This window comes from Lithobates pipiens, unplaced genomic scaffold (assembly GCF_037356315.1).
Source record: "Lithobates pipiens isolate NorthernLeopardFrog02 unplaced genomic scaffold, aLitPip1_a1.2 Scaffold_18, whole genome shotgun sequence".
NCBI classification, from domain to species: Eukaryota; Metazoa; Chordata; class Amphibia; order Anura; family Ranidae; genus Lithobates; species Lithobates pipiens.
In genome coordinates this window covers 493,375,808-493,519,986 of record NW_027507758.1, presented here as the reverse complement: position 1 = coordinate 493,519,986, position 144,179 = coordinate 493,375,808, and the positions used below count along the sequence as shown (strand labels likewise).

The window sequence follows — 144,179 nt, the reverse complement described above, 5'->3', positions numbered from 1 at the left end:
GGTTGATTCCTTCCTTTGTGTGTATATTACAATAGCCTATCATGGGAAGTGGACGTCTATTGTTTACTATAGACGTCACTTCCTTTGAAATCAAAACGAGGCTTGGAGTGTTGCAGGATATGGCGTCGCCGGTTGTACTTGCTGGCGACGTCATTTCCGCTGACGAGAACGAGGCTTGGAGCCCTTGCGGATGTGGCGTCGTTGGTTATGTTTACCTGCGACGCCATTTCCGTTATTGTGGACGCCCATGTTGTGAATTGAGGACGTCATTTCCGGAATCAGATGCGAGGCTTGAAACGCAAATCAGCGATTTCAGCCTCGCGAATATGCCCATCTTTACTGTGCGGGGATGTTTTTTCTACGTGCATTGGGGGGGGGGCGGTTGTGGACGGCCGAGTGGTGCAGTCCATAGGTGTGTGATGACGCCGGTTAATTGATATACCGGCGTCACTTTATGAATACACCGATACACTTCCTGCTTCCGGTTTCAAGCTGGAACGCAGGAAGTGCGGGAATTTCGAAACATTTCAGTCCCGAGCTAGTTTGCTGGAGAATGTCATACAAGTGTCATGTGCTGGGTCATTAGGTATGTGATCTGAGTGTATTATGTATCACGTGATTTTATCATTTTAGTTCTGTTCATCAGAATTTTTTTTCAATAAACCATCATTGGTTGTATTTCACCATGCGAGGCGTTTTCTATGCTTTGTTCCTTTTATGGTGAACTCTTACGAGACTTCTGGCACCAAGCCCTACAGCAGTTTATGGCACGGAAACCCTACTCACCTTTCCCATCTGGATACCGCAAGGAACCCTGAGAGGAAAACAACATCTGGTCGGTGTACTGGGGTGAGTGGCTGGAGCCCCCCCATAAGCTTGCAAGACACACTACTATAAGGTGGATGTGTCCAACCCATCCGGTAAGGGTATCTACTTTCTCTACTTGCTTATAACCCATTTTCAAGAGTTTCCGAGGTCTGAGAACGTAGCAGGATAATTTACCTTGAATGCCATCTGTGGACTTTTAACTAAGCTTTAGATGCACCAGAGTGATTAATTTTGGGACTGTTCTCAAATATTTCATGGACTTTCCATTTACTTGCTTGTTTGTTAGTTATGCACATATTATACTTTTTTCACCTATTTAAATAGGTGCCTTTAAGCGCAGCACTAATTTGTATATATTTATATATTATACATATTGATTTTTTCTCTTTTGTTTTTTACCTGCCAGTGGCACAATTTTTTGGGACCCTGGGGCCTTTGATGCGTCCCTCTCCTGTGTATTAGTGGCCTGTTAGCGACATCACTTTTGACTAAAGGTGAGGCTGCATTTACATTATGATATGCATTCCTCTGTATACAGTAGTAAATTAATATGCATTAGTGTTGTTTTTCTGTTTGCTTCCCCTGCAGACTCTCCAGTGTTTTCTGGCCCCAGTGCACATGTAGACCCCCTGTCGGTCCAATTTTTTGGACTGCAGTGTGGCAGACAGGATAGGTGAAATAGCAGGGGACTACAACATTTTTCCCTTCCGTTTTACAAATTCTTTTTTTTTCTTGCTGATGCACTATTCATATACTCTTCAAATAATATCTGGATGGATGGGATTCACAGTGGGCCCTGCATCATGATCTCTCTTCTGCATTTATTTTACAATTGTTTTGGATGCTAAAATGTACCTATCTAGTGATTAGGATGTAAGTGTATTATATTAGCGAATGGTATTATAACAATCTTGGTTGTGATTTTTCTGGTTGATTTTTTTTTGTTTAAATCTTCTAGATATGGTGTTACCTGAACAAAAAACCCCTGATGAAGGAGAATACAATTCATCGGTGAAACGTCGCAGGGTTTGGGTTGCTCCATTACACCTACCCATGACTTTTTGTATATTGTTATGCATACTTGATTATTTATATGATTTTTGATATTGTAACTATGTCATCTTTTGTATAATAAATCTTTTTATACTTTTCTATACATGTGAATATGGTAGTACCTATAAAGTCTCATACCTAGGGGGTTCTCTCTATTTTTCTATTTTTTTGGGGATGTGGTACACCTTTATAGCAGATATATTAGATTTTTCCAAGTCGGAAGAGGGCAGCATTGGGGAAGCATTAATGGTGAATGAGTGTAATTATGTCCCTATATGAAGACAAGTCTCGATCTCTGAAACCTTAGGGCTAGTACCATGGATTCATGGTTGATCCAGCATGTTTCAAATTTGTTGTCAAAGCTTAACCCCTTGATGCCACACAGCACGCTCCCAGCACAGAGGCCAGGGTCTTGCTGAGAGCCCCGAGCCCTGTTTTAACGATTGGGACCCAGAACTCCCAATTCCAGGTAACCTAACCAATGTGGTAGCTTTTGATTGGCTACCACAGTAATCAGTCATTGGGAAGCCTGCCACTCTGTTTTTCTTTCTGTGGATGGAGAGGGAAAATACATTATATCTTTGTCTTTTCTTGCAGAGAGAAAATAAATAAATAGATACAATATATTAAAAATAGAATTAAAAATACAAAATACCTGGAACAAGATTTGATCTAGGTCAGTGTTAGGGTTAGTGTTTGGGTCAAGTAAGGGTCAAAGGTCAGGAGCAGTATTTTTTTTTTTTTTTATTAGTATCAGTGTCAGTTATTGTCAGTGTGTTTAGGTTGGACAAAAAAAGCAAAATGCGCAATATTGTTTCTAAGCTATACTACGGGTACAAAAAAAATATATAGGTTATGGTAGTAACAAGAAATATACAGCTATATTAAAACAACTATTTTTTTTCACTGTTTTGGGCCAGCTTTGATAATATAATAGTTTATAATTAATAAAAACAAAAAAACACAAGAGATATCTTTAAGCATTTAAGCCCAATTTGTCCTAAAAATACGCAAAGTATAGTTCAACTGGATGTACAAAGTATTTGTGATGATATGTACGTGTAGTGCTGGCTGCTGATGAGCATGTGCTATTTGTTTTTGAAAATGAATATTCCTGAAACCACAGTTGGGTTTTAGGGCTAATTTTGCTAAATTATGGTTTCAGTACCAGTCTAGCTGGATTGCACTGAGTTCTCCTTGGCCGCAGGTGTCGCTGTCACCGCCGGCAGTTATGAGCATGCAGTTTAGCTGGGTGTATTGAATGCCATTCTTTCTCTCGGAACCAGCCCAGTGGGAGTATTCTCCTGCTGTGCATTCTGGGAGGTGGTATTTAAGGTACTGACATCACGTGTTTCGGGGTTCCGGTCCAGAAGATATTTTCTGTCTGTTTGGTCCTGGTCCTCCTGACCAGCCCTCATGGCCCTCCTGGCCTGGGGTGCGGATCCATGCAATTCCAAGTCTCAGTGCTGGATAGCCTGAGGTGAAGCAACTGCAGGGACAGGCCTGAATGGATATCGGGGCCTAATGATTCAAAGGTGGTCCGGTGCCGTCTCATCTAAGGAGAGGCCCAGCAACTGGAGGAGCATCAAGGGGAGGACTCTTCAGGAGAAGGCCATGCACAAGGCTGGTTTCTGAAGGAGCCTGGAGGCTCAGTTGAAGAACACTTCATGGATCTGCACTCATACGATATCGCCGGACCGGCTGAGAGATACTGGTACCGTATGATAGCTCTTTAAATTTGTCTACGTCTACGTCCCTCAGTTACACTCAAGTCTGTGGCAGAGACTTTTTTTCTCAAGTATTCCACATCCAAGTCTGTGGCAGAGACTTTGCTTTACTTAACACCCTACCGGCTGCTAGGCCAGGTGAGAGGAGGTCTATCCGGGGGTTGTGAGAATCCAGCTGTGAAACGGTTATTCTCTTGATATCTTCTATAAGAGATTTTCTATTCTTGTAGTCCAAAAGTACCTGAACTTTCCTCCTAACCCTCTACCCTAAATTTAAAGACTCTGTTCTATTTTCAAATAAATAACCCAAAAGAAGATTCAGTGTGTCAGTTTCTACATTTCTTTGGACCATCTACCACGGGAAACCCTAGACGGAGACGAGGTCAAGAAGGTAACAGTAAGCCCAGTAAAACCAGCAGCTCCTTCGGGGGTCAATGCTACATACGGATTTACTAACACGTGTCAAAGTTGCAAAATTGTGCTTAGGCATTAAGATTTGTTTTACCCTTAGGTATGAAGGGGTTAATTGAACAACCTGAAGTTAGAGGCTCATTGGCTTCCATGCACAGCTACACCAGATTTTGCACCCTGTCTGTCTTAGCAAAGGTTGATCCTTTCAAAGGGTACTTTAATAATGGGTAAGGACACTAAAGGATTTTGGGAGTGGAGTAGTGGGGCTGACATTTTACACACAGAACAGGAATAATTCTCAATGTCTTTCTGTATCCTGGGCCAGTAAAACCTGCGTAACACCCTGTCAGTTGTTTTCTCAACCCCTAAATGACCTCCTTCCAAGTATCCACGAGGAAGTTCCAAACCATCTCTCTGTATGGCTTAGGGACCACCAACTGTTCAACAATATCATCATTCTATATATATATATATATATATATATATATATATATATATATATATATATATATATATATATATATATATATATAATACAATAAGTCCTTGTTGCTGTTGAAATAAGGAAAACAGGGCCTGTCCCCTGGTTCGACAGGTACATTATTAAAGTGGTTGTTAAGCCACCTTACTACAAACATCCCATCCACTCTGTTAGCTAATATTATCTGTTCTAATGTCTGTGTGGAAAAAAAATGCAGATTATACCTTATATCAAAGTGACTCCCGGCACTCACTTGACTCCTTGGCTCTCTCCTCTTCCCAGCCCAATGCTATAGTGGGCAGGGCCGAGCACTCACGCTGACATCAGCCGGGGAGGAGGAGAGAGAGCAGAGGAGTCACGTGAGTGCCAGGAGATGGTCTGATATAAGGTATAATCTGCATTTTTTTTTTCAGCACAGACACTAAGACAGATAATGCTAGCTAACAGAGGGGGTGAGATAATTGTAGTACAGTTTTTATAGCAGCAGGTAGGGAAGGGGTGGGGAGCATAGTAACACAGACTAGCTGAGGGTACGGAGGACAGGGGGACAGGGGTTACAAACACTTTAATTACTACTTAATTTTCCCAGGCCCTGGAAAGGGTAGGGTTTTTTCTCTGCTCAGTACCAAAGTTTTCCTTGTGCACATTAAGGTCATCAAATTATAATGTAGCCTCAGGGTCAGTAGAAGGCTGTCCACCTTCACTGGCTGTGAGGACAGCCTCAGGCTCCTCCAGTTCTCCTGCAATAACAGAGAAAGGAAAACTCTGGGAACCCTGAGAGGAGTCCCCTGAACCCATATTGTCGGTAATGGCCAAGAGTTCTGGCTCCGCCACTGAATCAGTTAGCGTGATCAGGACAATCCCACAGTTCCCAAAGCTTAGGGAAGTCATTACCAATGATGGCCTTGTGCCCTAAATGGGGCACAATTTCGACAGGATGAGTCACCGTGCCTAAGCCAGTTTCAAAGTTAACAGTGGCTATTGGATACTCCCAGGCATCCCCATGTACACAGATCACAGCAACTTTTCTATCAGGGAAGTTTACAATTTCAACCATCTTGGCTTTAATCAAAGTAACCAGACTTCCAGAGTCCCGCAAAGACAGGGGAGAGGACAAAGAACCAAACTGGATTGTGGATCAGAGATCCCTAAATAGGTATGAAAGGAGCCTGGGAGATGTATAAACCCCGATCAGGACTTTTCCCATCTCTCTCTCTCTGGGCTCTGGGATGCTCTGCTACTGTATATATATATATATATATATATATATATATATATATATATATTGTAGGGGATCAGAGGGGTGAAGAGCTGGCTCAGAGGCAGTCCAGTAAAATAAAACTGGCTTTTATTCAGCAAAGCAGCAAAAACAAAACATAAGATCAGACAGACTTGTCTTATCACACGGATGTGTACACAGGTACAGCTCACAGTTCGTCAGCTCACAGTTCGTCAGCCCACAGGCTTAGAGGTAACAGTTCATAGCTCCACACACAGCTAAAGTATTTTTTTGTGGTTTAAGCTCACCCAGCAGGTCCACCTTCCAGCAATGGATGTTTCCACACAGGGTGCTGCTGTGTCTCTCTCCTACTCAACAACTCCCCACTGACACTTTCAGCACACCTGATAATAGGCAGGCCTGAAGGGGAAGTACTTCCCTTCTTCAATTAACCCCTTCTTAACCTTGCCCCAGGCTGACCCTCTACAATAAATATATATATATATATATATATATATATATATATATATATATATATACACACACACACAGTATCTCACAAAAGTGAGTACACCCCTCACATTTTTATAAATAGTTTATTATATATTGTCATGTGACAACACTAAAGAAATGACACTTTGCTACAACGTAAAAGTAATGAGTTTACAGCTTGTACAACAGTGTAAATTCGCTGTCCCCTCAAAATAATTGTATGCGTTCCTTGATCATCCAATCGATGGTGAATACTGCTGTGCAAAATGTAAGCACGTTGTTTCCCTGAAAGCCCAGTTTCTGAATCTGGGGAGGCAACTGTCAGCACTGAGAAGATCCTCCATACTAAAGGAGAGCTGGAAACGTACCCGGTAGGTGCTGACAGGGGCCAGCACAGAGGTGGGTGGAGACAAAGAGGTGCAGGCACTAGAAAAGAGTAGATGGGTTACAGTCAGAAAGAATAGAGGGGGGAGTGGCAGGGAGGCCGATCCAGGGGTGGAGCATCCCATTAAATATGCTCCTTTGAGGGTCTGGGATCAAAAGTAAAATTTCTGTCTTTGCAGATGACACCAAGCTATGCAGTAGAATAACGTCCTTGCAGGATGTCTCCAATTTACAAGCCAACCTCAATGTCTAATTGGGCGACTATGTGGCAGATGAGGTTTAATATTGATAAATGTAAAGTTATGCACTTGGGGCCTAAGAATATGCATGCATCATACATGCTAGGGGGAGTACAACTGGGGAAATCCATAGTGGAGAAGGATCTGGGGGTTTTGGTAGATCATAAGCTTAATAATAGCATGCAATGCCAAACTGCGGTTTCCAAAGCGAGCAAAGTATTTTCTTGTATTAGGAGAGGTATGGACTCCAGAAAGAGAGATATAATTTGCCCCTGTTCAAATCATTAGTAAGACCTCATCTGGAATATGCAGTTCAGTTTTGGGCACCAGTTTTTAAGAAGGATATTGGGGAACTGGAGAAAGTGCAGAGAAGGGAAACCAAACTGATATGAGGCATGGAGGAGCTCAGCTATGAGGACAGATTAGAAGAACTGAATTTATTCACTCTTGATAAGAGGAGATTAAGGGGGGATATGATCAACATGTACGAATATATAAGGGGTCCATATAATGAACTTGGTGTTGAGTTATTCACTTTACAGTCAACAAAGAGGACAAGGGGGCATTCTTTACGTCTACAGGAAAAGAGATTTAATCTCCAAATACGGAAAGGTTTCTTCACAGTAAGAGCTGTGAAAATGTGGAATAGACTCCCTGCAGAGGTGGTTCTGGCCAGCTCAGTAGATTGCTTTAAGAAAGGGCTGGATTATTTCCTAAGTGTACATAATATAACTGGGTACTAACATTTATAGGTAAAGTTGATCCGGGAAAAATCCGATTGCCTCTCGGGGGATCAGGAAGGAATTTTTTCCCCTGCTTTTGCAAATTGGATCATGCTCTGCTGGGGTTTTTCGCCTTCCTCTGGATCACCTGTGGGTACAGAATTGGGTATATGGCATTGTATGATAATATTATTATTTTTTTTGTGGTTGATCTGGATGGTCTTTTTTCAACCTGACTAACTATGTAACTATGTAACTATTGGTGAAACCAGTTCGGGACCAGTACTACTAGAGCAGAGGGACTCTCCTAGCTGCCGGGGAACTCCTCCAGTGAGAGTGGAGGGGGGGAAGCGAAGGGAAAGGAAAGACAGATTCTGGGGGTAGGGGACTAAATTCTTAGAAGGACAGAGAGGGCAATCTGTAACAAAGACCGGAAGATCTGAACTGTATGTTATCAAGCCGGCGCTTGGGTTTGGCACATTACGGATCTGGTGGACAGATTACTGGGAGGTCAGAGGCAGATGGAGTGTCCTAAAGAACTATTTTAAATTGAGGAAAAGGACCTCCAAGGTAGTATTCTCAAGAATATTACTGGTACCCCAAGCCACACCAGAAAGGCAGAGGGGGATTAGGGAAGTAAACAAGTGGCTGAGGAGCTGGTGTAGTAAGGAGGGGTTTGGGTTCCTGGAAGATTGGGCCAACTTCTCAGTCAATTACCAGTAGTGATGGACGAACTTCCGACGGGATGTTTCGCGAACGCGGACCGCGAACGCGGGCGATAGTTCGCGAAACGTAACGTTCGCGGCGGGCCCCATTGACTTCAATGGGAGGCGAACTTTGCAAACCTACAGGTCAAATTTGCAGCCACAAAATAATTACTAGCTGTGCAAACATAGTCCGACCACAAGGCCAATGACATAACACATGTATGAGGTGAATCTGGGATCGACAACTACAAGCATTCTTTTTTTATATGGGAAATTGTTGTGACAATTCAGGACTGTGGAGCGCATGAAGGCAATGGAGGAGAGGGAAGGTAAGGGTAGGCAAAGAAGAGGGTGCAGGAGATGATCACCAGCAGCGTGACATACAGCAATGACACCTGCACCGTGATAGAGTCATCTGACACCAGCACCGTGATAGAGAGCACTGACATCAGCAGCTTGACATACAACAATGACACCTGCACCGTGATAGAGTGATCTGACACCAGCACCGTGAAAGAGAGCACTGACATCAGCAGCGTGACATAAACCACTAACACCAGCACCGTGATATACAGCACTGACAGCAGCACCGTGATAGAGAGCACTGACATCAGCAGCGTGACATAAACCACTAACACCAGCACCGTGATAGAGTGATCTGACACCAGCACGTGATAGAGAGCACTGACATCAGCAGCGTGACATAAAGCACTAACACCAGCACCGTGATATACAGCACTGACAGCAGCACTGTGATAGAGAGCACTGACATCAGCAGCATGACATACAGCAATGACACCTGCACCGTGATAGAGTGATCTGACACCAGCACCGTGATAGAGAGCACTGACATCAGCAGCGTGACATACAGCAATGACACCTGCACCGTGATAGAGTGATCTGACACCAGCACCGTGATAGAGAGCACTGACATCAGCAGCGTGACATACAGCAATGACACCTGCACCGTGATAGAGTGATCTGACACCAGCACCATGATAGAGAGCACTGACATCAGCAGCGTGACATAAACCACTGACACCAGCACCGTGATATACAGCACTGACACCAGCACCATTATAGAGAGCACTGACATTAGCAGCGTGACATAAAGCACTCACACCAGCACTGTGATATACACCACTGACACCAGCACCGTGAAATACAGCACTGACACCTGCACCGTAAGCAGCCCCAGGAGGAAGTCAGCATAGCACAGGGATGGTGGGAGCCCCTCATAATGAGCATAGCACAGGGATGGTGGGAGCCCATCATAATGAGCATAGCACAGGGATGGTGGGAGCCCCTCATAATATGCACAGCAGAGGTACAGCCCCAGGAGGAAGTCAGCACAGCACAGGGATGGTGGGAGCCCCTCATAATAAGCAGCCCCAGGAGGATGTCAGCATAGCACAGGGATGGTGGGAGCCCCTCATAATAAGTAGCCCCAGGAGGAAGTCAGCACAGCACAGGGATGGTAGGAGCCCCTCATAATCAGCACAGCACAGGGATGGTGGGAGCCCCTCATAATAAGCAGCCCCAGGAGGAAGTCAGCACAGCACAGGGATGGTGGGAGCCCCTCATAATAAGCAGCCCCAGTAGAAATATGACACCGCTCAACCTCTTCAAACAGGAGGGTACAGGCATATAGTATGGTGTGCTTTTTTTGGACAAGGAAGTGAGCCAAATGAAGAAAGAAGGTCTGTGTGCTCGAATAAAAAAATCGTTTATAGACATATACATGGTCTACTGGTCACATGTGTTGAATTCCTCCGAGATTCATGCCTCATTCATTTTTAGAAATGTGAGGTAGTTAACACTGTCGTGAGCTAGGCGAGTACGCTTATCGGTCACGATCCCCCTGCTGCGCTGAACGTCCTTTCGGACAGGACACTGGACGAGGGGCAAGTCAACAGTTCGATTGCAAATTGGGCAAGCTCTGGCCAGAGGTCAAGCCTGCCCACCCAGTAGTCCAGGGGTTCATCACTCCTCAGAGCGTCCACATCGGCCGTTAACCCGATGTAGTCGGACACCTGACGTTCTAGGCATTCCCTGATGCTGGATCCGGATGACAACTGTCGATGGGTCGGCTGAAAGAATGACCTCATATCCGAAGTCACCAACACATCTTCAAACCGGCCTCTTCTTGCAGGCGCTGTTGGATTGGTACCCGCAACTCCTTCTCTGGGAGTGGGAATTGCTCCTCTGCCAGCGCACGCAAAAGCAGAATGCAGCATTTCTTGAAGCAAGGCCTGGAAGTGCTCCATTCTGACAGCCCTCTGTGACGGCGGTAACATTTCCGCCATTTTGTGTTTGTACCGGGGGTCTAAGTACGTTGCCACCCAGTACTGGTCCTTGACCCTTATGCATTTTATACGGGGGTCCCTAATAAAACACTGGAGCATGAAGGCCCCCATTTGCACTAAACTGGAAACAGAAAGGTTTAAAGCATGCTCTTCTTGCTCCTCCTAATCCGCCCTGGCACCATCCTCCTCTGACTCCTCTTCAGACTCCTGTTGTTCACTTGTCTCAGATAGAGTAGCCCCCCCTGGGAATTCATCCAGCATTGCGACTTCCTCATCTTCCCGCTCCTGCTCCTCCACAGCTTGATCAATGAAACGACGCAATGCACGCTCCATAAAGAAGGCATAAGGTACCATGTCAATAATGGCGCCATGGCTGCGACTGACCAGTTTGGTGATCTCCTCAAATAGCCGCAGAAGTCTGCATGCGTCGTGCATGAGCAGCCACTGGCGCGGTGAAAAAAAAAACAGATCCCCAGAACCTGTTCTGCCGCAGACTTCATATAGGTAGACGTTAACTGCACGTTTCTGCTGGAGCAGCCTATCAAGCATATAGAAGGTTGAGTTTCATCGCGTTGGGCAATCGCAAATAAGATGTCTGACCGGCAGATTGTGTCGCCGCTGAATGTCAGCAAGGCGAGCCATGGCCGTGTAAGATGTTCTGATATGGGCCGAGATTTTCCTTGTCTGCTGCAAGATGTCCTGGACCCAGGGTATTTGACAACGAATCGCTGCACGACCAAGTTTAAGACGTGTGCCATGCATGGCACGTGCATAATTTTGCCCTGTTTCAATGCGCTAAACAGATTGGCACCGTTGTCACACACCACTTTACCAACTGTCAAATTGAGCGGTGTTAGCCACTGATCTGCCTGTGAACGCAAAGCTGAAAGGAGTGCCGGGCCAGTGTGGCTCTTGGCTTCCAGGCACAACAGACGCAGCACGGCATGGTAACGTCTCACCTGGCATGACGAATAGGTTCTGGGGAGCTTGGGCGGCGCATTGGAAGAGACGCTAGCAGCGGAAAAGGAGGAGTCAGCCGAGGAGGAGAGGGAGGAGGATGAAGTAGGAGGAGGAGGAGAAGAAGAGCCAGGCCTGCATGCAATCCGTGGTGGTAAAACCAAATCTACACGGGTGCCACGGGTTACATGCTTGACGGCCGTCAGAAGGTTCACCCAGTGGGCAGTAAAAGTGATATACCTTCCCTGCCCGTGTTTGCTAGACCACGTGTCTGTGGTCAGATGTATCTTGGCACCGACACTGTGTGCCAGAGATACATTCACTTGCCGCTGAACATGGCCATATAGCTCTGGGATGCCCTTCTCTGAGAAATACTTCCTTCTTGGGACCTCCTATTGTGGTGTTCCAATGGCCACAAATTTTTGAAAGGCCTCCGAGTCCACCAGTTTATATGGCAGTAGTTGGCGGGCTATGAGCTCTGACAAGCCAGCCATCAACCGTTGGGCAAGAGGGTTATCTGGCATCATCATTTTTTTACGCTCGAACATTAGGCCCACGGAAGCCTGCCTTTTTGCAGAAAAACGTGAGCTTGGCGTGATGGAAGGTGGAGTGGAGGACAATTGTGAGGAGAGAGGAGAAGGAGAAGTAGAAGACGAGGCTGGACGGTGAGAGCCTGGAGTGTGGCTTTGTATGTTCCGTTGCTCCCACTGGGCTCTGTGATGGCTGCTCAGGTGCCTTCTTAAGGCGGTCATCCCTAGGTGAGTGTTGGGCTTACCGCGACTAATGCGTTGACTGCAAAGATTGCAGATGGCAACGCTATTGTCAGCAGCGGAAACGTTAAAAAAAAGCCCACACTGCGGAGCCATGTGCCGGTGTCCTGGGAGCACCAGATGTGACCATACATGGTCGATGACTCGCTCCTGATACATTTGCAGTCTGCTTTGTCCCTCCTGTGCAATGTAAGTTATTCCTGCTTCTCCTTCCTATCTGATGGTCCATATCTCCCTCTGAACTCCCCTCCTCTTCCTCTCTTGTGGGCACCCACGTGACATCACTAGACACGTCATCATCGACGTCACCTTCCCCACCACTATAAGTAGAGATCTCGGAGTAGGCAGCAACACCGGGGACCAACCTCCTCCTTGGGCTGATATGGGTACTGTCATCAGACTGCTGAGTAGCGGTTGTTGCTACCTCCTCTTCCTGATCCAATACCAAGAGTGGCTGCGCATCAGAAATGTCTTGATATGGATTGGAAAATAATTCCTGTGACTCCTCAACCCTATGTATTGTGGACCTATACCAGTCTTTAAGGAAAAGCAGACTGTACCTCACTCAACCCTATGTACTGTAGTACCCTAGACCTTACCAGTCCTTATAAGGACCTTTGTGGAACAAGTAGGTTGTGAATGATTAGCAGACTGTACCTCAGTCCCTATACTGATAAAGGACTGCTGCAGTATAGGGCAGCAGTCAGACTCAGCAGTAGTGCACCTCACTCCTATGTATTGTGGACCTATACCAGTCCTTAAGGAATAGCAGACTGTACCTCACTCAACCCTATGTACTGTAGCACCCTAGACCTTACCAGTCCTTATAAGGACCTTTGTGGAACAAGTAGGTTGTGAATGATTAGCAGACTGTACCTCGATCCCTATACTGATAAAGAGCTTCTGCAGTATAGGGCAGCAGTCAGACTCAGCAGTAGTGCACCTCAACCCTATGTATTGTGGACCTATACCAGTCCTTAAGGAATAGCAGACTGTACCTCACTCAACCCTATGTACTGTAGCACCCTAGACCTTACCAGTCCTTATAAAGACCTTTGTGGAACAAGTAGGTTGTGAATGATTAGCAGACTGTACCTCAGTCCCTATACTGATAAAGGACTGCTGCAGTATAGGGCAGCAGTCAGACTCAGTAGTAGTGCAACACAACCCTATGTATTGTGGACCTATACCAGTCCTTAAGGAATAGCAGACTGTACCTCACTCAACCCTATGTACTGTAGTACCCTAGACCTTACCAGTCCTTATAAGGACCTTTGTGGAACAAGTAGGTTGTGAATGATTAGCAGACTGTACCTCAGTCCCTATACTGATAAAGGACTGCTGCAGTATAGGGCAGCAGTCAGAATCAGCAGTAGTGCACCTCAACCCTATGTATTGTGGACTTATACCAGTCCTTAAGGAATAGCAGACTGTACCTCACTCAACCCTATGTACTGTAGCACCCTAGACCTTACCAGTCCTTATAAGGACCTTTGTGGAACAAGTAGGTTGTGCATGATTAGCAGACTTTACCTCAGTCCCTATACTGATAAAGGACTGCTGCAGTATAGGGCAGCAGTCAGACTCAGCAGTAGTGCACCTCAACCCTATGTATTGTGGACCTATACCAGTCCTTAAGGAATAGCAGACTGTACCTCACTCAACCCTATGTACTGTAGCACCCTAGACATTACCAGTCCTTATAAGGACCTTTGTGGAACAAGTAGGTTGTGAATGATTAGCAGACTGTACCTCAGTCCTATACTGATAAAGGACTGCTGCAGTATAGGGCAGCAGTCAGACTCAGCAGTAGTGCACCTCAACCCTATGTATTGTGGACCTATACCAGTCCTTAAGGAATAGAAGACTGTACCTCACTCAACCCTATGTACTGTAGCACCCTAGACCTTACCAGTCCTTATAAGGACCTTTGTGGATCTAGTAGGTTGTGAATGATTAGCAGACTGTAACTCAGTCCCTATACTCATAGAGAACTACTGCAGCAGAAGGGCAGCAGTCAAGTATAATATTCTTTCTATATTTGGAAGAAAGAATATTATACGTGTACAAGCCTATTACCATACCAGTCCTGAAAAGAACCTTTGTGGACCTAATAGTAACAGGTACTGATTAAACTGACTGTCCCTCACTGCCTCACACACAGCTTACTGCCTGTCCCTATTTAAACTGACAAAACAGAGGCTGCTGGAACAATAACTTGAATAGCACTTTTGTGGACCTAATAGTAACAGCTAATGATTAAACTGACTGTCCCTGCAGCACACAGCGTCCTGTCCCTTTCTCTACACTGACAAACGACACTCAGGCTGCTGCAACAATCACTAGCACAGCACTGCCTCAAACCTATATCCTGAACTACACCTAACACCTATACCAGTCCTGAAAAGAACTTTTGTGGACCAAATAGTCCCTATAGTGACAGAAGAAAGAATGTAAAATGGCCGCCGGATCGGGTCTATTTATAAGTTAGGGGGAATGTCCAAGTGTCCATGTGCTGTAATGTCTCAATTGGCTGTCCTGTACCCCATGATGGATGTGTCATCATAGGTCAAAGTTCTTTTACACAGTAAACACGGAAGTCCGCCGGGCGAATGGCGGCAATAGTCTGCCAATTGGGCGGACGGCGAACAGCCAAAATTCGCTGCGAAACGACCGCCGGGCGAACCGTTCGGCTATGCCTAATTACCAGTACTATAAAAGGGACGGACTGCACCTAAATGAGAAGGGTGCAGATCGGCTGGGAGTGAAGATAGCCAAAAAGTTAGAGGGGCTTTTAAACTAGGGAACGGGGGGGGATTCCAGAGGTAGATATAGTCAAAGCGGAACTTATTTCAAAGGGTAGTATTAGTGGTAAGAGGACTAAAGCACATAAACCCAAGGTAAGTATAGTAACAAGTATGCACACGTTCTAAGCTACATGGCATGTTCACCAATGCCAGGAGCCTGGCGGACAAGATGGGTGAACTAGAGATACTGTTGTACGAGGAGGATTTGGATTGTGTGGGAATTTCAGAGACTTGGTGCAATAGCTCATTATTGGCTGGCAACCATTCAAGCGTATACCTTTTATTGCAGGGATAGAGTGGGTAAAAAAGGGGAGCGGTATGCCTATATATCAAGAATAATGTCCAAGTGAATGTGAGAGATGACATCACTAAGTGAGCTAAGGAGGAGGTGGAATCCTTATGAGTAGAGCTCCAAAGGGATGCTCAGGAGAAAATAATACCGGGAGTATGCTATAAGCCCCCTAACCTGAGGGCGGAAGGGGAGACGGATCTCCTATCACAATTTGGATTAGCAGCAAGGATGGGAAGTGTTATCATAATGGGGGATTTTAATTATCCAAACATAGACTGGGCGGAGGGAACCACACATTTGTCTGAGGCTCGCCAGCTCCTAAATGTCTTGCAGGACAATTTCATGGGTCAGATGGTAGACGCACCAACTAGAAATAAAGCGTTACTGGATCTACTGTTTACCAACAACACAGACCTGATCACGGATGTGGAAATAAGGGACAATTTAGGAAACAGCGATCACAGGTCAATTGACCAATTGACCTGTATAAATCACACAAATAGGAAACATAAGGGGAATACAAAGACACTGAATTTTTAAAAGAGCAAACCCTAAATTACGAACCTTGCTAGAAGGCATAAATTGGGATAAAATATTAGGAACAAAGAACACGGAGCATATTAAATAAGGGCATTATCCAATGCATCCAAATTGGAAATATATTTAAAAGAGCAAACAAAAGTAATGGATGGCTCAACTCCAATGTAAAAATACATATAAAAGCAAAGGAAAAGGCCTTTAAAAAATACAAGGTTGAGGGATCCTCATCAGCATTCAGACTTTATAAAGAATGCAACAAGAAATGTAAGCCCCTGTACACACGGTCAGAAATTCTGACGGAAAATGTCCGATCGGACCGTGTTTTCGGATAATCCGACCATGTGTGGGCTGCATCAGACTTTTTCCGTCAGAATTTCCGACCAACAAAGTTTGAGAGCTGGATATAAAATTTTCCCACAACATGATCTGATCGGACTTTGTCCAATCGTTTGTAGAGAATTCCGATCGGACAAAGTGCCACGCATGCTCAGATCAAATTACGAGATCAAAGTTATTGGTTACTAGCCGCAACGTAGTCCAGTTGTAATGAACAAACGTCATCACGTTCTGAATGATCGTATTTTCCGACAACTTTGTCCGACCATATGTATGCAATACCAGTTTCGGACAAGATCCGTTGAAACAAATCCGACGGATTTTGCTGTCGGAATGTCCGACTGTGTGTACAAGGGTTAAGTGTGCAATTAGATAGAACACAAAAAAGATACATAGCGGAGGAGAGCAAAAAAAAAAATCACAAGAAATTCTTAAAGTATGTAAACTGTAAAAAAGGGAAGACAGAACATATTGGCCCCATAAAGAATGAGGAAGGTCATCTGGTATTAAAATGACCATTCCTTTTCAGCTGCAGCACTATAAGTTTCTGTAAAGTGCAATGCAATATGGTTACCTGGAGGTGCCCCCCCCACCCCAGAAACATTATTTCCTGCTTGGCTCATTGATTTTCCCAGAAGTCTGAACTAAGGTACAAGTCAGATTTCAGGAATCCCCTGCAACAAAAATGTCATTTTTGGTAAGATACTTCCAATAGGAAATCACATCTATACGGAGGCAGACCCTGGAATTTTCCTCATTAGAGTCCTGCAGGTGCGTCAGTTGGTTGATAATTATAAAACCACTCTCATTAGACTCACTTACTAAATGGATACAGACAAACACACAGGGATTTCTTAAGAATAACAAAAGGTAGGCATCTGCAACAAAGTTTGTTATAATCCCTGCAAGGTACATAGATCACCAAAGGTGGAGCTTTTTTTCTCAACAAAAGTGGAGGTACTCTTTATGTTTAACCACTTCAATACCGGGCCATAGTCATATGACGTCCACAGATGGGATCTCCCATCCTTGGTGGGCATAAAATTATGTCCTCGGTATCTCGCCGCTCCTGCGGGCCCCCAGGGGCCCGCAGCGTGACAATCGTGGATGAGATGTGTCCCTCGGACACAGCCCATCCCTGATCCGTGTGATCCGCCTCCCCGCTCCACCCCGATCCACGTGACCGGCTGTGTCCAATCACAGCTGGTCACATGTACTGGCTACATGCACGGCGCTCGTGCACACCCTAGGGTGCCTGAAGAACAGCGATTGGGGACAAGGCCTGTCACCCTGACACAGCCCAACCCCGATCGCAGTAAAGAGCCAATGAAATTGGCTCTTTGCCACATGACCGGCTGTGTCCAATTACAGCCGGTCACAGAATGTCAACAAACCGTGGTAACAAGATGTTAGCAGGTTCTCTTCCTCACGCACCGATAGTGTGTGAGAAGGAGATTGCGGTAACATCTTGTTACCGCTTAGTGTACACCAACACACACACACCCCCCCTAATAAAGAGGACCTGTCACCAGCCATCAAAGTACCTGTCACAAGACATCAAAGTACCTGTCATCACCTGTCACAGCCCAACTGAGTACCCGAGTACCTGTCACAGTCCATCTGAGTATCCGAGTACCTAAGTACCTGTCACAGCCCATCTGAGTACCGAAGTACCTGAGTACCTGTCACAGCCCATCTGAGTACCCAAGTACCTGAGTACCTGTCACAGCCCATCTGAGTATCCGAGTACCTGAGTACCTTTCACAGCCCATCTGAGTACCCAAGTACCCGAGTACCTGTCACAGCCCATCTGAGAACCCAAGTACCTGTCACAGTCCATCTGAGTCCCCGAGTATCTGTCACAGTCCATCTGAGTCCCCGAGTACCTGTCACAGCCCATCTGAGTACCCGAATACCTGAGTACCTGTCACAGCCCATCTGAGTGCCCGAATACCTGAGTACCCATCACAGCCCATCTGAGTATCTGAGTACCTGAGTACCTGTCACAGCTCATCTGAGTACCCTCCGTACTAAGGATGAGCCGAACACCCCCCGGTTCGGTTGGCACCAGAACCTGCAAACAGACCTAAACTTCGTGTGAACTTTGCAAGTTATTGTCATAAAAAGTGTTTGGGGACCTGGGTCCTGCCCCAGGGGACATGTATCAATGCAAAAACAAGTTTTAAAAATGTCAGTTTTTTGGGGAGCGGTGATTTGAATAATGCTTAAAGTGAAACAATAAAAGTGTAATATTCCTTTAAATTTCGTAAATTTTTTGTATATAGTATGCCTGTGAAGGGGCGCATGTTTCCCATGCTTAGAACTGTCCCTGCACAAAGTGTCATTTCTGCAGGAAAAAAAGATTAATTTAAAATCACGCGCAGCTATAATGAATTGTCAGCCCCCTATAATACAGAGAACAGTCATTGAAAGTCATTAATAAAAATATAAAAAAAGTGTGGGGTTCCCCCAAATTCAATTACCAGGCCCTTCAGGTCTGGTATGGATTTTAAGGGGAACTCCACGACAAAAAAAAAAATGGCATGGAGTTCCCCCTAAAAATCCATGACAATAACTTCCATATAAGCCTTTAAAATGAGCACTTTAGATTTCTCCCATAGACTTGTACAGAACAGCAAACAATTTGGGGTGTTCGCGGCAAATTCGAAAAGCTGCGGAACACCCCAAATTGTTTGCTGTTCGGTGAATAGGCGAACAGACAATGTTCGAGTCGAACATGAGTTCTACTCAAACTCGAAGCTCATCTCCACTGAGTACCCGAATACCTGAGTACCTGTCACAGTCCATCTGAGTACCCAAGTACCTGAGTACCTGTCACAGCCCATCTGAGTACCTGTCACTGTTCATCTGAGTACCTGAGTACCTGAGTACCTGTCACAGTTTATCTGAGTCCCTGAGTACCTGTCAGCTCATCTGAGTACCTGAGTACCTGTCACAGCCCATCTGAGTACCCGAGTACCTGTCACAGGCCATCTGAGTCCCCGAGTACCTGTCACAGTCCATCTGAGTCCCCGAGTACCTGGGACAGCCCATCTGAGTACGCGAATACCTGAGTACCAGTCACAGTCCACCTGAGTACCCAAGTACCTGTCACAGCCCATCTGAGTACCTGAGTACCTGTCACAGTTCATCTGAGTACCCGAGTACCTGAGTACCTGTCACAGTTCATCTGAGTACCTGAGTACCTGTCACAGTTCATCTGAACACCCGAGTACCTGTCCAAGCCCATCTGAGTATCTGAGTACCTGTTAAAGTCCATCTGAGTATCTGTCACAGTTCATCTGAGTACTTGAGTACCTGTCCAAGCCCATCTGAGTATCTGAGTACCTGTTACAGTCCATCTGAGTACCTGTCACAGTTCATCTGAGTACCCGAGTACCTGTCCAAGCCCATCTGAATATCTGAGTACCTGTTACAGTTCATCTGAGTACCCGGATACCTGTAACAGTCCATCTGAGTACCCGAGTGCCTGTCACCAGGCCATCAGAGTACCCAAGTACCTGACACCAGCCCATCGCAGTACCCAAGTACCTGTCACCAGCCCATCGGAGTAACTGAGTACCTGTCTCCAGCCCATCAGTGTACCTGAGTACCTAATTCCAGCCCATGCCTCATAAAATACACGTTGGGGTATTTGCTTTCCAAAATGGGGTAAATTTGTGGGTAATACCATTGTCCACCTGGTGCTGCAGGACCTTCAAAACTGTGATAGGTAGGAATGAAATGAGATGTGTAATTTAAGCTCCTAGAACTCCTGAAGGTACTACGTCAATGTTGGGCCTCTGTATTTGGTCAGGCTGTGTAAAAGTCTCACACATGTGGTCATGGGCGTCCGCAGAACTTTTTCCAAGGGGGGGGCATCATTTCAAGGCCACTCATGCTCCGCCCCTTTTCGACAATCTCATGAAAATCTTTACACTGGTAATACATATGTGTTATATAACAGATAATTCATCTTCACTTTGTATTGGAAGTTACTCCGACTGTGTTCCATGCCCATATAGCCTAGAGAATGTACATCTTTTTACATTGCAATACATCTGTTGTGGCCATATTTTGATCTCATACTGTCACTGTATAGACTGTTTTCATCAAGATAAAAATATGGCAACAACAGATGTATTGCAATGTAAAAAGATTTACATTCTCTAGGCTATATGGGCATGGTACGCAGCCACCTGAGTAACCTTGCGGACACCCATGCTTTCAAAAACCAGCCCTGGAAAAAATTTCATACCAGCCTCACAGCATTATTATACCAGCCCAACAGCATAACGTCATTATTTTCTTGTTCATGAAAGGGAAAAACCATACATTTTAAAGCACATTTGATGAAGAGAGTATTAGATATAGATATGAAATCACATAGGGCTTTATATATATATATATATATATATATATTCAAATTCCAGTTAATAGTGGTAAGTGATCAATCATCAAGGGGGACCCCAGAAACTCAGAACGTGGGGGGGGGGAACCACCTTCTTCAGAAAGAATACTCTAAGGTAAGGGGGGGGGTGGGTTACTAATATAAGGAGGAAACCCTTTATATCAGTGCCCCTTACATTATCGTATTCACTCCCCCCTTACATCAGTGACCCCCGACTGGCCTGGCGGTGCTTTCACTGACCTCCTCTCACATGCACTGTGCAGGGCTCAGTCAGTCGGCTCCAGCTTGGAGGTTTTATCCTATAGTCTCCTATCCACAGTCCACACAAGTCTGACTTCTCCCATGACCCCCATCCCGGCGGTGCTCCCACTTTTGACTCCTCTCCAGACTCCCTAAGAGACTTCAGACATGCTACAGGAGATGGACAGAGACTGCAGACTTGATGTAAGAGCTCAATGCAGCCTCACCAGTGCCCATCAAATTCAGCCTCACTGTGCCCACCAATGCAGCCTCACTGTGCCCACCAAATGCAGCCTCACTGTGCCCATCAAATGCAGCCTCACTGTGCCCACCAAATGCAGCCTCACTGTGCCCACCAAATGCAGCCTCACTGTGCCCTTCAAATGCAGCCTCACTGTGCCCTTCAAATGCAGCCTCACTGTGTCCATCAAATGCAGCCTCACTGTGTCCATCAAATGCAGCTTTACTGTGCCGTGAATGCAGTCTCACTGTGCACATCATTGCAGCCCCTCCTGTGCCCCATGTCCCAGTCTGCAGTCTCTGTCTGTGGGAAGGTGTGTTGTTTATGCTCGGTACAGTACCTTGCATGCCAGCAGGATATCCATGACGGCCAGCAGCAGGCAGGGTCTGTTCTCGTTTTGGATGGGGACGGTGCTCCTTCCAGAGGATTTGTCTGCTGTGAGATGGAGTGGTCCCTGGCCATCTGCACCTTCAGCCGTCCTCATTTTCTGGCCCCAGTCAGCCTGCCCTCTGGTCCTGGGGAAGTGGAGAGCACTGAGTGGGAGTTGGAGAGAAGGGGGAGCAAAGAGTACTGGCGGGGTTGGAGAACACATGGGTGGGGGCAAAGAGTGAGGGGGAGTGGAGATCACAGGGGTGGGGAGCGGAGAGCGCTTGGGGGGAACTTGAGAGCACTGGGGGGGCCAACAAGAACAGGGGTAGAGAGCACGGTAGGCTAAGAGCACTGGGGGGGCTAAGAGTGTGGGGTGGTGAAGAGCACTGGGGGGGGGCACAAAGAGCAGGGGTGAGTGGAGAGCAATGGGGGGGAGCTTGAGAGCACCAGTGGGGGCCAGAAAGAACAGGGGTGGAAAGCACTGGGGACTGGAGAGCACTATGGGGGGTGGAGAGCACATGGGTGGGCGCAAAATGCAGGGGGAGAGGAGAGTACAGGGGTGGGGAGTGGAGGGTGCTAAGGGGGAGCCAAAAAGAACAGGGGTGGAGAGCACGGAGGGTAGAAAGCACTGGGGGGGGGGGCTGGAGAGCACCAGGGGGGCAGATAGAACAGGGGTGGGGAGTAAGGAGGGCTGGAGAGCACTGGGGTGGGGGCTAGAGAGTGATGGGGAGAGCTGAAGAGCACTGTGGGGGGAGAACAGGGGGGGAGCATTGGGGGGAGGGGAGAGCACTGAGGGGAGAGCACTGGAGGGGAAAGAGCAGGGGGAGAGAGGAGAGCACTGGGGAGAGCACTGGGGGGAGTGGAGGGCACGGGGGGGAGAGCACTGGGGGGAACAGGGGCGGAGAGCACTGGGGGGGAAAGCACTGGGATGGTGGCTAGAGAAGGATGGGGAGAGCTGGAAAGCAGCAAGAACAGGGGAGGAGAAAACTGGGGGGGGGGGGGCAGGAGAGTGTGGTGGTGGTGGAGGAGAGCACTGTGGGGGGGGGGGGGGCAGGAGAGTGTGGTGGTGCAGGAGAGCACTGGAGGGGGTGGCAGGAGAGTGTGGTGGTGATGGAGACCACTGGGGGGCAGGAGAGTGTGGCGGTGGAGAAGAGCACTGGGGGGAGGCAGGAGAGTGTGGTGGTGGAGGAGAGCACTGGAGGGGGTGGCAGGAGAGTGTGGTGGTGGAGGAGAGCACTGGAGGGGGTGGCAGGAGAGTGTGGTGGTAGAGGAGACCACTGGGGGGGGGCAGGAGAGTGTGGTGGTGGAGGAGAGCACAGTGGTGGAAGAGAGCATGGGGGGCAGGAGAGTGCGGTGGTGGAGGAGAGCACTGGGGGGGGGGGCAGGAGAGTGCGGTGGTGGATGAGAGCACTGGGGGGCAGGAGAGTGCGGTGGTGGAAGAGAAGAGCACTGGGGGGGGGCAGGAGAGTGCGGTGGTGGAGGAGAGCATGGGGGGGCAGGAGAGTGCAGTGGTGGAGGAGAGCACTGGGGGGGGCAGGAGTGTGCGGTGGTGGAAGAGAAGAGCACTGGGGTGGGGCAGGAGAGTGCGGTGGTGGAGGAGAGCACTGGGGGGCAGGAGAGTGCGGTGGTGGAAGAGAGCACGGGGGGGGCAGGCGAGTGCGGTGGTGGAGGAGAGCACGGGGGCAGGAGAGTGCGGTGGTGGAGGAGAGCACTGGGGGGGGGGCAGGAGAGTGCAGTGGTGGAGGAGAGCACTGGGGGGGTCAGGAGAGTTCGGTGGTGGAGGAGAGCACTGGGGGGCAGGAGAGTGCGGTGGTGGAAGAGAAGAGCACTGGGGGGGGCAGGAGAGTGCGTGGTGGAGAAGAGCACTGGGGGGCAGGAGAGTGCAGTGGTGGAGGAGAGCACTGGGGGGGCAGGAGAGTGCGGTGGTGGAAGAGAAGAGCACTGGGGGGGCAGGAGAGTGCGGTGGTGGAAGAGAGCACGGGGGGGCAGGAGAGTGTGGTGGTGGAGGAGAGCACGGGGGCAGGAGAGTGCGGTGGTGGAGGAGAGGAGCACTGGGGGGGGGGCAGGAGAGTGCGGTGGTGGAGGAGAGCACTGGGGGGGGCAGGAGAGTGCGGTGGTGGAAGAGAGCACTGGGGGGGGTCAGGAGAGTGTGGTGGTGGAGGAGAGCACGGGGGTCAGGAGAGTGTGGTGGTGGAAGAGAAGAGCAGGGGGGGGCAGGAGAGTGCGGTGGTGGAGGAGAGCACTGCAGCCCCCCTCCCCCCTCGATCTTCCTATCCAGACACTGTAGCATGGATAGGCATCTACTCCTGTGTATCACAGCGCTGGATGGCTGTGTTCGGCGGCCGCTCTGTAACACAGTCCCGCCCCCCCAGACCGTCTCATGTGATAGGCGGAGTGTTGATTCTCTCTACTATCACACGAGATGGTCTGGGGGGACGGGACTGTGTTACAGAGCGGCTGCCGAAAACAGCCATCCAGCGCTGTGATACACAGGAGAGAGCAGACTCAGAAAAAAAAATAATGCAGCATGGCGGCGGCGGCGGCGGCGGCAGTGGCAACACCTTGGGGATTCCGGGGGGGGCACTTGACCCCCTTGCCCCCTGCTGCGGACGCCCATGCATGTGGTATCACCATATTCGGGAAGAGTAGCAGAATGTATTTTGGGGTGTAATTTTTGCTATATACATGCTATGTTTTAGAAATATCTTATAAATTGACAACATTGTGTAAAAAAAAAAAAACATTTTCATCTTCGTTCCATGTTTTCTAAAGACTTGTGTATAAAAATGAACCATTCAAAAGACTCATAATGCTTCATAGAATATATTTTGGGGTGTTTGTTTTCCAAAATGGGGTCATTTTGTTCGTAATTCTATTGTCCTGATGCTCCAAGGCCTTCACAAATGTAATAGGTCGCTAGGAAATTAGAGGTGTAAATTATGCTCCTAGAACCCCTGACAGTGCTCCCTGCATGTTGGACCTCTCTGTGTGGCCAGGCTGTGTAAAAGCCCCACACATGTGGTATCGCCATACTCGGGAGGAGTAGCTGAATGTATTTTTGGGGTGTTATCGGACGTATGCATATGCTGTGTGTGAGAAATAACTTGTTATTATGACAATTTTGTGGTAAAAAAAAAATCTTAATTTTCCCAAGAATTGTGGGAAAAAATGACAACTTCAAAAACTCACCATGCCTCTCACTAAATACCTTGGACTGTCTACTCTTCAAAAATGGGTCAATTGAGGGGTGTTTGTACTGTCCTGACATTTCAGAGCCTCAGGAAATGAGATAGGCCACCAGTGCATCAGTTGTGATCAGATGTGATCAATTTTCAATGATTTGCACCATATCTTGTAGACTCTATGACTTTCAAAGAGTCTAAATAATATACACTAATTTGGGTTATTTTTACCAGAGATGTAGCAGTATAATTTTTGGCCCAAATTTATGAACAAAAATTACTTATTGTCATGGTTATGCAGTAAACTTCCTCTGTCTGCTAACCTCTCCTCGTGTGTTCAGACTAAGAGGCCAGCCACTTCCACCTGGTGGTTTTTAAAACTTCTCCTCTAAGCATGGCTCCACCCCAGGCCCTATCAGGGAACCCTATATTAACCTGTGCACTGCAAGCCATCAACCATTGTGTATTCACTGATCAACCATTGTGTATTCACTGTGTGTTGGCTTCCTATTTCCTGCTTGCCATGTGCTCTACGTCTCTGTTACTGACCTTGGCGTGTTCTCGACTTTTCCTGTCTGCTCGTGACCCTGACCTTTTGGCATGTTCCCGATTATCCCTGTCTGCCTGTGACCCTGAAGCTTTGGCGTGTGCTCTGTTGTTCCTGTCTGCTAGTTGCCCTGACCCTTCACACCTTATCCTATCCTTGTTGTTCCTTGTTGGTCCCTACTGTTTCCTTCTCCTGTAGTTTATCGTGAGCGTGAGCTGTGAGAGCCTAGGGGCTGTGACCTGGAGCCAGACTGCAGCGCAGTCCATCCTTACCACTAGAGGCTCTGGTGAACACCTGCTGGCTCTTAGACTCCGCATCCTGGGGAATCTATGTTCTAGCTCCAACTGGTATCTGTGTTAATGATCCAGTAGACCTGCTTCCTGAACCTCCCTGGGTATAATCCACAGCAGTCAGTCCTAGGGTCCACTATCTCAGCGGTGCACTTCTGATTCCTATGGAGTGCATCTGTCACCTGGTCTCAGGTGACCTGACACTTATTTGCAAAATGTTATCATAGAAACGAAAAAAAAGTGTTTGTTTTTTTTGAAAATTTTCGCTCTTTTTTCACTTATGTCACAAAAAATAAAAAACCCAGTGGTGATTAAATATCACCAAAAGAAAGCTCTATTTGTATGAAAAAAATTATACTCATTCACATAGGGTGGGGGGCCCCCTTATTAAAGGGGGGTTCCGGAATCAGATAAGCCCACCATCCGCAGACCCCGACAACCAACGGCCAGGGTTGTCGGGAAGAGGCCTTTGTCCTCATCAACATGGGGACAAGGTGCTTTGGGGTGGGGGGGCCACAGGGTGCCCCCTTCCCCAAAGCACCCACCCCCCCATGTTGAGGGCATGTGGCCTGGTACGGCTCGCTTGTCCCCACCCCCTTTCCTGACTGGCTGGGCTGCATGCTCGGATAAGGGTCTGGTATGGATTTTTGGGGGACCCCCACGCTGTTTTTTTGGCATGGGGGTCACCCTTGAAATCCATACCAGGGGACGGGGCTTGCAAGGTGTCAATCTCGCAGATGAAAGCGGCGACATTGACTTCCTTCTCTAGTCCCGTCGTACCTAAAGTCACGTTCAAAATAAATGGACTTTAGTCCATGTGTGGGTAAGTCCGTTCATTTTGAAAGTCCGTCGGACCTCCGTCAAAAGTCCAGCGGGAAGTCCGTCAGACCTAGTCCGCCGGAAAGTCCATTCATCTGTGTGCAAGTCCGCTCCTTTGGAAACTCCGGCGGTGCTCCGCTGCAAAGTCATGGCAGATTGTCCGCCGGACCAAGTCTGCTGGAACCTTTTTCCCCTTACAACGCCATTGGTGGTCATGGCGATTGATGGCACTGTTCTCCCAGGGGGCCTTATCCGCTTCCAGACCCTCCCTGTTAAGATGTCGGTAGGGACACCCCACCAGGAGTGGATATCCTTCCTTGTCTTACCTAAGGCTTCATCTCCTACCATATTAGGTCTTCCTTGGTTACGGCTCCATTCTCCACTGGACTACTGGACAGATCCTGGCTTGGGGTTTTTCCTGTTCCTCTTCCTGCCTACCCCAAAAGAGAAACTTCTTGTTGCCACCATCCCAGTATCTTCTGCTCCTCCCGCTGTATATAGCGATTTCTGGGATGTGTCCTCAATAGTCGGACTGGTGCACTCTCTAGATCATGTGGCACTCTGGATGAACCTGAGCCGATCATTCACTCCAGTTTACAAAACCATTTACATTTGCCTGTCCCCAAACTCCCTTGTACGCACAGCCAGGCTAACTTGTCCGCAAGTTCCACAGTCGCTACACCCTGTAATGCAATTGAGATAGTCGCTACACCTGGTGCTACTATTCATTCAGCATCTGCATCAGTGACCCCTCTCCCTCGGAGGGCCACCGGGCTTAAGAGGAAACCATCTATGGAACTCGTGGAGGATGACAGGGGCATGTACGTCAGAGGATGAAACCCAGGAGCGTACCCCTTCCAATGCACCAGGTACTGTATGCGCCCACGGAACCTACGGGAGTCAACAATGGATTTTACCTCATACTCCTCATGGTTCTCAACCTGAATAGGGTGAGGACATGGCAAAGAGGTGGTAAATCGGTTACAGACCAACGGTTTCAATAAGGAGACATGAAACACGTTTGAGATGCGCATACTAGGAGGAAGGTCCAATGTGTAAGATACTGCATTAATCCTGCGAAGGATACGGAAAGGCCCAAAAAACTGAGGTGCAAACTTCAGTGAGGGAACACGAAGCCGGAGGTTGCGAGATGACAGCCAGACCCTGTCCCCAACCTGGTAGGAAGGCGTAGGCAGGCGTCTGCGGTCAGCATAGAGTCTGTACCTATGATTAGCATGACGCAAAGCCTCCTGGACTTGTACCCAAGTGGAACGAAGACCACAGAGATGCTCCTCTAATGCAGGAATACTCTGCGGAACAAACGAGTCAGGCAACATGGAAGGCTGGAAACTATAATTCGCCATAAATGGAGACAATAGGGAAGCAGAATTCAAGGCATTGTTGTGAGCAAACTCTGCCCAAGGTAATAGGTCAGACCAGTTGTTATGATGGTCAGAAATATAGCAACGTAGGAATTGCTCCAAGGACTGATTGGCTAGTTCTGCGGCCCCATTGGACTGCGGGTGATACGCAGAAGAGTACGCAAGCTGGATTCCCAACTGTGCACAAAAGGCTCACCAGAACCGGGAGACAAACTGACTGCCCCTATCCGAGACAATCACCTTGGGTAGCCCATGTAAGCAAAAGATCTCCCGAGCAAAAATGGAAGCCAGTTCCTTAGAGATGGGCAACTTCTTAAGTGGAATACAATGACACATCTTTGAGAATCGGTCAACCACCATAAGGATAACAGTGTTGCCTTGGGAGTTGGGCAATTCCACAATGAAATCCATAGACAGGTGAGTCCAGGGCCTCTCTCCATTGGGTATGGGTTGTAGGAGGCCCACTGGAAGGTGTCGTGAAGTCTTACTCTGAGCACACACAGGACAGGCAGCTATGAAAAAGGCAGTAACATCAGCCCAAATGGCCCAAATGGGAGATGGCCCAAATGAGTTGATTCTTCCCAGGATGGCCAGCTGCCTTGGGAGAATGGTAAGTCTGGAGCACTGCAGTACGGAGACTCTCTGGGACAAAGCAGCGGTCACAAGGTTTATCAGGAGGAGCATGGGCCTGAGCAGCAAGAATTTTGTCACCCAAAGGAGTAAGACTGATGCGAACCATAGCCAAGATACGAATAAGGAGGAATCATAGGAACCGGAACCGACTCCGACTTGGAAGTGGAGGAAAATTGTCGTGACAAGGCATCAGCCCTTACATTCTTAGTACCAGGTAAGTATTGAGTAATGAGACAATGTAATTAAAGCTCGACAAGAAAAGAGCCCATCGCGCCCTTCTGGGAGAGAGTCGCTTAGCCTCAGACAAGAATGTAAGATTCTTATGGCCTGTAAGAATAAGAACGGGCACAGTGGTACCTTCAAGGAGATGTCTCCATTCTTTCAGGGCTAAAATGATCGCCAACAGCTCTCTGTCACCAATCTCATAATTGCATTCAGCAGGTGACAATTTCTTGGAAAAGTAACCACACGGATGTATGGTGGCTCTCCAGGGACTTGGAAAATATGAGGATATCATCGAGATAAACCACCACACAAAATTGCAACAAATCTCGGAAACATCGTTAATAAATTCCTGGAAAACTGCCGGGGCGTTACAAAGGCCAAAAGGCATTACAAGGTATTCATAATGGCCTGTTCTGGCATTAAATGCAGCTTTCCACTCGTCGCTCTCCTTAATGCGCACAAGATTGTATGCCCTCTCAGGTCAAGCTTTGTGAAAACCGTTGCTCCCTTGAGGCGGTCAAATAATTCTGTAATCAATGGAATCAGTTAGGCATTCTTAATCGTGACATGATTAAGACCCCTATAATCTATACAAGGTCTCAGTTCACCGCTCTTCTTTTTCACAAAGAAGAAGACCAGCACCAGCAGGAGACGAGGACGTGGAGAAACCTTGAGAAAGTGCGTTAGCAACATACTCCTCCATGGCCTTATCCTCCAAGACTGACAAAGTCTAAACCCGGCCACGAGGAGGTATGGCACCAGGTTGAAGGTCAATTGCGCAATCATAAGGCCGGTGTGGAGGCAAACTACTGGCTTGACCTTTATCAAAGACATCGCCAAAATCATGGTACTCCTCCTGGCAGGGAGGGCAGTGAAGCGGTGCACAGGACCTTGGATACCTTCAGGAAGCATGTCTCACTGCATTGTGGTGACCAGGAGAGAACCTTAGTACGGAGCCAATCAAAACAGGGGTTGTGCCTCTGTAACCAAGGATAACCAATAACCAGCGGAAATCTGGGTGAGTAAATAACTTGAAATTGGATTATCTCATGGTGAAGAGCCCCTACGGCCATGGACAATGGAACCGTCTCATGAGTCACATGGGCAGGCTGTTAAGGTCTCCCATCAAGAGCCTGAATGGCAAGTGGAGTGTCACGCAGCTGCAGCGGAATCGAGTGCTGCGAAACAAATGCAGCATCAATGAACAGGCCTGCAGCCCCAGAGTCGATTAGTGCCTGTATCTCGATGGGAGACTCAGCCCAAGAAAGGGTGACCAAAACCAGGGGCTTATCCTTCTGGATAACTGGGGACGAAACAACGCCACCTAAGGTCTTTCCATGACAGGACCTCAAGGTTCGGGCATTCCCTGGACGGGTAGGACAAGACTTCAAAAAGTGACCTGCCTGGCCACAATAAAGGCACAATCTCTCCCTCCTCCTAAAGGCTCTCTCATCCGCAGAGAGACGCATGAAGCCCAGGTGCATCTTCACTGACCAACTCGGTACCAGGAGGCATGGGAGATGAGGGAGGCATGGGTGGGACCATGGGCGTCCGCAGCAGGGGGCAAGGGGGGTCAAGTGCCCCCCCCTGGAATCCCCAAGGTGTTGCCACTGCCGCCGCCGCCGCCGCCATGCTGCATTATTTATTTTTCTGAGTCCGCTCTCTCCTGTGTATCACAGTGCTGGATGGCTGTGTTCGGCGGCCGCTCTGTAACACAGTCCCGCCCCCCCAGACCATCTCGTGTGATAGTAGAGAGAATCAACGCTCCGCCTATCACATGAGACGGTCTGGGGGGGCGGGACTGTGTTACAGAGCGGCCGCCGAACACAGCCATCCAGCGCTGTGATACACAGGAGTAGATGCCTATCCATGCTACAGTGTCTGGATAGGAAGATCGAGGGGGGAGGGGGGCTGCAGTGCTCTCCTCCACCACCGCACTCTCCTGCCCCCCCCCCTGCTCTTCTCTTCCACCACCACACTCTCCTGACCCCCGTGCTCTCCTCCACCACCACACTCTCCTGACACCCCCCCCAGTGCTCTCTTCCACCACCGCACTCTCCTGCCCCCCCCAGTGCTCTCCTCCACCACCGCACTCTCCTGCCCCCCCCCCCCAGTGCTCCTCTCCTCCACCACCGCACTCTCCTGCCCCCCGTGCTCTCCTCCACCACCACACTCTCCTGCCCCCCCGTGCTCTCTTCCACCACCACACTCTCCTGCCCCCCCAGTGCTCTTCTCTTCCACCACCGCACTCTCCTGCCCCCCCAGTGCTCTCCTCCACCACTGCACTCTCCTGCCCCCCCAGTGCTCTCCTCCACCACGCACTCTCCTGCCCCCCCCCCAGTGCTCTTCTCTTCCACCACCGCACTCTCCTGCCCCCCCAGTGCTCTCCTCCACCACCGAACTCTCCTGACCCCCCCAGTGCTCTCCTCCACCACTGCACTCTCCTGCCCCCCCAGTGCTCTCCTCCACCACCGCACTCTCCTGCCCCCCGTGCTCTCCTCCACCACCGCACTCGCCTGCCCCCCCCCAGTGCTCTCTTCCACCACCGCACTCTCCTGCCCCCCAGTGCTCTCCTCCACCACCGCACTCTCCTGCCCCACCCCAGTGCTCTTCTCTTCCACCACCGCACACTCCTGCCCCCCCAGTGCTCTCCTCCACCACTGCACTCTCCTGCCCCCCCATGCTCTCCTCCACCACCGCACTCTCCTGCCCCCCCCCAGTGCTCTTCTCTTCCACCACCGCACTCTCCTGCCCCCCAGTGCTCTCATCCACCACCGCACTCTCCTGCCCCCCCCCCCCCAGTGCTCTCCTCCACCACCGCACTCTCCTGCCCCCCATGCTCTCTTCCACCACTGTGCTCTCCTCCACCACCACACTCTCCTGCCCCCCCCAGTGGTCTCCTCTACCACCACACTCTCCTGCCACCCCCTCCAGTGCTCTCCTCCACCACCACACTCTCCTGCCACCCCCTCCAGTGCTCTCCTCCACCACCACACTCTCCTGCCTCCCCCCAGTGCTCTTCTCCACCGCCACACTCTCCTGCCCCCCCAGTGGTCTCCATCACCACCACACTCTCCTGCCACCCCCTCCAGTGCTCTCCTCCACCACCACACTCTCCTGCCCCCCCCCCACAGTGCTCTCCTCCACCACCACCACACTCTCCTGCCCCCCCCCCCCAGTTTTCTCCTCCCCTGTTCTTGCTGCTTTCCAGCTCTCCCCATCCTTCTCTAGCCACCATCCCAGTGCTTTCCCCCCCAGTGCTCTCCGCCCCTGTTCCCCCCAGTGCTCTCCCCCCCGTGCCCTCCACTCCCCCCAGTGCTCTCCCCCAGTGCTCTCCTCTCTCCCCCTGCTCTTTCCCCTCCAGTGCTCTCCCCTCAGTGCTCTCCCCTCCCCCCAATGCTCCCCCCCTGTTCTCCCCCCCCCCAGTGCTCTTCAGCTCTCCCCATCACTCTCTAGCCCCCACCCCAGTGCTCTCCAGCCCTCCTTACTCCCCACCCCTGTTCTATCTGCCCCCCTGGTGCTCTCCAGCCCCCCCCCCCAGTGCTTTCTACCCTCCGTGCTCTCCACCCCTGTTCTTTTTGGCTCCCCCTTAGCACCCTCCACTCCCCACCCCTGTACTCTCCTCTCCCCCTGCATTTTGCGCCCACCCATGTGCTCTCCACCCCCCATAGTGCTCTCCAGTCCCCCGTGCTTTCCACCCCTGTTCTTTCTGGCCCCCACTGGTGCTCTCAAGCTCCCCCCCATTGCTCTCCACTCACCCCTGCTCTTTGTGCCCCCCCCCAGTGCTCTTCACCACCCCACACTCTTAGCCCCCCCAGTGCTCTTAGCCTACCGTGCTCTCTACCCCTGTTCTTGTTGGCCCCCCCAGTGCTCTCAAGTTCCCCCCAAGCGCTCTCCGCTCCCCACCCCTGTGATCTCCACTCCCCCTCACTCTTTGCCCCCACCCATGTGTTCTCCAACCCCGCCAGTACTCTTTGCTCCCCCTTCTCTCCAACTCCCACTCAGTGCTCTCCACTTCCCCAGGACCAGAGGGCAGGCTGACTGGGGCCAGAAAATGAGGACGGCTGAAGGTGCAGGTGGCCAGGGACCACTCCATCTCACAGCAGACAAATCCTCTGGAAGGAGCACCGTCCCCATCCAAAACGAGAATAGACCCTGCCTGCTGCTGGCCATCATGGATATCCTGCTGGCATGCAAGGTACTGTACCGAGCATAAACAACACACCTTCCCACAGACAGAGACTGCAGACTGGGACATGGGGCACAGGAGGGGCTGCAATGATGTGCACAGTGAGACTGCATTCACGACACAGTAAAGCTGCATTTGATGGACACAGTGAGGCTGCATTTGATGGACACAGTGAGGCTGCATTTGAAGGGCACAGTGAGGCTGCATTTGAAGAGCACAGTGAGGCTGCATTTGGTGGGCACAGTGAGGCTGCATTTGGTGGGCACAGTGAGGCTGTATTTGATGGGCACAGTGAGGCTGCATTTGGTGGGCACAGTGAGGCTGCATTGGTGGGCACAGTGAGGCTGAATTTGATGGGCACTGGTGAGGCTGCATTGAGCTCTTGCATCAAGTCTGCAGTCTCTGTCCATCTCCTGTAGCATGTCTGAAGTCTCTTAGGGAGTCTGGAGAGGAGTCAAAAGTGGGAGCACCGCCGGGATGGGGGTCATGGGAGAAGTCAGACTTGTGTGGACTGTGGATAGGAGACTATAGGATAAAACCTCCAAGCTGGAGCCGACTGACTGAGCCCTGCACAGTGCACGTGAGAGGAGGTCAGTGAAAGCACCGCCAGGCCAGTCGGGGGTCACTGATGTAAGGGGGGAGTGAATACGATAATGTAAGGGGCACTGATATAAAGGGTTTCCTCCTTATATTAGTAACCCACCCCCCCTTTCCTTAGAGTATTCTTTCTGAAGAAGGTGATTCCCCCCCCCCACGTTCTGAGTTTCTGGGGTCCCCCTTGATGATTGATCACTTACCACTATTAACTGGAATTTGAATATATATATATATATATATATATATATATATATATAAAGCCCTATGTGATTTCATATCTATATCTAATACTCTCTTCATCAAATGTGCTTTAAAATGTATGGTTTTTCCCTTTCATGAACAAGAAAATAATGACGTTATGCTGTTGGACTGGTATAATAATGCTGTGAGGCTGGTATGAAATTTTTTCCAGGGCTGGTTTTTGAAAGCATGGGTGTCCGCAAGGTTACTCAGGTGGCTGCGTACCATGCCCATATAGCCTAGAGAATGTAAATCTTTTTACATTGCAATACATCTGTTGTTGCCATATTTTTATCTTGATGAAAACAGTCTATACAGTGACAGTATGAGATCAAAATATAGCCACAACAGATGTATTGCAATGTAAAAAGATGTACATTCTCTAGGCTATATGGGCATGGAACACAGTCGGAGTAACTTCCAATCCAAAGTGAAGATGAATTATCTGTTATATCACACATATGTATTACCAGTGTAAAGATTTTCATGAGATTGTCGAAAAGGGGCGGAGCATGAGTGGCCTTGAAATGATGCCCCCCCTTGGAAAAAGTTCTGCGGATGCCCATGGGTGGGACTACAAAGCTCTGAGTCAAACATACAGGAGGCTTCCGCAAGCGCTCCTTAAGAAAAAGTCTTTCTCTGAGTATGGAGTCAATGAGAATGGCAAACGAGATCAAGCTCTCCAACTCAGTGGGTATATCTCAGGCTGCTAACTCATCCTTGATGGAATCCGAGAGACCATGAGAAAAAGCAGCCACGAGGGCCTCATTGTTCCAAGCAATCTCTGCTGCCAGAGTACGGAATTCAATGGCGTAGTCGGCAACAGTTCTTGTACTCTGTTTGATGGACACGAGGCACTTGGCAGCAGAAGCGGAGCGTGTGGGAACGTCAAAAACCCTTTTAAAGGAGGCCACAAAGTGAGGGTAACTCAAGACAACAGGTTTTTGTGTCTCCCATAGAGGGTTAGTCCAGGCCAAGGCTCTCTCAGAAAGAAATGATATCACGAAACCTACTTTGCTTCTGTCTGTGGGAAACGCCTGGGGCAGCATTTCGAAGTATATCTCAACCTGATTGAGAAACCCTCTGCATTGAACTGGATCACCCCCAAATCGCTGGGAAAGTGGAGCAGAACCAGACATACCTCTTATAGAGGTAATACTCGAGGCGGGTGCCTGCACAGAGACTGGCGCAGCAGCAGGGACGGCCTGCGACTCAGGTTGTACCGGAGCAGCCAAAGTGGGGGATTCCAGGTGAGCCATGCGATTCAGGAGCGTTTGTAACGCCAAGGCAAACTGATCCATGCGGTGATCTTGCTCATCCAATCTGGAAAAAATATTACCAACAAGTGGATTGACTATATCTTGTGAATTCATAGCCTTCGTGTACTGTCAGGAGCCATGAAACAGACAGAGACAGAAGTACAATCAAATCACACTTGTTTATTAATAAAAATAAAAAAGTAAATAGAAAAAAAGCATAGTCAAGCATAGCCAGAGTCCAGTAGCCAGATCGGGTAGTCAGCCAGTCCAAAGTTCATAAACCAGATCGGGTAATCAGCCAGTCCAGACCTCAGGGATCCAAGGAGAGCAACTGCAAGCTGGATAGAAGCCAGGAGGGATGTCAGCAAGCCAATCTTCATCATTATCACTACAAGTCTCTCCTGGAGCACTGGTAATCTTTCATATTTATTTTATTTTTTACTGTTATATAATAATTTTTACTAAGCTCTCCCTCTCATCTCCTTTGGTGATGTCTAAACAATTAATGATTCACTTGACCAACAAGTTCTAATCTGTTCCACCCTATATACACATTCTATATTTGGACTTTTCTTATACTAAATTCTAAAATACCCTTCTCATTATGCTTTTTTCATACAGCTCAGGGGATACCCAGAGTATTTATCACCACTTACCTCCTGGCTACCCACATATTATGAACACCTACTAAAACCGTATGTTTGAAGCTCCAGGGCTCAACACAATGTTGAAGTGATCCCACCAATTGTAAACCTATATTTTCATTTACCGTCCAATCTCTACCCTCCCCCCTTTTTTCTTTTTTGGAAAAATGGGTGTTTGAAATTTTGTCAACTTCTCTGCCTTCCTCGTTGGCTTGGGTTCCCTGTTTGGGACATACTTTATGAAGAAATGTAAGTAATTATGGATGAATATTTGAAGATATAAAATAAGAATGTTGTATCCGCCTCCACACTGTGCCGCCCCCCCCCCTTTTTTTTTTTCTTCTTCCCCTCCCTCCCCCCTCCTCCTGCCCTTCAATCCTATGAAACACCTTAGCATTTTGACAGGTGGCATAATGAAATATGCTATGTTTACTCGGATACATATAATCTATGTTTATGCTTTTATGTGCTTTTAGTATTTTATATATATATACATATATATGTTTTCCTTTTATTTTTTCTCCTTACAATATAGAACACTATTATCAGCTCCTGAAGAAGCGTTATCTAATAGACGCGAAACATGTAGAGCACCAGAACATATGTAATTTCCGACTGTATGTCTGATATCCTCTATTTTATATTTATATAAATATGTATTTTGTTTTTCCTTTTTGGAAATTTTGAGTGGACTATATTACCTCTGATAGGATGTCAATTAGGTCTTAAATGTGTATGTATAAGGAGGAAAAAACTTCTTTGTGTTTGTAAAAATTTTATTTTTGGTTGTTTATATTTTCTGTTTTGATAATAAATAGAGATAAGTTCTCTTGAATATATCGGTTGTGTTTACAACTTCTTTTATGCCTAAAAAGTCCAACTGAACCCACATTTTTTCTCTTGAGGTCTTTTATGTGAAGGTTCTTTCATCCATATTTTTTATTTTTCTCCCTAATCCCCCCATTTCCTGTTAATGTTTATATTTACAAAGCAAGCCAATCTTGAAACAAACAGCAGGAGATGGTTCCTAGGGATGTGACCAATGCGAAGGCAAATGAAAGAGTGAGCTGGAAGGCTTTATATAGGCAGGTCAGACGAGCATCATAGGGAACAGCTGGTAACTGTGGAAAGAGAAGAGAGCTGGCAATTAGCCGACAGCTGAGTGGCCAGCCCAGAGGAGGAAGGGCTAAGCCAGCCCTGACAATGTCCAGCTCATCTTTAAGGGTCTGGGGGACCCCGCTCAGACTCTGATGGTCTGCTCATGCCCTTATCCATTCCTAAAAAGCCTTTAGTCCTCAATAAGTCTTCTTGTCCTCTCCCTACCTCGGTTTCGGTCTCTGAGGATAATCTAAAATACAAGGTTAGTCACGTTTTGGATTCCCGGCTCCGTAAAGGCATTCTTCAGTACCTTGTACATTGGAAAGGGTTTGGTCCTGAGGAGAGGTCTTGGATCACTGCATCTGAGGTCTTTGCTCCTCGTCTGTTGAAGAGGTTCCATCTGGAGTTTCCCTTTAAACCTGGACCCAGGCGGGGGAGGGGGAGGTCTCGTAAGGGGGGGGGGGTACTGTCATGGTTATGCAGTAATCTTCCTCTGTCTGCTAACCTCTCCTCATGTGTTCAGACTAAGAGGCCAGCCACTTCCACCTGATGGTTTTTAAAACCTCTCCCCTAAGCATGTCTCCACCCCAGGCCCTATCAGGGAACCCTATATTAACCTGTGCACTGCAAGCCAGTGGTGCTGATCAACCATTGTGTATTCACTGTGTGTTTGGCTTCCTGTTTCCTGCTTTCTGTTTGCTCTACATTTGTCTCTGTTACCGACCTTGGCATGTTCTCGACTATTCCTGTCTGCTCGTGACCCTGACCTTTTGGCATGTCCCTGACTATCCCTGTCTGCCTGTGACCCTGAACCTTTGGCATGTACTCTATTGTTCCTGTCTGCTAGTTGCCCTTACCTCTGCCTTATCCCTTTACTATCCTTGTTGTTCCAGCCTGCTGTTTCCTTCTACTGTAGTCTACCGTGAGCGTGAGCTGTGAGACCCTAGGGGCCGCGACCTGGAGCCAAACTGCAGCCATCCTCCTCACCACTAGAGGCTCTGGTGAACACCTACTGTCTCTTAGGCGGCGTACACACGCGGGGACTGTCTGCCGAAACTAAGTTCGTCAAACAGTCCGCTCAAACTTTTGAATGAACGAACACGCCCACACACGGCACTTTTTGAGCGGACAAATACGGCAAACTTTGTTCGTCGTACTAAGTCCGCGCAACTTTTGAAATGAGCGGACTCGCCCACACACGAGGCAACAGTCCGCTCATTTCGAGCGCGTGTGCAGGTAGGCGGGGCCCGCGAAGGAGACGTCGCGGGCTCCGCCGCCTGGAATGGACTTAAAGGGGAACCCCAACGCCGAAAAAAATTGGCGTGGGGGTCCCCCCAAAGTCCACAACAGACCCTTGTCCGAGCACGCTACCCGGCCGGCCAGGAAAGGGGGGCGAGCGAGCGCGCCCCCCCTCCTGAGCCGTACCAGGCCGCGTGCCCTCAACATGGGGGGTGCCTTGGGGAAGGGGGGGCCGCGCGCCCCCCCCACCCCAAAGCACCTTGTCCCCATGTTGATGAGGACAAGGGCCTCTTCCCGACAACCCTGGCCGTTGGTTGTCGGGGTCTGCGGGCGGGGGGCTTATCGGAATCCGGGAGCCCCCTTTAATAAGGGGGCCCCCGGATAACGGCCCCCCACCCTATGTGAATGAGTATGGGGTACAATGTACCCCTACCCATTCACCTGTAAAATAAAAGTACCCAAAAAAAAAACACAACACACGAGATAAAATATTTTACTGCACAGCTCCGGGGGTCTTCCGTCTTCGGGGGTCTTGTCCCCCTCTTCGGTTCTTCTGCCGGGCCACCGCGCCTTCTTATAGCTCTTTTAGAGGCGGTGGCCCGGTCTTCTGTCGCCGCTGTCGCCGCCGCCTTCCGTTCTTGTTCTTCTTCTTGTTCTTCTTGTTCTTCTCCAGGAGATGTTGACACGTCGCTCTCTCCGGCCGGAATGCCAGAGCCACGCTGAGCGGCCACTTATATAGTGACAATGGGGCGGTGTCACATGGTATATGTCAAATGGGTTGGTCACATGGTGACCCCGCCCCCTCACGATGTCATAGTCCCCATGTGACATCAACCCATGTGACCAACCCATGTGACATATACCATGTGACACCGCCCCATTGTCACTATATAAGTGGCCGCACAGCGCGGCTCTGGCATTCCGGCCGGAGAGAGCGACGTGTCAACATCTCCTGGAGAAGAACAAGAAGAACAAGAAGAAGAACAAGAACGGAAGGCGGCGGCGACAGCGGTGACAGCGGCGACAGAAGACCGGGCCACCGCCTGCAAAAGAGCTATAAGAAGGCGCGGTGGCCCGGCAGAAGAACCGAAGAGGGGGACAAGACCCCCGAAGTCGGGAGAAGAGGCTGGCGGCGGGGAGGAAGAAAGCCGGACTCCTCCGCTAGCAAAAGAGCTACAAGAAGATAGCGGAGGAGTCCGGCGAGAAGACTCCCGAAGACGGCAGACCCCTCCGAGCGGGAACAGTTTGCTCATTTCGAAAGTAGCCTACACACGGGCGGACTGTTCGCTCAAACCAAGTTTCAGCGGACAGTTTTTCGGAATTTCCGAAAAACTTTGTTCGTCAAACTGTCCGCTGAAACTGTCCGCTGAAGCCCCACACACGAGCGGACTGTCCGCTGAAACACTGTTCAGCGGACAAAGTTGAGCCAACAGTCCGCCCGTGTGTACGCGGCCTTAGACTCCGCTCCCTGGGGAATCTATGTTCTAGCTCCAACTGGGATCTGTGTTAATGATCCAGTAGACCTTCTTCCTGAACCTCCCTGGGTACAATCAGTCAGTCCTCGGGTCCACTATCTTAGCGGTGCACTTCTGATTCCTACGGAGTGCATCTGTCACCTGGTCTCAGGTGACCTGACACTTATTTGCAAAATTTTATCACAGAAAAAAAAAGTGTTTTTTTTCAAAATGTTCGCTCTTTTTTCACTTATGTCGCAAAAAATAAAAAATAAAAACAGTGGTGATTAAATACCACCAAAAGAAAGCTCTATTTGTATGAAAAAAAATGATAAAAAATTTGTTTGGGTACAGTGTTGCATGACTGAGTAATTGCCATTCATGGTGTGAGAGTGCTGAAAGCTAAAAATTGGTCTGGGAAGGAAGGGTGTATAAATGCCCTGTATTGAGGTGTTAAAAATGAACCCGCAACAATCGAATTTCCTGTAGATCGCCGCTTGTATATCTAAGTGTGGATTTCTTTTGATGAAACACCTGAAAGTCTAGCAGAATGGCCCTTTGAAATTAGAACAATATAAAAAAAACAATCATTTTACCAATTTATATTTACATTTATTGGTGGAAATAAGTGGAAGCTTCCACTTATTTATAAAGGTAGACATTCCACAATATTAAATATTATCACAAGCTCAACATTTCACACAGCATTAATCAGATATTTACATTGTAGTCTCTAGCGGTTATTTGTAAAGTAAATAAAATAGAATCCTGCTGCAGCCACGAGTGAATTGACAACGTGTTCGCTTGATGCAAGGTTCCGATTGACTAATTAGACTGACTGAGCACGACAACATACAAGACATTCTCTTCCACAGGGTATGAATTTAATTCTTTGTATTCCTTTTTTATACATAGTTATACAGAATAACTGTATTCGCTGTGAGATTTGCTTTGAAGAGAATATTTGTTATGAAACATTTCATATTCATTTAACATTTTATCATAATCAAGGTGCAGTTCCAACCCAAACTTAAATTCACTGGCCATTTTTTTTTCAATGATTAAAGCTTGGAAGAGCTTTTATTATTATTATTATAATTTTTTTTTTGCAATTTTGTGTATACTTTTGTTCTTTTATGGCTTATTGCTCTATACATAACAGCACAAACATTTTGTTTATAATTGTTTATTTTGTTACTTTTTACAATTTGCCAGTTGTCAACAATGGTTGGGATGTTTAAATGGAGTTTGAACATACATTTAGCATGGTTAATATGGCATACCAATATATTTGTAATGAGCTTTTGCTTCTTTCTCTTTCTGTTCATGTCTGGTACATTCGTATGTCATTCTTCCCAAAAATATGCAGCTTTTGTCCTAAAAATTCATAGACCAGTTTAGAAGTTTCCAACAGGCATGTTGCTAGTTTTTTTTTTTTTATTGCTTCAATAACTTTCAAGTCAGATACTGCTTGCCTGTCGCACAAAAACAAAATAAGTGTTCATAACGCTTACTGTTAATTTTTATCCTGACTGTATTTGTCCTTTAAATCAAACAGTCAATGATATGGTGCGTTCTAGTCTTGCTTATCTTAGACTGCATGGAGTTCTAGTGAAAACCTATACAGTGCCAGTCACCAGTGGAGGGATAGATCACTGAAACAAGCTGGCCAGTATGCATTTTATTGTACATACTTTAATATATGATCTAGTCTTTTCCTAAAGGGATTGAAAATTGCTTTAAAACATTCTACGCCAATGGAAAAATATTTCAGATGGGCATATTACTTATGCAAATAAAAGTGAAATAGTAATTTAAAACATTTTATGGCTAAAAAGTGAAATGAGGACACCCACAAAGAATAACTATTAGATGTATGGCACCTACAGCTATTCTAAGGACTATACCATAAAAAAAAATCTGACAGATAAAGCTCCAACACATCTGAACAGTGTATGAGCTTTCTCTTTCCTCCAGACCTCAAATATTCCTATTGGCCAATCATTAAGTCAATAGGAATGTGAAGGAGTCATGAATGGGAAGATTTGGTGCTATTAAAAATGTACCTTTATTGGTCCTAATGGCCAGGCATTTAGCTGTAAAATCAAAGTATTATGCCCTCTACACACGGTCGGAAATTCAGATGGAAAATGTCTTATTATATTGTAGATAGGTCTTATTATATTAGATTGTCGGAAAATCTGATTGCGTGTGGGCTCTATCGGACTTTTTCCGTCTGAATATCCGTCGGAAATTTTTTTAGAGCAGGACCTCAAATTTTCTGACAACAAAATCTGATCGACTTTTTCCGATCATTTGTAGAGAATTCCGATCCGACAAAGTGGCACACATGCTCAGATCAAAGTACAAGAGCAAAGCTAATGGCTACTAGTATATTATATATTATTATATTATATTATATTATACTATAGTCCCGTCGGAACAAACTAATGTCATAACGCTCCTAACGATCAGATTTGTCTGACTTTGTCCGACCATGTGTATGCAACACAACACAACACAAAATCCGTCGTAAAAAATCTGACGGATTTTGTTGTCGGAATGTCCGACCGTGTGTACAGGCGCTTAGAGTCTGCAGTGAGTGTGGGCAGGCATCACTAAGTACCTACACTTTATAGTTGCAGAATATTATTAAAGCAGATTCTCTTTTACCATTTTGGTGCTAAAACAATTGTAGCAAACCCCCACAGGGACTGCTGATGAGCTTGGATCCTCCACTCCTGCACAGTCAGGCACACCAAATTTTCACAAGCACCCAGTGTCAAAGAACAGACCATGATTTCGTTTTTGTTATTTATTGAGGCTTAATAACTTGGATAGGGATGGGAGGTTATGGCATGCACACTTGACTTCAGCAAAATGTTCAGCAGACATAAGGGGCATCTTCCTATATACAGTCTATATACAGTCTCTTTCACTTTCCTCCAGCACAGCACTTGCTTGCTCCAGCTGAATCACTTTGGTTTATCTGACAGTCTCCCAGTCAGATTAGCAATGGCCCTTTACAGGCAGGAACTTGTCACCCCTTTTTGTGTAGTGCCGTGTACTGGAACAGCTTGTAAATCTTCCTCTGTGCCCACTGATCCCAGCAGCACTTCTTCAGGCACTGCCAACCCCCTGGGCTTTCACCAGCCCTCCAGGCTGACTCTCCACACCAGTCCACCTGACTGACTCTCAGGAGATCTCTTAGGGAAGAATGAAGACTTAAAGTGGTTGTAAACCCTTACAAACCACTTTGACCTACAAGTAAGCCGCTTTCAATGGCGATATGCCGCGAGTGGCGGCTCCCGTGCGCATGCACGGGAGTGACGTCATTGCGGCTTCGTCGAATGACAGTGGCGGAGCAGTGAGACCCACGAGAAGATGGATGCTCCGGACTACATGGGACAGCGGTGACTTTGCTGGCTCCTGTGTCAGGTAAGTGACACATAATGGACTGCTATGCAATGCATACTAGTCTATTATGCTTTACCTTTGCAGGGAATCAAAGAGGAAGTAAACTCATCAGGGTTTACTTCCTCTTTAAGCACACTGCTGTCTTCAGGGAGACTGGCTACATGTGGCAGTCCCCCCCCCCCCTTGTTGGTCCCCAACAGTGTTGACTACTCACTCTGTCCTCTCTCTTACTCCCATTCCGCCAGGAAAGTCTCCTCGTGTGTTTTAGGGAGGATACCTTTATCAATTGAGCTTCGGCCCAAGGCAGGACCCCCCCTGACTAGGGGGTACCCCTGTTGGCCACCAACAGCCTCCTCAACACTATATATCCATATTCCACCCGACTCCCCTTGGTGGCATTGCCCATGTCTATTTATGGAGTGGTCTCAGCCCCCTGCCAGCTTACCTCTTAGGATTGGCTGAGGCTCCATAAATATTCAAGTGAGCTCCTCCTAACCTCCATCCACTAATTCTAGAAGATTGTCGTACCTTCTAGACCAGTGGGAGCCACCAGAGGGTTGTCAAGATGGGTCATCCAGCCCTGAACCTTAGTAAACCCTGACCCAGACTCCATATCTCAGGCTTCAGGCTTATCCCTGAGCTAAACTAAATTTACCTACTCTACTTCTAGCACACACTACAGGGTGCTACACAATAATGTTTTCATTTTTTGCACACATATACATTTAGTTTGCAAATGTAAAAGTCACTTTTGGCTATAAAAACCCCCACAACATTATATATTTTCCGAAAGCAGAACTATCCATAAGCAATGCCTTAAAAGTCTTCATAGCTTGTCACTTTAGAGTTACCTGTGAGATCTGGTGCTGGAATTATTGCTCTCACTCTGACATTTGCATTAGCAAGTTATGTATTTTGAACAAATTCAGGACCAAGACTCTTTTTGAGATTTGGTGTTTACAAATTAAAATAATTTTGTTCATGCTAGAAAATTACTTAAAACCCCTAAACATTATATATATTTTTCAGACACCCTAGAGAATAAAATGGTGGTCATTGCAATGCTTTATGTCACACCGTATTTGTGCAGCTGTCTTAGAAGTGCAATTTTGGAAAAAAAACATTTTTTTTTCTACATTGTGAAAGATAATGTCACACTGATTAAATTGATATCCAACATGTCATGCTTCAAAATTTCGCCCACTCGTGGAATGGCGACAAACGTTGACCCCTAAATCCCTATTGGCGAGTGACTGTCGCATGCCTATTGCTATCAGAATTATTTTTAAATTCCTTGTGACAGCAATTAAAGTGATTAAAACAAAAAAAAAATTACAGCAACAGTGTAAAAAAAACAAGATGAATAATTAAAATAAAAAAATGAAAGTTCTCCTGCCCCTCCATGCCCGCAAATGCGAATATATGCGTTGGTTCTTAACATGTGTAAACAGCGATTGTCTCACACATGTGAGGCATCACCGTGAACGTCAGATCATGGGCATTAATTCTAGCATTAGACCCCCTCTGTAAATCTAAAGTGGTAACCTGTAAGGCTTTTAAAATGTCACTTATGAATAGTAAAATGTACATCATTTGTCGCTGTTGCACAGGCGTGCAAAATTTTAAAGCATAATATGTTTGTATCTATTTACTCAGTATAACATTGTCTTTTCTATTTTACAAAAAAATGGGTGATGTATTGTGTGAATGAAAATTCCAAAAAGTGTATTTTTTCCCCCAAAAAAATTACATTTGAAAAACCAGTGTGCAAATACCGTGTCACATAAAAAAATTGTAAAACCCACCAATTTATTCTCTAAGACCTCTGCTTTAAAAAAAGATATAATGTTTGGGGGTTCCAAAAAAAAATACAGATTGTTACATGTCAACAAAAAGTGCAAGAAAAGGCCTAGTCTGGAAGTGGATATCCTAACAGTCAACTGTGTTTATGTAATTAACATAGCCAATTGCATTAGGGTGTGCACCCCAATCCTCAAACACACATGCATACACACTCACCGGCCACTTTATTAGTTACAACTGTTCAATTGCTTGGTAACACAAACTGCTAATCAGCCATTCAGATGGCAGCAACTAAATGCAATTAATCATCTAGATGTGGGGAGGACAACTTGTTGAAGCTCAAACTGAGCATCAGAATGGGGAAGAAAGGAGATTTATGTGGCTTTAAACGTGACATGGTTGTTGAAGCCAGACCAGCTGGTGTGAGTATTTCAAAAACTGCTAATCTACCGGGATTTTCACATACAACCATCTCTAGGGTTTACAGAGAATGGTCCGTAAAAGAGAAAATATCCAGTAAGTGGCAGTTGTGTTGACGAAAAATGGCTTATTGATGTCAGAGGTCAGAGGAGAATGGACATACAACCAAGGTATACAGAATACCATCTCTGAATGCATAACACATCGAACCTTGAAGCAGATGGGCTAGAGCAGCAGATGACCACACCGGGTGCCTCTCCCATCTGCTAAGAATACAAATACAATTCGCACATGCTCAACAAAATTGGACAATAGAAGATTGGAATAAAGTTGCCTGGTCTCCATTTTGGCTGCACCATTCAGATGGTAGGGTCAGAATTTGGTGTAAAAAACATGAAAGCATGGATGCATCCTGCCTTGTATCATTGGTTCAGGGCGGTAGCAGTAGTGTAATAGTGTGGGGGATACTCTTGGCACACTTTAGGCCTATTAGTTAAGGTGACCAGATTTTTACAATTAAATCCTGGGACTTTTTTTTATTACTAGTAATGGCGGGAATCAGCGACTCCCTGCCGTTACCCGCTGTCGTCTGTCTCAAAGCCTGTCAAGTAGGGATGAGCTTCGTGTTTGAGTTGAACATACGTTAAGACTCGAACATCGGCTGTTCGCCCGTTCGGCGAATTCCGAACGTTATGGGCCATTCGCGCCAAATTCGTGTGGCGATCACGGCCCACAATGCACTGCGTCATCGCGGGGCTCGTGCGGGGTCACAGTGCATGCTTGGCCAATCACAGCGCCAGCAGTGAGGAGAGCCATGATTGGCCACAGGCAGGATGCCTGTGGCCAATCATAGCTCAGGCTGTGTAGTACACGCCCCACACTATATAAGGCCACCAGCGCGGCGGCCTTGTGTAGTGTGTTGGCACCTGAAGCAGTTAGTGGGTGTTCTGTGTACCTTCAACACAGTACACACCGATCGTTATCGGCCGATTTTCGATCTTGCTCTTCTGTAGTGGTTGTTGTCTGCGTGCCCTGACCGCAGTATACACCGCTATATTCACCTCACCTATATAGCTAGTGATCTATCTTTTATAATAAAGTTTGCAGTCAGTAGTGTTAGGAGCTTGTGCGTGCTGTCTGCGTGCTCTGTACCCAGTACACACCGCTATATCCACCTACATAGCTCTTCTCTATTTGAGCCATCTGCCATCTGCAGGAGTTATTGGAAGTTGCGTGTGCCTCCAGCACAGCACAGTATACATCTGTATATACCCCTTTATCTCTGGTGTTCTATAATAAAGGTATCTGCAGGAGTTAGTGGGTGTTTTGTGCCTCCAGCACAATATACACCTGTATCTACCCTTTATTGCTGTTCTCTAATAGAGCCATCTGCAGGGCTTAGTGGGTGTTGTGTGCCTCCAGTACAGTATACCCCTTTATCTCTGGTGTTCTATAATAAAGGCATCTGCAGGAGTTAGTGGGTGTTGTGTGCCTCCAGCACAATATACACCTGTATCTACCCTTTATTGCTGTTCTCTAATAGAGCCATCTGCAGGGCTTAGTGGGTGTTGTGTGCCTCCAGTACAGTATACCCCTTTATCTCTGGTGTTCTATAATAAAGGCATCTGCAGGAGTTAGTGGGTGTTGTGTGCCTCCAGCACAATATACACTACCCAACTGCTGTTTTACCCAACTCCCTTCAGGCCATTACCATGTCTGGAAAGCCAGCAAGGAGAGGCAGACAGGCACGAGCCGATAAAAGAGGGCAAGCAGGCTCTGTGTCTAGAGACAACAGTGCTGGTCGTGGACGCGGTGCATTGTCATCAGCACGTGGCCATGGGACACGCTTGTCCTTCTTTTCGGCAGCTGGACATGTTGAACCGCAATATGCCAACGACTTGGTAGAGTGGATGACCAAGCCCTCTTCATCCTCCTCATCCTCTCTCACCCAGTCTCAGGGTACTAGCAAAGCAGCTGCCAACGCATCGTTTTCCCTCGTCTCAATGTCATCATCAGTGACTCCTTCCCTAGACCCACCACGTCCTCCTGAGGAGTCTCCTGAACTCTTTGAGCACAGTGCTGGGTACATGCTCCAGGAGGATGCCCAGTGTTTTGTGGGCTCTGATGATGACACTCAGCTAGAGGAAGGCAGTAGCGTGAGCGCAGAGAGAGGGGATGCTCAAGAAGGACAGCAACCTGGCAGTCATGTTCCACAAGCTGCAGCATACTGCCAGGTTTGCTACAGCGATGAAGAGGGAGGGGATGATGAGGGCACTGACTCCACGTGGGTGCCTGGTAGGAGAGAGGAGGAGGAGGAGGCACATGTCCAACGAGGCAGGATGCCCTCCGGGGGCCAGCTTAGGGGCAGCACACCGACTGAATCACACTGCAGAGCTCCGCCTGTGCAGGGTGCTGCCTCTGCCCGTTATTCTAAAAGTTCTTTGGTGTGGGCCTTTTTTGAGACAAGTGCATCAGATCGCACCGCTGCTATTTGCAACATATGTCTCAAGCGTATCTCGCGTGGCCAAAACATCAGCCGCTTGGGCACCACATGCTTGACCAGACATATGTTGATGTGCCATGCAGCTCGTTGGCAAGCGTACCTCAAAGACCCACACCAAAGAACAAAGCGGACCTCTCCTTGCTCCTCATCAGCTGGCATCTCCAACCCCACTAGACCTTCAGTCCTCTCTGAAACCTGCTCTGAGAGGAATGAAGGTGTAGAATTAGATGTGTCACAGCCAAGTGCTTCCGGGCACTCTGCTAGCAGTACACCCACGTCCGATTATAGCAGGCAAATGTCCCTGCCCCAGCTGCTGGACCGGCAAAAGAAGTTCACTCCCAGCCATCCACATGCCCAGCGGTTGAATGCTTGCTTGGCTAAATTGCTAGCACTTCAACTGCTGCCTTTTCAGTTGGTAGACTCGGCCCCCTTCCGTGAGTTTGTACAATGTGCGGTTCCTCAGTGGCAGGTCCCCAAACGCCACTTTTTCTCACGGAAGGCGATTCCGGCTCTCTACCGGCATGTGGAAGGCAATGTCCTTGCCTCGCTGGACAGGGCGGTCAGCGGTAAGGTGCATATTACCGCTGACTCATGCTCCAGCAGGCATGGACAGGGACGTTACCTGTCTTTCACGGCCCATTGGGTCACTCTTCTGGCAGCTGGGAAGGATGCAGGACAAGGTGCAGTAGTGTTGGAGGTTGTTCCGCCACCACGCCTCCAAAATGCTACTATTGGTTGTGACACACCTCTCTCCTCCACCCTCTCCTCTTCTTCTTCCTCCATGGCCTCTTCCAGTGCTCTGTCCTCAGAACCAGCGGTGCTCCGTAGGCGTTCCAGGGGCTACGCAAGTACGCAGGCAAAACGATGCCATGCCGTGCTTGCGCTGGTTTGTTTGGGGGACAGGAGCCACACTGGGGTGGATGTTTTGTCAGCTCTGCAGGGGCAGGCCGAGAGGTGGTTGACGCCATGCCAGCTTAAGCCAGGATGGTGGTTTGCGACAATGGCACCAACCTCCTCTCCGCCCTCCGACAGGGACAACTTACCCATGTGCCCTGTGTAGCTCACGTCCTTAACCTGGTGGTGCAGCGGTTCTTGGTCAGGTACCCGGGCTTACAGGATGTCCTGAAGCAGGCCAGGAATGTCTGTGTGCATTTCCGCCGATCATTTAATGCCTATACTCGGCTGGCTGAGCTCCAAAAGGAGTTGAACCTGCCCAAGAACCGCCTTATATGTGACATGCCCACCAGGTGGAACTCAACGTTGGCCATGCTGCAGCGGCTGCACACGCAGCAGAGGGCCATCAATGAGTACCTGTGCGACTACGGCACCAGGACAGGGTCAGGGGAGCTCAGTTTTTTCTCACCACGCCAGGGGGGCATGATCAGGGATGCATGCACTGTCCTGTCACCGTTTGAGGAGGCCACAAGGATAGTGAGCAGTGACAGTGCATGCATCAGTGACATTGTACCTCTTGTCCACCTCTTGGAGCATACGCTGCGTGGAATAATGGGCAGAACAGAGGCAGGAAGAGGAGGACTTCCTTGCCTCTCAAGGCCCCCTTTATCCAGACAGTGTTCCTGCTGTGCCACCCATCACACAGGAAGAGGATGAGGAGGAGGAAGAGGAGGAGGAGGATGATTGTGTCACTATGGAGGTGGAGGCTTGCACTCAGCATCAGCAGCAGCAGCAGCAGTCTTGTAGGGATGATTTACAGTCCCAAGAAACACATGGACTTGTACATGGCTGGGAGGAGGTAGCTGCAGATCATGTTGTCCTTAGTGAACCAGAGGACTCCGGACCGAATGCCTCAACTAACCTACGCTGCATGGCCTCCCTGATCCTGCAAAGCCTGCGGAAGGATCCTTGTATTCTTCGGATCAAGGAGAGGGACCATTACTGGCTGGCCACTCTCCTTGATCCACGGTACAAGGGTAAGGTTGCCGACCTTATCTTGCCATCGCAGAGGGAGCAGAGGATGAGACATCTCCGGGAGGCCTTGCAGAAAGGTCTGTGCAACGCGTTCCCAGAGACTGGGAGGTTACAAACTCCTGGTCCTGGACAACGTGTTGCTGAGGCATCGGTCAGAAGGAGCGGTGGAGAAGGTGGCCGTCTGACTGATGCTTTCAGACAATTTTTTAGTCTGCAGCCCCAAGGTATGATCGGTTCCAGTAACCATCGCCAGCGTCTGATTTACATGGTGCAGGAATACCTAGGGGCAAGGTCAGACTTGGACACCTTTCCCACCGAAAATCCTCTGGCTTACTGGGTCTTGAGGATGGATCACTGGCCAGAGCTCACACGGTATGCAATTGAGCTACTGGCCTGTCCTGCATCCAGCGTTCTTTCGGAACGCACCTTCAGTGCTGCTGGTGGCTTTGTTACCGATCACAGGGTGCGCCTGTCCACCAAATCAGTTGATCGACTGACCTTCATCAAGATGAATCAGTCTTGGATCACCCACAGCTACCAAGCACCTGAAGCTGATGTAACCGAATAATTTTTTGGGAAATATCACATCCCTTCAAGACTGCCTATGCTGATGCTGAGTGACTGTCCTGTTATGTTGATTGTCTATCCTCTTCCTCCTCCGCTGATATGTTGGAAGAACATTTCTGGTTCTGGGTGATGCCATCAGCCCAATTTTTCTGCCCCTGTTTAACAGGGGCGTTTAAGTACAATTTTTGATGCAATGCTTTGCAACAGGACTAATTCCTGCAATAAAAATAGAGTATATGGGAGAGGTTGCAGTGTCGTGGCACCAGCACCAGTGCCTAAGGCCCAATTTTTCTGCCCCTGTTTAACAGGGACATGTAATTACAATTCTTGATATAATATTTCACAGGAGGGCCCGTTCCTGTGCCCACCCAGAGTAACTGTGAGGACTTATAGTGTTGTGGCACCAGCACCACAACCACCAAAGGTCAATTTTTTTACCACTGTTCAACAATGGCATGTAATTACAATTCTTGATATAATCGTTCACAGCAGGGCGCTCCAGCGCCCACCAAGAGTCACTTTGAGGGCTTACAATGTTGTGGCAAAACCAACACCTTGTTTCGCCATTTCTACAGAGCATATAAGGCAGGCCCCTACTTTCAAACATCCAACTTACCAACATCTCCTACTTGCAAACGGAAGGAGACAACAGCAAGTGAGATGAAAAAAGATGTACGACAAAACAAATTATACAGGGGTCATAACCCTTCCCTATGTTTCCAAAACGCTTAAAAATTGTTTTTTTGACTGGAGCTACACTTTAAAAATGTACCAGTTGAAAATTACAAACAGATTCAACTTAACACAACAAACCTACACAGTCCCTGTCTTGTTTGCACTGCCTGTATACTGCTGTTCTGAGTATATTTCACGCATTTCCTTTTTTTAATATGGGTACTGGGTTCCCCTTAATATGCGTACAAGACCCAAAGGGGCTGGTAATGGGCAGGGAGGGCTACCCATGCCATTTTTCTCAATGATTTTCAACCATATTGCAGGAACCAGATATAACATTAAAACCGCAAGCAGTTTTAAATTATGTTATTTCCGTTTAATGTCATTTTGTGCAGGGACTGTTCTAAACACGGGAAACACGTGGCACTTCACAGGCATACTACAGACACCCCCCAGGCACCATATTTAAAGGAATATTTCACTTTTTTTTTCACTTTAATCATCATTAAAATCAGTGCTCCCGCCAAAACGGCCATTTTTAAAAACATTTTAAGCATTGACCCATGTCCCCTGGGGCAGGAGCCAGGTCCCCAAACCCTTTTTAGGACAGTATCTTGCATATTAGCCATTAAAATTAGCACTTTTAATTTCGAACGTTCGAGTCCCATAGACTTCAATGGGGTTCTAAAGTTCGTACGAATTTGGGGTCCGTTCAAAAGTTCTGGTGCGAACCAAACCGGGGGGTGTTGGGCTCATCCCTACTGTCAAGTCTTACTCTCTGGGCCAGGCTACTACTGGGTGGGGAGCAGAGGAAGATCACACCACCAGGGAATACAAGAAGATAAGCAGGCAGGTGGCTGGCCGGGACTTGAGCCAAGGCAGAAGAACATGCGAGCAGAGCTGAATGGACATGCACCCCGAAACTGAAGAAATATTCCCTCCGCTCCGAACAGCACATGATCATCAGAAAGGGGCACAGATAATGGAAAAAAATACACTCCCCTAAGCTAGTAGGAGTGGCGGAGCGGAGATGTGTAATTCAGAATCTTTTTGTTAATTCTGCTGTCTTTGAAATTGCCCCTGTCCAAATCCAATCCGGGGACAAAACCAGGGACAGACTTGGTCTGGGGACAGTGTGCTCTAACCGGGGACTATCCCCGGAAACCGGGGATGTCTGGTCACCCTACTATTAGTACCAACTGATCATTGTTTAAACACCACAGCCTACCTGAGCATTGTTGCTGACCATGTCCATCCCTTTATGACTGCAGTGTACCCATCTTCTGATGGCTCCTTCCAGCAGGATAATGCACCATGCCATCATGTCAATATGGACATAAATCTCTGAGGAATGTTTATATATATATATATATATATATATATATATATATATATATATATATACACACACAGTATCTCACAAAGTGAGTACACCCCTCACATTTTTGTAAATATTTTATTATATCTTTTCATGTAGCAACACTGAAGAAATTACACTTTTCTACAATGTAAAGTAGTGAGTTTACAGCTTGTATAACTGTGTAAATTTGCTGTCCCCTCAAAATAACTTAACACACAGCCATTAATATCTAAACCGCTGGCAACAAAAGTAAGTACACCCCTAAGAGAAAATGTCCAAATTGGGCCCAAAGTGTCAATATTTTGTGTGGCCACCATTATATTCCAGCACTGCCTTAACCCTCTTGGGCATGGAGTTCACCAGAGCTTTACAGGTTGCCACTGGAGTCCTCTTCCAATCCTCCATGAGGACATCACAGAGCTGGTGGATGTTAGAGACCTTGCGCTCCTCCACCTAACGTTTGAGGATGCCTCACAGATGCTCAATAGGGTTTAGGTCTGGAGACATGCTTGGCCAGTCCATCATCTTTACCCTCAGCTTCTTTAGCAAGGCAGTGGTTGTCTTGGAGGTGTGTTTGGGGTCATTATCAGGAGGTCACAGTACATGTTTTTTTTCATGGTTCCCTCAATGAACTGTAGCTCCCCAGTGCAGTCCCAGACCATGACACTCCCACCACCATGCTTGACTGTAGGCAAGACACACTTGTCTTTGTACTCCTCACCTGGTTGCCACCACACACACTTGACACCATCTGAACCAAATACGTTTCTCTTGGTCTCATCAGACCACAGGTCATGGTTCCAGTAATCCATGTCCTTAGTTTGCTTGTCTTCAGCAAACTGTTTGCAGGCTTTCTTGTGCATCATCTTTACAAGAGGCTTCCTTTTGGGATTACAGCCATGCAGACCAATTTAATGCATTGTGCGACGTATGGTCTGAGCACTGACAGGCTGACCCCCCACCCCTTCAACCTCTGCAGCAATGCTGGCACCACTCATACATCTATTTCCCAAAGACAACCTCTAGATATGACACTGAGCACGTGCACTCAACTTCTTTGGTCAAGCATTGTGAGGTCTGTTCTGAGCGGAACCTGTCCTGTTATGGTCTTGGCCATCATGCTGCAGCTTAGTTTCAGGGTCTTGGCAATCTTCTTATAGCCTAGGCCATCTTTTTGTAGAGCAAACATATTTTTTTTTCAGATCCTCAGAGAGTTCTTTGCCATGAGGTGCCATGTTGAACTTCCAGTGACCAGTATGAGAGAGTGAAAGTGATAACACCAAATTTAACACACCTGTTCCCTATTCACACCTGAGACCTTGTAACACTAATGAGTCACATGACAACGGGAAGGGAAAATGGCTAATTGGGACCAATTTGGACACTTTCACTTAGGGGTATACTCACTTTTGTTTCCAGCAGTTTAGACATTAAAATCAACACTTTTATACAAGCTGTACACTCACTACTTTACATTAGCAAAGTGTAATTTCTTCATTGTTGTCACATGAAAAGATATAATAAAATAAATGTGAGGGGTGTTCTCACTTTTGTGAGAGAAGGTATATATATATATATATATATTACAGACACACACACACTTACAAATAAATTTACAAAAATATTTTAACCACTTGACCACTGGGCACTTAAACACCCTTAATAACCAGACCAATTTTCAGCTTCCCAACATGCAGGGAGCACCATCAGGCGTTCTGGAGCACCCAGACTAATTCTGACATTTCTCTCCTACATGTAAAAATCATAATTTATTTGCTAGAAAATTACATAGAACCCCAAAACATTATATATGTTTTTTTAGAAAAGACCCTAAAGAATACAATGGTGGTCGTTGCAACTTTTTATCCTGCACGGTATTTGCGCAGCAATTTTTCGAACGTGTTTTTTTTTGGGAAAAAAAAAACAGTTTTGTGCTTAATAAAACAAAACTGTAAAGATAGCCCAATGTTTTTGCATAATGTGAAAGATGAAGTTACGCCGAGTAAATAGATACCTAACATGTCACTCTTCAAAATTGCACATGCTCGTGGAATGGCGCCAAACATCGCTACTTAAAAATCCCCATAAAATGTAAAATCTGCTTTAAATTTTTTTACTGGTTACATGTTTTGAGTTACAGAGGAGGTCTATGGCCAAAATTATTGCTCTCGCTCTAACGTTCGCAGCGATACCTCACATGTGTGGTTTTAACACGTATGCGTTCGCTTCTGCATGCGAGCACATGGGGGCTTTAAAAAAAATTTTCTTTTTTATTGTTCATTTTACTTTATTTATTTTAGTTTGACATTTTTATCCCCAAAAATAAATTTTTTGATCACTTTTATTCCTATTACAAGGAATGTAAACATCCCTTGTAATAGGAATATGGCATGACAGGTCCTCTTTACAGTGAGATATGGGGTCAATAAGACACCACATCTCACCTCTAGGCTGGGAAGCCTGAAATAGGAACAAAAAAAATGGCAGGGTATCGCAGAGTATTGGCAGGGTATCGCAGAGTATTGGCAGGGTATTGGCAGGGTATGGCAGAGTATTGCAGAGTATTGGCAGGGTATTGGGTATTGCAGAGTACTGGCAGGGTATGGCAGAGTATTGGCAGGGTATTGCAGAGTATTGGCAGGGTATGGCAGAGTATTGCAGGGTATTGGGTATTGCAGAGTATTGGCAGGGTATTGGCAGGGTATGGCAGAGTATTGCAGAGTATTGGCAGGATATGGCAGAGTATTGCAGAGTATTGCAGAGTATTGGCAGGGTATGGCAGAGTATGGCAGAGTATTGGCAGGATATTGCAGAGTATTGGCAGGGTATTGCAGAGTATTGGTGGGTATTGCAGAGTATTGGCGGGTATTGCAGAGTATTGGCTGGTATTGCAGAGTATTGGTGGGTATTGCAGAGTATTGGCAGGGTATGGCAGTATGGCAGAGTATTGGCAGGATATTGCAGAGTATTGCCAGGGTATTGCAGAGTATTGGCGGGTATTGCAGAGTATTGGCTGGTATCGCAGAGTATTGATGGGTATTGCAGAGTATTGGCAGGGTATTGCAGAGTATTGGCAGGGTATTGGGTATTGCAAAGTATTGGCAGGGTATTGCAGAGTATTGGCAGGGAATTGAGGGGTTAAATTTCGGTGAGCAGCGTTGTGGGCACTGCAGATGTAGCCCACAGCGCTGCGGACACCGATCTCTTCCCCCTCCGCTGTACCGATCGGTAGAGAGAGGGGAGGGAGGAACCGGCGTCATAGCATGACACCGGTTTGTTTACAAGTGATCGCTCCGTCATTTGACGGAGCGATCACATGGTAAATGGCCGTGATGAGCGGCCGTTTACCGTGATCCGTGATGCGCCGGGTCCTGTGGACCCGGTGGTCACGTATGCTCTCAAGTGCGTGCCCCAGGGGGCGCGCAAGAGGAGAATTTTGGGAGGCCATTATTTAACGGCCTCTCAGAGTTAAACAACCGCCCTGTAGCCGTTATTCAGCTATGGGCCGGTTGTTAAGTGGTTAAATTGCATTAAGCATTTTTTAATTAACCACTTTCTCCCCGGAAGATTTGGCTGCTCAATGACCAGGCCATATATAATAAGGCACTGCATCGCTTTAATGGACAATTGTCCTTTTTTTGTGGTGGTATTTGATCACCTCTGCAGTTTTTATTTTTTGCGATATAAACAAAAGAGCGACAATTTTGAAAAAAACACAATGGGGTCATTTACTAAGATGAATGTGCTGCACCGGTTCATACCTTAATTGGTGCGCCAGATAAATTATTAATTGAGCGTGTGAACCGGCGCGCGCATAAATGCAAGAGATGATAATATGCCGGCGCACGTGATAATAATATGATAATAATGCATGCTGAATCATTAAGAGTCCATTCACACAGGGGCAACATGACTTCCAGAGCGACTTTGAGAGGCAACTTGGACACGACTTGAGTATGAATCACAGTGGGACTTCAACACGACTTAGGGCGACTTACAACACAACTTTAAGTCGCCCCCAGGCCAGGTGATTTTAATTTTAATAAAAAAAACAGCATGGGTTCCCCTCCAAGAGCATACCAGGCCCTTCAGGTCCGGTATGGATATTAAGGGGAACCCCGCGGCAAAAAAAAAAATTACTTGGGGGCCCCCCTCAAAATCCACACCAGGCTAATCAGGTCTGGTATGGATATTAAGGGGAACCCCACGCCCCCAAAAAAATGGCGTGGGGGTCCCCCTCAAAATCCATACCAGACCCTTATCCGAGCACGCAACCTGGCAGGCTGCAGGAAAAGAGGGGGGGATAAGAAAGCGGCCCCCCTCCTGAACCGTACCAGGCCACATACCCTCAACATTGGGAAGGTGCTTTGGGGGTAGCCACCCTCCCCCTGTGTGAAATGGTAAGGGGGTACAAAAGTACCCCTACCATTTCACAAAAAAAGTGACAAAAATTTTAAAAATGACAAGAGACAGTTTTTGACAATTCCTTTATTCTTCTTTCCATCTTCTTCGGGTCTTCTTCCTTCTTCCTTTCTTCATCCTTTGGTTTCTTCCTCCATCTTCTTCTTCCTCTGCTTCTTGCTCCGGTGTTCTCGTCCGGCATCTTCTTCCACGGCGTCTCTTCTTCCTCACTTCATTCTCGAGCCGCTCCGCTCAATGGGAGGCTCCCGCTGTGTGAAGCTTTTCTTCGGACACTTCTTATATAACAGAGGGTGGGCCACCCGGTGACCCTGCCCCCTCTGATGCACGGTTCCATTATATAAGTGTCAGAAGAAGAGACGTGTCACACAGCGGGAGCTTCCCATTGAGCGGAACAGCCCGAGAAGGAAGCGGGGAAGAAGAGACGTGTGGAAGAAGATGCCGGATGAGAACATTGGAGCAAGAAGCAGAGGAAGAAGAAGATGGAGGAAGAAACCGAAGGTTGAAGGAAGGAAGAAGACCCGAAGAAGATGGAAAGAAGAAGACTTTAATAAAGGAATTGTCAAAAACTGTCTCTTGTCAATTTTGTACCCCCTTACCATTTCACACGGGGGGACAGGATCTGGGGGTCCCCTTGTTAAAGGGGGCTTCCAGATTCCAATAAGCTGTCCCGCCCGCAGACCCCCACAACCACCGGCCAGGGTTGTGGGGATGAGGCCCTTGTCCTCATCAACATCATGGGGACAAGGTGCTTTGAGGGGCTACCCCCAAAGCACCCTCCCAATGTTGAGGGCATGTGGCCTGGTATGGTTCAGGAGGGGGGGCGCTCTTCCCCCTCCTCTTTTCCTGAGGCATGCCAGGTTGCGTGCTCGGATAAGGGTCTTGTATATAAAAAAAAAGTCACCTCTCAACTTGCTTTTTTTTTTTTACACTGATTCACTTTTATGGGGGTTTTTTTTGACACAGGTCATGTTAGCATTAAGAAAAAAACTAAATTAAGAAAAAAAAATGCGTGGGGGTCCCCCGAAATTCCATACCAGGCCCTTCAGGTCTGGTATGGATATTAAGGGGAACTCCGAGCCCCCCAAAAAATGGGGGTCCCCCTCAAAATCCATACAAGACCCTTATTCGAGCACGCAACCTGACAGGCCACAGGAAAAGAGGGGGGGAGAGAGCGCCCCCCCCCTGAAGCGTACCAGGCCACATGCCCTCAACATTGTTTAACTTATGCAAATGCATTTACATTGCTTGACATTTACTAAGATTTTGCCGACGCAGTGAACCAAAGCATTTGAACATGCGCAAATGCCGCAAATTGACCTTGTGCAGTTCTACTGTAAGTGTATTTGCAGGCGCAGCAGGCTTGTTCATAGAAAGTTACTTTCTCATTCTATTTTGGGCATATTTGTTACTTGGACAGTTATAACTATACTTTCTCACATCACCCACATCGCCCCCATAATATTGGCACTTCCACCTTCTTTAAATTCTGAGTTGAAGAATGCGTGCACCATGTCTATAGCAGCGCACCGATCGCCACCTCCCGTGCGCCAACAATATAATAGTAAATGGGGAATTGCGCTGTGTTACAGGCGCAAGTGTTTTGTGAGAACGAAAACGGCCGTTGCGCATCGGCGTGCGCCGCAACTCATGGCACAAACCGTTCATAAATCAGCTTCAATATCTTACTTTTTGCTATAATAAATATCCCAAATTTAAGAAAAAAAAATTCCTCAGTTTAGGCTGATATGTATTCTTCTACATATTTTTGGTAAAAAAATTAACAATAAAAAGCATATATTGATTGGTTTGTGTAAAAGTTATAGCATCTTCAAAATAGGGGATATATTTATGGCCTTTTTATTATTATTATTATTTTTTACTAGTAATGACTGTGATCAGCGATTTTTATCGGGACTGCTATATTGCAGTTGACAAATCGGACACTTTTGACACATTTTTGGGACCAGTGACATTTATATAGTGATCAGTGTTATAAAAATGCAGGGATTGCTGTATGACACTGACAGGGAAAGGGTTAACACTAGGTGACAATCAAGGGGTTAACTGAGTTCCCTAGGTGTGCTCTGACTGTACGGGGGGTGGGACTGACTAGGGGAGGAGAGAGATTAGTGTTCATACTTAATATGAGCACACAATCTCTCTCCTCTCCCCCGAGAGAACTGGGATGTGTGTGTTCTTGAGCTCCGTGACACCATCGCGGGTATCCCCGCGGCGATCGAGTCCATGGGTCCCGTAGGCATGGTCACTGAGCTCACGGCCGGCGCATGCACAGCGGGAAATTTAAAGTAACGTATGGGTACGTTACTTTGCCCAGCCGTGCTATTCTGCTGACGGATATATGGGTCGGCAAGTTTTGAAGTCGATTCCGCCCTTCAATGATATGGGGATCATATCTCCATGTCAGGCTAGGGAGAGGATTTGCCTCCATCGCTACCAATGGCTCCGGTAAGCGGAGGAGGGCACCTAAGCGAGACGGGAAAGGGGAGCCTCTCCCGCCACCAATAAAAGTGATCTTGCGGCAAACCCGCTGCAGAGACCACTTTTATCTTTTATCACTTTTATCTTGAAGCGGACCATCCACTGAAGAAGAGGATACCGGGGTTATGGCAGCCAGCTTCTGCCATAACAATGATATTACCTCATCAAAGTACTGACGTATAACAACGGTTAAATAACCACTTATGAATGTAAACTGTTTAAATTGTTTTAACTTATTAAAACATTTAATTAAATAACCCATTAACATAAACAAGGCTAGGCAGCTAAAAAAAAGGTCAGATGTTACAGTGATAATAGCTGTGCTACATCTACATGAACCTAAATACAGGTTGGAACAACTTGGAAGTTGAAATGGGGGTAAATGATCTGGGATTCACAGTTTGGTTTGCACCAGAACATTCGGACAGGCAAAAAACGAACACCGAACATGAAAAATCAAAAGTGCTAATTTTAAAGGCTTATATGCAAGTTATTGTCATAAAAAGTGTTTGGGGAATCGGGTCCTGCCCCAGGGGATATCAATGCAAAAAAAAGTTTCTAAAAACTGACTTTTTTTGGGGAGCAATGATTTTAATAATGCTTAAAGTGAAACAATACAAGTGAAATATTCCTTTAAATATTGTGGCTGGGGGTGTCTATAGTATGCCTGTAAAGTGGCACAGTTTTCCCTTGTTTAGAACAGTACCACAGCAAAATGACATTTCTTAAGGAAAAAAAAGTAATTTAAAACTGATCACAGATGTAATGAATTGTCGGGTCTCAGCAATATAGATAAGATAATAGATAAAAAAGATTAAAAACACGGCATGGGTTACCCCCCCAGTTCATTGCCAGGCCCTTTGGGTCCGGTATGAATATTAAGGAGAACCCTGAACCAAAATTAAAAAAAAAAAATTGCGTGGGGGTCCCCCCAAAATCCATACCAGGCCCTTCAGGTGCAGGTGGGGAGGATGCTTTGGAATAGCCCCCCAAATCACCTTGTCCCATTTTGATGGTGAAATAGCAGGGGTCTAAATATTTCCCTAAAGTCTCACTTTTGAAACTGAGAAAGGTACAGAGGAAACACATTTCATATAACATTCTATGACATATTTATCACCCCCTTACATGCTCTCCATCCTGAAGATCCCCCTGTGTATCTGCAGCAGCTAGCGAGAGAGGAGATGACGAGAGAAGCCAGCAGAGCTGTGGGGGAGAGGCACATGGGATGGAGGCCTAGGCAACAGAGGGGAATCCCAGGAGGGGGTGATCAGTGTGGCAGGATGACATTTACCAGAACTGATCACCTGTATGGCTCTCCATGCAGCAGCTGAAAGCTGCAGGAGGGAAAAGAGGAGAAGCCGGCTTTTAGCTACTGCATGGACAGCCATATTGCAAATCGGTTCTTGCAGTCAACCCCCACAAAACCTGATGTAACAGGGAGGCTGCACAGGCCCTTGTTAACCCTAAAGCTCTGCCAGTGGATGTAATGCTAATGCGCACCAGGGATTAGGGTGGGCCCAGGCACACCCCGTGCGCAAGCCTATGGTAATTAGGATTCCTTTGAACTCTTGTTAAACCAAAACATTGTATAATTCATTAATGAGAACCATTAAAAGGAAATAACTGATATCAAAATGGCTTATCAGCCTTGTTTGCTCACTTTGGATTAAATTCATATCCTGATGGTATTATAACCATGGGCATACAGTGTTAAAAATTTGTTTCACAGACTAATAAATAGAACATAATGTTTCAACAGGTGCAAACATTTAAGATTGAAAAGATAAAAGTAAATTAAAGTACTTTTTGTTCAAATTAAAGTAAATGTTCAAGCTTGGTGGGACTCCATACTCCAAGAGAAAGCATTTTTCAGGCTTGGAAATCCCTGCAGTGTCTACACCTTCAATATGAATGTAACAGACACCTATAGATGTGTCTTGTTTACCAGGTTCAGCTCAAATTTGGAGTTTGGCTGAACAGGGAAACTAAAGGTAATTGGCCATATGCCACTTCTAAATGTAAAATTACACAGCGCACCTGGTTGTTAGGGAGCCAATGACCCCTGGCCTCCTCACATTCATGACTAATCCTCCCCACCAATTCAGCTGTCGGCCAGGATTTCCCACTGATAGATGAAGTGTAAGAAAAGGGGTGGGGGTGGACAGGGCCATATTTGGTCAATGACATCAGCAACCATCTCTACCCTTTATTGACAATTTCAGGTGTCAAAGGGGGAAAGGGGGAACTGGTATTCGGCTGGTGGAGTGTCCAGAAACCAATGGGGAGCATGGGCCCATGTGTGTTTGTTTCAGTGGTCATCGTTCCCATGAATAATGAGGATTTGCGTTGTTAGGCAACATGATTGTTAATTAATTTTAGACATTTTTTTTTTCTCATAAACATTTTATTGAAATTAAGGAGAAGTACACAAAAAGAACAAACACTGCCAATGGTTTTTTCCATATAAACAAATTGGCAACTATTCTGGGTCGTGCCCATGACTCATGTATACATCAACAAAAGTAGAACAAATACAATATGTCTAAAGGGAAGGATATAGTGAATTTGGCTTCAAGTACTTGAGCCTCAGGCCCGAGAACCTCTGACGACCCAATCCTAGTCAGGTTCTGAGTTGAACACTAACCACTTCATAAACTAATAAAAAATAAATAATATTAAGATGAGGAATAAAATAAAATAAAAAGGGGGGGGGGGGAACTCCCTAGGAGAAATGGAACAGCGGAAGACTCGAGGTAGTTGAAGGGAGAGAAGAAGACATAGAAGAAAGAGGGGAGCAGGGGGGGAAGGGGGGGAAGAGTATATCATGTTGCATAAAGAAACACGGGTGGAGAGACATCCAGAATGAGTTCTCCTAAGAGGGGATGAAAGAAAAAGAGGGGGGGGGGGAGGGGGTGAGAACTTCACCAGCTGCCCTCCCCTAAGCTCACAGTTGACAGCAGTCTCACAGTAAAATGGTAAACTGGGGTTCGCTTTCATCCAGCAAGGCTCTTTACGGGGTCAACCTACTGCTTGAGGTGGACAATTCCATGGTATCTTGGTACATCTGAGAGGCCTTAAAGGATAACCAGTCGCCCCAGATTGCAGCATACAAGGCAGTCTTATCAAGTGAAGTATGAATCAGTTCCTCCATTTCCACCATCCTATTGATGCGATGAAACCACTCAGTTAAGGTCGGCACAGAAGCCGCTCGCCAATGGATCGGTACACACATTCTAGCCGCATTGATCATATGTAACGCAAGCAATCTGTGATATTTTTTTGGGGGAATCTCAGACAGGTGTAGAAGATATTGCGTGGGAGAGAAATCTAAAGGAAAGGTAGATACTCTCGTCACCACCTCATGAACGCTTCGCCAGTATGGTAATAGAGAGGGGCAGCTCCACCATATATGAAGGAACGTGCCCGTCTCTGCACTACAACGCCAGCACTCTTTTGGTACATCCGGAGCAAATCTATGGAGCACCTCCGGTGTTCTATACCAGCGTGTTCTCACTTTGTACCCATTCTCTTGTACCGAGACGTTTAAGGACCCCTTGTGTAAATAAAAGTTAATCTTATCCCAGTCCCTATCTCCTATTTCGACCCCAAGAGCCTCCTCCCAGTATGCACGCTCCGCCGCCAAACTCGCCGGCGTTTTCCCCTGGAGGGTCCGTAGAGGATGGAAATAATGTGTTTCTGGGGGGAAGCGCTTGCACAGAGAGACTCCAGTACTGTTGGATTTCTGCCAAACCCTCTTCTACGTGTGGAGTGGTCAAGGAGATGCCTTAATTGGATATAGGGCCAGAACGGGAAAGAGCCCGTGCGGGAGAGGTTCGCCAGGGCAGATTGCGTTAGGAATCGGCCCCTATGAAAAAAGTGTTTGGCCAACATTTGGTCGTGTGGCCATTCTGCCTCTAAAAAAGTCTCTGATAAGCCCGGTGGAAAGTCTGGGTTGTAGCGAATCAGAGTAATAGGGCAGACCTTCGCCGAAATGTCAAATTTGTTGCAGGTCCTGTCAAAGGTGGTCAAGGTCGGTCCAGTAAGTGGATGAGCCCATACCTTGGCTGGTATGTGCTCCTTGGCCAGCCACGGTAGATATTGTAATTCTGGGTGTATCACCCGTCTCTCTAGATCTACCCAAGCTTTACATCTTGTGTGCACATTTCAGTCGACAATTCGCGCAAGATGCGCCGCCCAATAGTAGCGTTGTAGGTCAGGTAAACCTATGCCTCCTTTGTCTTTTGTTAGTATCATTTTATCCCAACTGATACGTGCAGGCCTGCCATGCCACAAGAAGGCCCTACATGTTGACTTGTACAAGCCAAAGAATAAGGCAGGCAAGTGTATAGGTAAGGTCTGAATTTTATATAAAAAGCGTGGGAGAATGGACATTTTAAGGATAGACGCTCTTCCAAACCATGAAATATTGGACTTGTCCCATTTTTGTATATCTTGCTTCATGTGTTGAATTTCAGTCAGGAAGTTCCTGTTATACAATTGTGACAGATCAGCCGGTAATTGAATGCCTAAATACTGAATCGCATCTTGTTTCCACTGAAAGGGGAAGGTATGCTGGCATTGAGTCATCAGCTCCACAGGAAGGGAGATGTTTAGTGCGAATGATTTAGTGTAATTGATTTTTAAATTTGAAATGGAGCGAAATTGGTCAAGTACCTTCAAAAGGTTGGGCAGGGAAGTCAAGGGTGAAGAGAGGAAGAAGAGGATATCGTCCGCAAAAGCGGCTATCTTATATTCATGGTCTTGTACCCGAATACCCCTGATGTCTGGGTTGGCTCGTATACAACGTAAGAGGGGCTCAAGCGAGACGATATATAGGAGGGGGGATAATGGGCACCCCTGTCTGGTGCCATTGTGGATGGAGAAGGCGTCCGACAGGCGGCCGTTAACCTTGACCCGCGCTCTGGGATTGGCATACAGGGACATAATTCGGGTCCTCATACCGGGTCCCAGGCCTATTGAGCTCAAAACCGCGTCCATGTAGTCCCAGGCCAGCCTGTCGAACGCCTTCTCCGCATCCAATCATAGAAAAAAGCCCGCATGTGAGGAAGAGGTGAGCCAGTGGTTTAAATTCAGCGCTTTAATGGTGTTGTCCCTGGCCTCACGACCAGGGACAAAGCCCACTTGGTCCAAGCCTATCCATGTAGGTACATGGCGAGCTAGGCGGGATGCCAAGACCCTAGCGTAGATTTTTACGTCAGCGTTTAAAAGTGAATTTGGGCGATAGCTTGCTACATTAGTGTAATCCTTCCCCTCTTTGGGAATGACTGCCACATAAGCTTCCAATAACCTTTCCGATTCGCAGGGACTAGTGGAAAGAGAGTTGAACGCTCAGAGGAATCTAGGTGACAGGATTTCCGCAAATGTCTTATAATATAACGCCGTGAATCCGTCTGGGCCCGGACTCTTACCCGGCTTTGTAGCCTTCAGTGCAGCTATAAACTCCTCATGGGATAATGGGGCTTCCAACGCTTGGGTGTCTACTTCTAAAAGGGCTTTGGGACTATACGCCTTAAGAAACTCCCCAATCTAATTTTAGACATTTTAATTTTTTTATTAAAGGACTCATAGCAAACTGCCAAGACAGATTATGAACAGAAGGGTCCCCATGACAAAACCCTGGGGCACACAGTAGAAAGTAGATATGGTTGAGATTTAAAGGATTTGAGTTTGATGAATTTAGTATGGCCAGAGAGATAAGACTTAAACCAGTTCAGGGGTGTGTCAGTGAATCCAGTGGAGGCTAATCTAATAGGAGGATGTTATGAGAAATTATATCAAAAGCCACACTTAGATCTAGTTATCTACTGAGTAATTGTCAACAGAATGGCTTCTGCTTTCCCAAAGTTCCTTTGAAGTTTTCAGACCCTTACCAAACTGCTTACTTAAAAGAGAAGTATGGGTTTGCACTTTTTTGCAGATTCATACTTACCTCGGTAGATGCAGCATCAGTTTGATGCTGCATCTGTCCCCCGGCGCCTCTGCACTGAGAACCAAGCGATTGAATAATACCTATCACTCAGTTCTGACAGCTCCCAGAGCGGAGAGCTGCTGACTGTCAGTCAGCAGCTCTCTGCTATGCTCCCTCCTCACTCACTGGAAAGCTGGGCTGTGGAGGGGGTGGAGCAGCCGGGTCAAGCTCTCAGCGGCTCTCTGAGAGCCTGAGTCGGTGTCAGTCCAGCGACCTAGCGGATCCAGACTTCATTGTCGTGATGGACCAACTTCTGTGACGTCAGCAGAGAGTGAACTTCAGCCCGCTCTCTGCTGAAAGTGGGTCACAGGAGTGCAAAACGCATGACTTCCCTTTTAAGTAAAATTACTTAAGCTTGGTACACGTTGTGAGTTTTTTTTCCATTCAACCCAACGGGTCAGCTCCAGTCAGAGCCACTGAACTAATGATCCAATGTTAGTACAGCGATCTCCCCCACTGGTCTGTTGTGTTCTGACAGGGGACGGCTGATTTGGAGCTGGTCAGCTGCTGGTTTTCTGGTTTCTGTGGGACCGGCTGCCATACACACAGGCCAAATGTCAGCCGGTTTTTATTGAACTGGCTGATGTCGCCCGGCATCTGGCCCATGTGTATAGGTCTTAAGGAGATGCACTCTTGTGATTATAGCTAGTTCTAAATGCTATGGAGATGTTTTTAATATAAGCTGACAAAACAGTTTTGAATCAAATATTTTTTAATTTATATATTTGCATACACTTTGGATTACATTGGTCCTCTTTCTCTGTGCAAAGCAAGAATGGTGCCATCTTCAAGAAATTTGTATGCTGTGCATTCTTAGAACCCAGCTACACCATAAATAAAGGTTTTCATAACATGGGGAGCTGAAAATTTGCCAGAGAACTGTATACATAAATCCTAAAACTATCTCCTATCTCTACCCTTTTGGTATGTTAAATATACCACTAAAATGCTGTGCACAAAAAAAAAATGTCCATAAGTCCTGTACTGCCCTGTGCTTTGTGCACACTGTAGTCTTAATTTAAGCAGTGTTATTAGCCTTGATCAGTTCACTTCTGGGAACTACAACACAACTCATGCTCTACTCATCTTCATAACACGTAGTGCACATAGTTCTGCGAGTGCACGCAGGTCTTCGAGTGGTCTGCGATTGCACGTAGTTCTGCAAATGCACGTAGGTCTGCGGGTGCACGTAGGTCTGCAAGTGGTATGCGAGTGCACGTAGTTCTGAAATCCTCATTAAATTTAATAGGTGCAATGTTCGGCGGGTGTGGAGGCATAGACTAGGCAGAGGAAACCGCACATTCATCTAAGGCTCGCCAGTTCCTAAACGTCTTGCAGGACAATTTTATGGGTCAGATGGTAGACACACCAACTAGAAAAAAAGCGTTACTGTATCTACTGATTATCAACAATACAGACCTGATCACGGATGTGAAAATACAAGGCAATTTAGGCAACAGCGATCACAGGTCAATTGGCTTCAGTATAAATCACACAAATAGGAAACATAAGGGGAATACAAAGACATTGAAGTTCAAAAGAGCCAATTTTCTATGAACCTTGCTAGAAGGCATAAATTGGGATAAAATCTTAGGAACAAAGAACACGGAGGAGAGATTTGCTTTAAGAGCATTTTAAATAAGGGCATTAGCCAGTGCATCTTATTGGGTAATAAATTTAAAAGAGCGAACAAAATTCCTGGATGACTTAACTCCAATGTAAAAATGCATATAAAAGCAAAGGAGAAGGCCTTCAAAAAATACAAGGTTGAGGGATCATCATCAGCATTCAGACTTTATAAAGAATGCAAAAAATAAATATAAGGGTGCAATAAGGACGGTTACGATAGAACATGAATGACACATAGCAGAGGAGAGCAAACAAAATCCCAAGAAATTCTTTAAGTATGTAAACAGTAAAAAAAAGGAGGGCAGACAATATGGCCCCATAAAGAATTAGGAAGGACATCTGGTTACAAAGGATGACGAGATGGCAAAGGTATTGAATTTATTCTTCTCCTCTGTCTTCACAAGGGAATCGGAGGAACTTCAGTAACCAAAACTGCAGTGTTCATCCTCATGACACATCACGGGAAGCACCTCCATGGTTAACAGAGGACAGAATTAAAATTACACTTGGGAAACTTAACATTAATAAATCACTGGGACCGGATGGCTTGCACCCAAGGGTACTTAGGGAACTCAGTCAAGTAATTACCAGGCCATTGTTCCTAATTTTTACTGACAATCTACTGACTGGAATGATACCAGCCAATTGGAGAAAAGGCAATGTAGCACCAATATTTAAAAAGGGCCCAAAATACATCCCTGGGAATTACATAGCAGTTAGCCTAACATCAATAGTATGTAAACTCTTGGAGGGGATGATATGGGACTATATACAAGATTTTAGTAATGGGAACAGTATCATTAGCAGTAATCAGCATGGATTCATGAAGAATCGTACTTGCCAAACTAATCTATTAACCTTCTATGAGGAGGTGATTTGCCATCTAGATAAAGGAAGGCCCATAGACATGGTGTATCTGGATTTAAAAGCATTTGACACAGTTCCCCATAAACGTTTACTGTACAAAATAAGGTCCGTTGGCATGGACCATAGGGTAAGTACATGGATTGAAAACTGGCTACAAGGGCGAGTTCAGAGGGTGGTGATAAATGGGGAGTACTCGGAATGTTCAAGAGTGGGTAGTGGGGTCCCCCAGGATTCTGTGCCATGGCCAATCCTATTTAATTTGTTCATAAACGACCTGGAGGATGAGATAAACAGTTCAATCTCTATATTTGCAGACAATACTAAGCTCAGCAGGGCAATAACTTCTCCGCAGGATGTGGAAACCTTGCAAAAAGCTCTGAACAATTTAAAGGGGTGGGCAACTACATGGCAAATGAGGTTCAATGTAGAAAAATTTGAAATAATGCATTTGGGTGGCAAAAATATGAATGCAATCTACACACTGGGGGGAGAACCTCTGAGGGAATCTAGGATGGAAAAGAACCTGGGTGTCCCAGTAGATGATAGGCTCACCAATGACATGCAATGCCAAGCTGCTGCTAACAAAGGAAACAGAATATTGGCATGCATTAAAAAGGGGATCAACTCTAGAGATCAAATTATAATTCTCCGACTCTACAAGACTCTGGTCTGGCCGCATATAGAGTATGCTGTCCAGTTCTGGGCACCAGTCCTCAGGAAGGATGTACTGGAAATGGAGTGAGTACAAAGAAAAGCAACAAAGCTAATAAAGTGTCTGGAGGATATTAGTTATGAGGAAAGGTTGTGAGCACTGAACTTATTCTCTCTGGTGAATAGACGCTTAAAAGGAGATATGATTTCAATATACAAATACCATACTGGTGACCCCACAAAAGGGATAAAACTTTTTTTGCAGAAGGGAGTTTAACAAGACTCATGGCCACTCATTAAAATTAGAAGAAAAGAGGTTTAACCTTAAACTACGCTGCCATGGGCTCTAGCCCCAGATCATTTGTAGACCTAGTAATGGCCCTGGTGGCAAGGATATGGAATTTCCTTCCACAGCCGGTGGTCTCAGTGGGGGAGGAACTATTAGATAAGCACCTGATCGACCGTAACATTCAGGGATATACAATGTAATACTGACAAATAATCACACACATAGGTTGGACTTGATGGATTTGTGTCTTCTTTCAACCTCACTTACTACGTAACTATGTAACACAGAGGGAAGAGTTCTGTAGTCCTAAAACACTTCCTATCCTAGGGTGTGAGTACTGCTCCCCCATAGACACAGAACAGTGATTGTGTGTTGTCCTCCTAGAGCAGGAAGTATGATACTTGCAGGATCGCCAGGTGAAAATAGGAGAAATACCCTGAAAAAAAGAAAAATACTGCATCTAAGAACTAATAAGTCATAGTATCTTACATACCGTATTTACGTTTGGATTTAGATATTCCCAAATGTACAGAATGTGGTCATGTAGTAGTTATTATACACTTTTTTGTATTTAAAGAGTAACTCCACTTTTGTTGGGGAAAAAAACATACCCCTCTGGATGATCTATGTATATTACAAGGATTCTAACTAACTTTTGTTGCAGATTCCTACCTTTTGTTATTCTGAAGTGAACTGTATGTTCCTCTGAGCCTCAGTGATGAGTGGGTCTAATGTGTGGGTTGTTTCATAATTATCTATCAGATGTGCACCTGCAGGGCACTAATACAGAAAGCTGCTGGGCCTGCATACCTTTTAAATGTGTTCCTACTGGGAGTGTGTCACCAAAAAATGACATTTTTGTTGCAGGGGATGCCTGAAATCTGACTTGTATCTTAGGCAGACTTCTGGGAAAATTGGTGAGCCAATCACACAAGCAGGAAATTATGTTTCTGGGGGTGGTCAGTACACACTCTGTGTAAAGAACACCACCAGGTAGTCATATTGGAATGCATTCTGTGAAAATTACTGTGGCTGCAGCTTGAAAAGGAAAGGTCATTTTTAATAACATTCAATTACAATATGACTCATGTCGCAATTGTATACGCTATATTATTCATTTTTTATTAGCTATTTTTTTCCCCCATGAAAGTGGAGATACTGTTTAAGTGTTTACATGACAGGCCTTGATGATTAAGTGACATAAAATAACTATTGTACTTTAATCTAATTTAATTAATTTAATATTTAAAATGTATTATTAATTAATGCATTCATTAGTTAATTTTAATTTAATATTGGCAATAATATAGGCACCATTAAACTCATAATATCTATGTTAAAAAAAAAATGATAGCAAAGCTGTTTATTTATTATTGTTATTGTTTTTCATGTTTGCGTTGAATTTTTTTCTCTTTCAGATTTATATGTAAATACAGTAACAATGATAAAAACCTTAAGGATATTTTTAGTAATGCTATTCATGGCAGCTGCTGGATTTCTGTATAAGGTCACATACAAGGGCAGCAACATTTCCTACTTTTCCTACATCTTTATAGAAAACATGGGACATGGGACTGTAAACCAGTCAGATGGTGCCATGACCGTGGGGACAACTAAACATTCCAAATTCACAGCAGAAGATATCCTGAGTGGTGGAAACAACATCATATTTCTAGAGACCAGTGAAAGGCTACAACTCCCATCCTTGGTTTTATGTGCAATTGAGTCAGCAGCTCAAGTCTACCCCGACAGGTCAGTTGTGGTTTTCATGAAAGGATTAAACCATACAGACGCAGAAGATCGGGAGAAAGTTCTCAGCCATTACCCAAGCCTTTTATCTCTGGATAATATTCACATCTTTCCTCTTATAATGGAAGATATTTTCAACAATACTCCTCTTTTCAACTGGTATAAGAAGGTAAGATTTAGAAGACTTCAAAGACTAAAATACAAATAGAAGCTCTAGTTCATTAGAACTACACATTACAGAGCAGTTTCCCTTTGCTCTCACAAACAAACGATTTCCCAGCACACTGACCGACCAGCCTGCAAAACAACCAAACTGGTCCTGTCTAACAGTTTAAAGTGGATGTAAACCTTCTCCTATAACACTAAAAAAGAACACACTGCCCGAAGGGGCTTGGAGAGTGCTGCTCACCCCAAACAAACATAAAAAATTGAACAGATTTCCCCACAAAGGGGTTTTTAGGCAGCAAAACAATAAATGTATGACAACATAGTATAAAAGATTTCCAATGTTTATTAACATAAAAAAATAATATAGCGCATGGGTAAAAACATGAGCTCCACTGAACAGTTGAAAAACTCAAAACAATAGCACAAAGACTGTATGGAAAATACAATAGCAACAATGGATGTGCAAAAACAGACACGAGTGTCTGTTATTGCACATCCATTGCTAACACTGTACAAATACAACAACAGTGAAGGTATACGCGTTTCAACCCACTCAAAGGGTCTTCTTCAGAGAAATAGTCTGTTATAAAACAAAAATGTAATAAATATATACATCAAGTATTGCTTGTTTATAATAGGGGTACCTAATATTCTAATATGGTTACCCGATGATGCACGTCCAAAGAGATGAAAAGGGTAATTTCAGTGGAGTTCCCCCTTAAAACGACCGCCTCAATTTCCCTCCACACATATAGAGTGTCCCCAGGTCCACAATGTCGCCAAGTGCCAAGAGAGGAAGTTGAGGTCCAGCGTCGTGGCTTACGAGAGGTCACACTACTACCCCACCCCCCATAAACATAGGGAGTGGGTGCGGAAGTTGGCGGCCGGACAGTGTGGCGGATCGCACCTGCAGTGGAATTCCATATAGGTATAGGGTTAAAGATATGCACTTAAAGTATAATAAGTGGATATCTGCAGGGCATGAATCTATTATCATACCACTAATCTGTATGTGTGAATAATACCCACACCCAGATGTTTTAAATATATATATATATATATATATATATATATATATATATATATATATATATATATATATAAAAAAGAAAAGAAAGATAGCTCGTGGTCCCAAGTGTTTGAGGTTGATGTCACCAAGAAAAGAAAAAAAAGGGGGGGGGGCACCAAGCCAAGTGAGACAATGTGAAAAAATAATTGGGTGAAAATGCAAGTGAAAAAACAAGTGAAAAAACATGAGTGTGATGGTGACTACAATAAAAAATAAAAAAAAGGAGGAAAGAGAAAAGGGTTGAAAAAAGTAAAAAAAATTAAAATAAATAAAATGTGACATATGAGTGAACACTAGAACAATAGCAAAGGATATATGCAAGTGAAAAAGAATGTGTATGCCGTGGTGAAAAGGTCATGTGCGAGTGTGAATGTAGCAAAGTGCATAATGAATGCAATAATAACCAAATAAGAGTGAATGTATAGTGGTGAGATTCACCTGAAACAAGAAAGTGATAGTGCTAAGAAGTGAGGGGCTGATGAGCAAGATCCATGGTGAACATGCACACCTCATAAGGCAAAAAAATCCTTTACAGAGATCAAGGATATTACCTGAATGAGTAATATTAAGAAAGGGCTCCCAAAGAAGGGAAGAGGGGACTGTGAAAAAGGACCTAGCCCGGGATAGGTAACGAACACAGTCACTGACTCTTATGTAGAGTCGCCCAATCTATAAATAAATAAATAGATAAGTCAGGATATTACTATACAAGACTTCCAAGGTAATATGTAAATAAAGTGACAAAGAAGTAAGTTCAATCAGGGGGATTAGCCATACATACCGACCGAGAGCTGAGAGTTCATATGTCCTTCCTCATGTGAAGAGAGCAATAGGTAGTCCCTTCCTATATGGGAGTTATTTATACTAAACCCTGAAATCCTGCACAGGTGTCCACCACCTACCTCACAGCCGGTTACCGCCCTATTCCGCATGGTCGCCTGATAGGCTGGCCGCGTGTGGCCTCCCCAGCATCCCGGAAGGAGGCGAACGGCCCCGAAATGACGTTGCACGCACCCGCGGATCGCGAATGCGCGCGAGGCCTGAGTCCAGAGATGTCCTAGGATGCCGCTGGCAAGTGGGTAAATGTCCCCCGAGGGTGAGCGGTATAAACCTGCACACACCGCATCAGGGGACAGATGGAGGGGCTCATACCGATATGACCCCTCCCCCCTTTCCGGGAAGTCATGGCAAAGGGCCCGCCTCCCCCAGCAAGCGGCGGCGGGACTATAGTGATAGGGAATGGTGACGTCCAAGGGGGCATGTTGGTATCAACGCTGTGGCAGACCACACCAATCTACGCCCAGAATGCCCGGGAAAGATGAGTGAGGAAGGGTGGTGTGGAGGAGGGAGGGGGGAGGGTGAAAAAAAAAAGGGGGGAGGCATTAAGAGAAAACATGAGCGGCGTGTCACAGCATAACAACACATTAACGCAAATTCATTTCACCAATTAATACTATATTATTCAATTTTCATCAAGTCAATTCATATATATATTATACATTTATTTACATATGATATATGTTGTACATGAGACAGAGCCACAATGAATATGTAACATAAAAGTTGGTAATACTCTTGAAGAGTTAACCGTAAGGGACTCTATATACAAGACCCAAATGTAGCAGTAACGGCTAAACTGTTTCAGGTAAGTCAAAAAGGCATGGCAGGGAGGCACTGATAGAGAGACGGTCAGGGGTGGGAAGAAAAAGGAAGAGAGGAGAAAAGAGAGAAGAGAAGAAAGAAGGAAAGAAAAACAACCAAATCAAACCCAGCGGGTGGTCTCTACTGCGTCCTTCCAGAGGTAAACCCCTTTAAGAAAGGGGCAAAAGAGACCGACTCATTGAGTCCTGGAAAAGAGGTGGCATCCAATTTATGTATCCACCTTTGCTCGTGTTGGAGTAGTGTCTTATTCCATTCACCCCCCCACCCCCGCTCTGGAATATGTATTCGATCCAGGGCAGTGAATGAAATGTTGGGCATTCTATAATCGTGTACCTTCACAACATGTCGTCCTATAGGCAAGTAATGATTACCGATTTCCATGCTATAAACATGTTTGGACATCCGTCGATGGAACTCTTGTTTGGTTTTACCAACATAGTATGCCCCACACTCACACTCCATGAGGTATACAACACCCCGTGTTTGGCAATTAACAAAATGGGTAGGCCGAAAGGTTACCCCATTCGGTAGGTGAAACACCTTATCACGTCTGATATATTTACAACAAGTGCAGTGACCACAGGAAATTTCATTTTTATATTCACTCTGGACCAATCTATCGTGTAATGAAGAGGCCCATTTGTAAGTAATAGAAGGGCATGATGAGATAAAACATCCAACCTTAGGGTCATCCTTTAGGATAGACCAGTGTTTCTGAATGATATTATGTTGTTTCGATCCAAGCCAGGTCACCCCGCTCCGTCTTAGCAAACAGAAGATCCCGGAGAGGCTGTGCCGCAACTTTGTTATATGCTCTACGTAAACATGAGCGACTGTAGCCCTGTGCAAGGAATCTAGTCTGTAATTTATAAGCCTCTTTGTGAAGAGGAAATCATTCAAGCAATTTCTACGAAGGCGTAGATATAGTCCATAAGGGTATAGCCGTTTTAGAGGAATGGGATGAAAACTCTCCATGCAGTACCGTATTGCCTGCGGTGCTTTTGCGGTACAAGGAGGTGAAGATTTGATTCTCTGGGGTACAGCCTATAAGAACATCTAGAAACTTGTTACTTTGAGGGTCATAAGTCATGGTAAACTTCAAATTATACTTATTTGTATTAATACGAGATTTGAACTCCAACAGAGATGCTTCAGACCCCTCCCAGATGATGAGGACATCGTCGATGTACCGCTGCCACATGGAGATGTGGCGTGTATACTCAATGAGATCCCCGTCATCCAGGAGGGACTTCTCCCACTCCCCCAGGTACAGATTGACATAGGCCGGGGGAAAAAACAAGTTCCCATGGCCACACCCTGCACCTGGAGGTAGTGGGAATTGTTAAATGCAAAGAAATTATGATGCAGAATGTAGTCCAGACCGTCCACTATGAACTCATTCACTTCATGCTCATATCTGTCGCTCTGTTGGAGCAGGCACTGTACTACCTCGATCCCCTTGGTATGGGGGATCGAATTGTAGAGTGCTTCCACATCAATGGCGACCAGAATCGAGTTGTCTGACAAGGTCCAATTTTCAATCGTTTGTAGTAAATGTATGGTATCCTTTACAAAGGACGGCATACAAACGACAAATGGTTGTAATAATGAATCGATGACTTTGCTGAGGTTTTCAGCTATTCCTCCCTTCCCTGAAACGATCGGTCGGCCTGGAGGTCGGGATTGACACTTGTGGATCTTAGGTAAACTGTAAAAAGTGGCTTCCCTAGGGTATTTGGTCCTAATAAAGGCATATTGGTCTTTTGTAATGCCGCCTTTCTCGAATGATGCATCTATTAGAGCGTAAAATTTGTATTAATAGTATTAATAGTATTAATTGGTGAAATGAATTTGTGTTAATGTGTTGTTATGCTGTGGCATGCCGCTCATGTTTTCGCTTAATGCCTCCCCTCCCCCCTTTTTTTCTTTTCCCCCCTCCGCCACACCACCCTTCCTCACTCATCTTTCCCAGGCATTCTGGGAGCAGATTGGTGCAGTCTGCCACAGAGTTGATACCAACATGCCCCCTTGGACGTCACTGTTCCCTATCACTATGGTCCCGCCGCCGCTTGCTGGGGGAGGCGGGCCCTTCGCCGTGACTTCCCGGCAAGGGGTCATATCGGTATGAGCCCCTCCGTCTGTCCCCTGATGCAGTGTGTGCGGGTTTATAGCGCTCACCCTCGGGGGACATTTACACACTTGCCGGCGGCATCCTAGGACATCTCTGGACTCAGGCCTCGCGTGCATTCGCGATCCGCGGGTGCGCACGACGTGCTGACGTCACGCAGTTGTGGCGATGACGTAATTTTGGGCAGTTCGCGTCCTTCCGGGACGCCGGGGAGGCCACACGCGGCCAGCCTATCAGGCGACCATGCGGAATAGGGCGGAAACCGGCTGTGAGGTAGGTGGAGGACACCTGTGCAGGATTTCAGGGTTTAGTATAAATACCTCCCATATAGGAAGGGACTACCTATTGCTCTCTTCACATGAGGAAGGACATATGAACTCTCAGCTCTCGGTCGGTATGTATGGCTAATCCCCCTGATTAAACTTACTTCTTTGTCACTTTATTTACATATTACCTTGGAAGTCTTGTATAGTAATATTCTAACTTATCTATTTATTTATTTATAGATTGGGCGACTCTACATAAGAGTCAGTGACTGTGTTCGTTACCTATCCCGGGCTAGGTCCTTTTTCACAGTCCCCTCTTCCCTTCTTTGGGAGCCCTTTCTTAATATTACTCATTCAGGTAATATCCTTGATCTCTGTAAAGGATTTTGTTCGCCTTATGAGGTGTGCATGTTCACCATGGTTCTTGCTCATCAGCCCCTCACTTCTTAGCACTATCACTTTATTGTCTCAGGTGAATCTCACCACTGTACATTCACTCTTATTTGGTTATTATTCCATTCATCATGCACTTTGCTACATTCACACTCGCACATGATCTTTTCACCACGGCATACACATTCTTTTTCACTTGCATATATCCTTTGCTATTGTTCTAGTGTTCACTCATATGTCACATTTTATTTATTTTTAATTTTTTTACTTTTTTCAACCCTTTTCTCTTTCCTCCTTTTTTTTTTGGTTTTCTTCTTGTAGTCACCATCACACTCATGTTGTTTTTTCATTTGCATTTTCACCCAATTATTTTTTCACATTGTCCCACTTGGCTTGGTGGCCCCCTCCCCCCCCTTTTTTTTTCTTGGTGACATCAACCTCAAACACTTGGGACCGCGAGCTATCTTTCTTTTCTTTTATAAATATATATATATTTAAAACATCTGGGTGTGGGTATTATTCACACATACACATACAGATTAGTGGTATGATAATAGATTCATGCCCTGCAGATATCCACTTATTATACTTTAAATGCATATCTTTAACCCTATACCTATATGGAATTCCGCTGCAGGTGCGATCCGCCACACTGTCCGGCCACCAACGTCCGCACCCACTTCCTATGTTTATGGGAGGTGAGGTAGTAGTGTGATCTCTCGTAAGCCACGGCCCTGGACCTCAACTTCCTCTCTTGGCACTTGGCAACATTGTGGACCTGGGGACACTCTATATGTGTGGAGGGAAATTGAGGCGGTCGTTTTAAGGGGAACTCCACTGAAATTACCCTTTTCATCTCTTTGGACGTGCACCATCGGGTAACCATATTAGAATATTAGGTACCCCTATTATAAACAAGCAATACTTGATGTATATATTTATTACATTTTTGTTTTATAACAGACCATTTCTCTGAAGAAGACCCTTTGAGTGGGTTGAAACGCGTTAGTCCTATACCTTTACTGCTGTTGTATTTGTACAGTGTTAGCAATAGTCATGTCTGTTTTTGCACATCCATTGTTGTTATTGTATTTTCCATACAGTCTTTGTGCTATTGTTTTGAGTTTTTCAACTGTTCAGTGGAGCTCATGTTTTTACCCATGTGCTATATTATTTTTTTATGTTAATAAACATTGGAAATCTTTTATACTATGTTGTCATACATTTATTGTTTTGCTGCCTAAAATCCCCTTTGTGGGGGAATTTGTTCAATTTTGTAAACCTTCTCCTATACCCGGGATTTTGGGTGCTACAAAAAATGTGCAGAGAAAATAGAGTACCTACATCCTATAAATTCAGATAAAGTATAGCAAATTGAGTTGAGGCATTGAAGACTTTCATGGTATGGTATAGGAACTCAACAAACTCAACTAATGAACTCAAGAAATATTTATTTAAAAATATACCAATTTATTATATCAGTTAACGTTAAAAATCCACCCACAAGGGAGGGTGATAATTCAAAAGGGTCCAATAAGGACAATCAGACAATACTAGTGGGACATTGGTATTAGCAGGTTATCGTTTCATGTACTTGGAAGCTTGTTGAATGCAGAGAATACTTTACTTTCATGGAGAATTAGCAATGCATTTCTTTACTTAATTCTAATTTTATTGTAAATTATTATACAATATTACACAAACTTAGACAAATTCAGACATGTACACATACATACATAGAAAGCATATTTGTTTCAATGCACAAAGCATGAGTACCTTTGCACATACTGGTCAATAAGGGAACAGATACAAAATAGACATTTGAAAATATCAGTACTGTGTTGTTTAAAATGTTCCCTTAAATACCTTTTTAAATGTTATTGTGATTGTTATATACTCCCCTATCAGTGCTACTTTTGAAGTCAAATTTCAATTTAGTTTTACTCATAGTCTTTTGACTATAATGCCATTTTAGTTTTAGTCGTATTTTAGTCATCTGAATTGTTTTCGCTTTAGTCATACTTTAGTCAACTAAAATCTCCAGTACATTTTTGTCGGCTAAAATTGAATGGGTTCAGTTAAATTGTAATGCATAATTTAAACATTTAAACATAATTTAAACATTCCTCTAGAATTTCTAAGCTCATGATATACTCCTGGAGTAAAAATCAAATAATATGGGGAAGTAAATGGAGTGAGAGAGTGCACAGGGCAGAGAACTGCTACCTTGCTGAGAGGGGAAACGCCAACCATGTGGTTTTCAGGGAATTGTTCCAGAACTCCCAGGTAGCAGGCAGACAGAGGGAACCTGTGTCTCTCAGCCAATACAGCTTGTCAGGGGGCTGGGGCTTTGACAGACACGTGGAGCTCCAAAAAAAGTTAGTAAATGTCCCTCCCTCACAGTTTAATTCGTTTTTTCTTAGCTGCTGAAAACCGGAATAGATTTTCGGCATGGTTTTCGTGAATTGACTTAATTCAAATTTCAGTTTTGTTTAGTTTTCAGCACTGAAAACATGCAGCTGACGAAAATTATGAAAAAAAAATTTTCAAATAAATTAGCACTGTCCTCTATTCTAATTATTTTACAGTTTTTAACGTTGAAGGCAGATTCATTGTCCTATGGGCATTCAAAAATATTTTCATTTTGAGAATTTACAGCAGTCCTAAATTGCAATGTGCATTCTTTTGTTTTATTAGCCCATTCAGACTCACAGCGAGTTCCCTGTTCTTGGGGGTCCCAAAGGGTCTTTCTTGTTATATAAATGTCTCTGTTTTGCACTTGGTTTAGTTTCCCTAGTCTACCCTAACATAAACACAAATATATATATATATATATATATATATATATATATATATATATATATATATATATATAAATAATTTTTTTTGCATGTTTTATGTTCGGGTAGACTAGGGAAACGAAACCAGGTGCAAAACAGAGACATTTATATAACAAGAAAGACCCTTTGGGACCCCCAAGAACAGGGAACTTGCCGTGAGTTATATATATGTTATATATACATACAATAAAACTTTGGATTGCAAGCATAATTCGTTCCGGAAACATAATATATATTTTTTTGACTCTAACCTCCATCAGCACCTTTTTGGACAGCACCTCATCCCAATTGAAAATATAAATAAGGAGTATAAGAAGAAAAAAGGGGATTTTTACAGTGCTGGTATAAAGGTACAGCAATAAGAAAAATCAACACGTAAACCAATTAATTTTATTAATAATTGTTAAAATTTGCACATTTGCAATCGTTGCATAGTTACAAAGTGGCATAGAAAACCGGTCCACATAATACAGAAGGTGGGAAAAAGGCTTACAGTCATCTATCCCGACATGTTTCGCAGCAGCTCCCTCAGGGGATATGCAAGCCTCCCTTCAAATCCACTGTCCAGTGAAAGAGACGCCTCACCGGTTGGAAAAAGGTGTGTACAGGGCTACCCCTCCAATCAATGGAGTGGAGCGGCTTAGGAGGGCATTTATTATTAGAGATAGTCTCAAACTGGAGATACACAATAGACCAGTCAGGTATTAAGGGTACATAGATTCCCAAGTTGTAAAAAGTCAACGCAGCAGTGCACAATAGCACTAAAAAACTGAGCCCTCATATGTTGAGTGCATGTAACGTTCGAGGTTGTGTGGGATAAGCCTAGCGTGTCCTCCAGTTAAATGCTTGTAATCCAAAACACTTGTATATCAAATTTCCCCATATAAAATAATGGAAACTCAGATGATTAATTCAACAACTATTTATTCATAAATCCTTCAGTTTATAGTCCATATAAAAAGACTATAGCTGTGTAACCATAAAATGTCCATCCACAAATGGCAGCCTCTACAAGGGGATTAGAAGCAAAATCCAGCAGGAGCTACAGTGTATAAAAGAGAAGAGAGGTGCCTCTAAGTGTAGAAATATAGTTACATTTAATAAAAGTACAACATTTAGAAACTCACATGGTTGGTGGTTAAAAGAGGCACATCTAAGTATGCAAGCATCTGGGGTAAAGCTGTCCACATAAACCATCCTCTGCACTGCCGGCTCTTACTGCTATCAGTCTGCAATTGTGACCAGGAAAACTACCCTTCAGTAGAGCGATTTGAAATAAATTTGAAAGCGAGGCTTGAATCGCTCATGGAGTGCAGCGTGGAAGGGATGATGTGGACAGCTTTACCCTGGATGCCTGTATACTTAGATGTGCCTGTTTTAATCCTCAATCATGTAACTTGCTAAATGTTGTACCTTCATTAAACGTAACCATATTGCTACACTTATAGGTGCTACTTGTATATCAAGACATTGCTTGTATATAATGTCAAAATGTACTAAAACATTTTGCTTGTCTTGCAAAATGCTCTCAATCCAAGGTTTTACTGTATATAATTATTATTTTTTTAATTATTATTATTTTTATTTTTTTACTGTTATAACTTTAGACAGATTGTCACTGTGTGGTTAGACAGAATGTAACAAGTGTTTGCTCAATTTGGAAAGAATTATGCCACGTACACACAATCGAATTTAGTGGCGGAATTGGTCCGGCAAACAATCCGGCAGACTTTATAACGAACGGACTTGGCCACACGGACACTCCGAAAATCCGGCGATTTCTAACGCGATGACGTACAGCATGTACGACGGGACTAGAAAAAGGAAGTTCAATAGCCAGTAGCCAATAGCTTCCTTCTCGTACTTGCTTCAGAGCATGCGTCATTCTTAGTCCGCCGGACTAGCACACTGATGATCGGATTGTCCGCTGAAAGCCAAGTCCGGCGGACAAATTTTGAGTCAAAACTACTTTCTAAGTCCGCCGGACTTTGCGATGAAAAAGTCAGCTGGAGCCCACACACGATCGAATTGTCCGGCATACTGTGGTCCTAGTCCACCAGACAATTCGATCGTGTGTACGCAGCATTATAGTAGAAACATGGACTTGATAGGCACACATATTAGGTAAAAAATTTAAAGTTTTAATAGGATAGACACTGACTTTACACAAACACAAAAATATATATCATTGAGTGACCTCAAGGACTCTCATACCACCTCTTATACACTATATATGTATAAATATATATATATGTAATATATATATATATATATATATATATATATATATATATATATATATATATATATATATATATATATATACCACATGTAACAAGCACAAAGGTTTGAAATATGTAGAGTGATATAGATCCAATGGTTGTTTGGATACGTGGAGAGGTTGAGTCGTGTTCAGAGGTCACTCAGAGAATTGATCTACATGTTACGTGCATGGGTGCGCTTCTTCAGGAGCTTGCGTATCTAATAAGCATGTTATAAGGTATTGTGAGAATACATCGTAATATCCAGAAAAACATGATTATATAAAGATAAAAAATATAAAATTCACTTTGGTGAGGCCCAACAATGCATGCAGTCCAGAACAGGTAGCCAAAATGAAGACAAGAAAAATATATATGTATATATATATATATATATAAAAAGCATGGTAGCACATTCACAGAAAAGATATATAATTGAACATATGGCCAATATGTATGGCATCATTGTACTCTAGCAAATACATATTTGCATATTCAAAAAGTTCAAGAATATAAAGATTTATAAATTAACACGGAGAAAAAGGTTGTCCCATAGTTTTAAAGTAAAAAATCTATAAGTAAGAGAAAAAGGAAAAAGGCAAAATGATAGCATACATACTGTATACGAATGTATAATAACACCCAAAAAAGGCATACCCAGCAGCATGCACATACTGGAGTCAAACCTGCGAGTTTCATACACACAGCCATTGGTTTAAAAAATTTCAAAACAAATTATTTAAACAGATGTTAAAGGATAGCTTACATAAATCTATTTACCGATGACATTATCCTATTATTGACTGACCCTATACACTCTCTCCCGCAGGCCCACAAAGTCTTATCTGAATTCTCCTACTATAAGGTTAACCACACTAAGTCACTGATCTTAGATTTGGGAGTCCACCCGACAGCAAAAAAGACCCTGCAAGCCACCCTTCCATACTCTTGGGCCATCAAAAGCATACCTACTTGGGTCTGACTTGACTGATACACTCTCCACCCTAGCTTATACAAACTTCAAACCTTTATTGGCCAAAATAGACCACCAACTTGCGGATATAGGAAGGAGGGAGCTATCATGGCTAGGCAGAATTGCGGCCTACAAGATGTCCATACTGCCCCAAATACTATACGCGTTTCGCTCCTTACCAATTCCAATACCTCTCCACTATGTTAACGCGCTGTCCAAAAGCATGTGGAAATTCACATGGGGGGGGGGTAAAAAGGCTAGATGCCCTCGCCACGTTCTCACGCCCCACAAGTCAATAGGGGGAGCCGGATGTGTGGACCTCAGAGATTACATGTGGGCTACACGACTTGACCAACTCAAGCACTGGTTCCACCACGTAGAAAGCCCACTGTGGGTAGACATGGAAACTTCTATGCTCCCTGTAGATAATCTCATGGACTTCCTATTCAATGACTCATGGGACCCTTGGGACACTAGGAGTATGCCCCCCACTATACAGGTGTCGCTACAAGCGTGGCGATTCCTCCTAAAACAGGATAGCAAGGAATCGACTGTAATAACATATGACTTACCAATAGAAAACCTGAATGCCAAACTCCCTTCACTACAAACTTCGCAACTCAAGGCGAAGAATATCTGCTATATCCAGGACTTATGCCAGAACAAGGAACCTAAATCGGCAGTACAAATTATGTCGGAATTTGACTTACTGCACACCACGTGGTTTTCCTGCACTCGTATCTCTCACTATTTAAAGTCGCGCCCGATACCCACCACCCACCTACCCACTAAGGCCTGGGGTTTTTACTTGAATTCGCATCATAATGCCAAAGGCATTTCACTATTTTACAACATCTTCCAGGATAAAAGAATGTTTAACAAGCAATCAGCCCTCAGGAAATGGGAAGGGGATTTAACAACCACCTTCACTGACAAACAATGGCTTTATGCCTTTAAAACCATTCAGAAATCCTCCCATTGCATAAGTCACTGGGAAATGACCCTGAAAATCCTGTATAGGTGGCATTATACCCCTTACAGACTGTCTGTCATGTTCCTGTCCTCTTCACCCCTTTGCTGGCGGAATTGCGGTCACACCGGGAACTTGATACATGTTCTGTGGGAATGCCCATGCTTGAAAAGCTTATGGAACAAAACCTTCCAAACAATCTCTGACCTCACGGGTATCCTAACCCCCCAAACCCCAATCTAGCCATACTGCACATTGGCATAGAAACCTTTCCACATGGGGATAGAGCTATGGTAACACACATTCTACTAGCCACACGAAACCTAATTCTTCGGAACTGGAAGAATACTCTAGCCCTTAACTTCTCTGAAGTAATCGCCATTGTGAATAGGAATTACTCGTTCGAACGATTGATTGCAATCAACTCATTTTCCTATAAGCAATTTGACAAAGATTGGAAATTATGGACCATCAGGGTTAGACCTGGTCATATCCTTTTGTGAAACCTTAATGTCACTAACTGATACAATAATTTTGCTTTAATGTGCACCAACTGAACAAGAAGTGCTTATACTGTGTGTGCTGCATATTCCTACATTACTAACTGCTTTAAATACTGTGTCTAGAAACCCATCCTATTTTTCTTTTCTTTCCTTGTGTATGTTATTTTTATCTCTGACGAATTCAATAAAAACTTATTGATAAAAAAAGGATGGCTTACCATAGGCTAAGTGCAGGCGTGTAGCTAAAACCAAGTATGGCTAATAAGTGTCACCACCAGAGGGAGGTGATAGACAACACAACAGTAGATACCGTACTTATCTACATCAGCAGAATGAGTGCGTGTTCAAGCTTAAAGAAGATAAAATTGAATTGTTTAAATATTTGTCTCCATCATCATGATATAATAGGCAGTTATGTAGTAGAACATTGTTAAAACGCAACTGCCAGGCAATATTTCTAGCAGGATTAATTTTATTGCTGTTTGTTATTCTGCTAAGGAGAGCCAGCCATTGAAGTGGTTTTAATCTCAACACCAACAATGTCATATAATGCAGGTTACTAATCATTAGATGTGGTGGCTGCATCTGTTTTTTTGGGTTTTTTTTGGGAGGGGGGGGGGGGGGGGGGGTTCTTCTGTTTTCACCTGGTGATCTGGCCAGTAACATCTCTTAAAGTGACACTAAACTACTCAAGTATATATTATTAACCAGTTTCTGCCCAGGCAATAGCTGAATGAAGGCTACAGCGTGGGCTTCCAGTGCCAGGGGGGCATCAACAGACATCCTCTCATGATCGTACAGCATTCACTGTGATCACCGAGTCCTTTGGACTTGGTTGATCACAGAACCGGGTAAAGCGCCAATCACAGAGGGGGCCTTTACCGCTTGATCAGATGGCAGCTGATCAGGAAGTAAACAAGTGTCAGTTACTGGATTTATTTCTCCTCATAATCAGCGTGAGGAGAAAAGAATAAATGATCGAGGGACATCGGTCCCGATCTGTGCTACCCATCAGTGCCCACAAGTTCTGATAAATAGTGCCCACGAGTGCCATCTATCAGTGCCCACTAGTGCCAGCTTTCAGTGCCATCAGTAGTGCCCATCATTGCCACATAGCAGTGCTGCCAATTAACGCCCATCAGGGCCTCATCATCAGTATCACCTACCAGTGCCACCTATAAGTGCATAGCAGTGCCCATCAGAGCTGCCTATCAGTGCCAATCAATGCCACCTATCAGTGCTCAGCAGTTCCGCCTATCAGTGCCACCTCTCAGTGCAACTTATCAGTGCCAATCAGTGCCACCTATCAGTGCCTCCTCATCAGTGCCTCATCAGTGCACACCAGTGCAGCCTCATCATTGTCACCTCATCAGTGTCTATCAGTGCCCATCAGTGCAGCCTATCAGTGCCCATTAGTGCAGCCTAATCAGCGTGCATTGGTGAAGAAGAAAAATTACCCGTTTGCAAAATTTCATAACAAACTATAAAAAATATATTTTTTTCAACATTTTTGTAATTTTTTTTACCGCCAAAATAAAGCGCTATTTGTGTGAAAAAAATGATAAAAATTTTGTTTGGGTACAGTGTTGCACGACCGCCCAATTGTCATTCAAAGTGTAACAGCACTGAAAGCTGAAAACTGGCTTGGACAGGAAGGGGATGTGATCTGACTTTCTGTTAGAGCATGGCTACATTCGTTTTCCATGGTCATAATATGTAGGAACATAGCCAGGGTGCACGCTCCCAAGATGGACTAGGGACTATGATATGGAATGTGTAGCATGCAGAGCAGGACACATGACGGCAACTAACATGCATGGGAAACCGTCCGGCGTGGGTATAATAAAACAGAAATGCTAACAACACTGTGTTGAATGTTCCACTATGGCTAACAGAAATCTGTATTCAAAAAAGATTAGAAAAACGTATTGTGAATAAATCACCAGGACCAGATAGATTACATCTGAGAGTCCTCAACAAATTTAGCTATTTAATAGCCAGGCCCTTGTTTCTAATTTTTTAGGGACACCTTACCAAAGCACCAAAATGTCCCTGATTTAGAGGCATGGAACAAAATCCCTCTGTCCCTTTCCTCTTCGTATATCCCTCATTTTAGTCTGATCTATATACATGGACGTCCGCAGCAGGGGGCAAGGGGGGTCAAGTGCCCCCCCCTGAAATCCCCAAGTTGTTGCAGCCGCCACCATGCTGCATTTTTTTTTACTGAGTCCGCTGGCGGCTGCATCCTCCGCTCTCTCCTCTGGATCACAGCGCTGGCTGGCTCTGTGTTCGGCGGCCGCTCTGTAACATGGCCCCGCCCCCCAGACCTGCTTGTGTGATAGTAGAGAGAATCAACGTTCCGCCTATCACATGAGCCGGTCAGGGGGGGGGCGGGACTGTGTTACAGAGCGGCCGTCAAACACAGAGCCAGCCAGCGCTGTGATCAAGAGGATAGATGCCCATCTGTACAGCCCGCCCTGTGTGCCACAGTGCTTGCATAGGAGGATCAAGGGGGGGGGGGCTGCAGTGCTCTCCTCCACCACCACACTCTCCTGCCCCCCAGTGCTCTCCTCCCCCACCACACTCTCCTGCCCCCCCAGTGCTCTCCTCAACCACCACACTCTCCTGCTCCCTTGCTCTCTTCCACCACCACACTCTCCTGCCCCCCCCCCCCCCGTGCTCTCCTCCACCACCACACTCTCCTGCCCGGCCCCCCTGCTCTCCTCCACCACCACACTCTCCTGCCCCCCTAGTACTCTCCTCCACCACCACACTCTCCTGCCCCCCCCAGTGCTCTCCTCCACCACCACACTCTCCTGCCCCACCCCCAGTGCTCTCCTCCACCACCACACTCTCCTGCCCCCCCTGCTCTCCTCCACCACCACACTCTCCTGCCCCCCCGCTCTCCTCCACCACCACACTCTCCTGCCTCCCAGTGCTCTCCTCCACCACCACACTCTCCTGACCCCCCCCCCTGTGCTCTCCTCCACCACCACACTCTCCTGCCCCCGTGCTCTCCTCCACCACCACACTCTCCTGCCCCCTCACAGTTCTCCCCTCCCCTGTTCTTGCTGCCCCCCTGCTCTCCAGCTCTCCCCATCCTTCTCTAGCCCCCATCCCAGTGCTCTCCATTCCCTTGTTCAACCCCCAGTGCTTTCCACTCCCCCCACTGCTCTCCCCCTGCTCTCCACTCCCCCCAGTGCTCTCCACAACCCCCAGTGGTCTCCCCCTTGTCCCCCCCAGTGCTATCCTCCACCACACTCTCCTGCCCCCCCCCCACAGTTCTCCCCTCCCCTGTTCTTGCTGCCCCCCTGCTCTCCAGCTCTCCCTTTCATTCTCTAGCCACCATCCCAGTGCTTTCCACTCCCCCTGTTCACCCCCAGTGCTTTCCACTCCCCCAGTGCTCTCCCCCCTGCTCTCCACTCCCCCCAGTTCTCTCACCCTTGTCCCCCCCAGGGCTCTCCTCCACCACACTCTTCTGCCCCCCACAGTTTTCTCCTCCCCTGTTCTTGCTGCCCCCCCCTGCTCTCCAGCTCTCCCCATCCTTCTCTAGCCACCATCCCAGTGCTCTCCCCCCTGTCCCCCCCCCAGTGCTCTTCCCCCCGTTCCCCCCAGTGCTCTCCACTCCCCCCAGTCCTCTCCCCTCTGTGCTCTCCCCCCGTTCTCTTCCCCAGTGCTCTCCCCCAGTGCTCTCCCCCCTGTTCTTTCCCCCCAGTGCTCTCCACTCCCTCCAGTGCTCTCCCCCCAGTGCTCTCCCCCCTGCCCCCCCAGTGCCCTCCACTCCCCCAGTGCTCTCCCCCTATGTTCTTTCTCCCCCCCAGTGCTCTCCCCCCAGTGTTCTCCCCCTGTTCTTTCCCCCCAGTGCTCCCCCCTTCCCCCACTGCTCTCCCCCTGTTCTTTCTCCCCCCAAGTGCTCTTCAGCTCTCCCCATCACTCTCCAGCCCCCACCCTAGTGCTCTCCAGCCTCCTATTCTCCCCACCCCTGTTCTTTCTGCCCCCCTGGTGCTCTCCAGCCCCCCCCCATGCTCTCTACCCTCTGTACTCTCCACCCCAGTTCTTTTTGGCTCCCCCCAGCACTCTCCACTCCCCACCCCTGTTCTCTCCACTCCCCCTGCATTTTGTCCCCACCCATGTGCTCTCCACCCCCCATAGTGCTCTCCAGTCCCCCATGCTTTCCACCCCTGTTATTTCTGGCCCCCACTGGTGCTCTCAAGCTCCCCCCCATTGCTCTCCACCCCCCCTGCTCTTTGTACCCCCCAGTACTCTCCAGCCCCTGTGCTCTCCACCCCTGTTTTTCTGCCCCCCCCCCCAGTGCTCTTCACCACCCAACACTTTTAGCCCCCCCAGTGCTCTCAGCCTACCGAGCTCTCTACCCCTGTTCTTATTGGCCCCCCCAGTGCTCTCAAGTCCCCCCCCAGCGCTCTCCACTCCCCCTCGCTCTTTGCCCCCACCCATGTGTTCTCCAACCCCGCCAGTACTCTTTGCTCCCCCTTCTCTCCAACTCCCACCCAGTGCTCTCTACTTCCCCAGGACCAGAGGGCAGGCTGACTGGGGTCGGAAAATGAGGACGGCTGAAGGTGCAGGTGGCCAGGGTCCACTCCATCTCACAGCAAACAGATCCTCTGGAAGGAGCACTGTCCGCATCCAAAACGAGAACAGACCCTGCCTGCTGCTGGCCATCGTGGATATCCTGCTGGCATGCAAGGTACCGTACCAAGCATCAACAACACCTTCCCACAGACAGGTACTGCAGACTGGGACATGGGGCACATGAGGGGCTGCAATGGTGGGCACAGTGAGACTGCATTCACGGCACAGTAAAGCTGCATTTGATGGGCACAGTGAGGCTGCATTTGATGGGCACAGTGAGGCTGCATTTGGTGGGCACAGTGAGGCTGCATTTGATGGGCACTGTTGAGGCTGCATTGAGCTCTTGCATCAAGTCTGCAGTCTCTGACCATCTCCTGTAGCATGTCTGCAGTCTCTGAGGGAGTCTGGAGAGGAGTCAAGAGTGGGAGCACCCCCGGAATGGGGGTCATGGGAGAAGTCAGACTTGTGTGGACTGTGGACAGGAGACTATAGGATAAAACCAGAGCCACCAAGCTGGAGCCGACTGACTGAGCCCTGCAAGGTGCACCTGAGAGGAGGTCAGTGAAAGCACTGCAAGGCCAGTCGGGGGGGTCACTGATGTAAGGGGGGAGTGAATACGATAATGTAAGGGGCACTGATATAAAGGGTTTCCTTCTTATATTAGTAACCCACCCCCTTACCTTAGAGTATTCTTTCTGAAGAAGGTGCCCCCCCCCCCCCCACGTTCTGAATTTCTGGGGTCCCCCTTGATGATTGATCACGTACCACTATTAACTGTAATTTGAATATATATATATATAAAGTCCTATGTGATTTCATGTCTATATCTAATACTCTCTTCATCAAATGTGCTTTAAAATGTATGGTGTTCCCTTTCATGAACAAGAAAATAATGACGTTATGCTGTTGGACTGGTATAATAATGCTGTGAGGCTGGTATGTAATTTTTTCCAGGGCTGGTTTTTGAAAGCATGGGCGTCCGCAAGGTTACTCAGGTGGCTGCGTACCATGCCCATGTAGCCTAGAGAATGTACATCTTTTTACATTGCAATACATCTGTTGTTGCCATATTTTTATCTTGATGAAAACAGCCTATACAGTGATAGTATGAGATCAAAATATGGCCACAACAGATGTATTGCAATGTAAAAAGATCTACATTCTCTAGGCTATATGGGCACGGAACACAGCTGCCAGAGTAACTTTCAATACAAAGTGAAGATGAATTATCTGTTATATAACACATATGTATTTCCAGTGGAAAGATTTTCATGAGATTGTCGAAAAGGGGAGGAGCATGAGTGGCCTTAAAATGATGCCCCCCCTGGAAAAAGTTCTGCGGACGCCCATGTCTATATCGCTATCTATTAAATGCACTACTTATCTATCAAAAAGTGTTTTCTGGTGCCTAAACCTAAGGTTTCTAAACCTTGCATCCAATTTCTAAATTGCTACGTTTGTAAGTTCCACAAGCCAGTATAAAGTAATAATAGTGGTAAAAAAGAGGCACTTGTGGGTTTAACCAATACTTTTTATGTACAATTCTCCTTTAAGGGGGCGTAGCATGGGTGTGTGTCCTATACCTACATACTAATGCTAAAAGGTGTCCCTCAGTCACATTTCAGAAAGTTGGGAGGTATGCCTTACTGACTGGAATAGTAAGTTTGCTTGGCAAAAAGCAAATATGGTACCAATATTTAATACTGTAAATGGCCTGATATATATACCTGGAAATTACAGACCAGTCAGCCTAATATTAACCACTTGCAGACCACCGCATACCTATATACGTCCTAACTTTGAAGAGGGATATCTTTGTTATGGCAGCAGCTAGCTGCCATAATTCCTTTATCCTCTTCTTCAGCGGGTGGTACGGTTTCCGATAATAGTGGTCTCTGTGGCGGATTTGTTGCAAGATCACTTTTATCAGCGGCGGGAGAGGGCCCCCCCTCCCGCCACTCTCCGCTGCCCTCCACCGCTTACCGAAGCTGGCGGTAGCAGTGGAGGCTATCGGATCCTTCTCCTTCCTGGGTATGGAGATGAGTAAGGGGAAGATGGCAACCAACTGTCTCCATACCATTGAAGGGGGGAAGCGACATCAAAACGTCACTTCCGCACATAGCTCTTAAAGGGACTTTTTTTTTTTTAAATGACAATTTTTTTGAAAATGACAAATTTTTTTATTGCATTTTAGTGTAAATATGAGATCTGAGGTCTTCTTTACCCCAGATCTCATATTTAAGAGGTCCTGTAATGCTTCTATTACAAGGCATGTTTACATGCCTATTTTCTAAATGGTCTAGTTGTAATGGTCTAGTTAGTGTCCCACAGGGCTTTGTCCTGGGATCAATTCTGTTTAACTTTTATAAAAATTGTTTAAGCAAGGAATGAGACGGGAGCGGTCAGTCTTGTAAACTCACGCTCCTAATGGAGAATTAACATTCGTGATGCATCAAATAATGAAAACTCGAAATGCAGCACACATTCTCTTCTTCTTTAATGGGATAATAATGAAGCTGCTTTACTGATGGTACTGATGGAGTTATGGCAAACATATTTTAAAAGGTATTTGTTTTCTAGTGATATCAAGAATATTATTATTATTATTTAAGGTACTTAAATAGCACTGTCAATTTATGCAGCGCTTTACATATACATTGTATTTTTTTTAAATGTAACTGTAACTGCTTACTCCGAAACTGTCAGTTAAAGTAAAACACATAGCCAAGTGTTATTCTACAGAATTTTTTATTGTGCAGAAAGAAAAAATAAAACAAATTAAATTAGAGATGCGATCAGCCATCCAAATGCAAAGAATGTACCCAAAAAGTGCATTCTGTGCATACAAAAATATAGAAAATATAACAACTGAAATCATTGTAAAAAAAAGAAATTAGTAAGTGTTGAAGGGGTGAAAATCACAAGTAAAGTGGCCATGTTGGGGTCTTGTGGCTGGAATTGGCACTGACCGCTATGCTTCTGTGGTGGGTGGGATGGCTGTGGTGTGTGGGTTGGCTGTGGAGGTGGGGCCACAAAATCCGAAATGTGTGTGCTTTCAGAAATTCGGCCCCTCACCCCCTTGTTGAGGAGCTGCAGGATGAGTTCCTCACATCTGCTCCTTTGCTCACCGCCCATCTGCCTTAACAAGCCGTGGTAAAATCTCCACTCTACAGGTATCTCTCCCAGTTAAGACCCCAAGTCAACAGGTACAATTGACACTCCTCTTATTCAAATCTGCTACTACAAACAAAGTTGCTAAACTCTCTTTCTAACGCCCACCTAACCACCTGTCCCCTGGACCCTATTCCCTCTCAAATACTACGGTCGTCCTCTGACTCTATCCTACACTTTCTAACCCACATCGTCCATCTCTCCCTCACCTCTGGCATCTTCCCCAATGCTCTAAAACATGCATTGGTCACCATACTTAAAAAGCCGTCCTTGGGCCCTACCAATCTTAACAACCTACGTCCTATTTCCTTGCTCCCTTTTTCCTATAAACTCCTCAAACGCCTGGTTTACAACCAACTGAGTGACCACCTCATTAAGAATAACCTCCTCGATCCCCTTCAATCTGGATTTTGCCCTCAACACTCCACAGAAACTGCTCTTGTAAAACTCACAAATGACCTACTAACTGCAAAAACCAAAGGACACTATTCTGTACTCCTACTTCTGGACCTTTCAGCTGCCTTTGACACGGTTGACCACCCTCTCCTCCTCAAAAAACTTTACTCTCTCGGTCTAGTCCTTTGATCTCCTTTGATTGTGCCACCAATGCAAAACAGCAATGACCTTCTCCAAAATTAGGTCCTTTTGGCTGTTAGGCCTTTTTGTAATTGCACAGCTTGCAGCCATAATCGTGCTTCTCTAGGATGCGCACCATCTCCACCATCTCACTCTTGCTCATGGGGGTTACTTTGTGCCTCCTATGAGCTCCACCACCACGGGGCTGGCTGTACTCCACTGAATCTGCCATGTTGTCCATCCCAAATGTTCCACCGTCTGTGTCACATGCAGAAGAGAGATGGTCATACCCCAGCGTCATGACGCACTGAGAGCGGAGTATGACGCATGCACAATATGTATTAAGCCAGAATGCACTGTAGATGGAACGGCCATAGGACCGTTCTTGGAGTGTAGGATGAACGATCACCAACGCAAGAAAGGAGGCATAAAGCAAAGGTACAATTGGAAATTGTGGTGGGTAGTGGCCTATACTGCTTAGATTGAGACCTATATTGAGACCAGCTTATGGGTTAAGCCAGACATTATGGTTTGTCTTGTGTTCTGTCTTGCAGGCATCATATCATTTATCATGACGGATACATTTACTTCCCCTGAATTTCTCCCCCAATTCATTGACCTGTCTCTGGAAGGTTAAGAGTAAAGACTACTCCAATAAAATAGTGAGGAAGGCAGCTTTGGACAAAATGGTTAAGTTGGTCAAACCAGTGAAAATGATTGAGTTGGTCAAACCAGTGTACCCCAGGGCAGACATCAACTACGTAAAGCAAAAAATTGCTAACCTGAGGAGTACATTTAAAGGGGAGCTGAACAAGGTCCTGAAATCTGAGAGGTCAGGAGCAGCAGCAGATGACCTATATGTACCCAGGCTGTGGTATTACCACTGCCTGTGGTTTTTGACCGACCAGACAGAACCCAGGCCATCACTGTCTACACTCCCTTTGACATCTGTTGAGGACACAGCTCCTGAAGTCCACACAGGTCCTGATGCACAGGAAACGATGGTCTGATCTCAAATACCGTGAACAAGACCAGATGGATTACATACATCAGATCATAAAACTATGCTATATGTATATGTGGAAATTAGCTGGCTGTATATGTTCTTTAAACAAGTAACCCTAGAGAATGCTATATAAGCTTTACTTAAATCTTTGTATGACTTGGGATTCCAAAGATGAAGGTAAATATAAAACATATATGAACATTCTTATTTGGTCATGTTTTTGGACATTCCTTTTTTTTGGAACTTATTGTTTTTTCTTCTTTCAACAGCGAGGCATGAAGAAAGGAGGCTCCAGCCAAGCCACCACAAAGGGCGAAGGGAGGCTACCCTCGCTAGGGCTCCAACAGTGGAGGCAACAAGGCCACCTTCCCCCCCATAAAACCTAAGTGCCAACTTCAAACACACTCATTTAGCCACCGGCAGAGGTGTTTCTAGGTGGGCCAAAGGCCATGGGCTTAGGGCAGAACTTAAGGGGTAAAGAACACTTTCTGGTTGTTGCCTGTGTCATCAGTGCCCATTAATGCAGTCTTGCCAGTGTAGACATGGGTAGAGGAAAGGCCCTGGGACTCCCAGTCACAAAGAGGCACGCCTGCTAGGATGATCATCATATATCCCGTATCCCATAGGAGACAAGAGAGGTGTGGGGCAACTTCAGGACTTTTTCAATGTTGGCACTTGTCAAATGTTTGGCCTCTGGAAAATGCCATCACCTTCCCTTTTCGATGCATTTTTCACAGTAAAAAAAAACAGAGTGCAGCATGGTGGAGTCCACTAGTCAGGAGCAAACATTGACATTAGACCAATTGCAAGGTTGGTCAACTAATGTAGCAAAATGGATGCTAGAAATAGATGTGACTAGGGTTGGCTTAATGAATGGTGTATTGTTTCTTTTTAGAGGGAAGTGAGTGTGGTCAGATCACCCAGGATGTGTCTTTGGAGCCATGGGATCTGACTCCTGGATCCAGCACAGACATTGCCATTGTGGTCTTCAAATCCCCTGAGTGCCTTAACATTAGTATGGAGAAGGAAGTGGTAGAAGGAGCTGGCAGTGTTGCTAGGTACCCGAGTTTGGGAGACCCAGGCACTAGGACCAAGATTATAGAGTAGTTGCAGTGTGTACATTCCTAGTAGTGTAGGTGTCTGAAGGGCAAACAGGTTGCAAGCAACAATAGACTGGGCAGGTAAGTATTTCCTGAATTTGACTATTAACTTGACCATAACTCACTATGTAGTGCCTCAGCCACTTGACCATCGTTCCCGTAATACTTTTTACTCTTCTTACCAGGTCATGATCTTCCACGATGTACTGTTGGCAGAATGAGTGCAGATATGTTGAATTGTTTGAAGGACCTGGAGCAAATCAAAGAGGCTGCCACTGCTTTCCAGCGAAGAAAAAGATTTTGTGGACAAATTTCAATTTCCTCTTGCCTGGTCTGAAGTTTATTGTTCCACTTGTTGGCTCCTGTTTGCCCTTTTAATAATTACCATGTTTTTATGACTTTTAAATGTGAAAGTTAAGTGACAGAACTCAGTGTTTCTACACTCCACTCCTCCATATGCACCACCGGGTCCTGTTTTCTAGATTTTCCTCAGTCTAAAAATGTCTGTGCGAATTACCAACAATGAAAATGACAGCATCACCTGTGCCAAATTCAAGAAACCTTGAAAACATGACCTGGGTTTGCATCTTGAGGAGGAGAGTTGGGAAACACTAATGTGAATTGTGTTTATTAGGGATGAGCTTCGTGTTCGAGTCGAACATACGTTCGACTCGAACATCGGCTGTTCGTCTGTTCGGCGAAGTCCGAACATTTTGGTTCGTTCGCGCCAAATTCGTGTGGCGCTCACGGCCCACAATGCACTGCGATGGTGCAGTGCATTGCTGGCTCATGATTGGCCAAGCATGCACTGTGACCCCGCATGCTTGGCCAATCGCAGCGCCAGCAGCGAGGAGAGCCATGATTGGCCACAGGCAGGATGCCTGTGGCCAATCATAGCTCAGGCTGTGTAGTGCACGCCCCACACTATATAAGGCCGCCAGCGCGGCGGCCTTGTGTAGTGTGTTGGCGTCTGAAGCAGTGGGTGTTCTGTGTACCTTCAACACAGTACACACCGATCGTTTTCGGCCGATTTTCGATCTTGCTGTTGTGTAGTGGTTATTGTCTGTGTGCCCTGACCGCAGTATAAACCGCTATATTCACCTCACCTATATAGCTAGTGATCTATCTTTTATAATAGAGCTTGCAGTCAGTAGTGTTAGGAGCTAGTGCGTGCTGTCTGCGTGCTCTGTACCCAGTACATACCGCTATATCCACCTACATAGCTCTTCTCTATTTGAGACCACTTGCCATCTGCAGGAGTTATTGGAAGTTGTGTGTGCCTCCAGCACAGCACAGTATACATCTGTATATACCCCTTTATCTCTGGTGTTCTATAATAAAGGCATCTGCAGGAGTTAGTGGGTGTTCTGTGTACCTTCAACACAGTACACACCGATCGTTTTCGGACGATTTTCGATCTTGCTGTTGTGTAGTGGTTGTTGTCTGCGTGCCCTGACCGCAGTATACACCGCTATATTCACCTCACCTATATAGCTAGTGATCTATCTTTTATAATAGAGCTTGCAGTCAATAGTGTTAGGAGCTAGTGCGTGCTGTCTGCGTGCTCTGTACCCAGTACATACCGCTATATCCACCTACATAGCTCTTCTCTATTTGAGACCACTTGCCATCTGCAGGAGTTATTGGAAGTTGTGTGTGCCTCCAGCACAGCACAGTATACATCTGTATATACCCCTTTAGCTCTGGTGTTCTATAATAAAGGCATCTGCAGGAGTTAGTGGGTGTTGTGTGCCTCTAGCACAATATAAACTACCCAACTGCTTTTTTACCCAACTCCCTTCGGGCCATTACCATGTCTGGAAGGCGCGAGCCGATAAAAGAGGGCAAGCAGGCTCTGTGTCTAGAGACAACAGTGCTGGTCGTGGACGCGGTGCATTGTCATCAGCACGTGGCCATGGGACACGCTTGTCCTTCTTTTCGGCAGCTGGACATGTTGAGCCGCAACATGCCAACGACTTGGTAGAGTGGATGACCAAGCCCTCTTCATCCTCCTCATCCTCTCTCACCCAGGCTCAGGGTACTAGCAAAGCAGCTGCCAACGCATCGTCTTCCCTCCTCTCAATGTCATCATCAGTGACTCCTTCCCTAGACCCACCACGTCCTCCTGAGGAGTCTCCTGAACTCTTTGAGCACAGTGTTGGGTACATGCTCCAGGAGGATGCCCAGTGTTTTGTGGGCTCTGATGATGACACTCAGCTAGAGGAAGGCAGTAGCGTGAGCGCAGAGAGAGGGGATGCTCAAGAAGGACAGCAATCTGGCAGTCATGTTCCACAAGCTGCAGCATACTGCCAGGTTTGCTACAGCGATGAAGAGGGAAGGGATGATGAGGGCACTGACTCCACGTGGGTGCCTGGAAGGAGAGAGGAGGAGGAGGAGGAGGAGGAGGAGGAGGCACATGTCCAACGAGGCAGGATGCCCTCCGGGGGCCAGCTTAGGGGCAGCACACCGACTGAATCACACCGCAGAGCTCCGCCTGTGCAGGGCGCTGCCTCTGCGCGTTATTCTAAAAGTTCTTTGGTGTGGGCCTTTTTTGAGACGAGTGCATCAGATCGCACTGCTGCTATTTGCAACATATGTCTCAAGCGTATCTCGCGTGGCCAAAACATCAGCCGCTTGGGCACCACATGCTTGACCAGACAAATGTTGACCTGCCATGCAGCTCGTTGGCAAGCGTACCTCAAAGACCCACACCAAAGAACAAAGCGGACCTCTCCTTGCTCCTCATCAGCTGGCATCTCCAACCCCACTAGACCTTCAGTCCTCTCTGAAACCTGCTCTGAGAGGAATGAAGGTGTAGAATTAGGTGTGTCACAGCCAAGTGCTTCCGGGAACTCTGCTAGCGGTACACCCACGTCCGATTATAGCAGGCAAATGTCCCTGCCCCAGCTGCTGGACTGGCGAAAGAAGTTCACTCCCAGCCATCCACATGCCCAGCGGTTGAATGCTAGCTTGGCTAAATTGCTAGCACTTCAACTGCTGCCTTTTCAGTTGGTAGACTCGGCCCCCTTCCGTGAGTTTGTACAATGTGCGGTTCCTCAGTGGCAGGTCCCCAAACGCCACTTTTTCTCATGGAAGGCGATTCCGGCTCTCTACCGGCATGTGGAAGGCAATGTCCTTGCCTCGCTGGACAGGGCGGTCAGCGGTAAGGTGCATATTACCGCTGACTCATGGTCCAGCAGGCATGGACAGGGACGTTACCTGTCTTTCACGGCCCATTGGGTCACTCTTCTGGCAGCTGGGAAGGATGCAGGACAAGGTGCAGTAGTGTTGGAGGTTGTTCCGCCACCACGCCTCCAAAATGCTACTATTGGTTGTGACACACCTCTCTCCTCCACCCCCTCCTCTTCTTCTTCCTCCATGGCCTCTTCCAGTGCTCTGTCCTCAGAACCAGCGGTGCTTCGAAGGCGTTCCAGGGGCTACGCAAGTACGCAGGCAAAACGATGCCATGCCGTGCTTGCGCTGGTTTGTTTGGGGGACAGGAGCCACACTGGGGCGGATGTTTTGTCAGCTCTGCAGGGGCAGGCCGAGAGGTGGTTGACGCCATGCCAGCTTAAGCCAGGAATGGTGGTTTGTGACAATGGCACCAACCTCCTCTCCGCCCTCCGACAGGGACAACTGACCCATGTGCCCTGTGTAGCTCACGTCCTTAACCTGGTGGTGCAGCGGTTCTTGGGCAGGTACCCCGGCTTACAGGATGTCCTGAAGCAGGCCAGGAAAGTCTGTGTGCATTTCCGCCGATCACTCCAAAAGGAGTTGAACCTGCCCAAGAACCGCCTTATATGTGACATGCCCACCAGATGGAACTCAACGTTGGCCATGCTGCAGCGGCTGCACACGCAGCAGAGGGCCATCAATGAGTACCTGTGCGACTACGGCACCAGGACAGGGTCAGGGGAGCTTGGTTTTTTCTCACCACGCCAGTGGGGCATGATCAGGGATGCATGCACTGTCCTGTCACCGTTTGAGGAGGCCATAAGGATGGTGAGCAGTGACAGTGCATGCATCAGTGACACTGTACCTCTTGTCCACCTCTTGGAGCATACGCTGCGTGGAATAATGGACAGGGCACTTGAGGCAGAACAGAGGCAGGAAGAGGAGGACTTCCTTGCCTCTCAAGGCCCCCTTTATCCAGACAGTGTTTCTTGCTGTGCCACCCATCACACAGGAAGAGGATGAGGAGGAGGAAGAGGAGGAGGAGGAGAATGATTGTGTCAGCATGGAGGTGGAGGCTGGCACTCAGCATCAGCATCAGCAGCAGCAGCAGCAGTCTTGTAGGGATGATTTACAGTCCCAAGAAACACGTGGACTTGTACGTGGCTGGGAGGAGGTAGCTGTGGATCATGTTGTCCTTAGTGACCCAGAGGACTCCGGACCGAATGCCTCAGCTAACCTACGCTGCATGGCCTCCCTGATCCTGCAAAGCCTGCGGAAGCATCCTCGTATTCTTCGGATCAAGGAGAGGGACCATTACTGGCTGGCCACTCTCCTTGATCCACGGTACAAGGGTAAGGTTGCCAACCTTATCTTGCCATCGCAGAGGGAGCAGAGGATGAGACATCTCCGGGAGGCCTTGCAGAAAGGTCTGTGCAACGCGTTCCCAGAGACTGGGAGGTTACAAACTCCTGGTCCTGGACAACATGTTGCTGAGGCATCGGTCAGAAGGAGCGTCGGAGAAGGTGGCCGTCTGACTGATGCTTTCAGACAATTTTTAGTCCGCAGCCCCAAGGTATGATCGGTTCCAGCACCCATCGCCAGCGTCTGATTTACATGGTGCAGGAATACCTAGGGGCAAGGTCAGACTTGGACACCTTTCCCACCGAAAATCCTCTGGCTTACTGGGTCTTGAGGATGGATCACTGGCCAGAGCTTGCACAGTATGCAATTGAGCTACTGGCCTGTCCTGCATCCAGCGTTCTTTCGGAACGCACCTTCAATGCTGCTGGTGGCTTTGTTACCGATCACAGGGTGCGCCTGTCCACCGAATCAGTTGATCGACTGTCCTTCATCAAGATGAATCAGTCTTGGATCACCCACAGCTACCAAGCACCTGAAGCTGATGTAACAGAATAATTTTTTTTGAAATATCACATCCCTTCAAGACTGCCTATGCTGATGCTGAGTGACTGTCCTGTTATGTTGATTGTCTATCCTCTTCCTCCTCCGCTGATATGTTGGAAGAACATTTCTGGTTCTGGTTGATGCCATCAGCCCAATTTTTCTGCCCCTGTTTAACAGGGGCGTTTAAGTACAATTTTTGATGCAATGCTTTGCAGCAGGGCTAATTCCTGCAATCAAACAAGAGTATATGGGAGAGGTTGCAGTGTGGTGGCACCAGCACCAGTGCCTAAGGCCCAATTTTTCTGCCCCTGTTTAACAGGGGCGTTTAATTACAATTTTTGATGCAATGATTTGCAGCAGGGCTAATTCCTGCAATAAAACTAGAGCATATGGCAGAGGTTGCAGTGTGGTGGCACCAGCACCAGTGCCTAAGGCCCAATTTTTCTGCCCCTGTTTAACAGGGGCGTTTAAGTACAATTTTTGATGCAATGCTTTGCAGCAGGGCTAATTCCTGCAATAAAAGTAGAATATATGGGAGAGGTTGCAGTGTGGTGGCACCAGCACCAGTGCCTAAGGCCCAATTTTTCTGCCCCTGTTTAACAGGGGCGTTTAATTAAAATTTTTGATGCAATGCTTTGCAGCAGGGCTAATTCCTGCAATAAAACTAGAGTATATGGCAGAGGTTGCAGTGTGGTGGCACCAGCACCAGTGCCTAAGGCCCAATTTTTCTGCCCCTGTTTAACAGGGGCGTTTAAGTACATTTTTTGATGCAATGCTTTGCAGCTGGGCTAATTCCTGCAATAAAACTAGAGTATATGGCAGAAGTTGCAGTGTGGTGGCACCAGCACCAGTGCCTAAGGCCCAATTTTTCTGCCCCTGTTTAACAGGGACATGTAATTACAATTCTTGATATAATATTTCACAGGAGGGCCCCTTCCTGTGCCCACCCAGAGTAACGGTGAGGACTTATAGTATTGTGGCACCAGCACCACAACCACCAAAGGTCAATTTTTCTACCACTGTTCAACAATGGCATGTAATTACAATTCTTGATATAATCGTTCACAGCAGGGCGCTCCAGCGCCCACCAAGAGTCACTTTGAGGGCTTACAATGTTGTGGCAAAACCAACACCTTGTTCCGCCATTTCTGCAGAGCATATAGGGCAGGCCCCTACTTTCAAACATCCAATTTACAAACATCTCCTACTTGCAAATGGAAGGAGACAACAGCAAGTGAGATGAAAAAAGATGGACGACAAAACAAATTATACAGGGGTGATAACCCTTCCCTATGTTTTCCAAAAAGCTTAAAAATAGTTTTTTTGACTGGAGCTACACTTTAAAAATGTACCAGTTGAAAATTACAAACAGATTCAACTTAACACAACAAACCTACACAGTCCCTGTCTTGTTTGCACCGCCTGTATACTGCTGTTCTGAGTATATAGGGCCTGGGGGCCACACGCATTTCCTTTTTTTAATATGGGTACAGGGTTCCCCTTAATATGCGTACAAGACCCAAATAGGCTGGTAATGGGCAGGGAGGGCTACCCATGCCATTTTTCTCAATGATTTCAACCATATTGCAGGAACCAGATATAACATTAAAACCGCAAGCAGTTTTAAATTGTGTTATTTCCGTTTAATGTCATTTTGTGCAGGGACTGTTCTAAACACGGAAAACACGTGGCACTTCACAGGCATCCTACAGACACCCCCCAGGCACCATATTTAAAGGAATATTTCACTTTTTTTTTTCACTTTAATCGTCATTAAAATCAGTGCTCCCGCCAAAACGGCCATTTTTAAAAACATTTTAGGCATTGACCCATGTCCCCTGGGGCAGGAGCCAGGTCCCCAAACCCTTTTTAGGACAGTATCTTGCATATTAGCCGTTAAAATTAGCACTTTTCATTTTGAACGTTCGAGTCCGATAGACTTCAATGGGGTTCTAAAGTTTGTTCGAATTTGGGGTCCGTTCGAAAGTTCTGGTGCGAACCGAAACGGGGGGTGTTCGGCTCATCCCTAGTGTTTATGTGTTTTTTAGAATCTAAAATCCCAAATTTGAAGTTGCCCCCAAATTGGGCCTTAACATTCTTATTTCCCCCCATTTTTCCCATGCCTAAAATGTGTGTAGTTCCATACATCTATTTTTCAAAAACCCCAAAACACACAGTGGGTGAGATTTACTAAAACAAATGCACTCAGAATCTGGTGCAGCTGTGCATGGTAGCCAATCATCTTCTAACCTCAGCTTATTCAATTAAGTTTTGACAATAAAACCTGGAAGCTGACTGGTTGCTATGCAGAACTGAGCCAAATTCTGTGTGCAACAGTTTTAGTAAATCCCCCCCCCCCCCGTGTCAAAATGGGCTATCTCCTATAACAGGGTATCAATGGACAAGTTTTTTTCCTCATAACTAAAGTAGCTCAGAGGAAGGGGCTGCACCCCCAGAACGCGTCCATTGATACCCTGTGATGGGAGATAGCACATGTTGACACACTGTGTGTTTTGTGGATTTAGAAAAATAGATGTTTGTAACTACACACATATTAGGCATGGGATCATAAGGGACATTTAATTATAACGCATCTACGTGCACGTGGCTTCAAATTTTGGCTTTTAGATGGGGGGGGGGATCACCCCATCTCAGGAAGGCAACATCCACACAGTCTTGGGATACTATCTTGTTTGGCCTTCACTTTACCAAACTTGAACTTTGTAAACTACAGAGTTTGGTATGTGTATCTAATGTTTTAGAACATGCCTGTTTAGCTACAAAAAAGGAGAAATAATGCAAAACATACATGTTATACACCAAGATGTTAGTTTGTTTTAAAACCTTAAAACACACATGTGAATGTGCTTTGAGTAAAATGTTTTTTAACTAAACAATGCTTGGCTTATTATTTCATTGTTCAATACCAGTGTTTTTTGTGGGTTGTTGTAGTTACAGTGACAATGTGCGCTTAAATTTTGACAGCTCCTGAAATTTTTATGTAAATAAGGGGAGATCAATGCGCAAACCAATAGGAGAAAAAATCAACAGGTAGCTGCCAACGTCAGGGTGTTCCCACACCAAAACAACAAGCTACTATTTATGGGTATAAATGGGGGCTTGCCAATCTCTAATCTGACAATACATATAAATATAACTATACAAATGGTCCTCTGAAGGTACTATGAGAAAAGTAGCTCCACAGGAATAAAAAAGCGTCTGGGGCTTGATATCTCATAGATAATGGAGACAGTAATCAAATAGTAACAATCAATGAACAATACTCTTCTTCCCCTTCAATCACACAGTTGTGAGGAAGCAAGGAGAAAACTGACAATACACACTCTTATGCCGCGTACACACGGGCAGACTGTATGGCGTACTTAGTCCGTCGAAACACATTTCAGCGGACAGTCCGCTCGTGTGTGGGCTTCAGCGGACTTTTTCAGCGTGCAGTCTGGCGTACTAAGTATTTCGGATTTTTCGAAATTCTGTCCGTCGTACTTTGGTTTCAGCGGACAATCCGCTCGTCAGTAGGCTAGTTCGACGGACTAAGAATTGGGCATGCCCAGAAAGGATTTACACGGCGGAAGGGTGCTTTGCTGTGTATTGGACTTCCTATTTCTAGTCCCGTCGTACGTGCTGTACACGTCATCGCGCAAGCTTTCGACGGACTGTTTGTGCATCCGTGTGTGGTCAAGTCCGTTCAGTCGAAAGTATGACGGACTGTCCGTCGGATTGTATGACGGACTAAGTACACCATACAGTCCACTCGTGTGTACGTGGCATTAGCCCTTGTACACACGGTCAGAGAATCCGTCGGAATGTGTCCTATCGGACCGTTTTGTCGGATAATCCGACTGTGTGTGGTGTGCATCGGACTGATTCCGTCCGAATATCCGTCGGACCAAATTTTCCAACATGTTGGAAATATTTCCCAACCAACTGGGCCGGTCGGACATACTCCGATCATGTGTAGAGAATTTTGATCGGACCAAGTGCCACACATGCTCACATTCAAATTCTGACACGGAAGTGCTCGTTCAGGTAAAACTACTGCTCGTAAGCGATATAGCACATTCGTCACGCTGCAATGTAATGCAATGCAATGCAATTCTTTCATCAAGCGCATTCTCTTGTTCTTTACAATGCTGCAAGAACGAACTTCTTTTGATGCTCATAGTCACACACACTTCTCCCGAACGGATTTCATTACTCTTTTTTAACCATTTCAGCAATACAATTTTATTTTGCATTACATCTACACAATTTTAGATTAGGTTTTTTCTTTTTTGGATGTTTTTGGGGGGGGGATTCCCTAAAAATCTCCTTTAAAGACAGTTTGCTCATTTCTCCTTATTTTTTTTTTTTTGTATGTAAACTTACAACAACATTATTGTATTTTTTATATTTTCTTTTTCTTTTTTAATCTACAGGATGTTGTTTAGTTTTGTTACCCCTTGTAATTTAGTTAAGTTTGTATTTTTGAAATGTACCTGCCTGCTCACAAATAAACTGTACTTTTGGAAGGAAAACACATTACACAAGTATTTCATCAAACAAAAAACCAAATTATTTTGTTTGCTAGAAACTAAAAATAGGAACGCAGCACTGGAGAAACTTCTTAACTTTGGTGCAGCCTTTGGCCCCCCAGGGCAGACATGACTAAATTATAATTGAAAAAATTGGTGGCCTGAGGAGTAGATATCTCAGGGAGAGAAGTCTGGTCCTGAAGTCCTATAGAGCAGGAAATTCAGATGCCATTTCTGTCCCCAGGATGTGGATCTTCAAGAGGCTGCATCTTCTGGCAGACCAGACTCAACCCAGGCCATCACTCTCTCGTCTTCCTTTGGGACTTCCCACCAGGCATCCTTCCAGGCTGTGGCTGGGCTCCTGTAGCTGGGGCAGGAGGAGGAGGGCGTTGGTCAACCTCCTGGCTGCCACTTGCCACAGCCTCCCCCCGACTGAGGTCATCCTGTGTATGAAAAGGGGACATAGTTTTAGTTTTTTGCTCATCAATCACACCATTTTGTGCTCCTGGCTTTTGCTAATTGAATGTTACCAAATAGAACAGACTATCATTCTGACACCAGCATTTTTCTTTCCCGTCCCAATCATTTTTGGTCACTACTGTCTATTGAGATGTAAACCACTTTGAGAAATCACAACTTACTGATCAATAAGAACATCTAGTTAACATCATTAAATGTAACACAAGAAATATGTTCAACAATGCAATACCTGTCTCAAGCTGGGCCCCACCACATGGTGCTGCCTGGAAGGCCCAGGTTGTACATCAAAAGCCTCAGCTGGGGGTGAAGGATGCCTTGAAGGAAGCCTGGAGAGTGGTGGCCTGGGTACCCCTTGGTCTACCAGAAAATGCAGCCTGTCAAAGTGAGCCATCCTGGGGTAATAAACAGCATCTGGATCTCCTGCTCTCAAGGACTCCAGGTGCTTCTTTCTCTCCCTGAGATATGTTAGCTTCATGTCCCCAATTTTACCATTCAGATAGGCCATGTCTGCCGTGGGGACCATGATCCGCAACAAATCAAGCAGTTTCTCCAGTGCTGCATTCCTCTTTGTTCTGTCAGTATAAAACTTGTTGTGGAACTGCCACAGGCAGGGCATCTCCATATACAGTTCTATGAATAGCCCCATAAAGTTTGCATTTGTGAATGGATCCATATTGTCTGCAAGACACAACACAAGACAAACCCTCAAATACTACTAATGCAATTAAAATCCCTCCTAATCTTGTCCCAACATTGGCCTAGATAGAAGCAGTCTAGTCTAGTGAAGCACCAAGTTAAAAATGTTACCTTTGTTTCCACGTTCGTCGCGTCCGTGACTCACACTCTCCTCCCAGATCGTATGGACGATACATATGTGTTGCGTTTTATATACAGTGCGCATGCGTGAAACTCCGCCCGCCCCTGATGTTCTTTCCAGACTATTCCCCGCCCCTTTGCTTCCCGCGCAGTGGGAAGAGCACATGGCGGAGAGAACGCAGGTGCGCACTAATAGTTCCACTTACGAGGAGGAGGGTGAGGAAAGCCCGGAGCCTGAAACGTCCCGATCCAGGAAGACAAGATTTAAGGCCTCAAATATGTCTTTTGGAGAGATGTTGGAGATTGTCGACATATTGAACAGGACCGACTATGATGGGAAGTATGGACCTTACCCAAACCCAAATATCAGAAAGGCCAAGATCATGAATAAAGTTGTGAAGAGTCTTCTGAAGAATTTTGGGGTACACCGATCCAAGGATCAACTGAGAAAAGGCTGGTCAGACCTGAAACTGAGGGAGCACGAGCAGTACCTAAGGATCAAGCGTGTTCTTAAAAAAAGTAAGTAGTTGTCGTGTGTTCATATGATTATTCTTGCTTGCATACATGCTCCATGTGCTTTGATTTCATGTTGTGCATTTTAAAATGGCCACTTTCAAGGTCATGGTTTTGTTCGTTTGTATGAAACATCGTTCTGCAGGGAAGTATTCCAGCTTAACAAAGTGTCCCCAATAATGTTCTCACCTTGTAACTCGGCCCAAAAACACAATTGTACAACATTTCCAAGCAATGTTTCATATTCCTATTTCTGCCCTCTGTGTGCTAATTAATCTTTGTTTACATTCTCATAGGGGAGAGAAGACTCGGCAAGTATGAGGACACCAGGGACCACACCCCTCCCAAAGAAGGGCAACTTCCAAAAGCAGAAACAGAGGAGCAGGAGCAGGAGGAGGAAGGAGAGATTGTGGAGGTTGGACAAATTGTCACCACAACAGGTGAGTGTCGGAGAACACAGCTTCCGGTAAGCTCATCAATGTATATCACCATATTTGGATTACATGGTGTGTTTGTTTGCTTTGTTTTGTAGGTGATGTGGAAGAAGATTCCCGTTTTACCAGTGAAAGTGCCCAGATCTTGATCGGGAAGATAATGGGGTGCAATTGGGATTTGGAAATTGTCCAACAAAACATCAATGATGTTAAAAATAAAATGAAGAACATCATTGATGTTTTGGCGAGAGTGTGAAAACAAAAAACTAGATAGGGTTTTATTTTTGCTTTTTAACAAAAAAAGGTTGTCTTTTGCAAAATTAAAAATTTGGAAGATGCACAGAGTGTGTAAACATGCGCTATCTCCCATCATGGGGGATTAATGTACATGTTTTGTGGAAAGTGTCTGAGATGAAGGGGTTGCAGCCCCAAAGCATGTACATTGATCCCCCATGATGGGAGATAGCACATGTTGACACACTGTGTGCATCTTCCAAATGTGTTTTTTTCAGGGGTCACACCCCATGTGATGAAGGCAATATCAGCCCAGTTTGTACATACTCATGTCTGATATTGTCTTCACTTTTCAAAGTTGAACTTTGTAAGTTCCTGTGTTCTGTATTTTACGGTTTGATACATGCCTGTTTACACAAAAACAACAAGGAAAAAAAAATCAGATTAAACTCTGTTTTGGATACACAAAATCTCTTGGTTTGAATGTGAATGTGCTTGTATTAAAAAGTTGAATTCTCAACAATGTGTGGCTTCCTTTTTCATTGGGCATAAAATGTATTTGTAGTCAAATTTGAGTTTGTGCTGAGGAGTGCGATTTACTAAAGGTAACTCCACTTTGCACTCCAATGCAGTTTCAGGTGTACTTTTGCAGTGCACTTGTAGTGTATAGTGGATGTGCCTTTAGTAAAAAAACACCCAGAGTGAGGTGTAAATTTGGACAATCATGCCATTTTCCTGCCATGGTGCTGAAAATGAGCATGATTTTGGTCAATAATGCACTACATACATTCGTTAACAAAAAGAAGGTGTGTGTGTAGCAGACCCATAACATAATAAGATTATCTGAAGAAGAGACTGTCCCCTCATCTCGCTCTGAACTTGGGTTTGCACTGTTGGTGAAAAAGGCACAACTTTAATAAAACTGGCAAAGAGGGAGGCCACAGTCTGCCATTCCTGTGGCGTTGAAGGACATGGTGTAGTGAAACAAGAACAAAAACTAGTAATTTGCCAAATTAATATTGCATGCAGATTAGACACCCACATTTTTTGACAAAATTAGTATAACATTTTTTTAACTGAGTATTTAAAGCCTAAAGTATAAGGTCCCCTTATGAGAGTCATAACCCCCCCACCCCCCCCCCCCCCCCCCCATATGATGGGTCCTTGCTAAAAAATGAGGGGGGATGTTTAGGACAGGTAACCCTCTCCACTTGATTGAGAGCTGAATGCCTAAATAATGTGTGATACTTTGGGAAGCCCCTCCTTAGTTACACTATTGGCAGCCCACCGGACAGGTAAGAAGTGTCATAATAACTAAATGGAAGCACATTTTGACATTCTGCTATTACATAGCAAGAAAATTGATGTGTTAAAAAAATAAAAAGAGCATTTGAAAGTATTGAGGCAGGCCCTTACACTACATGCTTTGGTGAATTCGTCCATAAATGTCATCATGAAAAAGGTAGGTATAGTGTGTATTGGGTTGGGTCAAGCCATCAGATAGAGGATTGCTATCAGCTGAGCTAGCAGTTGGGGAGAGGGGGGTTACTAATGAGTTTGGCACAACTCCAAAAATAAAAAAAGGTCACTTTGCATGAATTGAAGCACACACATCACATTTGTAGAGATTTTAGGGGGTGTTTAGGGGAAAGCAATACTATGGAGCTGCCAAAAGACATTGTTAAGTGACTAGACTATAGTTTTATGGGCCAAGAAGAGCATGGTGGGGAAGTTAGTGAGGCAAATATGCATGAGGACAAAGGGGCAGAGTATATGAATTAGAGCATATGATGGTAATTAGGGAATGAGGAAAGAAATGCAAAGAAATGCAAGACATTAGCAATCATGAAATACATAGAATGTGATGTTTAAGGATAAAACTTAGCATAATATAGTCCTTCTGCAGGAGCTGAATGATGGCAGAACAGGTCTCTGGAATAATGATCCCCAGAGCCTGGGGGGAGATGCCTGTAGAGAACTTGAGGTCCTGAAGACTTCTCCCTGTCGCCAAGTAGCGCAACGTGGCAATGAGCCTCTGCTCCGGAGTGATGGCTTGTCACATGCAGGTATCCTGCCTGGTGATATAAGGGGTCAGCAAAGCCAGCAGACGGTGAAAAACGGGGGTCCGTCATCCTGAGAAAAATCCAGAAATGATCAGGATTATTCTCGCGGATCTCATGGTGCAAAGGCATGTGGGAGAACTGGTGACGCTGGCGCAACCAATTCTTGGTCCACAAACGCTTCCCCTCCCTGTTCATGGACCGGGCTTGTGTCAAAGTCAAAGTAAGAACCCCAACACGAAGCCCCTGCACAGCACAAACTGTACGACGAGTACGTAGATGAAACATGTTTGGAAAATGGTCGGCTGGTCAGAACGGACACCAGAAAGCACCGATAAACAGCAAGGCCTGAAAGAACGACCTGAATAGCAGAAGCAAGCAGACAATAAAAAATGCCTTTCAAAGCGTACTATACCAAGATATAGTCCACAATGAGAAGCAAATACTTAATGACTGCACGCACTGATTATCAGATACGCAAAGACAAGCACAAACTGAAGAGCGGTGAATCATCTCTCACAAAACTTCTACTAACACGCAATAGACACGAGATCAGCAGAAGGAGCCCAAAGGGTGCCGGACGTGGTGCTGAACTTCCTTTTTCTAGTCCCGCCGTACACGGCTTACGTCACCGCGTTCTTGGCAACCGCTAAATCAGACAACTTAGTCCGACCGTGTGTATGCAACAGTTTCAGACACTATCCGTCGGACTAAATCCGACGAACAAAATCCGATGGATTTGGTTGGCAGAATCTCTGACCGTGTGTACAGGGGCTTACAGACCTCAAACTCACTGTCAGTCGACTCTCTAAATAGCTAAATTGACTCAATAGTTCTCAATATATAATATATATATATATATATACAAAATATATTAATCCTCAATAATATTCATGCAACTAAAAATTAATAAAGATAAATAACAAATAATTACGAAAAAAACCCTCATTAGTTAAAAAATATATATATACCTAAAATCAATAATCATCCAATATAAATGTGCAAAAAAAAGCCCACCTGTGAAAAAACAAAAACAAAGTGCACAATCAGCAAATTGCTGACTAAATGTTGAGGGCCTCAATTTTGTTTTCATGACAGATGAGGCATTTGCTCTGGGGGAACATCTAACAAAGCGGTTTCCTATGAGGAACCTCACCCCAGGGCAGGGAATCTTTAATTACAAGCTCTCTCATGCCAGAAGGGTGGTTGAAAATGCCTTTGGAATCTCTTGAGTAATTTCAGGCTGTTTTTGACTCCAATCAACCTGGCACTATACAAGATAAATCATGTGGTCCTGTGCTGCTTTATTCTCCATAATTTTTTTAAGGAGGAATGCTACCAGCTACCTGGCATCACTGTCAAGTGGCCCTCAACACTCCTCCATCAGAGTTGCAGCCGTTCTTCCCAACATCCAGATACAGGAACTCGTAGTTGGCAGACACTACAGCTAGCATGACTATGCTGCAAAAGCCCTTATAATTAAAATAACAGTAGCCAGAGTTGGGTGTTGGTACAATCCAGACATGCTTGTCATCAATAGCACCACCACAGTTGGGAAAATCCCACTGATGATTGAACTGGGCTGCAATGTCCTGCCATTGCTCTGGGTTGGAAGGAAACTGGATTAAAAAAAGAAAAAAGAAATTACTACTTCTGCACATAACATCACAAGTAGTATTTGACACAAACATGCTTAGCCAACATAAGGATACACTTCAATGAGTATTTAAAGACAAAAGTGGAAGGTCAACTTATCTGATTCCTCCCCCCTCTGGTGGCCATTTAGACAAATGTTGGGGGGGGGGGGGGTAATGGGAAGATGTTTTGGACAGGTAACCCTCTCCACTTCGATGAGAGCTGTTTGTATAAATAATCAGTGATACTTTGGCCAGCCCCTCCTTACTTACACTATTGGCAGCCCAGTGGACAGGTAAGAAGTGTCATAATTGAAAAGGCTGGATACATACTGTCCAAATTGCAGCACATTTTGATATTATGATTTAACCTATCAATATAATAGGAGCCAAACAATTTCAATTTGTAGGAAATCAGGCAAGCCCTTGCGCTTTGGGAATTTATACAGAAATATATAAATTCCCTTGGGGAATTTATACAGAAATATGAACACAAAACAGGGATAGTGTGTATGGGTTTTGCAAAGTCAGCAGATAGAGTATTTGGATCTGCTGACTTGCCATTTTTGGGTGGGAGGAAGGGTTCCAAATGAGTTTGGGCCTCAAAAAATGGCCTCTTGTGCCCTGCCTGAATTTGAGGACAACAATAACATTTGTATACATTTTAGTGATTGTTTAGGGTAAGCCCCAAAATGCCAAAAGGCTAGGTGTGTGTGGGCCCAGGATAGCATGCTGGGAAGTTAGCGAAGGAAAATATGCATGTAGGCCAAAAAAGGTGCAGAAAAAGCTTACAGCATGCATGAGAATTATGTATTCAACAAATCAATACAATACATTAACAAACATATCTACATAGAATGTGATCTTAAAGGTAAAAACATACCCTAATATAGTGCTTCTACAGGCCTTGAATAATGGCTGAGCAGGTCTCTGGAATAATGACTCCCAGAGCCTGCCAGGAGATTCCAGTCATAAACTTGAGGTCCTGGAGACTTCTCTCCGTCGCCAAGTACCAAAAGGTGGCTAGGAGACTTTGCTCTAGATGGATGGAAAGCCTCAAGCATGTGTCCTGCTTATTAATATAGGGGGTCACTAATGCCAAGAGTTGGTGAAAGCAGGGGTCTGTCATACGGAGATAATTCCGAAAATCATCTGGATTATTCTCCTGGAGCTCCTGCAGCAATGGTATATGACATAATTGGTCACAATTAAGCAACCAATTTTTGGTCCAAGAACTCCTCCTGTTCCTGGCCTGGACTTGGGTCAAAGCCATAACTCCTAACCCAATAACAACACGTTCTCTCCTCCTGGCTGGTTGACGAATGGCTGTTCAGAAACAAACTGAAAAGCACAAATTGAAAAGCGCGAATTAACACTCACCAAACTTCTACTAACACGAAATTAGCAGAAGGAGCCCAAAGGGGGGCACTTGAAAAATAAGCTTCCTCTTTATAGTCTCGTAGTACATGTCGTAGTATGTCACTACGTTTCTGCTGTCGACCGACAATTTGTGTACCGTTAGTATGCAAGACAAGATCCTGGCACACTTTTGACAAAAATCAGGCGCTTGGTTGGCCAACAATCATACTGTGTGTATGAGGCTTTAGGCTCGGTTCATGCAACTTTAGAAGCAACTGTCGTGAATGCCTGGGTAATCTTCCTGTAATGTCGGACCCAAAATACAACAACATAGATGAGGAGGTGACGTCCATTAAATTCTATGCACAAAAGTCGGATAGGAGTCACCTTGAAGTAATACAGGAACCTTTTCAAAAGTTGGAGTGACTTCAGTAGGGCTAAGTAAGACAATTCTCATGGACTAACATGGGATTTCACATGTCATGCGACTTGGGGTCTCACAAGTCTGAACCAAGCCTTAAGCCCCTTTCACAAAGGGTGGACTTCGTTGAGATCAGCAAGGTATCTGTCCACTGAACCCCCGCTGATCATTGCAGAGCAGGTAGATGAGCCATCCATGTCTGCTCAGTTAATGCAGAATGGACATGGACAAAGCCTGCTTTGCTCTTTCAGTGGCTGGGAGCAAATGGACTCTGCTTTACAAATGACTGCCCTCTGATCCGATCCAATCCACCTAAACAGAGAGACAGTTGAGCAGTTTCCAGGACTCCACATGCCGGGTTGTGTTGTTGGACATGTTTATACAGGTTAGTGTATTTCTGTTTTGGTACCCGATGACTAGGACCTCTAGTACCCTATGTCTCCTAGTCTTATCTTACTCTATGCCTTTTTTCATATGTGCTCAAGGTGATTGCTCTGTGTGTACCCCCACAGATGGCGATAAATGCCCAGGTTCATGTTTGTTTCCTGGCTAATGAATTACCATATCAATTATCAGGATTACCTGGTGTGCTAACCTGCAATACACCTGTGGTGTCCATCTACAACAGCAACCTGTGCATACATGCTTACCAGTTCCTCTCTTTGGTGAGTGTATTATATATATATATATATATAGTAGGCGATACTTGCTCTGCACACTATTACATTTGTATCCTTTGGCTACTATGGTGTTGCCCTGTTTGATCTACTTCTATGAACATGGGTGGTGTGCACTGGATAATATAGTCCAACGGTATGTATGGCTTTCATTTTCACTCTTATTTCACTTCTATCCTTTTTACCCTATCCTTTGTGGTGGTTTTCCTTTTTCCACAGATTCTTTATTTCTTTTTCCTTTTCTTCCTAACTTGGTTAGATTTTTTTGGTATTTTTTGTATGTTTAGGACACCTTAGGATGCACAATTATGCACCCCCTTTTTCATAGGCTCTTTTTATAGCCCTTATGCACAGTCTATTTTTCATCTCTTTCCACCTATATATCACTCTTTAGGTGTGTATAGGTTAATGTCTCATCTTACTTTAACTCTTATATTATATATATCTATTTAAATTTGAAAAGTCCTTTATAATCCCCGCATCTGCCGTGGGAGGAAACCGATGGGTCCTGTGATCTACTGCTTCCTCCTCTGTGGGTGAGCTGATCCCCTCACGATTAAAATTTTTGTAAACCTTCTGTTATGTCATTATATGATTCGCTGCTATTTGATTATTTGCAAATATTTTTATCTATTCTGTAGACTGTCTTCCTGAAAGAGGAAGTAAACCCTTCCAAACAACTTGGACCTATAGGTAAGCCTAGATTAAGGCTTACCTGTAGGTCCAAGCAATATCTCCTAAACCTATATGGTTTAGGAGATATTTGCCCGAAAATGGGCACCGCTGTCTACGGCGCATGCGCCGTAGACAGCGGCGCGCAGGCGCACTAAATGCGGCAAATCCAAGAATGGATTTGCCTAATTTGTCAACTCCCGTGCGCATGCGTGGGAGTGACGTCATCGCGGCTTCGCCGTATGGCAGCGGCGGAGCTGCGAGACGCGACTCCCGTGCGCATGCGCGGGAGTGACGTCATCGCGGCTGCGCCGCTGTGATTCGTCGGAGCTGCGAGACGCCACCAGCAACATGGATGCGGCGGACTACAGGGGACAGCGGCGACTTCGCTGGCTCCTGTGTCAGGTAAGTGACACATAATGAGCTACTATGCGATGCATAGTAGTCCATTATGCTTTACCTTTGCAGGGAAAAAAAGAGGAAGTAAACCCATCAGGGTTTACTTCCTCTTGAAGAAGCGGTTTGCCGCGAACCCGGTAGAGAAAACGTTTCTATACCCCTCTTCAATAGAGACCTTACGGGGTTACCCGTCAGTAGTTTATTAAACTGTGATGTATATGATTTTAGCAATATGGAAGTTTTGATGGATTTAATTTTTTTGCCCTTATTAAATTATTTGTCATTTTTTATAATAAAGTCTTCTATGAATTTATTATTTAGTACCGCAATAGTCCCCTTAACAAACATTTTTGGATGTGGATATCAAGGGAGCAGCCTCAGCAGCTCCCCGATATCCTTAGAATTCCCAATCCTTGACAATTATCATTTGGGATGATGGTACTGTTATATGTATTGCGTATATTTTGTATTTGAGGCTATACTCAGTCTATGGCCACCTAAAAAGAGGATGGATCCCCTTCCAGTTTTTTTAGTGGACCGGAGGTATGTGGGTGTAAATGGACACATGTCTGATTACACCAGCTGGTCCATAGGCGTGAATGGACCTCTCGATCAAATCAACCTTAAAAACAACAAACGGACAGATCGGACCCTTTGTGTTAAATGAGCCTTAGATGATACCATGTAAATCAGGCCAATAACTTTGTATCGGGATATAGCTACTTTACAAGAACACCTAAATAAAACAGAGACGTGGGCAGCTATATGGCAAATGAGGTTTAATACTGAAAAAATGTAAAGTGATGCACATGAAAGCTAAAAATATGAATGCAAGACACATGTTAGGGGCAGGGGCGTAACTATAGGGGGTGCAGAAGTCGCGACCGCAACTGGGCCCTGTGATGCAAGGGACCCATGCAGCCCCCTCTATATATGGCCGGCTGCAGCATAGGCAGCTAGGGGTACCAGTGCACCATGCACACGGGCAGGCATGTACTGGCCATCGGGACTACCGGGAGTTTCCCGGTGGGCCGATGGCTCCGTGGGCCACTCTGATGTAAATAGGGCTGCTGATGGGACACTCTGATGTAAGGGGGCTGCTCATTGGACACTCTGATGTAAGGGGGCTGCTCATTGGACACTCTGATGTAAGGGGTCTGCTCATGGGACACTCTGATGTAAGGGGGCTGCTCATGAGACACTCTGATGTAAGGGGGCTGGTAATGGGACACTCTGATGTAAGGAGGCTGCTCATGGGACACTCTGATGTAAGGGGGCTGTTCATGGGATTCTCTGATGTAAGGGGGCTGGTGATGAGACACTGATGTAAGGGCTGCTCATGGGACACTCTGATGTAAGTGGGTGCTGATGGGACACTCAAAATGTAAGTGGGCCGGTCTGGATGAATTCCAGGGTCAAATTTCTGTCCCAGTCCAGCCCTGCACACGGGTGGTAGAGGTGGAGAGTGACTAGCAGAGCTCCATGCTCGACTATCGCACTGGCTGCTCTTTAGTTGTACATTCCCTGCATGACCTGTGTCCTTGGCCGGCTCCTCAGAGTACCCCTCTCCTGTTCTATGCATTGCCTCTCAGTCCGATGTCTGTTCTCTCCAGCCAGAGTCCCGCCCCCCCCCCCCCCCGAGTCTGGCCCACACTGCACTGCATACTTCTCCCGGGCAAACAAACTTTAAGCACACAGATGCAGTGCAGCCCTATGAGAGCCCCCCGGAGGACACTGCAGGCTTGTCTGCCAGCCCCCCTCCTCCCCCTTCATACACAGATGATGAAAGGTCTTTCTGGGAGATATGCTGATCGTCCGTCCAGCACACTGGATGGAGCCCAGGCCAACATGGATGAGTGTGCGGCCTACAGCTTGGTCATGGTGAGTGAGAGGACCCCATCCCCCACACACCATTACATACCCCCTCCATCTCCCCCTGGGGACAGGGACCCCTTCTCACGTGGGGACAGGGACCCCCACCTCCCCTGGGGACAGGGACCCCTTCTCACCTGGCCTGGAGAAAAGGATCTCATCTCTTCTGGGGAAGGGGTCCCCATCCTGCCTAGGGACAGTCCCCCAATGGGGCACCTAAAAAAAAAATAATAATAAAAAAAAACTACTGATACCAGTGGTGGAACTACAAGGCACACAAAGGTCATACCTGTGACCACGCCCTGGAGTTCCACCACCGGACTCGGAGGAAAGGGCCCTGGCTGGGGTTCAGGGGGGCCCTTCATGGTTTCTTGCATCGGGGCCCTGAAGGTTCTAGTTACGCCACTGGTTAGGGGTAGAACCTCTTGAGGAATGGAAGATGAAAAAAGATCTGGAGATCCTTATAGAACACATACTAGGGTTGCCACCTGTCCAGGATTCACCCGGACAGTTCGGGTTTGGAATCATGCGTCCGGGTTTCAGACTGCCTAAACCCGGACACATTATTTAGATTGACTATGGCTTCCCTGCAGCTTCCACCCCCACCCCACCCCCCAAACACTCCTACCCCTCTGTGTCTGCCCACACTCCAATCCCCGGCGCTGTGCCTCAGAAATGGAAAGTTGGGGCTGGAAATTTGAAGGTGCTGACTGCCAAGGAGTGAGTGAGTGAATACACTAAGGCAAGTCAAGGTTCTCAGAGCACCCTTTACATCAGAGTTCCCCTTTACACCAGAGGCCACAGTGTTCCCCCTTACATCAGAATCTTCTCCATACATCAGAGTTCTTAATGTTCCACCTTAAATCAGGGTTCCCAGAGCACCCCTTATGACAGAGTCCCCAGAGTTATCCCTTACATCAGAGTCTGCAGAGTCCCCCCCTTACAGTGGAAGGGAACTCTGTGAGTTCAGATGTAAAAGAGGAACTCTGCGGACTCTGATGTAAAAGGGAACTCTTGTGATTAACTTCATATGATTAGAAATGTTATTTAATAGCAAAATATATGTATAGTTTATACTATTAAAAAAAATTGCTGCGTGGCGCTAAAGTGTTCGGGTTTGACTTAAAGAAAAGGTGGCAACCCTAACACATACTCAGCAATAGTATCCAAGTGGCAGCATCCAAGACCATCAGACTACAAAAAAAATGTAATTTAAAGCACTTTTTTTACCAATTTGTAAAACTTTGGTTTGGCCTCATGTTGAGTTGCCAATTTAGGCTACCAGTCCTTAAGATGGACATGTTTGAACTGAAGAGAGTCCAGAGAAGGTCAACAAAACTATAAAGGGAAAACAAAAGAGAGCTAATATAAGCTAACAATTAGGGATGAGCTTCGTGTTCGAGTCGAACGCATGTTCGACTCGAACATCGGTCGTTCGTGCGTTCGCCGAATTCCGAACGTTTGGGCCGTTCGCGGCAAAATTCGTGTGGCCCACAATGCACTGCGATGGCGCAATGCATTGCTGTCTCACGATTGGCCAAGCATGCACTGTGACCCCCGCATGCTTGGCCAATCGCAGCGCCAGTAGCGAGGAGAGCAATGGTTGGCCACAGGCATCCTGCCTGTGGCCAATCATAGCTCAGACTGTGTAGTGCACGCCCCACACTATATAAAGCTGCCTTTCAGGCGGCCTCGTGTAGTGTTTGTTAGCATCTGAAGCAGTGGGTGTTCTGTGTACCTTCAACACAGTTACACACCAATCGTTTTTGGCTGATTTACTATTTTGCTCTTGTGTAGTGGTTACTGTCTGTGCCCTGACCGCAGTATACACCACTATATTCACCTCACCTATATAGCTAGTGATCTAGCTTTAATAATAGAGCTTGCAGTCAGTAGTGTTAGTGCGTGCTGTCTGCGTGCTCTGTACCCAGTACATACCACTATATACACCTACAAAGCTGTTCTCTATTTGAGCCCGATTGTCATTTGCTGGAGTTATTGGAAGTTGTGTGTGCCTCCAGCACAGCACAGTATACATCTGTATATACCCCTTTAACTCTGCTGTTTTCTTGTTATTGTCTGCGTGCCCTGACCGCAGTATACACCGTGATATTCACCTCACCTATATAGCTAGTGGTCCATCTTTAACAATAGAGCTTGCAGTCAGCAGTGTCACTCAGGAGATAGTGCGTGCTGTGTGCGTGCTCTGTACCCAGTACATACCGCTATTATCCACCTACATAGCTGTTCTCTATTTGGGCCCGATTGACATCTGCTGGAGTTATTGGAAGTTGTGTGTGCTTCCAGCACAGCACAGTATACATCTGTATATACCCCTTTAACTCTGCTGTTTTCTTGTTATTGTCTGCGTGCCCTGACCGCAGTATACACCGTGATATTCACCTCACCTATATAGCTAGTGGTCCATCTTTAACAATAGAGCTTGCAGTCAGCAGTGTCACTCAGGAGATAGTGCGTGCTGTGTGCCTGCTCTGTACCCAGTACATACCGCTATTATCCACCTACATAGCTGTTCTCTATTTGGGCCCGATTGACATCTGCTGGAGTTATTGGAAGTTGTGTGTGCTTCCAGCACAGCACAGTATACATCTGTATATACCCCTTTAACTCTGCTGTTTTCTGGTTATTGTCTGCGTGCCCTGACCGCAGTATACACCGTGATATTCACCTCACCTATATAGCTAGTGGTCCATCTTTAACAATAGAGCTTGCAGTCAGTAGTGTCACTCAGGAGATAGTGCGTGCTGTGTGCCTGCTCTGTACCCAGTACATACCGCTATTATCCACCTACATAGCTGTTCTCTATTTGGGCCCGATTGACATCTGCTGGAGTTATTGGAAGTTGTGTGTGCTTCCAGCACAGCACAGTATACATCTGTATATACCCCTTTAACTCTGCTGTTCTATAAAAAAGGCATCTGCAGGAGTTAGTGGGTGTTGTGTGCCTCCAGCACAATATAAACTACCCAACTACTGTTTTACCCAACTCCCTTCAGGCCATTACCATGTCTGGAAGGCCAGCAAGGAGAGGCAGACAGGCGCGAGCCGATAAAAGAGGGCAAGCAGGCTCTGTGTCTAGAGACAACAGTGCTGGTCGTGGACGCGGTGCATTGTCATCAGCACGTGGCCATGGGACATGCTTGTCCTTCTTTTCTGCAGCTGGACATGTTGAACCGCAACATGCCAACGACTTGGTAGAGTGGATGACCAAGCCCTCTTCATCCTCCTCATCCTATCTCACCCAGTCTCAGGGTAGTAGAAAAGCAGCTGCCAACACATCGTCGTCCCTCCTCTCAATGTCATCATCAGTGACTCCTTCCCTAGACCCACCACGTCCTCCTGAGGAGTCTCCTGAACTCTTTGAGCACAGTGTTGGGTACATGCTCCAGGAGGATGCCCAGTGTTTGGTGGGCTCTGATGATGACACTCAGCTAGAGGAAGGCAGTAGCGTGAGCACAGAGAGAGGGGATGCTCAAGAAGGACAGCAATCTGGCAGTCATGTTCCACAAGCTGCAGCATACTGCCAGGTTTGCTACAGCGATGAAGAGGGAGGGGATGATGAGGGCACTGACTCCACGTGGGTGCCTGGAAGGAGGGAGGAGGAGGAGGAGGAGGAGGAGGCACATGTCCAACGAGGCAGGATGCCCTCCGGGGGCCAGCTTAGGGGCAGCACACCGACTGAATCACACCGCAGAGCTCCGCCTGCGCAGAGCGCTTCCTCTGCGCAGAGCGCTTCCTCTGCACGTTATTCTAAAAGTTCTTTGGTGTGGGCCTTTTTTGAGACGAGTGCATCAGATCGCACCGCTGCTATTTGCAACATATGTCTCAAGCGTATCTCACGTGGCCAAAACATCAGCCGCTTGGGCACCACATGCTTGACCAGACATATGTTGACCTGCCATGCAGCTCGTTGGCAAGCATACCTCAAAGACCCACACCAAAGAACAAAGCAGACCTCTCCTTGCTCCTCATCAGCTGGCATCTCCAACCCCACTAGACCTTCAGTCCTCTCTGAAACCTGCTCTGAGAGGAATGAAGGTGTAGAATTAGGTGTGTCACAGCCAAGTGCTTCCGGGAACTCTGCTAGTGGTACATCCACGTCCGATTATAGCAGACAAATGTCCCTGCCCCAGCTGCTGGACCGGCGGAAGAAATTTACTCCCAGCCATCCACATGCCCAGCGGTTGAATGCTAGCTTGGCTAAATTGCTAGCACTTCAACTGCTGCCTTTTCAGTTGGTAGACTCGGCCCCCTTCCGTGAGTTTGTACAATGTGCGGTTCCTCAGTGGCAGGTCCCCAAACGCCACTTTTTCTCACGGAAGGCAATTCCGGCTCTCTACCGGCATGTGGAAGGCAATGTCCTTGCCTCGCTGGACAGGGCGGTCAGCGGTAAGGTGCATATTACCGCTGACTCATGGTCCAGCAGGCATGGACAGGGACGTTACCTGTCTTTCACGGCCCATTGGGTCACTCTTCTGGCAGCTGGGAAGGATGCAGGACAAGGTGCAGTAGTGTTGGAGGTTGTTCCGCCACCACGCCTCCAAAATGCTACTATTGGTTGTGACACACCTCTCTCCTCCACCCCCTCCTCTTCTTCTTCCTCCATGGCCTCTTCCAGTGCTCTGTCCTCAGAACCAGCGGTGCTCCGTAGGCGTTGCAGGGGCTACGCAAGTACGCAGGCAAAACGATGCCATGCCGTGCTTGCGCTGGTTTGTTTGGGGGACAGGAGCCACACTGGGGCGGATGTTTTGTCAGCTCTGCAGGGGCAGGCCGAGAGGTGGTTGACGCCACGCCAGCTTAAGCCAGGAATGGTGGTTTGCGACAATGGCACCAACCTCCTCTCCGCCCTCCGACAGGGACAACTGACCCATGTGCCCTGTGTAGCTCACGTCCTTAACCTGGTGGTGCAGCGGTTCTTGGGCAGGTACCCCGGCTTACAGGATGTCCTGAAACAGGCCAGGAGAGTCTGTGTGCATTTCCGCCAATCATTTAATGCCTGTGCTCGGCTGGCTGAGCTCCAAAAGGAGTTGAACCTGCCCAAGAACCGCCTTATATGTGACATGCCCACCAGGTGGAACTCCACGTTGGCCATGCTGCAGCGGCTGCACACGCAGCAGAGGGCCATCAATGAGTACCTGTGCGACTACGGCACCAGGACAGGGTCAGGGGAGCTTGGTTTTTTCTCACCACGCCAGTGGGGCATGATCAGGGATGCATGCACTGTCCTGTCACCGTTTGAGGAGGCCACAAGGATGGTGAGCAGTGACAGTGCATGCATCAGTGACACTATACCTCTTGTCCACCTCTTGGAGCATACGCTGCGTGGAATAATGGACAGGGCACTTGAGGCAGAACAGAGGCAGGAAGAGGAGGACTTCCTTGCCTCTCAAGGCCCCCTTTATCCAGACAGTGTTCCTGCTGTGCCACCCATCACACAGGAAGAGGGTGAGGAGGAGGAAGAGGAGGAGGAGGATGATTGTGTCAGCATGGAGGTGGAGGCTGGCACTCAGCATCAGCAGCAGCAGTCTTATAGGGATGATTTACAGTCCCAAGAAACACGTGGACTTGTACGTGGCTGGGAGGAGGTAGCTGCGGATCATGTTGTCCTTAGTGACCCAGAGGACTCCGGACCGAATGCCTCAGCTAACCTACGCTGCATGGCCTCCCTGATCCTGCAAAGCCTGCGGAAGGATCCTCGTATTCTTCGGATCAAGGAGAGGGACCATTACTGGCTGGCCACTCTCCTTGATCCACGGTACAAGGGTAAGGTTGCCGACCTTATCTTGCCATCGCAGAGGGAGCAGAGGATGAGATATCTCCGGGAGGCCTTGCAGAAAGCTCTGTGCAACGCGTTCCCAGAGACTGGGAGGTCACAAACTCCTGGTCCTGGACAACGTGTTGCTGAGGCATCAGTCAGAAGGAGCGGTGGAGAAGGTGGCCGTCTGACTGATGCTTTCAGACAATTTTTTAGTCCGCAGCCCCAAGGTATGATCGGTTCCAGCACCCATCGCCAGCGTCTAATTTACATGGTGCAGGAATACCTAGGGGCAAGGTCAGACTTGGACACCTTTCCCACTGAAAATCCTCTGGCTTACTGGGTCTTGAGGATGGATCACTGGCCAGAGCTTGCACAGTATGCAATTGAGCTACTGGCCTGTCCTCCATCCAGCGTTCTTTCGGAACGCACCTTCAGTGCTGCTGGTGGCTTCGTTACCGATCACAGGGTGCGCCTGTCCACCGAATCAGTTGATCGACTGACCTTCATCAAGATGAATCAGTCTTGGATCACCCACAGCTACCAAGCACCTGAAGCTGATGTAACCGAATAATTTTTTTTGAAATACCACATCCCTTTAAGACTGCCTATGCTGATGCTGAGTGACTGTCCTGTTATGTTGATTGTCTATCCTCTTCCTCCTCCGCTGATATGTTGGAAGAACATTTTTGGTTCTGGGTGATGCCAGCAGCCCAATTTTTCTGCCCCTGTTTAACAGGGGCGTTTAATTACAATTTTTGATGCAATGCTTTGCAGCAGGGCTAATTCCTGCAATAAAACTAGAGTATATGGCAGAGGTTGCAGTGTGGTGGCACCAGCACCAGTGCCTAAGGCCCAATTTTTCTGCCCCTGTTTAACAGGGGCGTTTAAGTACAATTTTTGATGCAATGCTTTGCAGCAGGGCTAATTCCTGCAAAAAAACTAGAGTGTATGGCAGAGGTTGCAGTGTGATGGCACCAGTGCCTAAGGCCCAATTTTTCTGCCCCTGTTTAACAGGGGCGTTTAAGTACAATTTTTGATGCAATGCTTTGCAGCAGGGCTAATTCCTGCAAAAAAACTAGAGTGTATGGCAGAGGTTGCAGTGTGATGGCACCAGTGCCTAAGGCCCAATTTTTCTGCCCCTGTTTAACAGGGGCGTTTAAGTACAATTTTTGATGCAATGCTTTGCAGCAGGGCTAATTCCTGCAATAAAACTAGAGTGTATGGCAGAGGTTGCAGTGTGATGGCACCAGTGCCTAAGGCCCAATTTTTCTGCCCCTGTTTAACAGGGACGTTTAAGTACAATTTTTGATGCAATGCTTTGCAGCAGGGCTAATTCCTGCAATAAAACTAGAGTGTATGGCAGAGGTTGCAGTGTGATGGCACCAGTGCCTAAGGCCCAATTTTTCTGCCCCTGTTTAACAGGGACATGTAATTACAATTCTTGATATAATATTTCACAGGAGGGCCCCTTCCTGTGCCCACCCAGAGTAACTGTGAGGACTTATAGTGTTGTGGCACCAGCACCACAACCACCAAAGGTCAATTTTTCTACCACTGTTCAACAATGGCATGTAATTACAATTCTTGATATAATCGTTCACAGCAGGGCGCTCCAGCGCCCACCAAGAGTCACTTTGAGGGCTTACAATGTTGTTGCAAACCCAACACCTTGTTCCGCCATTTCTGCAGAGCATATAGGGCAGGCCCCTACTTTCAAACATCCAACTTACAAACATCTCCTACTTGCAAACGGAAGGAGACAACAGCAAGTGAGATGAAAAAAGATGGACGACAAAACAAATTATACAGGGGTGATAACCCTTCCCTATGTTTTCCAAAAAGCTTAAAAATATTTTTTTTGACTGGAGCTACACTTTAAAAATGTACCAGTTGAAAATTACAAACAGATTCAACTTAACACAACAAACCTACACAGTCCCAGTCTTGTTTGCACCGCCTGTATACTGCTGTTCTGAGTATATAGGGCCTGGGGGCCACACGCATTTCCTTTTTTTAATATGGGTACAGGGTTCCCCTTAATATGCGTACAAGACCCAAATAGGCTGGTAATGGGCAGGGAGGGCTACCCATGCCATTTTTCTGAATGATTTTCAACCATATTGCAGGAACCAGATATAACATTAAAACCGCAAGCAGTTTTAAATGGTGTTATTTCCGCTTAATGTCATTTTGTGCAGGGACTGTTCTAAACACGGGAAACACGTGGCACTTCACAGGCATACTACAGACACCCACCAGGCACCATATTTAAAGGAATATTTCACTTTTTTTTTTCACTTTAATCGTCATTAAAATCAGTACTCCCACCAAAACGGTAGTTTTTAAAACTTTTTTTTGCAGTGACCCATGTCCCCTGAGGCAGGAGGCAGGTCGCCAAACCCTTTTTAGGACACTATCTTGCATATTAGCCGTTAAAATTAGCAGTTTCCAATTCGAACGTTCGAGTCCCATAGCCTTCAATGGGGTTCTAACGTTCGTACCGAACGCGGGGGTCGTTCGCAAGTTCTGGTGCGAACCGAACCGGGGGGTGTTCGGCTCATCCCTACTAACAATCCATTTTATTAGGGATAAAAAAAAGCATCCATGTACATGTAAAAACAGCAGCATCCTGTTTGGCAAGGCAACATGATCACCAGTTCACAGAAAGTCATGGGTAGGCAGGTATAGATGAAGAGGAGGGGACTGGAAAATGACAGGCTGCTGGCAATGCAATGAGCAGAGAGCACTGGCTGGAGCAGAGGCACAGGAGGAACTCAGAAGAAGAGCTCTGCATACACATGGCACAAGGATTATCCATGATAACAGGCAATGTGTTTCTGGGCAAAATAGCCCCTTTCGCAAGCCTGAAGTCCAGCACACAAGGGGGAGAATTTAAAATCTATTTGGCAGGAGTAATGGCCACAAGTAAAGGGGAGGAAAAAAAGGTATTTTATTAAAAAAACTAAAAAACATAAGGAGACTGCCATATGTTTATATAGGATGATGTAATTACATAAAAAGGTCTATTATTCAATAAAAATTATATGTGAAACATTTTTTTTCACATATACACTAAAGGGAGTAGCAGTACCCAAAAGCAACCAGCAGAGAGAGCAGGAGCACTACAAGGTCTGTTTACACATATTGAACTAGGAAAGAAAAAAGAGGAAGCGATCAATTGTAATAATTAATGTGACAAAAGAATATAAAAAAAAAAACAATATGGCAAGTAACGTTAAAGCAGTAATAAATAAATAAATTTAAAAAAAAGGTTCCCCTGCAGGTTAATTAGTCACAGTTCTGCAGAGAAACCAATCAGCTTCTAACCTAGCTTATTTAATTAAGCTTTAGCAATAAAACCTGGAAGCTGATTGGTTTCTCTGCAGAATTTTGCCCTCTCTAGCTTTAATAAATAAACCCCAATATGACAAAATGACAAACTTACCTGTAAAGCCAATCCCTCTAACAGCACACCGTAACTACTGATATGGCTTACCTATAGGTAGTGGAAATATCTCCTAAACATGCACCGTTTAGGAGATATTTCCCTTCTAGTGCACCAATGATGTAGTCGACGCATGTGCTGTGAAGAAACGGACCTCCAACGCATGCCGTTACGGATGATGGACGTAGCCTGCACAGAGGACAGCAATGGATTTGTTTGCCACATAATGGGCATACTAGCCAATTATGCTTTTAATTTTCAGGCTTTGCAGGGACCATTAAACTTCCTCTTTAAGGGAGAGACAAAAAAAAAAAAAACATTCAGGCTAGACAAAAGTACATATAAATAACATGGCAAAATACATTGTGGATGTGGGAGACCATTCTTCATTTTGGTATTACATGATATAGTAGAATGTATACTGAATAGTAAAAGGACATATAAGGCATTCTAATATACATTGTGCATCTCTGTAAAAGGCCCGACGTGTTTCTGTGGACAACTTCCACTTCATTAGGGGCAGATGCGTAACTCATCTACAGGAAAAAGCATGGTTGTGTCAATGCAATCTATGGATATGACGCCCATTTACAGAGAAATAACATAACCAATCCCTAAAAATACTAACATATATCAGATATTTATAGGATAAGGACCCAGAGGCATAGGCATGTGCACAGGATGTGCTGGGTGTGCCTGGTCACACCCTATTCCCCTGCCTATTCCCCTTCTTCTTGGCATTCCCTGTCCCTCCCTGGCAGTTCTGCCAGCTTTCCTCCACTTCTCTCTCTCGCTGGCTGCTGTGAGGGATGTTTCAGGATGGATGAATGAACACAAAGAGTGATCCGTACCAATTGCTCCTGTGTTCATTCATACCTGAAGCATAGTAAACTATGAATGTTGGCACTGATGGGGCTGCACTGATAATAAAGACACTGAGGATCAGTGCCCTGACTATCAATGGAAACACATGTGCTGACAGCCTTGCAGGTTATCAGCAATACTTTCCTCACACAGAAACAGTGTTTGAGGAAAGGACTGCTGATAAGCGTCAAGGCTGTTGACATGTGATCAGCTGATCACATAGTAAAGGGCCTCTGTAAGTTGGCCCTTTACTGTGTGCGGCAGGAGGCGGGGGTTCTGGGGGGATGTCCATGGACGCCCTTCCAAAACGATAGTACCTGTCTACTAGCTGTCTTTTAACTATAAAAAGGTACTGAAGTAGTAAAGAGGGATATGATTGCAATCTTTCAATGGTGGCTGTAGTATTGGGAGAAAACTGTTTAGTCTAAGGACTGTGAAGAAGACCACGCAACCACACAATGAAGTTGAATAAGAAGCAGTTCAATCCTAAAGGGGATTCTTTTCTGTTAGCAAGGTAAAGATGTGGCACTCCCTTCCACAGTTAATGGTACCAGCAGAGAGTGTAAATAAATGTAAAAAAAAAATATTTCTTAGTGAACACAATATATAGGAATATGTTTATTACAGTAGGAATTGGAGGGCCCTGCTTGCTAGAGCTTACAATCTAGGAGAGAGGGTCAAGTAATACAAAAGGTAATAACTGTGGAGTATGAGCTGATGGAAAAAAAAATACAGTTGTTAGGTGGAGGCGGGTTAGACATTTTTAGGGATCTTCTAAAAGTGGACAGACAAGGAGATAGTCTGACATATTGTGGTAGGGAGTTCCAGGGGATGGGAGAAGCTCAGGAGAAGTCCTGGAGGTGAGGAGGTGGAATGAAAAGTTGGTATATATGTAGTTAGTCATAATCAACCAAGCTTGTTCTGTTATGCAGAAGATATTTCACCACTTAGCCAAGTAGCTCCCTCAATTCAAAACAGAACTTAGATTTTGGAACTTAGAATTAGAATATAAAAAGTCCAGTTGAACGTGAAATGTGATTACTAGCCATACCATGACCAATCTGTGAGCATAATGATTGAATCCAATTTTTTTACCTGTTCTTTCTAGATTAATACTACTTTGGAAAGATATTGGATCCATGTAAGTTCAGACGGATGCAGACTAGCACTTATCTGGAAATATGGAGGCATGTATATGGACACGGACATCATCTCAATGCGCCCTATACCCCATATGGTCTTTCTGGCAGGCGAATCAAATCAGTATTCCAGCAATGGTGTTTTTGGATTTTCTCCCCATCATAACTACACCTGGACATGCATGGAAGATTTTGTTCAAAATTATGATGGCAATGGATGGGGACACCAAGGACCTCATCTTTTTACTCGTGTTTTGAAAACAATGTGTACTTTACCAAACTTTAACAATACAGAAGATATTATGTGTGGCAATATTCCTTTTTTGAATCCTGAACGATTTTATCCTATTAAGTATTACTCTTGGGAAAAGTACTATACGGTTTGGAAGGAGTTGCCCACTTTCAATCAATCCTATGCTTTGCACCTTTGGAATTTTATGAATCATAAACACAAATCTATGCTACCAGGGAGCAACACTTTGGTGGAACATCTCTATCAACAACATTGCCCTACTACATATGCAGCACTTCAGAGGAATGAAAGTATTTATATCTAGGGATGGCATTGAAGAGAAAGTATAATGCTATTTGTATCAACTTTGTTTTAAATTACAGTATGCGTTAAAGTGTGTAAGTTCTCGAGCTGCTGTTTTATATCACGTTTTAATTGTTTATCTCATTTTGTTTCATTTTCCAATAAATACAATGCATTAAATGCAGTGTGAATGTTGATAGCCCTGTTATGTTGCTAGCTCCCGCCAAGCTGGCCAGGGACACCTACTAACTTCTTCATGCTTAGAAACTAAAGTCGGTGATACATGGATCTGAATTGAGCCAGTTTAGCAGGGGCTGGCTGAAGTTCTATCTATGTATGGCCATTGTGATTGCTGATCGACTTCTGTTTAACCCCCCCCATTGAAAATGTATTCCATGTGCCAAAGTAACTTTAAATAGAGTTCTGTTCCAATAGACTTAAAGCGGGATTCTACCCTAAAGTGGAACCTCCGCTGATCGGATCCCTCCCCCCCTCCGGTGTCACAATTGACACCTTTCATGGGGGAAGGGGGTGGAGATACCTGTCAAAGACAGGTATTTTCACCCACTTCCGGGCATAGACTCCCGTGGGAGTCTACGCCATTTCCTGCCCTGCCGCGCTGTCTGCTGGGACACACACGGGTCCCAGTGACAGCGCAGAGATTTCCTATTGCGCGGCGCGGCTCACGCATGCGCAGTAGGGAACCGGGAAGTGAAGCCGATTCGCTTCACTTCCTGATTCCCTCACCTAGAATGGTGACTACAGCAGCCGAGAGCCGAGCGATCGATCGGCCTCGGCTGCCAGCATCGCTGGAACCCGGGACAGGTGAGTGTCCATTTATTAAAAGTCAGCAGCTGTAGTATTTATAGCTGCTGGCTTTTAATATTTTTTTTTTTGGTGGAATCCCTCTTTAACTCAACTCATAAATCAGCAAGATCCATAATAAACAGTGTATATAAACATTAATTGTAGTGAATAAGGATACTTTCTCTTGTCTCTCAGCTGTAAACCCAAGGCCTCTGATCCAGCAACCAGCAAGTCCAGACAGGGGTTGTGCTTACTCTGAACTCCCACAGCAGAAAGACCACACTTAGGCTGGATTCACACCTATGAATTTTTAGTGCCTTTTGCATTTTGCAGATTTCTACTACAGTCCTTTTAACATGGTTTCCTATGGAACATATTCTGTAGAGCAAATCTGCAAAATGCAAAAAGCACCAAAAATGCATAGGTGTGAATCCAGCCTAAGGGAAGACACCTCTCCTTTCTCCTCCCCTCTCCTAGCCTCCCCTGGGAGCTGTAGTCCATCAAGTAATGAAAATCATCACTTCTCCCTCCAGGCTTTTTGAGCTCTAACCTAATATAGAGATAACTAACTCCATCCACCCAGGGGAGGGACTTCACTAAAAAGGGTACTAACCCCTGCTTACATGCTTTGTGATATTTAGTAAAACAGGCCTGTCAGACTTTCTTATAAGAAAGTCTTTCTGATAAGACTCTTTTTAGACTTTCTAATAAGAAAGTCTAGCCCTGCACAAAACTTTGGAATCACCCTGTATATAGTTATGTATTCCTCCCTTGTGAATCTTTACGCAGTATTTGATCATCCTAATATTTATTAAGTAAAGCAAATTTGCACAGGAATAAGGGAATCCTGCAATAAATCTGGGGAGTTTGAAATCTGCCACAAATTGCATTAAAGAGGAAGTAAACCCTGATGAGTTTACTTCCTCTTTGATTCCCTGCAAAGGTAAAGCATAATGGACTACTATGCATCGCATAGTAGTCCATTATGTGTCACTTACCTGACACAGGAGCCAGCGAAGTCACCGCTGTCCCCTGTAGTCCGCCGCATCCATCTTCTCGGTGGGTCTCGCTGCTCCGCCGCTGTCATTCGACAAAGCCGCAATGACGTCCCGCCATCCAGTGCGCCTGCGCCGTAGACAGCGGTGCCTGTGTTTTGGCAAATATCTCCTAAACTGTGTAGGTTTAGGAGATATTTCTTGGACCTACAGGTAAGCCTCAATCTAGGCTTACCTGTATGTCAAAGTGGTTTGTAAGGGTTTACAACCACTTTAAGTGAGGAGAGCCTGTATTAATTTACTGATCATTTCTTTTTGTTTCTAGGTCTGTAGTATGTTGTGTGTTCTTTACATTTATTACTATGCTCTGCAGGAAACTGAATCGATGTTGTAGCAGACATTTCTATATAATGCTGTAGACATTGTCCAGACAAAGTAAAAGATTGTACTTTGCAGTAAAATATTATAAGAACTGCAACAGTAATGCCCCATACACACTGTCGGAAATTCAGACGGAAAAAGTCAGATTGGATTATGTTGTCGGAAAATCCGATCTGCCGGAAATTCCGATGGAAAAAGTTTGAGAGCTGGATCTAAAATTTTCCGACAACAAAATTCAATCAGATTTTTTCCAATCGTGTGTAGTGAATTCCGACACAAAAAAAGTGCCATAGATGCTCAGAAAAAATCTGACAGATTTTGTGGTGTGTATGGGACATTAGGCTGAGTTCACACTAGTGTGAATCGGTTGCGGTTTTCTCTGCATCCAATTTGCATTGGCAGGAGAGTGTGCCTGACTCTCTATGGAGAACCCAACCTAAAGCCTTGTACACATGATCGGATTTGCGGCAGGGAATTATGTGATGACAGACTGTTTGCCTAAAATCCGACCATTAGTACGATTCTTCAGACAATTGTTGTCCAACTTTTCGGCCAATAAATGTTGGATGGCAGGCTAGTAAATTTTCAGCAGACAATGGTCTGTTGTCAGATTTTCCTAAGTCCGTTACACAAAAGTCCAATGTACAAACACGCATGCTCAGAATCAATGCTCACCAAACATGACATTAGCAGAAGGTGCCCAAAGGGTGTCGCTCAAGAGCTGAAATTCCCCATAGTATGTCACTACATTCTTGTTTGTTGTCTGACAATTGTGTACTGTTTGTATGGAAGTCAAGTTCCCGACACATGCCCTTCGGACCAAAAGTCTGATGCTTTGTCAGCAGAAAGTCCGATCGTGTGTATGAGGCTTAAGTCTGCCAAATTCTGACCCTACCCTCGAGACTCATCAGACCAGGCAACGTTTTTCCATTCTTCTATTGTCCAGTTTTGGTGAGCCTGTGTGAATTTTAGCCTCAGTTTCCTGTTCTTAGCTGACAGGAGTGGCACCGATGTGGTCTTCTGCTGCTGTAATCCATCTGCTTCAAGGTTTGATGTGTTGTGCGTTTTACAAATGGTATTCGGCATACCTTGACTGTAACGAGTGCTTATTTGAGTTACTGTTGCCTTTCTATCATCTGGAACCAGTCTGCCCATTCTGCTCTGACATCAACAAGGCATTTTTGTCTACAGAACTGTCACTCACTGTAAACCCTAGAGATAGTTGTGCGTGAAAATCCCAGTAGATCAGCAGTTTTTTAAATACTCAGACCAGCCCGCCTGGCACCAACAAGCATGTCACATTCAAAATCACTTACATCCCCTTTCTTCCTCATTCTGATGCTCAGTTTGAACCTCAGAAAGTCGTCTTCACCACGTCTAGATGCTTAAATGCATTGAGTTGCTGCTATGCAATTGGCTGATTAGCAATTTGTGTTACCAAGCAATTAAACAGGTGTACCTAATAAAGTGGCCTGTGAGTGTATGTGTGTCTACGTGCAATAACTATTATGCCGCATACACATGATCGGAATTCTTGTTGGAAAAAGCTCTGATGGTTTTCCCACACGGTCACACCAAATTCCGACCGCCAAGAACGCGGTGATGTACGACGGGACTAGAAAAAGGAAGTTCAATACCTAGTAGCCAATAGCTTGCATCTTGTAGTTGAATCTGAGCATGCGTGAGTTTTTGCGTGTCAGAAATACATAAACACGATCTGAATTTCCGATAGAACGTTTTTCCATCAGGAAAATTGAGAACATGCGATCAAATTTTTGCTGGTGGGAATTCGGACAGCTAAATTCCAATGGAGCATACACACGGTCGCATTTTCCAATGAAAAGCTCTCATCTGTCTATTGCTGGCTGAAATTCCGATTGTGTGTACGCGGCATTAGACCCTTTTTACACTGAGGAGTTTTTCAAGCGTTTTTGCATTTAAAAAACTGCACCTGAAAAGCTCAGGAAAACTGCTTCCCATTAAAATCAATGTATGCTTTCACACTGGAGCGGTGCGCTGGAAAAAAAACTCCTGCAAGCAGCATCTTTGAAGCATGTTTTGACAGCTAAAAAAAAAAAAAGCGCCACAAAAGATCCCCTCTCCATTGAAATGAATAGGAAGCGCCTGAAAAGCTCTTCAAAAGTGCCTCAAAATGGTTGTGTGTAATAAGTGATGTTGCATTGTTGTTGAACTGAAGTGTAGCCGATGTGTCACAAAATAATAAACATACTTGAAATGAAAAGGCAATGATAAAGGTGTGCACTAGGTGGCAGTGTAAACCAAACGTGCAAATAAAACTCTTCAAATAACAGATTCCTTACCATCAAGCAAATAACAAATGATTTGTACAACAAACAAAATGACACGTATAACAAACGTGGGTGGTTAGTCAATCAATGCTCATTAAGCTGAGCGACATGCACATATTTTGTGACACATCGGTTACATGTCAGTTCAACAACAGCGCAACATCACTTATTATACACATACACTTATTGGTCATGGATCCACCTATCGATGTTTATGGCAGTTGTGTTATATATTCTTTTTTCCACTGCCAGTGATAGCACGGGAGTATTCCTCTACTAGTCTTGCCTCAAAAACGGTTCTTGCAGCAGTTTTTTAATCACGTGGCCTTCAAAAAAGCGCACTGATGACTCCTCCGCCTGCAAAGCGCAGCAAAGGCACTCACCGTTTTATAGGCAATTTGCAAGTGCCTCGGTGTAAAAGGGGTCTTAATCTCGTAGGCTCACCCACTTCATACCCCACCCATAGTAATATCCTGGGTGGGCGTCATATGACGTCCTGGCAGTCACAAAAAAAAAAAAAAACATTTAAAAAATAAAAAACAGGCTGGACGCAGAGTCACAGGCTGGACAGAGGGACACAGGCTGGACACAGGTTGGACAGAGGGATACAAGCTGGACACAGGCTGGCTGCATTTCATGGGACACAGGCTGGACACAGGGACACAGGCTGGCTGCATTTGGTGGGACACAGGCTGGACACAGGGACACAAGCTGGCTGCATTTGGTTGGACACAGGCTGGACACAGGGACACAAGCTGGCTGCATTTGGTGGGACACAGGCTGGATACAGGGACACAGGCTGGCTGCATTTGCTAGGACACAGGCTGGACATAGGCTGAACACAGGGACACAGGTTGGACAGAGGGACACAGGCTGGACACGGGTACGCAGGCTGGCTGCATTTCATGGGACACAGGCTGGACACAGGGACACAGGCTGGCTGCATTTGGTGGGACACAGGCGGGACACAGAGACACAGGCTGGCTGCATTATTTGATGTGACACAGGCTGGCTGCATTTTGTGGGGCACAGGCTGGACAGAGGGACATAGCCTGGCTGCATTTGGTGGGACACAGGCTGGACACAGGGACACAGGCTGGCTGCATTTGGTGGGACACAGGCTGGACAAAGGGACACAGGGACACAGGATGGCTGCATTTCATGGGACACAGGGACACAGGCTGGCTGCATTTGGTGGGACACAGGCTGGACAGAGGGACACAGGCTGGCTGCATTTCATGGGACACAGGGACACAGGCTGGCTGCATTTCATGGGACACAGGCTGGACACAGGGACACAGGCTGGACACGGGTACGCAGGCTGGCTGCATTTCATGGGACACAGGCTGGACACAGGGAACCAGGCTGGCTGCATTTGGTGGGACACAGGCGGGACACAGAGACACAGGCTGGCTGCATTATTTGATGTGACACAGGCTGGCTGCATTTTGTGGGGCACAGGCTGGACAGAGGGACATAGCCTGGCTGCATTTGGTGGGACACAGGCTGGACACAGGGACACAGGCTGGCTGCATTTGGTGGGACACAGGCTGGACAAAGGGACACAGGGACACAGGATGGCTGCATTTCATGGGACACAGGGACACAGGCTGGCTGCATTTCGTGGGACACAGGCTGGACAGAGGGACACAGGCTGGCTGCATTTCATGGGACACAGGGACACAGGCTGGCTGCATTTCATGGGACACAGGCTGGACACAGGGACACAGGCTGGCTGCATTTGGTGGGACACAGGCTGGACAGAGGGACACAGGTTGGCTGCATTTAATGGGACACAGGGACACAGGCTGGCTGCATTTGTTGGGACACAGGCTGGACACCGGGATACAAGCTGGCTGCATTTGGTGGGACACAGGCTGGACACAGGGACACAGGCTGGCTGCATTTGCTAGGACACAGGCTGGACATAGGCTGAACACAGGGACACAGGTTGGACAGAGGGACACAGGCTGGACACGGGTACGCAGGCTGGCTGCATTTCATGGGACACAGGCTGGACACAGGGACACAGGCTGGCTGCATTAGGTGGGACACAGGCGGGACACAGAGACACAGGCTGGCTGCATTATTTGATGTGACACAGGCTGGCTGCATTTTGTGGGGCACAGGCTGGACAGAGGGACACAGCCTGGCAGCATTTGGTGGGACACAGGCTGGACACAGGGACACAGGCTGGCTGCATTTGGTGGGACACAGGCTGGACAAGGGACACAGGGACACAGGCTGGCTGCATTTGGTGGGACACAGGCTGGACACAGGGACAAAGGTTGGCTGCATTTAATGGGACACAGGCTGGACACAGGCTGGCTGCATTTGTTGGGACACAGGCTGGACACCGGGATACAAGCTGGCTGCATTTGGTGGGACACAGGCTGGACACAGGGACACAGGCTGGCTGCATTTGCTAGGACACAGGCTGAACACAGGGACACAGGTTGGACAGAGGGACACAGGCTGGACACGGGTACACAGGCTGGCTGCATTTCATGGGACACAGGCTGGACACAGGGACACAGGCTGGCTGCATTTGGTGGGACACAGGCTGGACAGAGGGACACAGGTTGGCTGCATTTAATGGGACACAGGGACACAGGCTGGCTGCATTTGTTGGGACACAGGCTGGACACCGGGATACAAGCTGGCTGCATTTGGTGGGACACAGGCTGGACACAGGGACACAGGCTGGCTGCATTTGCTAGGACACAGGCTGGACATAGGCTGAACACAGGGACACAGGTTGGACAGAGGGACACAGGCTGGACACGGGTACGCAGGCTGGCTGCATTTCATGGGACACAGGCTGGACACAGGGACACAGGCTGGCTGCATTAGGTGGGACACAGGCGGGACACAGAGACACAGGCTGGCTGCATTATTTGATGTGACACAGGCTGGCTGCATTTTGTGGGGCACAGGCTGGACAGAGGGACACAGCCTGGCAGCATTTGGTGGGACACAGGCTGGACACAGGGACACAGGCTGGCTGCATTTGGTGGGACACAGGCTGGACAAGGGACACAGGGACACAGGCTGGCTGCATTTGGTGGGACACAGGCTGGACACAGGGACACAGGTTGGCTGCATTTAATGGGACACAGGCTGGACACAGGCTGGCTGCATTTGTTGGGACACAGGCTGGACACCGGGATACAAGCTGGCTGCATTTGGTGGGACACAGGCTGGACACAGGGACACAGGCTGGCTGCATTTGCTAGGACACAGGCTGAACACAGGGACACAGGTTGGACAGAGGGACACAGGCTGGACACGGGTACACAGGCTGGCTGCATTTCATGGGACACAGGCTGGACACAGGGACACAGGCTGGCTGCATTTGGTGGGACACAGGCGGGACACAGAGACACAGGCTGGCTGCATTATTTGATGTGACACAGGCTGGCTGCATTTTGTGGGGCACAGGCTGGACAGAGGGACATAGCCTGGCTGCATTTGGTGGGACACAGGCTGGACACAGGGACACATGCTGGCTGCATTTCATGGGACACAGGCTGGACACAGGAACACAGGCTGGCTGCATTTGGTGGGACACAGGCTGGCTGCATTTGGTGGGACACAGGCTGGACAGAGGGACACAGGCTGGCTGCATTTCATGGGACACAGGGACACAGGCTGGCTGCATTTCATGGGACACAGGCTGGACACAGGGACACAGGCTGGCTGAATTTCATGGGACACAGGGACACAGGCTGGCTGCATTTCATGGGGCACAGGCTGGACAGAGGGACACAGCCTGGCAGCATTTGGTGGGACACAGGCTGGCTGCATTTGGTGGGACACAGACTGGACACAGGGACACAGCCTGGCTTCATTTGGTGGGACACAGGCTGGACACAGGGACACAGGCTGGCTGCATTTTGTGGGACACAGGCTGGACAAAGGGACACAGGCTGGACAGAGGGACACAGGCTGCCTGCATTTCATGGGACACAGGGACACAGGCTGGCTGCATTTCATGGGACACAGGCTGGACACCTGACACAGGCTGGCTGCATTTCATGGGACACAGGGACACAGGCTGGCTGCATTTCATGGGACACAGGCTGGACACAGGGACACAGGCTGGCTGAATTTGGTGGGACACAGGCTGGACAGAGGGACACAGGCTGGCTGAATTTGGTGGGACACAGGCTGGACAGAGGAACACAGGCTAGCTGCATTTGGTGGGGCACAGGTTGGACACAGGGACACAGGCTGGCTGCATTTCATGGGACACATGCTGGACACAGGGACACAGGCTGGCTGCATTTGGTGGGACACAGGCTGGACAGAGGGACACAGGCTGGCTGTATTTCATGGGGCACAGGCTGGACAGAGGGACACATGCTGGCTGCATTTGGTGGGACACAGGCTGGACAGAGGGACACAGGCTGGCTGCATTTAATGGGACACAGGCTGCTCACATGGACACAGGCTGGCTGCATTTGGTGGGACACAGGCTGGACACAGGGATACAAGCTGTCTGCATTTGGTGGGACACAGGCTGGACACAGGGCAACAGGCTGGTTGCTTTTCATGGGACACAGGCTGGACATAGGCTGGACACAGGGACACAGGCTGGACACACGGACACAGGCTGGACACGGGGACACGGGCTGGCTGCATTTCATGGGACACAGGCTGGACACAGGGACACAGGCTGGCTGCATTTGGTGGGATACAGGCGGGACACAGGCTGGCTGCATTTCATGGGACACAGGCTGGACACAGGGATACAGGCTGGCTGAATTTGATGGGACACAGGCTGGACAGAGGGACACAGGCTGGCTGCATTTCATGGGACACAGGCTGGACACAGGCTGGCTGCATTTGGTGGGACACAGGCTGGACACAGGGGAACAGGCTGGTTGCATTTCATGGGACACAGGCTGGACATAGGCTGGACACAGGGACACAGGCTGGACACAGGGACACGGGCTGGCTGCATTTCATGGGACACAGGCTGGACACAGGGACACAGGCTGGCTGCATTTGGTGGGATACAGGCGGGACACAGGCTGGCTGCATTTCATGGGACACAGGCTGGACACAGGGACACAGGCTGGCTGAATTTGATGGGACACAGGCTGGACAGAGGGACACAGGCTGGCTGCATTTCATGGGACACAGGCTGGACACAGGGACACAGGCTGGCTGCATTTGGTGGGACACAGGCTGGACAGAGGGACACAGGCTGGCTGCATTTAATGGGACACAAGCTGCTCACAGGCTGGCTGCATTAGGTGGGACACAGGGATACAAGCTGGCTGCATATGGTGGGACACAGGCTGGACATAGGCTGGACACAGGAACACAGGCTGGACAGAGGGACACAGGCTGGACACAGGGACACAGGCTGGACACAGGGACACAGGCTGGCTGCATTTGGTGGGATACAGGCGGGACACAGGGATACAGGCTGGCTGCATTATTTGATGTGACATTTGCTGGATGCATTATTTGATGTGACACAGGCTGGCTGCATTTTTGTGAAATATAGGCTGGCTGCATTTCATGGAGCACAGGCTGGACACAGGAACACAGCCTGGCTGCATTTGGTGTGACACAGGCTGGACAGAGGGACACAGGCTGGCTGCATTTGGTGGGACACAGGGACACAGGCTGCCTGCATTTCATGGGACACAGGCTGGACACAGGGACACAGGCTGGACAGAGGGACACAGGCTTGCTGCATTTAATGGGACACAGGCTGGACACAGGGACACATTCTGGATGCATTTGGTGGGACAGGGGTTGGACACAGGGACACATTCTGGATGCATTTCATGGGACACAGGCTGGACACAGGGACACAGGCTGGCTGCATTTGGTGGGACATAGGCTGGATACAGGGACACAGGCTGGCTACATTTGGTGGGACACATGCTGGACAAAGGCTGGACAAAGGGACACAGGCTGGACACAGGGACACATTCTGGATGCATTTGGTGGGACACAGACTGGACACAGGGACACAGGCTGGCTGCATTATTTGATGTGACAGAGGCTGCATTTGATGTGACACAGGCTGCATGTAAGGAGGGACTCCCCTGGGGGCACCTGATGTAAGGATGGACTCCGCTGGGGACACCTGATGGCATCTGGTGGCAGGTGACGTGGCAGGTGACACGCTCAGGGCTCCCACTGATTCTGCATTATGGTGAGTTGAATGATTTCATTTTATATTACAGTGTAATAATAGAAATAATGCGTTTCACTCATCCTGACACCACAACAACCGTGGTGCCGGGATGATTGAAGTGCTAACACCAGGTGTTTGGAGTATGTTTATATGCTGATTGTTAAACTTTCTATAATACACATATTTCTATTGTTGTGTAGGATCTGGGCCTGCTGTCCCTCCCTCTCTCCCTCCCTCTCCGCCTCCTTATCCCTCCATCCCCCGTTCATCTCAGACGCTAACCACACCACCTTAGAGCCATAAAAATTTAATTTGGGTGCAGTGTTGCATGACTGCGCAATTGTCATTCAAAATGCAACAGCCCTGAAAATTGGCTTGGGCAGGAAGGGGGTGAAAATGCCCTGTATTGTAGTTAATAAGGCTTATTGGTACAATTTTTAGAACATGGAGAAATTCTTTTGAATGGTATCTAGCCAAGGTCATACTGACAACGCTGATGCTTGTGAGATTCTACAGAAAGGAGGAAACTTAGTTTTTAGGTAGAGACATTCTGTTTTTTTCCTTCCATACATAAACAATATGTGATTGGAAAGATACAGAAGTGCAGAACAGCCCAATGACTTGGGAGAGCTTTGTGTTCCATGGAGAGCCTCCAAGAGATCATTAAAGCTGTGTTGTTCTCTGAGGGTTCATGTTCCTGTAATTACTGTTGTGTAATTAAAGCAATGTTGCTAGCAAATACCCAGCTCCTCATAATAAATAGATCCTATCTTGGTGGGATCGTGTATTGTATATAAGGTATAATGATAGGAGCACAAGGAATGAGCTTATGAGGGCTGCTGCTCTCTACTGGGCACCTGATGAAGATGGATGCTCATAAAAATGGTTTAAAACACAAAAGTACTCAACATGAATATCCCCTACTACTTTCTCAATTGTGGGTAAACAATAAGTTCACCTTTTTAAAAAAAAATATATAAATACACATCTTTTTTTTTTTTGCAGCTAAAAAAATGTGCATGTATTTATTTATTTTTTACATTTTTATTAGGAGCCTGTAAAGCATTGCACCCATGATCAGCAGATGATGGGTGCAATCTCAGGTTCCCGCCGATTGTCAGTGTGGCTGTCTACCCCTACCTCGTATGGGTAGGCAGTTACTGAATGACCAGAAGGATCAATTAACTACCTAGAATGAAGAATGGGGAAAAAGGGGAAAGCACTCACAGTGCCACATCTGTATATATCAAGAACAAAAGGGAAGAATACCAAATAGGTACCAACAGGTCAGACTTTTAAGGCATGGAAACAAATGAGAAGATAGAAAAAAAATATTGTTTATCAATGAAAAAATACATAGTATCATAACAGTGTTCAAAATAGATTACAAATCATATAAAATGATACATTTGTACATTGAGCCCTTATGCGTCACGTCTACACGTTTCACCATAAAGGCTTCCTCAGGACACGGGAAAAGGTTCAAAGACATAACAAGAAAGAGCAGGAAAAAACTCACTGTCAATAGAGATAATTAATAGTTGTTTACAACAGGGACCGATAGCGTCTCATATCGCCATATAGCGTCAAGTGCAACAGCCCATAAAGCCCAGGTTCCTATCCATTAATGGAGCTTAGCATACGCTGGTAGCAGATAGTATGTCACAACTAGGGATGAGCCGAACACCCCCCGGTTTGTTTCGCACCAGAACTTTCAAATTCCCCATTGAAGTCTATGGGACTCGAACGTTCGAAATTAAAAGTGCTAATTTTAACTGCTAATATGCAAGATACTGTCCTAAAAAGGGTTTGGGGACCTGGCTCCTGCCCCAGGGGACATGGATCAATGCAAAAAAAAGTTTGAAAAACTGATGTTTTGGCGGGAGCACTGATTTTAATGACGATTAAAGTGAAAAAAAAAGTGAAATATTCCTTTAAATATCTATTTAAAACGAGCAAGATAAAAGCTAGCAAGCTAGCTATATAGGTGGATATAACGGTGTATACTGGGTTCAGAGCACGTAGACAGCACGCATAATCTCCTACAACTGACTGCAAGCTCTATTTAAAACGAGCAAGATAGTTAGCTATATAGGTGGATATAGCGGTGTACACTGGGTTCAGAGCATGCAGACAGCACGCACAATCTCCTACCACTGACTGCAAGCTCTATTTAAAAAGAGCAAGATAGCTAGCTATATAGATGGATAAAGTGGTGTATACTGGGTTCAGAGCACGCAGACAGCACGCACAATATCCTACAACTGCCTGCAAGCTCTATTTAAAAAGAGCAAGATAGCTAGCTATATAGGTGGCTATAGCGGTGTATACTGGGTTCAGGGCACGCAGACAGCACGCACAATCTCCTACAACTGACTGCAAGCTCTATTAAAAAAGAGAATTATAGCTAGCTATATAGGTGGATATAGCGGTGTATACTGCGGTCAGGGCACGCAGACAACAACCACTACAGAAGAGCAAGAACGAAAAATCGGCTGATAACGATCGGTGTATACTGTGTTGAAGGTACACAGAACACCCACTATCTTCTACAGACGCCAACACACTACACAAGGCCGCTGCGCTGGCGGCCTTATTTAGTGTGGGGCGTGTACTACACAGCCTGAGCTATGATTGGCCACAGGCATCCTGCCTGTGGCCAATCATGGCTCTCCTCGCTGCTGGCGCTGTGATTGTCCAAGCATGCGGGGTCACAGTGCATGCTTGGCCAATCATGAGCCAGCAATGCACTGCAATGGTGCAGTGCATTGTGGGGCGCGAGCGCCACACGAATTTGGCGCGAACGGCCCCACTGTTCGGAATTTGCCGAACGGGCGAACAGCCGATGTTCGAGTCGAACGTCGAAGCTCATCCCTAGTCACAACCAATATAGTCAGCAACTTCAGGTAGATGTATGTGTCGTGAGACAGAAAAACATGCCCCTGGGAGACAGCCCGATGCTGTGCATCTTCTCATTTGTTTCCATGCCTTAAAATTTCGACCTGTTGGTACCTATTTGGTATCCTTCTCTTTTGAACTACCTAGAATGCTCATCAGCTAGTAGCTCTCAATGAGCTACCAGGTAGCTGTCAGCCACAATGGATGACGTTAGTTGTACTTCTTCCTTTAACAGAACTCTGCGACTGACTAATTGTAACAGTGGGTGCAGGGAACAGATTCCTGTCCTGCTGTCACAGCAGGGACTTGGGATGGGGGCAGGGGCTTTTCAGCTAGTATCATGTTAAGTGTTGCACCCTAAATATGGGTGTAACCTGTTACTAAAGGTGAACTTATCCTTTAATGGTGTTGCCAGTCGTCTACCATGGAATCATTCATGAGTTAAATCCTGTATAATAAAAATAATAAAAAACTCAGTAGACCTGTGATTTCTCTTTGCTACAAGTAGGTGTCTCTGGCACCTCTGGCTATAGCGTGAGAAGCTACAGGCAAAAATGAGTAATTAATATTTATGTTTCCCCTAGCCAACCAGTAGGAGGTTTGTTGCCACTGATGCATGCTGGGGGGAGTATAAATGTTTGGGGAGGGCCAAGTGATCTCTTTTCTTCCTAAGGCCAGTGGAGGGTGTGTGAAGAACTGCTGAGTGATTAGTCTTAAGCCTAAAGCCTCACACACGATCGGACTTTCCGCCAGGAAATGTTCGATGACAGGCTGTTGGTGGCACATTCAACTGTTTGTACACTCCATCGGACAATTGTTGTTGTATTTTCCACAGACAAATGTTGGATAGCAGGTTTTAAAATTTTCCGTGGACAAATGTCTGTTGTCGGATTTTCCAAGAGTGTGTACACAAGTCCATCGGACAAAATTCCAAAGTACAAACATGCATGCTCGGAAGCAAGGAAAAGCCAGAAGCAGTCGGTCTTGTTTGTAATGGAGAATTAACATTTGTGACGTGGCAAATTATGAAATCTTGAAATGCAGCGCACATTCTCTTCTTCTTTAATGGTATAATAATGAAGCTGCTTTGCTGGTGATACTGATGGAGTTATTGGAAACACATTTTCAAAGGCTTTTTTTTTCTAGTGATATCAAGAATAATATTATTATTATTATCCTGTAGTTTTTAAGAACAAAGATACAACTATGTTGGTGTCCCTTGTTAATTTTACATTGTATTTTTTAAACTGTAACTGCCTACTCCCAAACTGTTATTTGAAGTAAAACACACAGCCAAGTATTATTCTCCACAATTTTTTTTATTGTGCATTAAAAAAAGAAAACAAATAAAATTATACATGCTATCTGCCATTAGAACTTAACTAAAAAGGGCATTCTATGCATCCAAAAATATAGAAAATATACCAAATCAAATAATTATTCAACCAAAAAAATAATGTTGAAGCAATAACTCCAAGGCCAATAATAAATAACACGTTATCTCCTCCGCTTCCGCAAAATGTCTGGTTGGCGAACGGTTGTTCAGAAACAAACTGAAAAGCGCAAAATGAAAAGCGCGAATCAACACTCACCAAACTTCTACTAACACGTAATTAGCAGAAGGAGCCCAAGGGGTGGCGCTAAAAAGCTGAAAAACAACGTAGTACGCCACTACATTCATAATTGTTGGCCAACAATTGGGTGGTTGTGTGTATGCAAGACAAGTTTGGGCCAACGCCCTTCGGACAAAATTACACGGTTTTGTTGGCGAACAATCCGGACGTGTGTAAGAGGCTTTAGGCTGGATTCACACCTATGCATTTTTTGTGCTTTTTGCATTTTGCAGATTTGCACTACAGATCATGTTCCATAGGAAACAATGTTAAATGGACTGTATTGCAAATCTTCAAAATGCAAAAAGCACTAAAACTGCATAGCAGAGCCAGTACAAGGGGTGGGCGGTAGGGACGGGTGCCCTGGGCAGAGTGTGAGAGGGGGTGATATCAGGGCCGTTTTTAACGCTGGGGGCAAAAGCAGCTGCCCCTGAAGCCCGCGCTGCCTTAGGCCGCGTACACACGGGCGGACTGTTCGCCCAACTTTGTTCGTCAATCAATCCGACAAACAGTCCGCTCAAAATTTGCATGAACGGACTTGACCACACACGATGAACGAACAGTCCGCTGAAAGCGTGCGCGATGACGTGAACGGCACGTACGACGGGACGAGAAATTCGACGTCCAATACACTGCAATGCAACCTTCGCCGTGTAAATCCTTTCTGAGCATGCGCGAAACTTAGTTTGTCGAACAAGCCTACACACGAGCGGACTGTCCGCTGAAACCAAGTTTCAGTGGACTGTCTTACGGAAATTCCAAAAAACTTTGTTCGTCAGGCTGTCCGCTGAAACTGTCCGCTGAAGCCCACACACGAGCGGACTGTCCGCTGAAACACTGTTCAGCGGACAAAGTTGGGCGAACAGTCCGCCCGTGTGTACGCGGCCTTAGAATAGTTCTCCTGGTGTAGTGGTCACAAACACAGCTGTTCCATCCTCCCGGTTTGCTCTCCCGTCCGGGTTAACACAAGCGGCCACACAGACAGGGGAGGAGAACAGCTGTGGGCTGTGTGTGTAAGCCCACGTACACACGGTCGGAGATTTTGCCAACCAAATCCATCGGATTTTGCCCGTCGGATTTAGTCCGACTGATTGTGTCCGAAACTGTTGCATACACACGGTCGGGCCAAGTTGACGAAAAATCCGATCTTTCAGAACGTGATGACGTAATTTCGTTACGATGGGACTACGTTCAGGCTAGTAGCCAAAAGCTTTGATGTAGGAATTTGATCTGAGCATGCGTGGCACTTGGTCCGATGAAAATGATCTACACATGATCGGATTAGGTCAGTCCGGCCCAGTTGGTCGGGAAATATTTCCAACATGTTGGAAAATTGGGTCGGACGGAGATTCGGACGGAATCAGTCCGATGCATACCACACACAGTCAGATTATCTGACGACACGGTCCAATAAGACTCATTCCGACAGATTCTCCGACTGTGTGTACAAGGGCTTAGACCTGACTCATCTTGCTTCTCCCTCTGTCAGGAGCTGCAGGATCAGAGTAGCTGGCCTGTAACAGGGAGTGAGGCAGAGCAGTGGTCTGTACCCCCATGTCCCATCACCCCCCCCCCCCCCAGACTTCTATAGCACAGCACAGAACAGAGTGAAGTGTATGCTACAGATCTGAGACTGTGTGTTGGAAAAAGAGCGCACACACATACCAGAAATGTGCAGTGTCCTGGTGAGGATGACAACTGTGAGAAGGAGAGGGAGGAATTTGTGAAAATAGGTGAGAACTCTTTAAAGGGAGGATAACAAATTGTGGCTGGGGGGGGGGGTATACAGAGGTGGCTATGGAAGGAGGGGTATACAGAGGAGGCTATGGAAGGGGGGTATACAGAGGTGGCTATGGAAGGGGGGTATACAGAGGAGACTATGGAAGGGGGGTATACAGAGGTGGCTATGGAAGGGGGGTATACAGAGGAGGCTATGGAAGGGGGGTATACAGAGGTGGCTATGGAAGGGGGGTGTACAGAGGTCGCTATGGAAGGGGGGTATACAGAGGTGGCTATGGAAGGGGGGTATACAGAGGAGGCTATGGAAGGGGGGTATACAGAGGTGGCTATGGAAGGAGGGGTATACAGAGGTGGCTATGGAAGGGGGGTACACAGAGGAGGCTATGGAAGGGGGGTATACAGAGGTGGCTATGGAAGGGGGGTATACTAGGGTGACCACATTTTCAAACTGCCATTCAGGGACACCCCCCCCCCTCGCACCCATGCTTGCCCAAAAAAAGATGGTTTTTGATACTTGCCAGTGCCCTCCTCCTTCAGTTAAAACACACACAGGG

At 46.3% G+C, this 144,179-nt stretch overlaps 1 protein-coding gene across 1 annotated transcript; it reads left to right on the top strand.

Annotated features, from left to right (window-relative positions):
• The first annotated feature begins 40,128 nt into the window (after positions 1 to 40,128).
• LOC143988776 (alpha-1,4-N-acetylglucosaminyltransferase-like) lies at positions 40,129 to 126,906 on the top strand. Its single transcript, XM_077488629.1, has 3 exons — positions 40,129 to 40,206; positions 69,772 to 70,271; positions 126,157 to 126,906. The coding sequence occupies exons 2-3, from the start codon at positions 69,795 to 69,797 to the stop codon at positions 126,742 to 126,744; spliced, it is 1,065 nt and encodes a 354-aa protein (XP_077344755.1). The 5' UTR covers positions 40,129 to 40,206; positions 69,772 to 69,794; the 3' UTR covers positions 126,745 to 126,906.
• Positions 126,907 to 144,179: the final 17,273 nt, after the last annotated feature.

What these genes read in the sequence shown, in the direction of transcription:
- LOC143988776 (XM_077488629.1), top strand. Translation starts at nt 69,795, where the DNA reads ATGATAAAAACCTTAAGGATATTTTTAGTAATGCTATTCATGGCAGCT. An exon ending in TTTTCAACTGGTATAAGAAG is followed by an intron (nt 70,272 to 126,156) that starts GTAAGATTTAGA and finishes TGTTCTTTCTAG; the next exon opens with ATTAATACTACTTTGGAAAG.